Source organism: Salvia hispanica, chromosome 1 (genome assembly GCF_023119035.1).
Source record: "Salvia hispanica cultivar TCC Black 2014 chromosome 1, UniMelb_Shisp_WGS_1.0, whole genome shotgun sequence".
Taxonomy (NCBI): Eukaryota; Viridiplantae; Streptophyta; class Magnoliopsida; order Lamiales; family Lamiaceae; genus Salvia; species Salvia hispanica.
Genome location: NC_062965.1, coordinates 34,507,407 through 34,626,981, shown reverse-complemented (window position 1 = coordinate 34,626,981; position 119,575 = coordinate 34,507,407). Strand labels below are relative to the sequence as shown.

Genomic DNA, 119,575 nt, shown 5'->3' with positions numbered 1-119,575 from the left:
TCTTCCGTTCTCAATCCTGATCTAGTAGTGATGGTAGATGTAGATTGCTTGATTCGCCACTCGTACTGGCCACTCCCTGATCCAGATGAACTTGCCCAACTTCCAGATTGGAAGCCCGCTTTCATAAACTGTCAGTGAGAAAGAAAATAACAAAAATTAGAATATTTACACCAAATCCTTAATACAGCAAACGCCATCCATTCCCCGGCAACGGCGCCACTTGAAGCTTCTCGAGATGTGATAGTACAAGTGTAGTGTGTGTGCAGTGTTGCGATATTCAAATAAGGCAGGTTCCCCATCCAGCAAGCAAGTCCACTAGATCACTGGGTCTAGGAACTCGTAGGTTAGGAATCCCGGTCGTTGGACACACAAGTACTTCCCCGCTTCAAAAATCCCTCAACCACTTTACTAAACCTAGTATAGTTAGGGATCGATCCCACGTAGATGAATGCGCAAGACCGTAATCATGATTTGGGAGTATTTTTGGTGTTGGCCTGCTGCCACGCATTTTCTTTGGTTGAGGAAAATTAAAATTAACTTGACTTGGGAATATTAGAAAGAAACTTAACCTAACAGCTAGACCTAGGAAATAATTCTACGATGGGACCACATCTAAGAAAAAGCAGAGTACGACTGGAAAGTGGCAGAATAACTAACTCTCGTACTAACTGACAGTGACATCGTCTTCTACAACCAAATTCGCATAAAACTTCTTGAGAAAACAAATAAGCAAATCAAAAAACAGGGCTACTAACTTGAAATCAAATCTATGCATAAATAACGAAGAACTTAACAGATCTGCATACCTAGACGAAGTGAAATAGAAAACAAAGGAAATTAAACAAGTCTATCAACTACTGTTTCTTTCACACGCCAAAACCAACTTCAGACGCTAAATCCACTCCGGATCCAAGCGTCCGACACGGACTCCAAACAGAAAAAATTCTCCATCACGTCAGATTTTCAAATTTAAGCTCCGAACACTCAATCAACCACAGATCTGTCACCAAATTCCACATCAAACACCTCAATAACGAAATAAGCGGAGATCGACATAGCAATTTTAAGAATTACGCTAACAATGCAGAGAGATCTAAGCAAAATGACTTGAAATTAAACAGCCTAAACTCAGATCCATGAGCGATAAGCAGTTAAACATCATCAACATCAAAGTCGACTCCCAAAAGTGAAGTTCGACGGTGGAAACTAGCAAAAAAAAACAGCTGAAAGTAAAACAATTGTATCTTCGCCCTCACTAGGACGACGTTACCAAACTCGAGATCTTTAGAAAGTAACCCCCCTATCACGATTATCCCCAGAATTTTTCCCAAGTGTGTGTGTAAATGTATGAGCTAAGAAGAATAAAAACTGTATGTTCTGCGTTGCATGCTCTTCTCAATATATAGGCGTTTTAGGTGGGCCCAGCGAGGTATTGATAATGACTTTGTTGCCCTCAGCTGTAGACTCCTCTGTCACGCCACTTTTCTTTGTAAATTCTGCTCATTTTCACTCCTTTCTCTCGCTAGACCATCTCCTTCCTTACTTCCTTGATCTAGCGCTTTTCTTCACACACCTGGCTTAGGAAACGTGTTAGACCCAGCAAATTATAACATTTTTTTGCGCATACCGATGCATGAAATTAGCCTTATCACATATGCATATGTCACAATATTCAGTTTATTAGTCTCTATAACATCCAATTAATATACTATTTATTATGCAAATAACAATATAATACATCAAAATATAAAATGATGCATATTTTGGTCATGGATGTTACAACCACTCTTTGGAGTGAAGATTTTACTTTCTGTTTTGCGCATTTTAGTTTTATATCTCAAGTGTTTTGAAGTGTTTGACATGTTAGCTTTTGAAACCTCTTAGTTATTCGCTGCTTGAGTTTGATCTTGTTATTTTGAAGTTGGACATCGTTTGATCTTTCTTATTATGGAAGTTTTAGTTGGTCCTAATGATGTTGCGTTTTTATTTATATTTGAATAGATGTTTTTCAAAATTGTTAGTTGTTTAAGTTCGTAGATCTAGTTTACTTTGCGTAGAATGCATGGTTATTTAGTTCTGTTTTATTCGCGCACTAGTTGATCATATTGAGTAGATTTAGTCATTTCAACCTCAATTTCGTATTTACGTTTCTTATGAAGCATGTACTGTTTTTCGGAAGGTTTGTCATAAATGGTGATTGTAATGCTATGTTTTGTTTAATTACTTGAAGAAGATGTAGTTACTTGAAGAAGATGCAGGAGAAATCCATTTAGGGAATCAGTTTTGAAGTTTACTTTATGCTTTGCAACTTTTCTAGTTTTTTTGTCCTTAAATAGGTCAATTGGAAAAATATGGTCTCAATTTACTTTTGCATGCATGTTGGCCTATTTTTAGTAACTCCAGCCGAGAATCATTTTAATTAGATGCTCTTGGTTGATTTAGTTCATATTTAAATGTTTACTCATTGCACGTACCATTTCATGTAATCACTTTATTCATGCTTTCATGTCTTTCTAGTCTAACTGATCAGTCTAGGTAGAATTTTTTGTTTCTTTGCCTAAGTTAAGTAGCTACTCCCTCTGTCCATGAATAAGAGTCTCGTTTTTTCATTTTGGTCCGTCTACAAATAGGAGTCTCAGTTCATAATTACCATAAATGGTAAAGAGACCCCACATTCCACTAACTCATTTCACTCACATATCATTTAAAACTAATACATTCAAGTGAGACCTTATTCTAGTAACTTTCTTCCACCCACTTTTCTTAACATTTCTTAAAACCCGTGTCAGATAGAAATGAGACTCCTATTTGTGGACGGAAGAAGTAATTCTTAACCCACCCAAAGCAGTGTGGCAGCAACCAACCCATTGCAAAATGTCCCTACACATGCTTATAATCCTCCATCCTTATCCTTGTGGGATTCGATCCTTACTTCTATGTGTTAATTAGAAGCTTGTGAGTTAAGTTTTTGAGATACACTTGGATTACGTGTCCAACGACACGTGGATAGGTTTAGAGAGTCTACTTGATCAGTTCACGTATTTATCATGCTCATGCAAAAACGTGGATAAGTTTAGTCAGTCTACTTATCAGTTTGAGATATTTATATGCACATGCACACGTTCCAAAGCAAGTATCATGAAATATACTATAAACTTATCATTCGAGAATTTCACACTAGGAGTTTCATTTTGAGCACTCGTTTTGAAAAATGGTACTACTAAATACTCACTCCATCCCCTTTTAGGAGTTTCATTTAAGTTCGGCACAGATTTTAGAAAATGAAAAGGAAAGTTGGTGAAAAAAGATAGTGGAATGTGGAGGTTCTACTTTCATATTTTAGTTTATAATAATTAAATGTGAGCGGAAAAAGGTTGATAGAATGTTGGGCGGGCCTATTAACATTTTTGGGTATACATACTAATTTAACAAAATTAAGCAATTAATTCTCCATAAATAAAAAAGAAAAAGAATCCCATTTTGTTAGTATTCCCTCTATCCTAATGAATATGCCCTAAGTGTTACTAGATTTTAGAAAAATTTGTTAGATAGAATGAGTAGAGAAAAAAACAGTAATTGAATATTTTAATAAAAAGTTAGAATTTTTTTTTAAATATAAAAAGAAAGGTGAAAAAAACAAAAACATGAAAAAGATAAGACATTTAACATGAAAAAGATATACATTTAACATGACGGATGGAGTACTTTTATAAAAGGAAACAAAATCAACTCTGACACACGCAAACATAAAACCTCCAATAAACCCTTGATATTACATACACAATTGTTGACACAAAACCTCAAAATCCCATGCTTAATGGCGGCCAGAAACAGAAAGCTTCTCCTTCATCAAAAAGTTGAGGTACTTTTGTTCGTCGCAATTCTTGTGTCTGGTTTTTAGTAGATAAAGTTTTATTCTTTTTGCCCAATTTTTCTTGGTTCTTCTTGTGATCATTACAACTCTCGTTCTTTTGATTCTACCCCAATTTTAACTGTTGTTTTGTCAATTTTATTGAATTATGAGGCGTTATTTCGTTAATGTGAAGTTTTATTCTTCTTAAATTTTTCCTGCATTGTGTTTTCTGTGGGAAAATCACGTCTTTATGGTGTTCTTTGCATGTGGGTTTTTGGAAATCATTCACGATCGAGTTAATAATGGGGTTGATTAAATGGATGTGATGTTTTCATTATTTTCTTATGGACATGCAAAATTTTGTATTGGTAAATATTTTGTGCTGTAGCCTGTAAATTTCATGAATTTATCTTGAATTTGATGAGTTTTATACACTAGAATTGTTACTCAGCCTCAATTTATGTGATAAATGAGGTATGAAGGTCAAATTATGGGAATTTTGGTTTGGTGATCCTATTGCTATATTTGGTGATAATCTTTTTGTTCCTATTTATTGTTTTTGCCAAAAACATTTGCTTAGCATTGAGGAATCTTGATTAGGTGAGGAGCGTTGAGGATGGGTTTTTTGGTTCATGGCATCCTGGTAAGGTGATCGGCTGCAAGGAATTGGTTCGCGTAGTGGAGTATGATCACCTTGAGTGTGATGATGGCTCTGCTAAGCTGGTTGAGGAAGTAAAAGTGACCCCTGCAATTGATGGGGTTTTTGATGAAGAAATTAAGAGACCTGGTGAGTATAGGGGCTTGATTAGGCCTTGTCCAGAAACACAGACTTTGGGTCTTGTAGGGGCACGAACTCTGCAATATGGAGCATGTGTTGACTTGTTTCATCACGACGCCTGGTGGGAAGGTGTGGTGTTTGACAACGAAGATGGGTGCGAGAGAAGAAGAATTTTCTTTCCTGATTTGGGTGATGAAGTTGAGGGCAAGGTTGATGATCTGCGGTTTAGTAAGGATTGGGATGAGGTCACAGAGAAATGGAGATCTCGTGGGAACTGGCTGTTTCTTGAATTATTAGAGGAATATGAGCAAGAGTATCCTCGCCTTGTCTCTGTGAAGCAAATATGGTATGAAGTGAGGACGAAGGATAACTTTAAAAACCTTGGGGAGTGGACTTCCTCTAAACGGGATGTATGGAAACAATTATTGCTTCAGGTGATCTCTGACAATATAGAGCTTCTTGCTAAGAATCTCTTTGCGAACTCGTCCTGTGAATCTGCGCAAAAACAAGGACAAACATCATTGAAATTTCTGGAAAAAGATTGTGAATCTATTGTAAAATCTAAAGAACCATTTTGTAGTTCTCTTGCAGAAGCAGCACCCTTTGAAGATCTCCAGTCTAATGATAAAGGAATTCCGCAAACTGATGTAAATCATGGAAGCAATGATCAGGTTCAGATTGAGGACGATCAAGTTCGCGTCTCAGTTAGCCCCACGGACGAACAAGTTTGGTCTCCTGATCCAGATGCAGATTCTGGGATTGGTTCAAGTAGTTATGATGAATCTCATAGTTTGAAATTGAGACAAGGGAGAGGTAAAAGTTCAACCAAGACCAGAAGACTTAACTGGCAGTCTGCTGTACCTCAATTGATTCCGGGGCCTCAGCAATGCCCTGATGCAATTGATTCCTATAAGGAGTATTTGGCTGGAAGAAAAGGTACTTCTCGTAAAGGTACTGCTCCTAATGGGCTCTCATCAGATGTTAGCAAACATCTACTTTATCTGGGCTGGAAAATTGAGTTTAGACGTACATGTAAGGGAAATTCGAATAGGAAATGCTATATTTCCCCCAATGGGAAAACTTTTCATTCGCTACCTGAGGTATTCGAGAAGTTCCACGGTGACTTTGAGTTGGAACCCACATCGCACGTTACTATGCACCCAAACTACGACATTGCAAACTACATGAGTTCATATGAAGAAACACCCTCACCTCCTGGGAAATCCCAAGCTTCCAGAAACTTGTTCAAATCGCCGTGCATTACTGATGAGAAGTTTGAAATTGAATCTAAATATTGTCCCAAAGCAGTGCGGGATTATTGCTCATTAGCTTCAAAGTCTGCAGAAGGCAAATTGAAAGGCATGGAAGCAAGGAAACACTTGTCTGCACTTGGATGGTCTTTTTATCGCCACAACAAAGGACAATACGGCTGGGAAATACGTTATATGTCACCTACTGGAAAAATGTTTTACTCTCTTCTTTCAGCCTGTACATGGTGTGTACAAGCTGGTGCACTTACTTCCAGTGACCCCTCTCGTGCCATGGGAAGAGTCGTAAATAGAGACTTCATCAACAATTATGATGGAAATTTATCGACAAGTAAATCACATCTTCCGCGAACCAAATGTGTCTTGAAGAGGAGAAAGCTCGAATGTGAAGCTCATAAAACCAGAATGTCGAGGAAGAAGAGGAGAAAGCTCGAATCAAATTGTCTTGAAGTTTCGCTGGCATCACCCAAGAGAGGATGGAAATCTAATGCATCAATGAGACTGAGAGGAGATTTAAATGCTAATTCTTTAACCCCAGTGAGGCAATCTAGTAAAAGGGTACGTGAGGAGGCTGCTTCTTCCTCTCAGCAGACACCTCGAACTATCTTGTCTTGGTTGATTGACAATAATGTGGTTTTGCCAAGAGCAAAAGTTCACTACTGTAGTGGCAAAAATGGTCCTCGAATTGCAGAAGGACGAATATCTCGCGAAGGGATTAAATGTAGTTGCTGCGGGGGAAATTTTACTCTTAGAAACTTTGAAGCACATGTTGGCAGCTCTGATCGTAGACCTTCTGCAAATATATATTTGGAGGATGGTATGTCTTTGCTTGAGTGCCAGTTGCAACTGAAACTACGTTATAGCAGTCGAAATTCAAGGTTAGAACATCAACCAAAGGCTGCCCAACATAATAGAAAAAGTGACGACATATGTTCTGTCTGTCACTACGGAGGTGATTTACTGTTGTGTGACTTGTGTCCATCCTCGTTTCATACTCAGTGCGTTGGTTTAAAGGTATTCTCACATTCATAATTCATCCGCTTGTTATATTTCTTAGCACTTGATTGTCCATTTCTTCTGAAAATAGGTATCACCATCGAGTTAATTCTTCTAGGCTGTGTTGGTGTCATTTAGATCTCTTCTATTTTTCACCATGCTAGCTCTGACAGGAGGTTCCAGAGGGTGATTGGTTCTGCCCGTCCTGCTGTTGTCAGATTTGCAACAGGAGCAGATCCGATTCAGGAAATAGACTAGCCAAAGGCACTTCTTTTTTCACCTGTTGTCAGTGTGAGCGACGATGTAAGTCAATATCTACTCGTAAAAAAAACTAAAAATTAGATTCTCGAGTATATCATGCTCTAATCATTGACAACCTTTTGTAGTTCACGCTGAATGCCTCACAAATGAAGGAGATACACAATGTTGTTCTAAAGGTGATTTGTTCTGCCAAGATACATGTCGACAGGTACTGTTACCTGTTTTCCTTTTATAGAGCTCTGTTTGCATATTGTGGTATTTTTTTAAAGTTGAAGATGGCTTGAATTCTAAAATCACATGGGCTTTGTTTAAATATAACTGTTCTGTTGCAGATATTTGATGGTCTGAATGGGCTTCTGGGGAAAAAGATTCCTGTAGGAACTGAAAATATGACTTGGACTTTAGTGAAGTACATGGAATCAAATATTTCTAAGAATGCTGTGACATATGATGACGAGAGTTCGGTGGAGAGTTACTGCAAGCTTAATGTGGCCCTCAGCGTGATGCATGAATGTTTTGAACCCGTCAAAGAGCCTAGGACCAGGAGGGATCTAATGGAAGACATTATCTTTAATCGAAGGTATGCTAGTCTCGTCTCCCCATCGCTACTTATGCATATTCTCTAGAATCTATTGCTATGCAATTTTGCAATATGTGTCAACTTTTGCGTATCCTTGTAATCCTTATTCGTCTTGCCCATTCATACATCTAGCAAATCTGATGGATAGTAGTGGACTATAGATTGAAATTATTGCTCCCTCTGTTTCTTAAAATAGGAACTTTTGAAACGGCATAGATTTAAATGCAAAATTGGTAAAGTAACAGAGAGAAAGAGAAAAATGGATAAAGTAAGAGAGAGAAAGAGAAAGGTAGTAGAATTAGTGGTAGTGGATTGTGGGGCCCATTTCCTAAAAATGGAAAGTTTCTACTTTTAAGAAATGGACCAAAAAGGAAAAAAAAGTTCTATTTTAAGAACACAGGGAGTATAATTTAATGGAATATTATCCCCATGTACCTTGCTTATCATCTTAGATCCTTGTTTATTTATTATATGAAGAACATAAGCATTATGTAAGTGGTACTAGTATTTTATTTATTGAGGATATAAGGAATATAACACAATATAAGTGGTACTAATATTTTCAGTTGCGGGTTAGATATATATGTAGTACTGATATTTTGATTTACAGGTCAGATCTCAACCGTTTGAACTTTCAAGGATTTTATACAGTATTATTGGAAAAGAATGACGACTTGATCTCAGCGGCTTCCGTGAGGTATTTGATGCTTCACATTCTTATTTGAAACTCTTGTATATTGTTACGTTGAAGTACCTCAAATTCTATGCCTACTGATTCCAGGATATATGGCAAAACAGTTGCAGAAGTCCCTCTCGTCGCCACACGGTTTCAATATCGTCGACTTGGGATGTGTAGAATTCTGATGAATGAACTTGAGAAGGTATTCTGCTCCTACATTTTAGAACTCCATTGTTTTGCTTCATTTCCCTTGTACCTGCATAATGAGTCGTGTTGTAATCAGTGTCTACAAATGATTACATGGAGAAATGGGTTGGCTCTCTCACCTTATGTCCATGCCTTCAAAATCTTATCCCAGTCCATACACTTGGTCTGGATGGCATGAAGCTGCCTCTTCATTATACAGTTCTTCTTTCATGCAAAGCCGGCTTCCCAAGATAGAAATGACTTGCAGTTGTATTCAGTTGAACTGTTGAAGTGTCTGTTGGTGCTGTGTTATTTTGCTTATTTGGTGTATTTGGCTTTTGCAGCAACTCGCAGAATTGGGAGTCGAGAGGCTTGTTTTGCCAGCTGTTCCTAGTGTTTTGAACACTTGGATCTCTTCATTTGGGTTCTCCAAGATGGATGAATCAGAGAGATTAAATTTTCTGGTCTATACTTTCCTCGACTTCCAGGGTACGATATTTTGCCAGAAAATGTTGAAGAGTGATCTACCTGCAGGTAAATGAATTGCTGCAAACTGTTTTTTGATCGAAGGGCCGTTTCTTAACAAAAAGAGATGTAACCTCCTTTTAAACCTGTCTGCAGAAAACCAAACAACGGGTTGTGACCATGTAGACAACAATGCTGACATCGGGGTTGGTGTAATCAGCCCTGTATCTGAAGTTCTGGAAGGGAAACAAGTAGAGGAGACTGACGTCATGGAGCAGGAATCAGCATGGTAACACTATATACTCACCTCTATGCTATGATATATCTAGAATGTTCCAATTATATCTTGAATATATCTCTTAATATCTCATCTCAATGTTTTAATTCCAGCTACAGACTTTTGTTTCTCATTTTTTCCTTTTCACCTCAGCGACAAAACAGTAGCTGACAATGGCGATGCCGGTTGCTCCTCTGCTGAAAAAGCCATAGTGGTACTTCATTATTTTGTCATTAAACAGATTCAAGTTCAATAATTTACTTATTTTCAATGAAATTTTCACTGTTTCACTATGTGTATAGGTGGTGAATCAACAAACTGCCCTGGACTATTCATCTCTCCAACCCGCCCTTGGTTATCCTCTACTAGCCACGAGCAATGGCAGACAATCTGGAAGCACCAAGGTCTTCTTAAAATACTACAAACGAAAGAAGATATCCGCTTGCTGAGGGCGGTACTCTTCTTATTAACATTTCAGACCTTCCTGTAGTACTATCAAGCTACTCATGAACCTCTCGACTTTGGAAGTGAGCTGGAAGGAAGATGACGTAACTGAAAATACACCGTCATGGCCCATGATCGTTTTTTTGTACAGATTAAGCTACTAGCTAATCACATCTAACATCCTGCTAAGTTTTCAATGTCTCCAGCAGAGTTTTTGAAACTATCCCTGGGTGCTTTTGCACTATTATATCTATTTATCATTCACAGTTTTCTCTTGTTTTCAACTAATGTTGTTACTCCTTTTATCTTCAGGTTCCTCTTTGTATTTATCATTCCAGCGGCTAAGGAAATGTTATGGTATGTGAAGTTCATTTGTTTCTGGGAAGTTAAAAATGAATCCACATTGTTGCTTGATTTTAGCATTGTGGAAAGTTTAAGATTGCAAGATTACAGATATCAATAAAAGTCTATACTCAATCTTCGCTTGATAATATTAATTTTAGGGTTTATTACAAAGACAATGCTTGAAGTTTGATCCCTCTAAATTGATCATCTTTGAATTGTAGCATGTTACCTCTAGATTGGAGATTATTTATTTTGAAAAGGGTTCTTCACTAACCTAACCTCACGCATTGTTCGTACTGTATTTGTAACGCCCCCGAAAATTTGGAGATTCGAAGTTATCTTGATTAAATAAAAGTGTTTGTACTTTGTTTTGAATTACTAAAGTAATTTATTAAAGTTTGGAAATTTTTGAATTAGTATTTGAAAAATAAGAGTTTTTGAACTCTTGTTACTTCGATAGTTTAAAGTTGAATTAAAACAATACTACCTTTTATATTGTGATTAAATGTAATTTTGCTGGCTAAGGTTGATTGTTAATAATGCTTATATTGTTGTTCTGTTCACATATTTTTATGTTTAGCATACATCATCTTGTGCCTTATATGTATGTGGATGAACTTCAACTATGAAAATGAAATGCAATGGTGGCAAGAATATAGTGAATAAGCACCCTTTTGGTATTGAATTGTGAGGCTTGTTGCACTGACCAAAATATTTTCTTAGGCTTTTAAAAAATACATCGGCTATTTCAATGTGTTGAGAATGTTGTGTGATTTTTCAGACATTTCTATGCATGTGTTGAGCTTTGAAATTTATATCCTATACACTAGACATGCATATTTCATTTGCCACAGATTTCATCAATTTCAGAATAATTTAAATAAAGTCTCGCCCATCCACCCTAGAGTTAATTGAGTTGTCTCTATTTTAAAAGAGGAGGATTCTCTTCCTTATTGGCTATTGCACATTGCAGACAATGTTTTACTTAATAAGTTTGGCATTAATTTTTGTGGTACCAACTTTCGAGAATTTGAGAGAATACTATTAGAATGTTTGCATTAAATTGTGTAGTTTAAAATCATGCAGGCTCTTATAGTAGCTTAAAATCAAGCATGCATAACTTGTGTAGCTTAAAATAATATTCTATAGAGCCTGCATGAAATATCCTCTGTTTAGCTTTCTCTTTTAGTCATTCATTCATGGTCATTAATATCGAGTTGTTTAGCATATTCGAATGTCATCGAGTGATAATGTGATATACAATTGGGATATAGTTGATTATGAGTTGTTATATATTGTGATAAAAAATGCAGCTTGTTCATAAGAAAAAGCAAGATTTAAATGTTGATGCATATTTTTCCCATTGGTTTTATTCATTTTCTTAGAGTTTTTGAGGCTCATTTTAGTGTTAACTTGGATTTTAAGACCCACATTAGACACTATGAGTTTGTTGTTATGCCATGTGAATTTACCAATGCACTTGCTATGTTTCAAGGGTTGATGAATGAGGTTTTCAGACCGTATTTGAGACAATTTATGCTGGTTTTCTTTGATGATATACTAATCTTTGGTATTTGGAGTTAGTCTTTAGAAAAATCAGGGAATTCTTACTTTTTGCTAAGCACAACAAGTGTTCATTTAGGTTGCCACGAGTGGAATATCTAGGCCACACAATCTCTAAAGTTGGTGTTTCAACAAATCAAATGAAAATTTAGGCTATACTGAAACGGCCAACACCATCAGATGTATCTCAGCTTAGAGGATTTCTTGGAGTATTGTATTATGGGTAATCTCAAAGCCCTTAATTGATCTTTTAAGAAAATATAGCCTTTCTTAGAGTAATCGGCCTCTCAAGATGATCTCTAAATGCTCTTATAACACCATCCATGTCTTCATCATCGAAAGAGTTTCGCGTAGGTACCTTGCATGCCTCAATCAGAGTCCAGTAGAGAAAGTTATAGTCGTTTTACGAAAGTTGCGCAATGCAGTTAAACTTCAAGAATTCAAATCCTATTAGATCTCATTCTTTTCAACATCTCATAATTCTCATCTTTTATTCCGCCTTTCACTCTTTCATCTTTTTTCTCCGCTTTTATATTTCCCCTATGCTGCCACACGGAGAACCCTAGAGATTCACACAAGGAACCGTCGGTTCCGGTTTTATAAAAGCGGATGTGCCCATGGTTCAGGAACCGTCGGTTCCGGTTTTGGAAATTGTCAAACCGGAACCGAATCGTGAGAGTGTTTCGCGGTTACGGTTCCGGTTCCGAACCGGCGGTTTTCCGGCGGTTTTTTTACGGTTTTTCACGGTTCTGAACCGTCGGTTTTTTGCGTTTCAGGCTTGGTTTCACGGTTTTTCGCGGTTCCGGTTTGGAACCGGCGGTTTCGGCACGGTGTCGGTTCGAAAATTTTTGTACCTGAACCGAACCTCAGTTCAAAAATCGACGGTTTCAGTTCGGGTAAATTCTCACGATTTCGGTTTTAACCGCCGGTTCGGTAAACCTTGGGCAGGTCTAGTTACTCCTAATTTGTAGAAGGAATTGTTTTGAACTTTATTTCTCCAGATGATGAATTTCCTATTTCTAGAAATTAATCAGTAGCCTATTGTACTACCTGCAGGGGTGAAAGGTTAGTGAGTATGGACTTTGAGACGTGTTTAGCTTATCTTAGTTGTACAATTCCCTCACCAAGTGTTCAGCTGCGGTGAGTGTAAAATAAATACGATCCTTAATTACTTAGATTGTATTAGAACGAGTCTGGTGAAATAGATTGAAACAATTCAGAATCTAGTAGTAGCTTTTATCCTTTGGTGACTTTTGTTTTGATATTGTTTATATCCTCAGCTTATCTCCGTTTTACCGCTTTTTAGTCTCCTTTTCATAACCTGTTCATCCGAACCGCCTTCTTGTGGGTTCGACCGCGAAGTACTATTTTGATATTATTCTCTTGCAGTTTAGAAGTATTTTTAGGACATTTATTATTTGTTTGTGATTATTTGCGCTTATACTTCATACTAAAAAATTCACAATAACACTCTATGAAGTAATTTGTATGGCTATTTCTACTGTTTCAGTGGACCTTTATCCACATATTGAGGCCAAATGGAGATCTGATGCTAAATTGGCTGCTATCATTGTAGAACTGAAGCAGAATCACTAAGTCTAATTCACTTGGCTTGGTGATCAACTTCGTAGAAAAGGAAGGTTGGTAATTGGGAATGATGAAGGCATGAGAAGACAAATTATTAAGGCTTTCCACTATTCAAGTAAAGGAGGATGGTCTTGGATCCTAGCTACTTACAAGAGGTCGAACTCACTTTTTTATTGGACTAAGATGGAGAAATCACCATAGAGTGTGATGTTTGTCAAAAGAATAGATATGATCACATTGCATATATGAGGGTTACTACAACCCTTATCTATACATGAGGGAGCTTGGTCACAGGTGAGTGATGAGCCGAGTTTTGTGCCTTGGTTACTGGCCAGTATACCGTTTTTAAATAGATAATATGTGCAAATTAGTTGTTGAAGTGTGCAGGATAAGGTACAAATCAGGAGGAAAGGAGTCAGAAGGAATTCGCGTGAAAAGGCGCAGAAAAAGTGCAAACTGGCAGAAAGGTTCAAACTGGTCAGGATGGATGCCATGGAGCTGGACACGAGAAAGAAGGACTTCCTTGGAACAATCACTATCTAAAGAGGGGCAAAATTATCATTTCGCATGAAGAGGCAGCCCTAGAAATTAGGGCAAGCAACCCTATAAACAGGGTTGAACATAAAGAAAAGGGATCACTTTTTTTAGGGAGAATAGCTCCATTAGCTCTTAGTTCCGCTCTCTAAATCCAGCAGTCTGACTTGAAGATTCCGGCCACGGGCCGGTGGGGGGTCATAATGCCTGATTCATTCCAGTCGCTGTAATTCCAGAAGTTCTTCCAGTTTCAGTTTCTGAGGAGCCAAACAATCTTTTACTTGCTTTGTTTTTAAGATTTCTTAGCTTAAGTACTTGTTTTGCTTGCATTTGACTTGGATTCCAGTAGCTACTTTAGTTGTAACATCTTTTGGGTGATAATCTTGAATGCAATGAAGTTTATGGTGGTTTTATTTTGTGTTTCAGCTGCTTACGATTTCTTAAACCCTAGTTAGTTAGCTAGATCTGGTAGTTTTATGTTGATTTCTATTGTTTAAGTGCTTGAATCTGCCTAGCTTTGTTAGATCTAGTTTTTCCTCAAGTGTTTACAAGTTTTATAGGGTTAAGTTTCTGAAAAATGCATGGAATTCGTTTTTGCTTGTTTCTGTCACCCTCTCATGTTGACCAGTTTGCGTAGATCTCAGTTTTTCTTGCTTTCGTTCTCGATGTCAAGTTAAATATTGCATTTATGAATTTTCAAGCTTGAACATTCATCAATGGAGTTTGTTAGATCTTGTTAGTTTAGCTTGGTGAAGAAGAAAATGTCACAATCAAAGAATGAGACCACTTGTGTTGCTTTTTTGCTTTTGTACATGCACTTTTTCAACTTTTCTGCACCGCATATCCTTTGATTCCCTTTACCTTTTGTCTAGCCATTTTTAGTAAGTTTCATCTAGTAGTTTCTCACATGCACACTCACACCCTAGTTTACAAACACACTTTAATTTCTTTTATCTTGACATCGTTATGCTTGTTCCTTTCATGGAACATTTGATGCTTTTCTAAGCATATGACTGAGTTGATATCACAGTTTATCTTCACTCCATCTAAATAAATGTCAAAGTCTTAAAGAATTCTTTGTAGTCATTTTCCTTCCTTTGCAACTGCGGTCAGTGAGATGTACTCAGCCTCAGTTGTAGGTTGAGCAACCACAGACGGCAGATTTTATTTCCAACTTACTGTTGTGCCAAATAGTGTAAAGATATAGCCACTCTGTTTCTTTTGTCCAAGTTGGCTGCATAGTCCGAGTCACAGAAGCCCTCCATAATCTCATCATTTTCTCACCAATCTCCACCTCCAAATTGTAGGCCAACTTTCACAGAACCTCTCAGATCAGAATCCATTTTAGAACATTCCAATGCTCCTTGCCTGGCTTAGCCATATATCTACTAGCCACACTGATAGCGTGTGCCACATCCGACCTTGTACATATCATCAAATACATCACACTGCCTACTACTATGTTGGCATATGGTATCAATTTCATCTCCTTCCTATCTTCTTCTGTTTTTTGGCATCTGCTCTTTGCTGAGTCTGAAGTGGCTAGCTAAGGGAATAGACACAAACTTCGCATCCTTCATCTCAAATTTCTCTATCACTTTATTAACATAATCTGCTTGGACAAATTTTAACAATATGCCATCTACTTTGCTTGAACCAGCTGCAGCTCTCTTTTACTTGAATCTACTAACAATATGCCATCTACATATAGCAGCAGGTAAGCAACTATTTGTTCCCTTTCCTTCTTTATATATACGCAGTTGTTAAAACTAGATCTCTGAAACCCCGTGGTCTCCATATGCTCATGGAATTTTATATTCCATTGCTTGCTACTTTGCTTAAGTTCATAGAGACTCTTTCTCAACAAGTATACTTTCTGCTCTTCCCCAAGGTTCTCAAAATTTCTTGGTTGCACCATGTAAATTGTTTCTTCTAAATCTCCATGTAGGAATGCAGTTTTGACATCTAGTTGGTGCAGCTCCCAATCAAAATGAGCTAGCAAGAAAATTCTGATGGAGGTGCGCTCCACCACTATAGAGAAAAAAACTGTGTAGTCAATTCCTTCTAATTGTGTGAAACCTCTAGCTATCAATCTGTCTTTGAAACGTATAGTTTCAACTTCTCTCACCTCCAACTTGAAATTTCTTCTTGAATTTTGATTTACAGCTGCTGGCTGGCTGTTGATTGCCCATATTTTGAGATGGTTATGGAGCTCCACCTTCTTCTTCAAAATCCAAAATATCAGTATCTTCATGAAGTTCTGACCTAGTGGGACCCTCATCTATCTCAAAATTTTGTAGCCTGCCTATTTTTGAATGACATTTCTTCTTCATTGAAAGTCACATCTCTGCTCACAATAATTTTCTGGCCTTCTTTCTTTAGGCTCCACGGTCTGTAAGCCTTCACACCAGCTTGATATCCCAGCATCACACACTTCTTGGCCGAAGAATCCAAACTCACTGACCGAGAGATGTTGGTAGCTCCAGTCACTGTTTCAGCCAGCAGATTATACAAGTTATTTATCCTTTTAGCTTCCATGATCACTCTTGAATCCTTTGTGACTCTTAGCATTCCATCACTTGAATTAATTTTATATCCCTTTGATTCCAACATTCCAAGGGATATCAGATTTCTTTTGATCTTGGGTATGAACCTGACTTCTGTCAGTATCTTAATGCTTCCATTTCTTGTTTTCAGGTGTATTTCTTCAATCCCTTTGACCTTACAGGTCTGATCATTGCCCAGCATCACTGATCCCTGAGAATTCCCTGAATTTTAGAATCAAGATCGGTGAGAGCAAATGTGAAAACTGCACCCAGACTCCATTATCCATGACTCTTCACTAGCAGTTCCACCATGTATATTCAAGGGATCGGGTGTCTTTTCCTACTTCTTGAGCCAGATCAGCTATCTCTCCACCACCATTTTTCTCTTGCTCATGCTTTCTTTTCCAAGCAAAGCATGCCTTCTTAAGATGGCTAGGCTTCTTGCATCTGAGCTAGAATTTTTATTTTTTTTTTGAAAGATGGCTAGGCTTCTTGTCCAGAGCCCTTATCCTAACGGCAATGAGCTTAGACATTATTGTATGAGGTGCCGAGTTCGAGCTCTCTTGACGTCAGTTGTAATCTTCCTCCTTTCTATAGGAGTTTATTTGAAAAAAAAAGAAAAAGAAAAGATGGCAAGAATTCTAGTCTCTTATCCACCCTCAACTTTCTCTTTCTCCTGCTTCTTTTTGGAACTTCTTGGATCCCTTCTCATTATTCTTCAGATATAGACTCCCAACTGTTGGATCTGGTTGCTTCATTGTAGATCTCTGGTAATCTTTGAGTTTCAAGACTGAATGGATTTCTTCATAGCTGATCTTAGACTCTTCCAAGAAGCTTTACATCTTTGAAATGCTCATGGCTCTTTGGATGGGAATTCAAAAACATCAATGCCTTGTTTCTCCATCCTTGATCTGTTCATCTATGTTTTCAAGATCATCGATGCATTTTCCAAAGTTTTTCTTGCATCTGATATCTTGAAAATCAGCAGCTCCTGCTTCAAGTGTAGCCGATTTGCAAGAGACTTTGTCATGTATGATGACTCCAACTTCAACCACACACTCGTTGTATCCTCTTTGGAAACCTCCCTAAATCGAAGTGTTATATGTCGTGTATTGCATATCTTGCAGCTTTCCCCTCTCTTTCTCATCGGTCTCAGGCTTCTTGTCATCACTCCCACTGCCATTCAAAATTTCTCATAGACCTTGCTGCATCAAGATCGCCTTCATCTTGAGTCTCCACAACCCAAAATCATTTCGGCAAGTGAATTTCTCCACTTCAAAGTTCGCCGCAGAAATCTTCTCGATTGCTGTAGAAAACTGATCTTGTGTGTGCTCGTTCCCACGGACCGAACCATTTGTTGAGATCTTGGCTCGCACACACAATAGAAACAAGAGCTAAAATACACCAACAATTACGTGGTTCGGTGAGAAACCATGTATGTCCACGTAGAAGAAAAATTGAGCTTTATTGAACAAGATTACAAGACTCTTCCCTCACTATTGAAACGCTCTCAACTTCCACTAAGTGTGAGCTCACTATCAATCTAAGAGAAAATGTGAATCAGTGTGTGTGTTGATGAGTAACTACTGCAACAACCCCACACTTATATATGAGACTACAATAATGACTCTACTCTCACTTCGCAGCTGGAGCGATTATAGCTGATTATCGGCTAGTTTGTTGAGGAACCCTTTGAGTCATTACTTGTGTTTCTCCATTTGAGCCAGCTCGACCTCCTTGCTTTGAGTTATGATTCGACCCTCAGCATGAATTGCATGGTCACACTTGACAATTTTGGAGTGGGAGATTGAGTTTGCTTGAAGCAGGGCAATAGGGTACTCATTCAATTGTCTAATTCATTTTGAGGAAGATGCAACGTGGGAGTGCTTGTATAATGTCACAACACGATTTTCAGACTTCCAACTTTGAGATCAAGGTTGTTTTGGGAAGGAATGTACGAGAAAGTAGATAAACAAAATATGCATAGAAAGGCATATACAAAGCCATGCAAGGAAGGTGACATCTAGATTCTGTTGTAGGAATAATAACAATTTTTGATTGAGAATAACAAAAATCGGTTAAATGAAATAATAGTTAGCGAGTGTGAACATGCTAACAATTTGGGATGTTGGTTGTATTGTAGTCATTGTTTAAATATAGATTGAGCCATTTCTATTGTGGAATATGACATTTATTCTCCTCCTTCTTTTTCAAGCTCTTCTTCTAGGAGTAGAACATAACAGTTTGGTCGAATCTTTCTTCACCCAGTTCATCCTTCGCGTCGATTGTGGGTGCTTTCCATGGCCACTTTGACAAATAAAGCTTGAGAGATGAAAATGATTTGTGTGTGTTTTTTCTTCTGCCAAGATATGTCTATTTATAAGCTACTCCCTCTTTTTCATAGCTGACTCCTGTCATTTTGGTACATTCCATAGTAGTAGAGTCATTTTTCTTTTTAGTAAAAGTCAACACATTTCTTCACAATTAATTTACTCTCTTACTTTATTCTCTCTTCGTATCTCTATATTTTTCATTTCCTACTTTATTCTTCATTTGCTTAACTCACTTAACTCAATTTTATTTAAATCGCATGTCGAAAAGAAACGCTTCCATTACCACGGAAATGAGATACAAAATATGACATGAAAGTCCTTAATTAGTCATCAAGGTACCTCATAATAAAATTAACGGACACCTCTAGGTGAAAGACCAATGACATCATGAAGAGGAAAGGCCAACACCCAAGCTTTTGTTCTTCCTTAAAATCCATAATTTCCAACAACCTCTTGATACATTAGGTATTTTTCCAATAATAGTTGATACCAAACTTCAAACGAACAAAGTTTTCTAACTTGATGCCATCTTTATAGTTGTTGAAAAGTTCAAGTCAAAAAAATAATTCTTGAATACTCCTACTTGGGAAATAATTGACTCCGCCTACTCCGCCGAGCTATTCTTCATGCATGTTGTGTTGCCATCATTTAGCCATCCACTATAAATCCCAATTTAATGAATTATTCTATACACATTTAACTCATAAAATGATCTTTCAATGTGCCACGCAGTTCAATGATGAGACTGCAGCACAACAATAATTCCAAATGTAAAACAAAAAACAATTATTCCAAAGTTTTCATCCTTTTTTAATTTCTTCAATATTGATCAGACTGACATTCAGATCGAGCAAGATGGCAAACTCACAATTTTTTATATTGAGTGAACTTCAAAAATGGTCCTTGGACTATGGGTTTATTTCGAAAATATTCTCTAGACTTTACAAATATCACCAGTAGTCCCTGGACTAAGGGTTAATATAAAAAACGGTCATTTTGCACTGTTTCGAGACGAAAATGCCCCCTTTTGAGGGGTTTTGGAGGGTTTGGGCAATTTGGTAATTTTACAATTTTTAACATTTTAAAAAAATTTATTGATATTTAAAAATCAAAATTTAAAATTTAATTTTATAAATTAAATCTAATATTGAAATAAAGAAACAAAGTGAAGGATGACAAAAGGGAAGAAGAATGATAATTTTGAAATAATATCAGATTTAGTACATAACTGAAATAATATCAGATTTAAAATGTTAAAAGTATAAAAAGACCAAATTGCTCAAACCCTCCAAAACCCCTCAAAAGGGCATTTTCGTTTCGAAACAGTGCAAAAAGACCGTTTTTTATATTAACTTTTAGTCCAGGAACTACTGCTGATATTTTTATATTTTAACCGTCTCTTGCATAAGTTTTAAAAAATTATTTCACATAAAAAGCGTTAATAACAGATCCTACTCGAACGCGCATATGTTAGAACAAAGATTTATTTTGCTTTTATTTTTTGTTAATAATTCCATTAAAAAAATTATCCCCTTAAATTTAGTAATTAGTATAAGAAATAATAGCAAAAATGCCATCAGTTCTGATTTCAATTAAGCGAAGCATGTTTCCAATAAGTTACTACAAGAGCATCCACAATAGCATGACACTTTTTCTTGGACACTTCTCTTTTTTTTTGTCCATAGCCACTTTTGATTTGTCCACGGCTATAAAAAAAAGTTTCCGCATCAATAGTGGACACTTTTGTTAACCACATTTCACTTTATTTTTATTCTTTGTATATTTTAATTCAATTAGAATTAAAATTATCGTACTAAAAATAATTAGAAAACGAGATAATAATAAAATTAAAAAAAGCGATGAGACCAAATATTCGTTGTATTAATGGATACCGGAAAATTGTACAACGAACATTTTATAAAAAAAAACATATAAAAACATCGCCACCATCTACTCGGTGGCGGAGTCGGAATTAAACATTGGTGGGATATTTATAAAAATAAGCAAAAAAAACAATTAAAAATTTGAAATTAAAAAAAAAAAATTGGAAATCGGCGACCGCCGCGTTTCTCTCTCCTCCGGCTCGTCCTCGACGCATTCGGGGCGAAAGCCCTTCCGCCCCACAAAAGCTGTCCGCCTCCGGGGCGGCCTCTTCCACCACAATACACAGCCGCGGCTTAGCCGCGATCGGGGCGCTCGCCGCAGCGCCCCTACTGTGGATGCTCTAAGTTAGTACATGATAGAAAGTGATCCATTGCTAACTAATTAGCAATCCAAAATTAAGACCAATTTTTAACCATTAGATTAGGAGATCTAGTGATTGATATAATGTCAAGTGGATTATATTTTAAATTTAAATGAGTATTAAATAAAATTAAAGGGTATTAATGTTAATTCACTCTTATTAAAATTATCCTAAAATTTTAAATTTACGTAACTCTCTCGATTTAAATTATTTTTTTGCAAATAATATATCAAATTAAAGGTAATTTTATAAGGATTCTAACAAGATCTCAATTGCATATGTTCCGACGACGTTCGGATGATGAAATTTGATGATTTTTATTTCTGTTTTCGTATATGTTGATAAGCATATTTTTATCAACAAATATATCAAAAAATCTCAATATAATGTATATAAAATCTCAATATAATGCAGGTAAAATCTCAAATTATGCATGTGAAATCTCAATAAAACTGTGTTAATATTTTGTCTACTATTTATTGAGATTCGTAAGATTTAATCTCACCCACTCATTTTGAAATCTAATGGTTAAGATTTAGTCTTGATTTTGGATTACGATGTTTTAAGCAATTGAAGATGACCCGGTACATAATACTACTATCTTTATTTTGTTTTAACTGAACCGGAAAACTAGTACTATTAGGCCGTTATCCCATAAAAATAAGCAATTGATTTATAGGTCAGCCCAAAACTTTAATATTTTTATATTATTTTGCTCTTCTAAGTTTCACTCGATAAAATGTTAAATATAAAATATTGTGCGTCGTTGCAATCAAAACCTCATATAAACTGATACAAAAGGGACTTAGTATGGTATATTGTCGAAAATATTAATTAAAAAATTAAAAAATAAACTCTGTAAATAAATCAACGATCCGTTGTAGTCTAGTTGGTTAGGATACTCGGCTCTCACCCGAGAGACCCGGGTTCAAGTCCCGGCAACGGAAATCATTTTTGAAAAAAAAAACAAAAGTCAAAATAATAAAAATTTGCATTTTCGAAATCACTCTCAATTTTACGAAAATATAAATTAATCACTAAAACTAGTGATGGAACAATTTCAAGGTTTATTTATTTCATATTTTTTTTCTCTTTCGTTATAAAAAAATATGGGACATTTGTAACATAATTAAACTTCTTTTTAAATAAAATAATGAGCTATGTAGATGGGCCGAGCTCTCATATATATGCAGTAAACAGCCCGGCCCGCCCCAATTTTCGACTGCTGATAAACATAAACAGAATCTAATTCTAATAATAACAATTTTACAGAAGCAACTTATTAGGATCGATTTAAATTTGCAACTACTCCACTTTATATTGATTCATTTCCAATTAGTGATTACAATTAGACAATATACTACAAGTCGATCTCAATGAAATTATCAAACTATACTATTTCTCTTGTTATATTACTACTACTATATTACAAATAGGCGAAATATATGTTACAAACTAGTCAAAATTTTCCTATGTTAGTAAGAAGCTCTTCTAGTAGATGATCTAATATACTTGATGCAACATCCCTACCAATCTCCAATACACAATGCTTATTTGTGAGTAATCCATCATGCAACCAACTTGTTCTCACAATCTCCATTGCAGCCAATTTTCCGATTCCACCAATGTTTGCATAATAATTGGAGTAGGATCTCCTCACCATGTTTTCCTCTTCTCGCTCGACTCTGTCGTTTGAGAGCTTCCCGTTGGACTCTCCGCAGCTCTCGAGCTCCTCCGACAACGGCCTCCTCGTCTTCGAATTCGCCAATCTTGAAATTTCCCCTGCATCACATTTTTAATTTTTGAACCAAAAACAAAAAAAATAAGTTTACTAATAAGTATATTAATTTTCATGATAAATGGTGAATGTGAATTTTACAAACCTGAAGAAACAGATTCTTGATCAGCTGAATACCCCAAAAATTCAAGAACAGAATTTGGGCTTGAATTTTCTGAATCACCTTCATTTTCAAACGAGACTGCATATTTTTTGCCCATTTTTCTCTTGGATTTTTCTGGATTCTCATTCTCTTTGTTCTTCCCCTCTAAACCCTCTCTCTTTTTCGACTTCCTCTGGCGCCTCTTTTCAAAGCTTAGTATGAAGAATTTGTCGTCTTCGAGCTCTTGATAGGGAGGGAGGTCGCGCAGCCGCCTCACCGGTGTCTTCAGCTTGTTAGCCGCGATCTCCTCATGAACTGGCCCGGCTCGTGGGACTGGTGAGTCCAGTCCCATGAGTCGGGCCACTACTCCTGGAGTAGAGCCCGGGGCACTAGTCTGCCCCGGGCTCTGACTCTCGTCTGCTCGGAAATGATCGAAAGAGCACAAGGGGAGGTTGCTGAAGCAGAGAATGCGTCTCAGGATTCTTGATAAGCAGCCGGGGGACGTGATTCTCCCGCCCCGGCCTCCACACGACGAAGGAGACGAACACGAAGGCGAAGGCGTAGGCCTCATCTAATGGATCAGAGCAAGTGACAAATTATTAGAGAAATGAATGATCGAGGAAAGAGGGGACAAAAAGAGGTGTTGAATTTGAAAACCAAGTAAGGAAAAAGTGTAGAGAGGAAAAGGGAAAAAGGAAATAGAGAATTTGAATTATTTTTGGTGGGGTGGGGGTGGGGTAGGGGTAGGGGGGGTGGCGGGCTTTTGAGTTTGAATGTGAGAGTGATTAGCTAGCAAAGGTGATGGAGAAAGAAAAAGAGTGGTGTTTCCCACGCCAAGTCTCTCCAATTGTCAATTGCTGCAGTTTTGTTTGTCCTTTTGAAAAAACATATTGCTACTTTTGCAACCAATAAAGCAGAGGTGGACAATTTGTTTTCTTGATTCTTGTCTTGGTCCCATGTCTATTGTTTGCAGAGAGGAGATCTATGCTTTGCTCTTCAGATGTCATTTATACAAATCCTCAACCGTTCAATTTTCTTACATTTGAACCCAACATTTCAAACTTTGCAAATATTATCGCTTTTTATTTTATTAACATTTCAATAATTTTTTAGTCACGTACGAGTATTAGCGTTTTTACGGAGTATATCTCTTTTGGTCACCTACTAGTTGACATTACATGCATCACTTAAGTCAATATCACCAAAATACAACCATATAACCTTGTTATTCTCAGGCATCCAGTATTACACTCGATTTGTTAATGCTCAAGTGGCGGGAAGAAGCTAACAAGGTTAGTTTTGCGAGAAGAAAAAGTTGTGACTCATTGCAATGTTTGAAATGTCGCGTAAAATTTTATAAAATTAAAAGTTCTTGTGCAAACTAAGAATCTTTTTACATTAACTCGAGAAATGATATAGCATGTGTAATTCAAAAAGAAGAAATAATCATGTACCTTGTATTTGTAGACTTGCAATGAATCTAAATTAAACGGTAATAATTAAAATTAATTGGGCTAAATTAAAATTTACCGAGGGCACATATATGAAGCTTTGGCGTTGAGGAGGAAGACAATTAGCTTCACGTGCCGCCCTCTTGAAATACAAATCACATGAAATAATTAAATTGCATTAGCTACCACAAATATTGTTTGCTAAAAATATAATGTACACAAATAATTGAACCACTTGTTGTGATGGATAGAACGGGACTGTGATCTCATGTTTTTACATCCGATTGGCTTATTCATTATCCATGGCCATCCACATCACACTCACCACACCACAAAAATAACTGGTTAACGAGTACCAAAGTGTTCAGTAAAATATGATATATCGAGCACTTTCGAAGCATAGACTTCTTTTTTATAGTGGTAATTAGATGAAAACCTTGTATATTGCATTCTTTACCTTGATCATGTTTTATAAATTACAGCCTTTTGAATTGAGTAAAAATAAATGTAAAGATGCATATAAGTCATAGATACAACCATATTTCTTTATGAATCATGAATTATCTAAAAGTAATTTGGGCGTGGACCTATCGAGTAAATCATGATTTATTATTGTACATGTAATTACTTGTTCATATAATTATCATTTATTACCGCAACCAATCATATACTCCACTTGCTACAACTACACCTTATAATTGTAACATAAATATCACAAATGCTTATGAAACTAATAAGTAACTTAACCAATTTAAATCATTTAATTATTACCACGATAATTGCAGTATAACATTTTGTTTTTGGAGTTTAATATTAAATCTTGTAAATGTAACCGTTCACGAAATTCTATCAAAAAGCAATGCGCAGCCAAACATTTTGTTATTGGAGTTGGATGTGCAGCAGTCACTCCCATTCCAGATTTTAAGTACCGACATGAATTTTAATACAAAATTGATGTAATAGAATTGAGAAAAAAAAATATTAAATTCAAATTAGTAGATAAAGCAGGGAATGTTAAGCCCCTCCCAACAAGATTTTTTCATTTAAATTTTATTTAGATATTATTGAAGACTAAATGACTAAATCGCTAGAGCTGAATGATATGATGGGGCCGAACAAATTTTGAGAATAGAACACTTGCAGAAGATTTGAAAGAATAAAAATGGCTGCCGCATTTTAGGAAGAAGAAAATATTTTACATTAAAAAAATCACTTTTAAAAATTGATATGGAGTAGTTTAATGTTATCATGAGATGGGAAATTCATACATTAGATGTGATCAAAGTCGTGGTGCGTTAAAATGACAACGCCTCTTAAAGTAACACCATACCACCATTCCTAGCCAATCATTTGTACATGTGGACGAATAATCAACTGCCATGTGGCAATCATAAAAAATGCTCAAGGGTGAATTTTCTCGGCCAACAATATCCAATACGTTAGACATCAATTTTTCTCGGCCAGCAATATCCAATACGCTAGACAGCAATCTATTGTTGTCTAACGTTTATACTATTGTTGTGTAGCGTTTATAATATTGTTGGATACGTAGTGTCACAGTGTCACTTTAAGAGGTGTTGTTATTTTAACACAAACCTATAAAAGTCTCCTTTAAATACTTAACACATTTAATTCCAAATAACATTAAACCTAAAAATCTCATATAAAACCTCTAACTCTCTTGAATTCTATTAATTAAATAGTGAATTATCCTAGTTTCTAGTTATTTATTTCATATCCCAATCAATCAAAATTAACTCTAACAGCATTCATAAAAAACTAATCAATCTGAATGAGAAAAACACAAGAATAATTCAAACACTGCAAAAGCAAGCAAGGAAGAATCACTTGATTAGCGTATGATCATATGTTGAAATTCAAGGAGTAGTTGCTTTATATTATCATAACATTAAAAAATTGTCTTTATATAAGTTATAGTTTACTCCCTCCGTCTACGAATAAGAGTCCCGTTTTTTCATTTTGGTCCGTCCACGAATAAGAGTCCCGGTTCATAATTACCATAAATGGTAAAGAGACCCCACATTCCACCAACGCATTCCACTCACATATCATTTAAAACCAATATATACAAGTGGGACCCCTATTCCACTAACTTTCTTCCACTCACTATTCTTAACATTTCTTAAAACCCGCGCTATTTAGAAATGGAACTTTTAATCATGAACGAATGGAGTATGAAATAAACTTATAGGAATTATTTTATGATTAATTTGATTTGATCTAGATTGGTGGTACAATTCAAATGGAGTAATAATAATTTCATTCATTTTCGCGAATTTATAACTATTTTGATTTATGGAATGGAGATATCATTTTTATAAAAGAAAAATAGATGTTAGACTGTAGATTTCACAAAAATAAGAAGAAGATTACGTAAATTTGATGCGGGATATAATCAAGGGTTGGCGTGTTGCATGCTGGCAATTGCTTATTTTTTAAATTGACGGATGCGTAATAATTTAAGATCACATTGGTCATATGAGTATTATCTCATTTAAGGTTTGAAAGATCAACACTGTAGTATCGCACGTGGTTGAGTAACACGGGATTTTAGGAAGAGTTATTAGGTGGAGTAAATTGAGAGAAAAAAAGATAGTTGAAATTTAATGAAGTGACAAGAATTTATTTCTAAAATGAAACAAACTAAACAGGAAAAGTGAACATATTGAGTGAGACAGAAAGAGTAATAACTAAGTACCATCCGGTATAAAGTTTGAAAATTAGAACTAACTTCTAAGCAGCATCTCATCTGGATTCTGGAGCTTGAAAGAATTGAAATAATCTGTGAACATCATCCCACCTTTAAAACATCAAAACGAACTTATAAGCATCACCTCATTTAGAATGAAAAAATTAGAGTTGAAATGTGGGCATCATCTCGTTTCATGCTTGAAACACCAAAACTGATTAGCTATTCATATCGTCCGGATTTTGAAAGACCAAAACAGACATTTGAACATTGTCTCATTTAGAGTTTAAACATATAAAATTGACTTGTAAACATCTTGTGTCAAATTCAAAAGGCCAAAGCCAATTAAGTTTTATCACCTAATTTATAGTCACTAATTTTCATCTTATGGAGTAGATTTTTTGGGTGTTATAAATTAATTAATTGTTCATACTTTTCATCAATAAACATTCTATGTACAACCTATGATTATTTGGAACACTAAAATAGTCAGAGGCGGAGACACACTACACAGGGTATATGGTCCTCAACAATTCTGTGTTTGTCTTGTTGAGTGAGGTGAGAGATTGAATCTCACATAAATCAAACTTTTTTTTTGTTATTTACAGTTTATATTGAATTTTCAATTCTATATTTCAGGTTTTCTGATTACATCATACATTATATACTTTGTTTTAGAGTTCAAGTAGTAGTATCTTTTATCATATAGTTTATATTTTATTTTATTAATTTTAAAATACTTTCCTATATTTAAAATTAAGTTATTTTTTATCCATTTTATTTTAAAATAATAAATTAATTTGATCCATTTTTTATTATATATTGAATTTTTTCTTGGAGTTCTATGATAAAAAAATATCTAACAATAATTTTAAATAAACAAACATGCAAAAAAATTTAAGGCCTTATTTCATTGTCTCATGAAAGATTGCTTAATATATGACGTATGTAAGTAGAGTTTAACGTGAGCTGTGTTTGGTATCAACTTGATGAAATCAGGGATATGCACGACGATCAATATAGTTTAGAGGGGATAGAGTTGTTATTTTGTACTCTCTTCGTTTTTTAGTTTGTCTCATAAAAAATGTCACATTTACTTTTTTTGAAAAAATTCTCTCACATCAATTATAAAATTATATTTCCTCTCACCACTTAATACACAAAATAACATTTCATAAAATCTCGTGTCATATCCCAAGTGTGACATCTACTATAGGACGGAGGGAATCCTAAGTTTTAATAGTAGTAGATTGACGTGTTTTATTATTGAGTTTCATAGATTGAATTAGGTATTTAAGTCAATTATACACTAATTAGTTGTTTGGACAAGTTTGTTGAGCATTGAAGGGATAAAGGAGTACAATGTTGATTCCTAAATAGCTGACATCAATTTTTTCGTTTTTGAAAGAGTTTTGCGTAGATCTTGTACGTCTCAATCGGAGTTTTACAGAAAATGTTATGCCTGTTTAACGAAAACTGCGTGCTGTCCAAAAGGGCCAAGCAGCCCGGGTGAAGCCCTGTCACATAGCCAAGCGGGCCTACCAAGAAAAACATGGAAAATTACCTTCTTTCTTTGAGGGATTTTTTCACACTCTGATCATGTTTAGCAACTTGGGGCTCTATATATACAACTCCTACACGGTTTTGAGAGCATTCCCCATCATATACACATTCTAGAGAGAGAAAATAACGTAGATATTGAATCATTGAGGAAAGGAGTCCTCCCCATCATTCTTAGGGCTGGGAAAAAATACCGAAAAAATGATATAGCGCTCGTATCGTATTGAAAAATATCGAAAAATTATCGAATTTTCGATATATCGTAATTTTCGATACGATACGATATCGTATCGTAAGTTTTCGATACGATAACGATATGAATTTCCTTATATCGCGATATATCGTTTTATATCGAAAATACGATATATATTGAAAATTTTCGATATATCGATATTTTCGGTATATATCGATATTTTATTTTCGATATATATCGATATTTAACGATATATCGAAATATCGATACGATAACGATATGAAATTTTTTTATGTCGAAAGTTCGATATATCGAAACTTTCGATACGATAACGATATGGAATTCTTTCATATCGATATTTTCGATACGATACACGATACAACGTTTTCGATACGATATATCGTATCGACCCACCCCTAATTCCACCTCGTTCATACAATCGTAATTCTTTTGATCAAGGGTGTACTTAGTTTGGTTTTATCATGTTTTATTTCATTAATTATTTGACTCATGTTATGAAATGCTTGGATTACCCTCGAAGAGATGCAATGATTTCTATGTTTATTTGAATTCCTTTTTCTATGTCTTGGCTCATGTAGTTATTTCAATTTCTCTTGTGGTTATATATTTATTTGATTGATCATCTTATGAATGCATGTGGATTTTAGAGATGCATAGTTTAATTTGAAATAAGATTTTTTAACACCTTTATCAATAAAGTCGAGAGAGTTGAGCTTTTTGTGAAGTTTTGTATCTTATGAGCTCTAAGGAGTTATTAACTTGATTCCTGAAGATACTTCGGTTTTAAGTTGTGCTCTACATATTGTGTACTTCAAGAGAAGATATAGTTTTACTTTTGTCATAACTTAATAGATCTTGAAACCCTTGTGAGCATAGTTTGGAATTGCTGTGAGTCGCCAACTCTGTTTCTTCAACTCTTCGTTTTTCATAATTTGTTATTCGCTTTGTTTTATTACTAATTATTATTTGCTTTGATTTATTTTTTAAAAAATTAGGATTTAATAAAAAAACCAATATTTTTTATAGTCTAGATAGTGAAGGAAAATAATTTGAGCTACTTGAGTAGCTAATTAGTCTATGTGGATACAATGATCTTGCTTGGTGATACAACAATAACCCCATACAAGTTGTACAAAATGATATAATACACCCATATATAAGCATTCATTCTATATCCTAAAAGTTTCTACTCAATTATTTTTTATATTCTAAATATCTAGATTTTGTTATATAAAAGTTTAGATATTTTATTGCATAATATCTTAAGAATTCTACATAGTTGTATATCTGATTCTTCTACCAATTATGTATATATTTTATTCGGGTCATATTCTAATGCGTATAGCACCCTAATCCAAAATCAAGACCAAATCTCCACTCTTAAATTTTAAAATGAGTGGATGAGATTAAATCTTACGAATCTCAATAAATAGTAGACAAAATATCAACAAAAGGGTAATATCGTCATTATGTTATCATATGATAATTTTCATAAATGTTTTTTTATATCAACATAGTGTATTACAAATATCAACAATATGACATAAGAATATCAACACTAGTACAAGAAAATATCAAAACACATATTTATTGAGATTTTTACATGGTTCTATTGAGATTTTTTTGATGTATTTGTTGATAAAAATCTGGGTATCAACATTTACGAAAACTAAAATAAAATATATCAAATTTCATCATCCGAACGTCGTCGGAATATGCAATTGAGATCTCGTTGGAATCCTTATAAAATTATCTTTAATTTGATAAATTTTTTGCGAAAAAATAATTTAAATCGAGAAAGTTACGTAAATTTAAAGTTTTAAGATGATTTTAATGAGAGAGAATTGACATTAATACCCTCTAATTTTATTTATTAATTTTTTTAATTAAAAATATAATCCATGTGGCATTATTTCAACCACTAGATCTTCTAATCTAATGGCTAAGATTTAGTCTTAGTTTGAGATTGCTAATTAGTTAGCAATTGATCACTCCTCTAACATAATGCTAAAGAATTCTACATTACATCTAAATTTAGATAATATTTAGGGATATTGTTACCTAATACTCCCTCCGTCCGCGAATAAGAGTCTCGTTTTTTCCATTTTAGTCCGTCCGCGAATAAGAGTCCCGGTTCACTTTTGCCATAAATGGTAATAGGGTCCCACCTTCCACTAACTCATTCCACTCACATTTCATTTAAAACTAATATATACAAGTGGGACCCCTATTCCACTAACTTTTTTCAACTCACTTTTCTTAGCATTTCTTAAAACTCGTGCCGCCCATGGACTCCTAATGGCGGACGGAGGGAGTATCATGTAACTTTTAAAAAGTTGGATTTTTCCTACGAACTTTGAAATTGGCAAATAATATCACAAACTTTATCCCGAATTTGTCATTTTCCACCAATGAAAACTTTCCGACAAATAATATCAAGATATGGATTTTTTTCGTAATTTCTCGACAACAACTTCGAGAGTTTCAAGATTTTCAATCTTTGAGAATAGTTTTTCTTGAAGCACACCCTCCAAATTTGTTATTCAATCTATTAATATACCGGAATTTTTTTATTAATGAGAAATAACATACTCCAGGTAAAGTTCATGATATTATTTGTCAATATCAATGTTCGTGGAAAAAATCGAACTTTTTGAAAATCATTGGCATCGAAGCGACATGACTCTCATAAATACATTTTCCTTCTAGTTTATTTAAATTTTCCTCTAAAGGCCTTCTCTCAATTATTCAAGGTTTGTTATAATATATTTGCCCAAGTTAAATTTTGGCTACACTCCAAAAAAAACCTAATTTATTTTCTATTATTCCAACATCATTATGTATCCACCATTCATTTTCACATTATAAAAAGTGCATGCACAGTTGTTTGTAATATTTCATTTTTCACTCTTCGTTTATTTTTTTTGAATTATTCACCATGTTAAAGTTTATTCAGTTTTTTATTGGTATCGAACATATACATCACCGACCAAGAAAAAGCAAACAAATTGGCGGAACTTAATTAATGCCACCAAACTATACACTTTATTTCAAGCAAGAACTAAATGGTTGATTAGTTGGTAGAAAATTAGTAGTACATATTTTTCTAATTTTACAATGAAAGTTTGTAAATTACAAAATGCACTCCATCGTCAGATCTCCTGATATTTTTCGAATTTTACAATGAAAGTTTGTAAATTACAAAATGTACTCCATCACCGGATGTCCAGATATTTTTCTAATTATTGTTGAAATAATCACATCTATTAATCAATATTACTACTCCATAAATAGTTAAAAACATCATAAAGCAGTAACGAAACAAACAAACAAAAAAAAAAAAATTGTTTGATAATACAACAAGTAAACTTTATTTAAAGCAACATTACATAATTGAACATAAGGAAAGACAAAAAAACAAGGGAGAGCAAAACTGCAACCTAAAAAACTTACTACAGTTATTTAAAAGGCTTATTGTTGCACACAATTATTTGTCTTGTGAAAATAATGTGGCCCCAAAAAGCTAGTTTAAATAAATCTACTATGCTTTGGTGTTTAGAGCCCATCACTAAATCTCTTTAGAAGAAAATAGTTCTCCATCTGTTTGATAGTAAACTATGTCTCCATTGTCACTCACATAATGATCTCTACTTAGACTTTTCAACAACGTCGGAACCAAGTGAAACGGAACGGCTCCAGATTTTCTGGGCTCTCTGTAGTAATTTCCGAGCACCCTTTTCGCCTCCCTCGTCTGCAAAATCCATTGTATTTTATTTCATCAATTAATTTAAAATAAAAAAATCATACAAAGGGACAAATAAACGGTAATAATGCCAGTGTTGGCCACATGATTAGGGTTTAATTAGATAATTAATTAATGATTAGAGATCTATTAATTCTCACCGCCTCCACTAAATGGTAATGTGGGATCTGAGGGAATAGGTGGTGAACAACATGGGTGCCAATATCGTGGTGAATTTTGTTGAATATTCCATAGTCTTGATCTACTGTCGTCAATCCTCCACGTAAATAACTCCATTCCTGCAATTACAAGACAAAAGGCATAAATTACTACAACTACTTGTGAAGCAGAATGAACGATCTAGATTTAGAATAAACCAATTCATGATATTTTGAGTGGACATTGTCACTCTTTGACTGGACCACTTTAATACTACCATACAATTAAACTATACAGTGAATAGTCAGAGTTTTGGACAACTGGGCCCGATTCTCTTTCTAATTGTAACCAAAAGACATAACCAAGTTATTAAAAGAATTAGGGAAAATTAATAAAGGTAGATCTAGGTAAAAAGCAAATATAAATACTTTGGGAAATGAAAACTAAAAAAGCACTAGTATTAGAAAGTAATTAATGGGTAAGTGGGATTTTTAAGCCAAACAAATAATACTATAATAGTTGATCGAACATAGATATTTGTGTTGACAATGGCAATGCAACATTAATACCAGGGAACATATGGTAGTGACAGGAGTGAAATTAAAATTAAAATTAATTTAGTACATAATAATAATAGTACTACCTTGCTGCGGTACCAAGGGAGTTTCTTGTCGTAACCATGGTGGTGCAGATATGTAACCGTGTCCAACCACACAACGAATATCTGTCCCATAAATATTGAAATAGAATATATATATATACTAATAAAATGATAGTAATTGAGTTTGATGAAGTAGTAGTAATAATTTAATATTGTTGTTACCAAATAAGGAACGCCGTAGAGCTTGAACAACATGGTTGGGCCAACAATGGTGGAAGCATAGAGGAGACAAGCAACCATTGCAGCCCAACATATGGTGGAAGTGATCACCAAATCTCTCTCATTGGGTTTGAACAAACTACTATATGGGTTGAAGTGAGATCCACTTTTTCCGGGGCTTCTATACCACTGAAATTAAATCAATTCAATTCAATCTTTTAGTAATTTCCTATGTCTTGGAAATTAATGTGAATTTATAACTTATATTAGTATGAGAGAGAAAAAAGAGTACCAAGTATAGGGGGTAGGCAAACATGGGGAATGGGATTTTGTATCTCAAGAATTTGGTGGAGAAATCCAGCTGCTTGTATAAATTCTCAGTCAGCTGCAAAATGCAAATGCAATTATTTAAACATCCATTTCCATTTTCCAATTCCAAATTTATTTAAAAAATGTTAATTACCGGAACCCATGACTCGTCGTTCTCCACATGACCATGATTCTGGTGGTGTGTTCGATGGCTTATTCGCCTACGTAGTAAAATGCAGATCTATATTACTCATTGAAATTTCTAAAAAAAATTAATTTAAAGTGGGAGACTAACCATCCATGATAAGGTACAAGAATTGAGGAATGTAGTACATGTCCCACCACGTTATTCAGCGTGGTATTGTCCGAAAAACTCCCGTGCCCACTGCAATAAATCAAAATTAGTAGTAATTTCAGTATTACTAAAAATGGGATTAGTATTACCAATCGTGGCCGAGGACGAACAAGGCCCAAAACATGGTGCCCTGGGCGGCCCAGTAGATGGGCCAGAAGATCCAGCTGTCGAAAAAGGCGGCGGCGGCGAGGAGCGCGGCGACGACGAACACATCCCAGGCGACGTAGCTGAGGGAGCGGAGGGGGTCCTTGACCCAGCAATGCGGCGGGATGGCGGCGCGGATGTCGGCGATCTTGAACGGAGGAGGCGCGGCCGGGTCGAATTTGTCGGCGGCGCGCTTGCCGAGGTGCTCGTATTGGGCGTGGCCGTGGTGCTCAGCGTCGGCACCGGAAGAGACGGCCATTTTCCGGAGGGGGTTTCGAATCGAGAGTTTTCAGTTACAAAAGGAATGGAATAGGCGTGAGTGAGTGGGGCATGTATGCGTATATATAGACTGGAATTCATATACGTGTTCACATTTGTGGAGGACAGAGAATACTGTGAATTACTACCTCTATTTACAAAATGTACGTATATGGGGTTTCGCAGATCTGCTTTTTTTTTTAATCGTGATTTTTCGTATGTGGGTGTAAAATGTACTACTCCCTCCGTCCCAGATAATTGGGACATTTTGACCCGGCACTACGGGTTTTAAGAAATCTAATGGAAAGTGAGTTGAAAAAATTGGTGGAATGTGGATCCTACTTTTAAAGTATTAGTTTTATAATAAAATGTTAGTAGGAATGAGTTAGTGGAATATGGGATTCACTGCCAAAAATGGTAAAAGTGAAGTGGGACAAATTATGTGGGATGACCCGAAATGGAATACTGGATCGAATTATCAGGGACGGAGGGAGTAAATGATAGTAGTAAGAGTATTAATTTTTTTTGTTCATGATTTAAACTCATATTTAATGTTCTTTTTCCACACCATAAAATATAAGTACTACGTAAACTAAAAAATTGGTGGAATATATATTTTATATTTATATATTAAGTTTATTATAAAATGTGAGTATGAATAAATTAGTGGAATGTGAGTTCCACTTCTGAAAATGATGAAAATGAAATGTGGCAAACTTTTTGGAGTGAAATGAAAATAAGCAACAAAATTTGGGATGAAGGGAGTACATTAAACAAGGAGTTAAGATTATTTTATAAATAAACGAGTAAAATTATAATTTTTGAATTTATGAATAAATTTGTACAAGTGAAATTATGTTTTTATACATAAAAAGGGTAATAATAACAATAAATAATACTCGGGTGATAGTCGTGGCATGTCCGATCCTAGATCCAACCTTGAGTGCTTATTTATGTACTGTAGTAAAGTATATGCGATTTTTCTTTTTTTAATGTAGGAGAAGATGGATTTGGATCTATATTTGAATATTTCGATATCTCGACATGTTCTGCTAGTTAAGTTATTATTCTAAATTGTGTTTATTATAGTATAACATAAAGTAATTGTATTGATATATAATAAATTGGAGTATAATTCATGGTATTAGTATCAATTACTCCTTAAATAGTGTAGGAGTAGTATTTGAAGTTCAAAACTAAAGGTGACTTGTATGAGTTGTCATATACTACAAGTGCACAAAATTTTAATGTGTTAATAATTTTATGTTTATTACGAGAATGAATTCTCTCAAATTAAAACTGACGTATATTCCAATGGACTAATCTGGAAATGGTCTATATCCGTTCACCAATAAACTTTTCATTTTGTCATTTCATATGCCAGACAAATAAATTCCTTATTTGTTTTTTTACTACTTTTAGTTTTAGATCTCACTTTCCATTTACTTTATCTTACTTACATTTTATTATAAAATTAATATATAAATATAGAACATAACCTTTCACTAATATTTTTAATAAATTTTCTATTATATTTCTTAAAATTTATGTCCAATTAAACGTGCTATTAGTATTGATGGATGAAAGGAGTATACGACGTTAAAATTGAAAACTTTTCTTTGTACGGAAAAAACTAAAGTCAAATAAAAGTGAGATGTGATTGGAATATTTATTACTGGTTGTGGAGCAATTATATTTATTTGCCTTCTGAAGTAGGTAATTTAATTTGTAACTAGATTATGAGTTGTTATTGGTTCAATCAGTCCTTTAATATTAAATGCTCTAAACCAATTGCCAATTAATTAGTGCCAGCTATAGATTATAGTAGTTTTTATAACAGGAAGGCTAACATATTGTATAGTACTTTTTTAAATGAATTAATACGGAAGGAAATAAATTCATATATAATTATGTAGATATTTTGTTACAATCGTCCCCATGGAGTTTTTTATACGAACAAGGCCTGAGAGTTAATTATATAGTAGTGATTATTGTTAACATATACTTTAATTATTCTAGGCATGCATAAATATGTTTGTTAGTTTAAATATATCGTATAATGACAGTTTAAAGCTTATAAAACTCTGCATATTTAAAATATAAATGCGCATCATGTTCAGAAAAATCCGAAATATCGTGGTTTGTGACACATTAGTTATGATTTAGATCATTATGGAATAATTAAAAAAATGGAAAGTTGTTATTTTATATTTTCAATATTAAAAGTTATGAGATTCATCAGAAATCAATATTTTTTTTTATTTAAATAACAATGATATTTTTATTTGCACTTTTAATATTAAAATTATCTATTTTAAATTAGTGAGAAATCGCATAATTTGAACATATGATTACTATATATGTTTAATTATTTCAATGTAAAATTGCTTACAGGCAAAAACGCATAGCAGAGTCTTAGTGAATGGTGACTATCTAATCATCACAAAATAAACATGATTTATTAAAAGAGAAATAGAAAATCTAACAAATGACAAAACAAATTAACAAACAACAACAATATCAGATCCGCCTGTCTCCTTTAGCAAATACTATATCGATTTCGAAGTACTGTCACATGCAAACAAGGCGTACAACGGATACCATGTTTTAATTATTCTATATACAGTATGTTATACTATTGTGTTAAAAAAAATAAGCTTAGTGCAGGGATGAGTCTACTAAGTTAATTTGATTTATAATAATTAACATTTATTAAATATGTTAGTTATTTCTTTCAGGGCAGTGATAAATGTACATAATTGTGCTTACATAATCGAACTTTTTTAACATTTTACATTGAAAATCGATTTATAAACATTAATTAATTTAAAATAAATTTCATACTAATCATTTTGCAACACATCGAAAAAAAAAATGAAATTTTAACTTAAATATTTGTAAATTTAAGAAAGAAAAAAATTATATTAAATATTGTATTATTAATTTCGAATGAAGTTCGAAATCAAGTTACGATTTGACATAAATATTCTATATCACTTATTTATTATTGCTACATATAATACAATAAATAACAAAACTAAATTTTAATTAAATTCACTTATATTTAAAATTTTAAATATATTGTGTACACGTGCAATTTATGTACATCTATATTATCTCTTTTCGATTAAAAGGATAAATCTATTATCGGCTTTTTACATACTTATTCTTTACAATCAAATTCATACATACTATAACTAATTGTCAAAAACGGTAATATCCGTCACGTGTTAAATACTGGCACTGATAAAAGTATGTTAATGTAAAGTGGCAGATTTTATGAAAATATTAGGGGGTCTGGTTTCTCTATACTATAGAGTGGAACCCACATTAAATTTAATGAAATGCGTATAGATTCGAAAGTCTACACACACATGTACATGTATATACATATTGATAGTAATTTTAGCTTTATAATTTGACTGTATGTATATACATATTAGTAATTTTAGCTTTATAGTTTGGCTGCGTTTTAATGCATGTGGAGTACATTTTTGTTATAATTCAGTAAGTTACTACTCCATATTCAATAATTATACTAGGATATTACTCCCTCCATTCACCAATATAATATAAGTGAAGGTTTGGGAAATTATACTAAAGTAAATTATAAGGAATTTCATACCTATTGGTCAATATTAAACATTCTAGCATCAACATGTATTATAGCGTGATTTAACTAGGGCCGGGAAAAAAATATCGAAATACAAGTCTTATCGTACCAAAAAATATTGAAAATATTGAATTTTTGGTATACCGTAATTTACGGTATGATATGATACATTACTGAAAGATTTCGGTAAGGCAACGGTATGAATTTTTCATACTGTGGTATACCGTGGCAAACCGAAATTCGGTATATACCGTAAAATATAAATATAATTATATATAAAATATGTTTTATATATTTTTAAATTATAAAATCTATTGTGAAATATAATTATAATTATACAAAATATATTTTTAAAATTATAAAAATATATATAATATTCTAAAAATTCAAATATTCTATTTTCATTGATGTTGAAAGTCAGGCATACCACAAAAGTATGATACACCGAAAATGAGGTACGGTATCGGTATGAAAATTCGTCATACCGAAAATAAGGTATACCGAAGTATGGTATACGGAAAATTTCAGTAAGGTAAAGGTATAATTTTTTTTTGCATACTGAATTTTCGATAAGGTATACGGTATGACCACTGGCGGACCCACATGTAAAGGAGGAAGGGCTTTAGCCCCTAATGAACCTAATTTTTCAATATTTTTCTATTATAATATTTTAAAATTTATTCATATTTTGAGCATATTGATATATAAAAGCCCCTAATAATAATTTGAATTACATGAAAATTTAATTTTACATAAAATTTTGAAAATTTAGCCCCTACTCATATTTATTTCTGCGTCCGCCCATGAGTATGACGGTTTCAGTAAGGTATACTGTATCTATCCAACCCTAGATTTAACGATGGCATAACGGTAAGGTAACACTTTCGAATTTTTAATTTTTATTTCAAAAAATTTAATCTCACAAAAGAAAATATCTTTCACCTTCTCAAGTAAATTAAGTGTATCCTCGCTCTATAAAACAAAGTTTTTCCTCTTAAAAAAGTTCACCCCCTAAGAAAATACTATATAAAAACTTCGTGAAGTGTAGGCAACTCAAACTATGATAACACTATTTTAATCAAATTGAAACTTTTACTGCATTAGGAAAATTCAGCCGTGATAACGATCAATTAATTGCAGTGTCGAACATAAAACCCCAAAAAAATAAAGTTTATATTATTAAACTCTTTTGTTTGGACTACAATTCTAGTATTTAGATTGGACAGTATACTCGGCTATTTTTGGTTAGTTTCCTTAAATGACAAGAAGTTTTCTTGTAACGCATTTAGTTGGCAATAAAGATACATAGGTGCGACGACATGCCACGCCATCGATCTTTTATATTTACAAGCTAAATTATTCTAGTACACATATACGTCATACAATTATATACTCCTATAAAATACTAGTAATAAAGTTGTTCATAGTTAGAATTTTATAAATTAAACTCAAATCTTCATCAATATATAGAGTTACTAACTATTGTAAAAATAGAGACTTATTACTCTTAGAGAGATTAGTGGATTTGAAGTCTTGATATACAAATTGTAAATCACAATTCATAATTGTTTATGTTATGGGAGCTCTTATTTTTTCCCAAAGTATTTCGATACGTTACCAAATTAGATTTGTATCATATTCATATGAAAGACATACGACATAAATATTTTGATAGTTTTAATCACTTCCCCTACTTTACGTCACATTCTCAAAATAAATAAACTAAAATCATTAATTAAATTTGATTTGATGAACTAAAATTAATATATACTATTATAAGTTCAAACGTCGTATTATCTATCTATTTATGTAGACACAAATAAATCTTGGGTTGTTGTCATTTTCAAAAATGTGTTTTTAACGATATAAAACTATTTTAATTTTGGGACCATCAGATATGTATTTATTACTCTTGAGATTATAAGTGTTCAAATTTAGTTATACTACTATAAACGAATTTAATTTGATTTTCTTATATTTCCCTGATTAATTCGAATACCTTTAATGATTAATATCTTCACAGTTGTAGATACAATAATTTTACATATTAATTATGATTTTACTTTCTTATGGTCATAAATCAGTTGAAGTATTCAACGATCTCATTTAAATTATTATTCACGATATTATTATGATTATTGCTGGATTTGGTCTTGTGAAAGGAGTGTTCCACGTTTTGGCGCAATTTGTGGGAAATTAACCCATTGAGTTCGATTGTTTTGACTGCTGAATTTCCAACTAATTAATGGATTGAGGGATACAATTATTTTGTTGGTTTTTTCTTGTTTGATATAATGATCATTTTCTTTCGAATAAAATAAAAAATATTATACTAACTAACATGAATTTGATATTGCATGTATATTCATTCGACCAAAAAGGTGGATGCCAACAATTCAATAAAGTTATGTACCAGATTCGATGTATCATATACATTTCCAAACGTATGAAATGCCAAAGGTGAAGGCTGACGAAAATGGCCAAACAAATACTATAGCTATCATATATATTTTCGCATTTTATAGTAATAGCATGGCATATATTTTCGTCAAAGGTTAACTAATTAAATTGGGTTCTAGTGAAAAGTACGTATGAATATTAACATGTAATTCTATTAAATACTTTACCGCAAAATTAAGCCAATACATAAATTGAAATATTACACTAGTGCAGTAAATCATAATCATTCAAAGCCCAGTAAAAAAGAAATTCTAATTACAATGTATAGCGTGTTTTTTACGCATTCTCATTCTTAATTTCTCATAATAAACTAATCAACTAAATATGAAGAATTGTAGAAAAACAAATATTAATATCAGTGAATTGAAAAGAATATATAAAAAATACTGCCACCAAGAAGATAGAATTATTGAGTTTGCGTGAATTTAATCAGAAGAATGTTGAAACCATACTTTATAGATTATGGTTTAGAAGAACTTTGCAATAAAAAAGAAACGCTATTATTAAAATTAGAATAAGCTAATAGTAGTTTATTAAAAATTAAGTTATGAATTTGGTATTCCAGAATCAAAATTATAAATTAACATGAATCGAAGGCAATCATGACGCTTTTACATTCGTCCATCCTCATGATCCCTGTCACGTTAGCATTTTATCTTTCAGCCCAAGCACTTATAATAGCGCCATAAAAACTACCCTATAAATATACTTATCCTTATTTCACCATTATTTTTATATTTGTTTTGTTATAAAATAAAATAGCAAAATAACATAAAGTTAAGAACACAATATGAAAATCTCCGCCATATTAATATGCCGAAAAAATACAACGAGAAACAAACTAAAAAAAAAGTACAAATAAGTTTCAACGGTAACGTGACCAAATTTCTTCGATCATATCGCGTTGGAGCTGAGCATACGCTTGTTCCTCGCCCATTGTAGTTAGTGGTTGCCACTAGAACTTCAATGAGCCGACTGGTAAACCCCGATTTTGGGGAGTTTGGACTACACCGGAGCCACCGAGCTAGGTCCAGCGTCCTCGTCGCCCTAATTGGTGACACCTTCACCTTAATTCTCGACTCTATCATACTATTATGCATGATGATGCATGCATGCATGACATCAGCGATACAAAATTTGTAGAAGAAACGCGTCATCGCTGCTGCATCATGTGATGGTAATATCTCATACCATAGTCCAACATGTCCCGATTCAAGGCCCGATATTAACATGTGATGGTAATATCGCATACCATAGTCGCCCAAGATTCAATACGAGTAGAGTGGGAAAAATAGAAATAGATATGTGATTGTAGTGATGTGAATGATATGAGATGAGAAGTTTAGTATTTATAGTGTAAATATAAGAATAAAATTAAATAAATAAATAAAAAATTTAGGCTCAATCTACGGAATCAGCTGCCGATCGGCATGGCCTATCGGTGGGGCATGGAGGACGGCGGAGTGATCGGCGTTGAGGCTGCAATAGGACCGATCTTCCGCCGATCACGTTGGGTGGAAAGATCGGCCCTATTGCAGATGGCCTGAGATCATTAAATCCAAAACTTTAAACCAAAGTTTTACTTTTAAAAATGATAGTTCCACTTTTATTTAAAAAGAGAAAGTTAACCCAGCATGCTTTGTAAAGCACAACAGCCCGTCACTTTTGAAAGAGTGCTTTCCAACATAATTGTGTTATACTCCCTCCGTTCCATAGTAATGGAGGCAAAACTTTTCGGCACGGAGATTAAGTAGATGACTCTATTAAGAGAGATATAGAAAAAAGTAAAAGAGAATAAAGTAGATGTGGAAAAATATGTTGACTTTTACTAAAAAGGGAAATGACTCTATTACTATGGAACGGACGGAAATGGAAAAACGCTCCTATTACTATGGAACGGAGGGAGTATATTAATTCTAACTCTATATAGTTAGTCTTCTTCTTCCCACGCACGTGACATCCATTGTTGTTCACTATTCTCGGCAGTTTTTATTTTCAGTTCCACTCAGCCCTTTCAAACATTAAATGTCTAATAATTTAATCTTCAATACATTCATATAGTGTATTAAAAATAGAAGTATTAAAAATTACTCCACTAGAACAAAATCTTTTATTAGGTATAATTTGTGTTGTAATTGATAATGAATGCATATTCAGCTTCAAATTTAGGAGGGGCAAATTTTTATGGATGCAAACTGTTTCATAGTTCATACATTAGTATGTGATCAAATAAAAATTCTAAATATTATATAAACTTAAAACTATGATCTGGACCATTGAAAAATGTCAACAGATCACAAAAAAACATTAACAGGAAAATGTCAATAGAATTTCAACGGTAGTCAATGATTGATACTGTGTTGACATTAAATCTTGAAATTTTACACTGTATTGATATTGTGTTGAAACTGTGTTGAGGAGCTTTGAATTTGTACAATATATAAGTTTGCATTTTATCACTACCCTCGTACATTAAGTGCAAGTATTTTCACGGTCTCATTATTAATAAAATTTGTACTATATCCAATACACACATTACACGTAGATCATACTAAGGTTAGATTGAACTCTCAATGTATAACTACGACGTACGTATTTAATCATTGGATACGAATGTTAATGGAAGACCAGCACTATCTAACACCAATATACTAATCATATCCTCTTTCGAATACATTAATAGAGTGTAAGTGTCACGTTTCAAATACGATAATATCGGTTAGGTCCTAAAATTAAACAACTCACCCCTTCTATCTCAATCCTTATCTAGGTATCTACCTCATTCAGTATTTTATATATGGAGTAGAAAACTAAATTAAATATTATACTCCTATATATTTTTTTAAAAAAATACTAATATCTCAAAACTTTATATTATATTTAATTAAATTGTGTAAAAATCTCATAGCTTTGAGTTATTTTTAAGAAAGAAAAGAAAATTATGAAAGAAATTAAATTGAAATCATTAAATACTGACATGAGAAAGGAATTGTCATAGCTGAAAATTGTTTTGAAAATGACTAAAATACCCTATGAAGTTAAAACTGGATGAATAAGATTTGAATTTATATACGAGTACTACCCATCAAAATCCCATATCTTGCGACAATTGTTCAAGGCTTAGGTTTGCTCCTCCGTCCCATAATAAATATCACGCTCACATTTTTAATTTTATCTTATAAAAGATTGTACATTTTATTTTTTAAAATAAGCTCTTGATAACATTAATACTAATATACATATTTTTTCTCCACTTAACATATAAAACAATATCTCTTAAAATTTCGTGCCATTATTTAAATCTAATATTAATTATAGGACGGATAAAATATTAAAATGTGATCCTCATTCAACTATACCTCTGTTTAAAATAAAAAGTGAACTTTTTTTATTAAAAAAAAATGCTCAAAGCCAACATAGAGCAACGAATAAAAAAAAATTCCACGAAAACAGCCAAGACCGACAACAACTAACAATCAAAACACTCAACTACAGAATCAACAGAGCAACGACCACGACACCCTTTTTAAAAACTAAAAACAAGTGGAGTAGTAAAGAAGACCAAAAACTTGGGTATTTGACTAAAGATTATTAGTCATTTGATTAAGTGAGAATGAAAAGTTAGATCATCATCCTTTCACCTAAGAGCATTCATATTCATGCTCTTTGACAAGAGCACGGACGTGAGTCTTGACCCATTTTTATTTTTTATTCTTAAGCAAGAGCACAACACCCACATCCATGTTCTTCCTTAAGAGTATGCTCAAGGGTCCCACCATTCTATTATTCAATTTAAATACTTCAATTACTAAAAACATTACCACAATATTAAAATGCATTAAAACATAAAAATTACATAATTAACTCCTAAAAATTTAAAATTACATAATTAAATTCATAAAATAAAATAAAATAAAAAAAAACACTACTCGTTGCCAATTTCGCCCAAATGTGTTTGATTAGGTCTTCTTGTAGCTCATTGTGGATTTTGCTATCGCGCATTGTGTGTCTTGTTTCGATCCTCTCGCCCACCATAGTATGCACACCTCGGCGTAGGGGAGACCTCGTGGTTGAGCTTCCGACTTCATCCTCGTCGTTAAAGTTAGCCGCCCTCGGACCTTCGTCAGCTATAATCATATTGTGCAAGATAATACAAGTGTACATGATGTCGGCAATATTCTTAACATACCACAGCCGAGACGGGGCCTTTACAATATTCTTAACGTACCACGGCCGAGCAGACTCTTGACGTTGCGCAAAAAGAATTCATCTCGGGTCTTGCAATTGTTGAACGTCTTCACGAAAGTCGACCACTGTGGGTAGATACCATCGGCTAGATAGTAACCCATGTGGTATGCATTTCCGTTGACGGTGAAGTCGATCGTCTGTGCTACACCATTCAAAACATCATTGAAGAGTGGTGAAGAATAGAGCACGTTCAAGTCGTTGTTGGATCCGGCAACACCGAAATATACATGTCAAATCCATAGGCGGTAGTCGGCGACCGCTACAAGGATAAGCGTTGGGACGCCGCCTTTGTGGCCGCTTAAGTATTGCCCCCTCCAAGCAGTCGAGCAATTCTTCCACTTCCAATGCATGCAGTCAATGCTGCCTAGCATACCGGAAAAACCGTGGACAATCTTCGATGGTAGGTGCCCGAAGGAATTCATAGCCGAAAGCAGAACGAACGTCGTCGCAAAAATTTTTGAGGCATAGGATTCCAGTTGACTGACCCACATGCAAATACTCGTTGAAGAGGTCAGCCGTTTGCCCAGTAGCAAGTTGTCGGATGGCACAAGTACACTTTTGCAACGCCGAGAGACTTTGCCGACCGATTGCGTCTCAACCTGATTGAAAGTATTCAACACGGGCGAACAATGTGTTGACAATACGCATAAACAACCGTTTTGACATGCGAAAACGGCGCCAAAATTAATCTTCTGGAAACCGCGGCTGGTCGGAAAAATAGTCGACAACGAGCCTTTCGTTGGCTCCCTCCCGGTCACGATGGATGTAGCAGCGAGTAGATCTAGTTGGTCGAGGAGGAGGGGCGGGGGTATTGGCGGCGACCTAGGCTTCATAGGTGGCACGATATTGTTCGTAGTATTCTTGTTCTTCGCACTCTGCTTCCGCAATGAGTTCGTTGAAATCCATTTTTGAATTTAGAGAGGGTTTGAGTGAGTGAGGAAAATGTAGATGAGTTTTATGAAATGGATGATGAATGTGTTGTATGAAAAAATGGATGATGAATGTGTGTATTTATAGATGTTTTTGGGATAAAAAAAAATTCAAAAAACTGGTAATAAACGGATATATTTTTTGGGAATCCAATTTTTTTTATTTTTGGTATTATTTTCGATTTATAAAAAATAGGAAAATCCAATGGATATACCGTTGGTGAATAGAATTGCGCCACGTTAGTGTGCTCGCTGGCACGGACGTGCTCGATGAATCGAGCAGCGTCGTGCCAGCGGCGGCAGCGGTACGTCGCGCCAGCGGCACGGACGTCGTCCGTGCCAGCGAGCACCGCTGCTGATGCTCTAATACTCAAGATGCTATAAAAGTCTTCTCTTGGAATATTACTTTGTTACGGATGTCCCAAATAGACCAAAGAACAATACTACTACTAAATATAGAGATCCAAAAATGGAGTTTTGAAATTGTCAAATGAAGATACGCGCTATAAAATATAATTGCAGACTGGTCAAGTAGACCGGCTAGACCGACTCACGTCCGTGCATGTGCATGAAAATTACGTGAATTGACCAGGTAGACTCTCTAGACTTACTCGAGTGTCGTTGGACGCGCAACCCGAGGCCACTTTCAAAACCTTAACCCACAAGATACTAAAACTTAACACAGGGAAGTAAGGATCGAATCTCACAAGGATGGAGATGTAAAGCATGTGTTAGGGACATTCTGGGAGGATTGGCTATTGCCACACAACTAAAGTGGGTTAAGAGTTATCTACTTGACTAGGAAGACTGAACAGAGGACTCTACCTAGACTGATCAATTGAACGAGAAATGTATGGAAGCATGAATAAACGACTGAGCATGAAAAGGTGAACAAACATTTAAATATTAACTAATGCAACTAAGAACACATGAATCTAAAAGATCATACTGAAAACTTTCCTAAAATAGGCAGACAAGGTGAAAATGTTAATGGGGACCATATTTCCTTAACTGGCTAAGTGGCAGAAAAGCTATAAAAGTAAAAAGCATAAAGCAGAATTTCAGATCTGATCTCCTAACTACCTTCCTACTTCATCTTCTTCAAGGAACTAAGCAAAGCAGAGTAAAACAGAGCATTTGATCAACGAACATTAAGAAAAACAGAGCATGCTTCGAATGAGGCGTAAACGCGAAATTTAAACTGAAAACTACTGGATCTACGCTAACTGACTAACTAGACAACGAATAGAACATGAAATGAGCCATAATCATGCATTCTAAACAGAGTGAACCAGATCTACGAAATCAAACACTAACAAATATAATATATTTTTTATACATAATAAAAATGTTAAAATTTGTAAAATATTCTTAATTTTTTTTTATTATCTGTAAAATTATAGGTAAAATATTTTATCAGTTTGTATTTAACTTTTATAAAATACTAATATCACACTTGTGCTATGCACAGATTATGATATTTCAAAATATTAATTTCTGATTATAAATAAATATAATAAAATTAGAATCGATATTATTATATTAAAATTGTAAATAAAAAATATACAGTATAATAACAATGAAAAAAATAAGTAACAAAACTTAAGTTAATATGAGAATTAAAAATATATACAATAATGCATCGAAACATTTGAAACATAATCAATTTGAAACAAATAAAATAATATACTCCCTCCATCCCATAGAAATAGGCCATATTTCATTTTCCGTCCTTCCCATACAAATAGTCCATATCCATTTATGGCAACTTTTTTCTCCTTCTCTTTTACTTTATTATTATACGGTCCCACTATCCACTACACAATTTCAACTACTTTTTCTCCATCTCTCTTACTTTACCAATTATGCATTAAAACCAGTGTCCGTATTAAATGGAGTATTTCTATGGGACGGGGGGAGTAATAGAAAACACATTCTAAGCTGGCGACAATAGATTTGTCTCCAGGTTCATCAAGGAATGTGAACTACATGGTTTCAATATCTTCATCTGGTAAGAATTATGATCAGAATATTAGTAACATAATAATCACTAAAAAAAAAGTGTGTAAAATAAATGAATATAAATGTACTACTATTATTAGTAAAGAGTAAAAACCATGCTATTTATAAAAAAAAAAATCAGTGATGCAACCCGAGAAGATAATAAGGAAGCGAGTTATAAGCTAAAAAAGATACTACTAATTCTAATATTCTTTGAAGGTGTGGAATGGTTCCTTGGCGTCAAGCTTTCCTCGTATGGTAAGAGTAAAAATTGTATGTTTGAGTTCTATAAGATAAGTAGGTATGTGCGGATATCTATCTTTTAAATAACATATTTATATGCTAAAATATTATGCACGTAACCCTTGTAAAACCTCTCACTCACTCCACTTAATTTAGAGGCTCCACTTTGTATTAACCGAGTGATTACCATTTTTAATTTAATATAAATCTTGTAAATCTCTCCAAATTTAAATGACATAGTAAAACCTCTCACTCACTCTAATTAATCACACGTTTTTAATCAAATGACATAGTAAAACCTCTCACTCACACTTAATCAAATGTCACTCCACTTAATTTAGAGGCTCCACTTTGTATTAATCATGTGATTACCATTTTTAATTTAATACTCCCTCCGTCTGCCATTAGGAGTCCCATTTATGGGCGACACGTGTTTTAAGAAATATTAAGAAAATTGGATGGAAAAAAGTTAGTGGAATAGGGGTCTCACTTGTATATATTAGTTTTAAATGAAATGTGAGTGGAATGGGTTAGTGGAAAGTGGAACCCTGTTACCATTTATGGTAAAAGTTAACTAAGACTCCTATTCACGGACGTACTAAAATGAAAAAACGGGACTCCTATTCGCGAACAGAGGGAGTATAATTAATCTTGTAAATTTATCCAAATTTATATGACATAGTAAAACCTCTCACTCACTCCACTTAATCACACGTTTTTAATCAAATGACATAGTAAAACATCTCACTCACACTTAATCAAACGCAAAATGGCCTTTAATTACACATTTTAATTTAATATAACTTTTAAAATTAAATGGCAATCTTGTAAATTTCTCCAAAACTCCCCTTTTATATATTGTATAGATTTGATAAATTTTAATTTAATATAATTTTATTATAGATAAAAAAATATTTTATAAATTTTAATTAAATTAATTAGGTTATTTTGTCTGTTAATTTCATAATTAAGTAACTAATTTGGTCATGTTTGACCGTTAAAGTTAACGAAATATTAATTATGTACCAAAAGATAACGCATTTAATGTATATGAACAAAAAAAATTTAGCGCAAAATTAAAAGACTAAATTTGGGCTTTAGTCTTTAAAAATTAATTTTATAAATTTTCAAGATATTTATAACTATGAATATAAGTAGTTGATAGGAATCACATCAGATATTTAACAAGTACATACTCTTCCCGTTCTACTTTATAATTTATAATTAATTAGGTATTGTCCCATTTAAATGGTTTAAATGCTAAAAGTGACTTACAAAGTAGGAATAAGGTCCACTTAGCGCACATGCATGATAGATGATACAACATAGTCGCAGCGAAGGCACCAGGATCGTGGCAAACGTGAATTTTTAAAATTTTGAAGTGTAGGAGTACTAGTTTTTTATTTTTACTTTAGTGATTTAGGGTTTTAAATTGTGTTTTTTATTTTTAATTAATATATTTTTTTGAATATTTTTATATGTTTTTATTTTTGAAATATTATAGTAAGTTAAAAAAAATACACTATAAATTTGGCGAATAACAAAAATTAATGAAATGAAAATTTGAATTGCGGTAAACGTTTTAGGCGAAAATTTTGCTGAAAAGTAAAACAGTGGCATGAGTCATGACACCTTAAAAATGAATTTATGATTGAATTTGAGACTGAAAATGAAACATTTGATCATTGTTTTGACAATTCAGATTAAGAATATCTCTTTTGAAAAGTACATGATGTACTATATAGTTCGCTCTGCCTCTCTCCTATAACGTTTTATCTCAATAAATATAATTATGTCTAAAAATGTACTCTAAATTTTGTCGTAAATAATTATACTCCTAATTAAGCATTAATCCGAAATTTGAACGAGTAACAATACTATAAATAAATTTCGTCAGTAATATTCGTAGTATTAATTGAGTAGTATAAATTAAAGGATGCAAGTACCCTTGGGCTATGCCTCGCCGATTGCCTATGTAATTTAAAAAGGTAGTAACTATTAGTATTGTATTTAGATTTACACTTTTTATAGCATACATGTAAAAAGAATATATGTTGTCTCATTTGTCTACAATGCAATATTGTTTTGGTAAATTAAGTTTGATGGGGCCATGTAATGTGTAAGTATTATAGTAACTCATGTTTGTGATGTTAGAAAGAAATTTTAAAGCTGGTATAAAAAAATCATAATTTAGCCTAGCATTTTATGTATTTTTGAGATTAGGTATTTTTCATGGGTTCCATGTGTCCAACATTTTATTGATTAAAATGCATGCAAATATTTGCGTGGCTTGCATGCAAGCTTTTATTACTACGCATGGCGCACCGATAAAATAGCTATTTGTCGTTTTCATTACGACTATTTTTTGTGCTCTTTTTCAACTATAACGCCTAAACTTAAATTGTGTATTAAATTTTACACTTAGATCTTTTATATTAAATGATGGAGTGATTAACGTACATATTGATGAATGTACTAATTATTCTATAGGGGTTCAAGTTATACACTTATTTACTCCGTCCCTAAAAGTATGAATATTTGATTTAATAGAAATTTTAATATATAATTATAAAGTAGGAGAGAGAAAAAGGATAATGTAACTAGTGTTAGTGGAGAGTGGACTCCACATCATTAGTAGTATAATGTACTCCCTCCGTTCCATAAGAATGTACATTATTTTCTTTTTAGTCTGTTCCACAAGAATATGTAATTTTCAATTATGAAAATTCTTTTCCCTCTAATGAGGTGGGACTCATTACCCACTAATAATACTTTAATTACTTCTTCTCTCTATCTCTGTTTTACTTTATCAATTTTGTATTAAAACTCATGCTAAATCCAAAATAAATATTCTTTGAAGTCGGAGAGAGTAATTCTATAAATTGTAAATAAAATAATATGTAAGAATAATATGTTCTTTAACCATTCTAAAAATAAAAAGTTTATAGTTAATTGATTTGTAACATGACGTGTACGATACAGAGTGGGACGTTAAAAATTAGGTATTTGAGACAGAGCATCCCAAATTTGTTAGGAACTTTGTTACTCCTTGTAGCAGTCCACAAAATACCAAATATAGTTATAGTATGAAATTTTAAGACGTTCACTAAATTTATGCAAACATTGATGGATGGTTTTGTACTCCTAATTTTCTGCTCAAACTATTTTGTCGTTTATTGAGTTACTTAAACGGATAACCAATTGATTAAAGTCGATTATTGATTAACCGACGGGACTAGATCCTCTGCAGTGGGAAGAAATCACAGCACCGTGCTGTGCCTTTAAACGACGCCGCTTTTGGCCTCTTTCTTGCTGCTTTTCCATCCTTGTTTTACATTACCGTTCCATATTTGTTACTCCCTCCGTCCCGGAGTATTAGACTCACTTCTTTTGGGCACATGATTTAAGGAATTGATATTTAAATAGTTAAAGTGGAGAGAGTAAAGTATGAGAGAGGAAAAAAGTAGGGAAGAGAAGAGAGAAAAAAGTAGGTGGAGAATAAAATAAGATAGATGCTTTTTGCTAAAAAAAGGAAATGAGTCTAATATGTTGGGACATCCCAAAAAGGAAAGTTGGTCTAATACCTTGGGACGGAGGGAGTATTTTATATTAATAGTTTGAGCTTAGGAATTCTTTAAATTTAGAATTAAAAATAACAACACCGCCTTCTTTTTTATTATGTGTTTCTTTTCTTCCTTTTTACTATTTCTATTTCTTTAATAATTCAATTTATAAATTATTTATTTTATTATATGTGTTTCTTCTTTTTTTACATTACCTATCGAATATTGATGTATATTAAGCATTCTAGTAATAGTTAATTAACGATTCTTAATAACTGAAATACTCATGATTAATTTGTTATAGTATATGTTTACAATATTTATTTGATATCCTCATGATTAATTTGTTATAGTATATGTTTACAATATTTATTTGATATCCTCCAAAGTGACATAACTAAATTAAATTAAGTGTTTAGTCAAAAATATAGTACTCCCTCCGTTCCATAGTAATGGAGGCAAAAATTTTCGACACGGAGATTAAGAAAAATTGTGTTAGGTGAGTTAAATAAAGAGAGAATAAAGTGGAAAATGAAAAAGGTAAAGAGATGAAGAGAGAAAAAAAGTAAGAGAGAGTAAAGTAGGTGTGGAAAAATGTGTTGACTTTTACTAAAAAGGGAAATGACTCTATTACTATGGTACGGACGGAAATGGAAAAACGCCTCTATTACTATGGAACGGACGGAAATGGAAAAACGCCTCTATTACTATGGAACGGAGGGAGTACTATTTATTTGAGCAACTAATTAATGAACTGACCAATTATTTCAGTCTTAATTCCATAATTATTATTTTTATTCAAATTTGGTTTAGTTTAGTTTTTTATGTTGAAAAAATATTACTCCATTATGCAGATTGGAGTATTATTAACCAGTTTTTGTTTCTTTGTTACAAAACATATAATGTTACAAATATATAAATAAATAATTTACAAATTGAATTATTAAAGAAATAGAAATAGTAAAAAGGAAGAAAAGAAACACATAATAAAAAAGAAGGCGGTGTCGTTATTTTTAATTCTAATTTTAAAGAATTCCTAAGCTCAAACTATTATTATAATATAAAATAACAAATATGGAACGGTAATGTAAAACAAGGATGGAAAAGCAGCAAGAAAGAGGCTAAAAGCGGCATCGTTTAAAGGCACAGCACGGTGCTGTGATTTCTTCCCACTGCAGAGGATCTAGTCCCTTAACCGATCGATATCTTTAATTTTGGTTCAATTTCGGTTAATAGTTAATAAAAAAAATTAATCTTCTGTTATAATCGAATAACTGAACAATCGATCTAAAACAAGTTATTGCCACTTTATAAAATAACACTATACATTAATTTGTTGTAATATTCTCATTAATAGAGCTTTTCCAAGTACATGAATCCAATTCCATTTTATCACTTTGCATTTTTTATGATGAAAGTTAGAATTTACAAAATCTAATTACACGCAAATTCAATTTTGAGTATACGTAACACCAAAAAATAATTTTATTCCAATTATTTACACCAAATTCAAAATTTTTACACCATTTTTGAATTTTTGTCACACAAAAATTTTTGAAGAATCATCATATTTGCGTTGTTTCAAAAAAACACCAAAAATGAGAGTTTAAGTTTAATGTATGTTAGAGAAGATTTTCATACCAAAACTTATTTTTGAAGTATGGTCATTAATCTGCGTTAATCAACTAATCACTTCAAATATTAACTGAAGCTACCAATTACTTATTTAATAGTATTCCATATGTCCTCAAAATAATTCCAGTTTTACATTTGATTTATTCATCAAAATTAATCTTTATTTTAAAAAATTGTCTACAACACATTACCACTATACATTAATTATTATTGATAACTTATACCATTCGAATCCATCACTACCATAATACTACACCTACTTAATGTGAGTCTCACTTGTAATTATAACTATTTCGACCATTTTTCTTCTCATATCTTCTACTACTTGACTAATTGTATTAAAACACATAACGTCATTTACAAGGATTATATTTTCGGGACACGAGGAGTATAATCATAAAATAAATAATTGATAATAAATTTTATACCATTACAAAGTCAAAAAGTTAGCGGAAAAATAAGCACACCTATTTAATACTTGTACTCTTATAGAAGAACCAAAAACTTGTACCATTATAAAGTCAAAAAAGTTATTGCAAAAACTACCAACTGGAGTATATCATAACTCTTGAAGTTCATAACCAATTGAACGGTGTATTATACTTTGGATCGATAATTGAATTGAGTTTTATAGTTTGATTAGATTTTTTCAACTGTGAGATCGACATTATAAATTCATAACCACATGAGCACGTTCCTATTCGGTTGAAGAAAATGGTGGATATACTTCCTACTTGATTTCAACGATAATTTAGAAAGGAAAGAGAATAAAAATACAATTAAATCGCTAGAATGATCGCGCCATAAAATGATAACGGATAAGGATAAAAAGGTTCATAAATTCGGATACTATTATATCTATTTAATCGATTTAAAAAATAAATATAATCTATTTCCAATTGAACTAAGAGAGTATATATTTTCACTCTTTTTCATTCCTTTTATAGCATAGATAATTTCTCTAATACAAATTGAATTCCTTTTTTCTATAATGATTAGTGTGATAACATTTCTACCTCTTTTACCATATTTTCTAACAATAAATTTATAATTAAGTTACGAAATATATGAAAAGAGTATAAAAAAGAATTTTCATATTCTCCAGTATATATTTTCCATAAAAGAATGCTGCAGGAAAGGAACACCCCTTAAATGAAATACTACCAATTTAAATATTAAAGACTGGATCGCAGGCAAAGCCCATGACTTTTATGGTATGGGTTGATCCTTAGGCCGATCCAACACATCAATTAATGAAATTATTTAATTTTTTATGAATTTAATATATCTATAGCAGTGTAGAAAATGATTAGGCCGAACCCACCATGTTAATCCCATTGAAAGTAAAATGCATGTTACATACTACACTTAAAAAAGAAAAGGACTTTTACTTGTTAGGAAATTGATTTGGACGATTTATTTTTATCATATACTAATCGAGTTCATATGTGAGGAGCAGAGCTCAAATCACAACTCCTCTGACACCGCTGGACTCTTAACACGTAATGCACAAACAAATCGGAGACGGAGACAAGACAGCAGGCGATTGGTCATTATTTTCGACTCCTTCGGATCAAGAACAGATTCCAGGCATTGAGGTTATTACAGTAGCCACAAAATTCTGTTCATGCTGAGCAACTTTCACCTGGCCTAACATTATTTGTTTCGCTTGTATCGGTATTTTACAGTGAGTGACATTAGTATTTAACGAACGGAAGCTTACTATGCAATGCTGTCAAGTTTTGCAAGCTCTCACATGAGCTTGTACCGTTTCTCTTGGACACCGGTAACTCCCATCTGTATCTCAATTATTGTGTGAAGTGGCATCTGCATATTTCCAACGAAAACAAGAGCCGAGTTTAGTTTTCACATAGGTGAAGCTCCGCTTCCATATAGAACAAAATGAACATGGAAGAGTATCCTTTGTTTTATACTATCATTTTGCAGCTTCGTCTCAAACAAACCAAATATTCAGGTTATATTTCAAGGACAGAATCTTAAAGTTCCAAACTTAAGTTATTCTAGACGTGGAAATTATGCATAGCCGCGAATATATTACCTCGATGTGGGGAATCTCTTTCAATGGCCTATCAGCGAAATAAGCATACAAAGCCCTCAAAACTGCCTGAAAATTCGAAGAGGTCATTTGGCATTCAAGCATATATGCTGCGTTTTTTGGAGAAAACTAAAATTATAATCATAGATGCATAACCTGGTGAGATATGACCACAACAGGAGCTCTTTGTCGTTCAAGCTCAATAATCACAGGCTCAAGCCTGAAAAGAGAAGAAAAAATTCAATATACTAGGCATTATGAAGTTGGAACTTGACCCAAAGCAAAAGACGCATTTGAACTGCATAGGACAGACCTTTGTATGACATCAAGATAAGATTCTCCGCGAGGATATCTGTACCTTAACTTGTCCTTTTTACGTGCTCTGTAGTTTGTATGAAATTAATTTAGATAAGTTAACAAATGACAATGAGAAGAAAGGAAACCAATGACAGGAAATAACATCTTCCTAATTTGGTTAGGTTGACAGATTCTTAATGGTAAACAATTCCTGTTACTGTAAAAGAAACAAGACAATTCAAATATGCTTCATGGAATTCAATTCTTGATAATACAAGCAGATTGGGGCGGGGTGTTCACTTTCTCACATTTCATTTCTACCAATTTGGGCCCGTCAAGATTTGAGCCATAATTGGCCACATATCTCATATGTTCCCTCTTGTTTAGTACACTAGAATTGGCCCAAGAATTGATCCTAATATTATATAAAATAGACTTAATAGAATTATAGATTGACAAATTTATCCCTCCAAGTGGAAATGTGGAAAGGTGAAAAAGTGAAAAGGTGGGGCAATTGTGTAAAACCAAGCCCATTTCTTGGTGCACTTTCCAATGCACATACAAATCTTACCAATTTTGCAAGATTCAATTCTTCCTCAGTTAGCATGAATAGAGCGGACCCCACCTCAATTATAAGGCCCCCAACAATTATTTAGTGAAAGTGAACACAAGAATTGGCTTAATTCTTCCAAGAATTGGCCAATTCTTTCAAAGTGAACACACCCCTGAGTTATATATAGACAGATTTTTATGTACTTAAAGCATACTTGTACATGGAACGGATGACTAGCAGCAAATGCTAACATTCTCAATCTATACTACAAAGTGGTTATTACTTATCTTCGAAAGGATAAGATGAGAAAATGGAGAGTTTCATGTAATATCATCAAATGGATAGGTCTCCTTGTACATATATGATATATATTCAGTTATACTGCTTTCAGGCTAAAATAACATATATAGATGAACGTAAACTAACACATAAGAAGTGAAGCATACTCATATTCTTCTGGCATATTTTTCTTAATTTCTTCATATGTCATCCCATCGCATACACCAGCATTAATTTCGCAAGTGCACGCCATTGTATCTACATGATGACGTAGTAGAGTGAGTAATATTAGATGCCAGTCCAAGAAACCGACAACAGAAAACCATACATTTATTATGAAGTGCAGCGAAGAAGGGCGTTTATGATAACCTTGGGAAATCCACCAATCGGAGTCGCTGTTAAAATTGTTCTCTGTAGTGTGCTAGTCCATATCTGATCACAGTAGAAACATAAAATTATACAGTTATAAAATCCTCTAATATTCCATAACCAGACTGAGTTTTAATTGAGGCATAGAACTGGAACTCTATCTCCAAATTTATGAAGACAGGAAATCTTACGGAAGCAGCCTTTTCATTTTTTAGGCGTCTCTCAACAAAATTTGCAAGTTTCTTAGCATAAAGCTCGCCAGAATCACTGCACAAGAAAAATTAGCTCCCAAAGTTGCCAAATGAAACCATATCAAATTACCATTATGCTGATACACAGAAGAGTATTATAACTGAAACAAGGTAGAAAGAACATTGATCGTTTCCGATGAATGAAAAAGTATTTCTTGAGGTACCATTTATGCTTCAGTGCAAAAACCTGAAGTACATTATTGTTTAAGAATATGTATCTTTGAGAACTTAGGGCACTGAAATTAACTTCTTTCTCCAATAAAAAAATTTGGTTGGGAAAAGGTCATTCTTCCTTTAATTTGTCCAAAAAGCAATCAATTTAAAGAATGTGGAAAGTCAAAAAAAGTGAAAGTGTACTCATTCACAAATTTAAAAATTATGCACTGTCACCACGTTGAGCCTCTGACATTGTCTCGGTTCTCAGTGTAAGAAAATGACGGAGTAAGATTTATTACCTGCAATTTGATGACAACACCATCAGCCAAATCTCAATTTATCATTGTAAATTTTGGTGATAAATAAAACTTACAACTCGCACTACATGCACCCAAATTTAATGAAGATTTTAAAAAGAATTGATCGCACATTTTGGAGGTAAAGCACATATCTTCATAATGTCCTTTACAAAAAAAGTCAGTCCCTATAGAAGATTTTTACAACATACCAGGAAGAATACTATCCGCCCTGGAAGGTATCCACTAATGTTGTTCACCTGTTTCAACAAAACACATATTTTAGAGGAATTAAGTATTCTTGCTCAATACGTAGATAGCTAATACAATGAATAGATAATTAAGCAAAATTGAGGGATTTACTTGTATTTGTCCACCATTTCCAGAGACCATATCAATCATTTTTATGTAAGACCCTTCTTCAACTGGCTCATAGACCTGAACAAAAAGAAAACTGCTCATAAACCATTACTTTTCTCCACATAATACATCAGAAATGGCACCGAATATCAAAAGCTATGTCCTGGATCTACCTTTTCGTAATTTTCCAGTCGGACCTTGAAGTCATTATACCCTGCTTCAAAATCTGGCCTGAAATATACCACAAATCACTATGTGATAATATGTGGTGCGTAAATATCAAGGAAACCATCTAGTGTCATACTCTTCTGCATAGTCGGGGCTCTGTTGAACTTTGAGACGTATATTCCTCTCAATTATATTCCTATCGTTGCATAATGTCTCCAAAAATAATCTCGAGTAAAAAACATCATAATCAAAAATCTAGTGGGAAAGATGACCCCAAATCACACTATATTATGAATAGGATGATACTCTGGAAATACAGATTTTAAGGGAACTACAGCATAAGAACTGTAACATACTCATAATAAGCAATAATTTATTATAATTGAAAACAAAATTTTAGTACACAACAGAACCAGAAATTACTCCAGTGTCGTTAATAAACTGACAGACGTTCTCAATGGGTAGGCACAAGTCACATTTGAAGTTATTCTGCTTCTTTATGCTTGAATCCAAGTTAAAAGAAAATCCTTTAACTAAGCATCTTCAACCATGCTAACATATTAATGGTCAACCACTTCATACCATATAACGAATCATTGAAAATGACTTAGAATAGACAGTATGCTGAATCAATACATAAAGCAACCAAAAAACAGTACTCCACCTTGCATTCACCTTCAGCCATTTTCATAAGCATATTCCTTCTTTTCCTGGTACTGTTTGTAGCATCAAATATCCCAACCTAAGCATATTTATAAAATGCATTACCAAATTTTCCCAATAAATATCCATCGGATAATATGAAATATACCTACCTGGCCCCCCTCTTGCACCCAAGATATCATATCCTCCATTGCAAGTGCTGCTACCTATAGCATGTTATGGTTAAAACTATCCCCAAGGGAAAAAAGGTCAATCCGATTATAAGTTTTTATACAAAAAAACATAACAATAAATTTTCTTAAACCTCCCTTCTTATTGTTGGATTCATTCACAGAAAAATCAGATTCAAAAAAAATTCCAAATATGAATACCTCATTGTGCCTCTATGCCTTCTGGATTGTCACCTCTGAAAAAATCAGCTGTCTGCATCAAGGATATTAGTTTTTGGGAGATCCATATCAACGAGAAAAATAAGTTAAATTTGAACTTTCTAGGATACTAGGTTCAACAAGTTTGTTTTTGGTCAAATAATTGAAAATTATAGTTGAAGCCATTTGTGACCAATGCTATCTTACACTTGGTAATCTCTATTAATGATACCATACATATACTCGAAAAGTTACATTGGGTCAAAATTATTCCTGATGCTTGCCACAAATAAGAGGAAACTTCCTCTAAACTTTCTTGATAATAGAGGCTAAAATGTCAACACATTAGGGATCTAGAGGGGCCATGGGGAAGGGAAATTGACACCTCTGGCCGTGAGACAAGCAAACAAAGGTGGAAGAAAAGATGGGGCCAAAGCAGTACCTGGTTAACTCCTCAGCCTTGATACTGAAAAAGTACCAATAATGCTGCTTCTCTCGAAATACTAGCAGGATAATAAAAAAAGAAAATTCCAAATAGAAAATCAACGACCTTCCCAACATTGAAGTTTTTGGTATCATGCCCTAACCGGAAGATCCAGTAATTTTTGCTGCAGTGAAATTTTTCCCCTCGTGCAGGCAGCCCAATTTAAAGGCTAATTTGGACAAAAATATAACAACTCATAAAATCCATGGATGAAATACAGATGACATTCCTTGTATCTTGGGCATTGTTGAAATTGCATATCAGACACACAACTGAAAAGCATAACTCTGTAGGATAGAATATTGAAACCTAAAAAAAGGTTTACCTATTTGTTTAAATCTTTAGATATTAGCTCTCTGAAGAAACGCCCCCAAGCCTCCATGTGCAGACTTGGATAAAACAGAGCAACTAATTTTTCTTTTTAAATTATGTCATGCTGCTGTTTAAGCTTCACATTGCTGGAATTGTTGGTAAGTTGCATCACATATTTACATAATTATGTACCATTATGGAAATAGACATCAGAAGGAAAAGTACTACTCCTCCGCCCTTTTTAAAATCCCTTTCCTTTTTGGTTCATCCCATAAAAATAGTCCACTTCTATTTTTGGTAACTTTTTTTTTGATGGGCAAATGAATATAAATTAAAAGGTGGGGTCTAAAACCCGGGGGCGTTTGGCCTCATGTCGCATCACCCTCTACTGCGGAACTCACACAAAATTTTGGAAATTTTTTTCCCTCTAATGATGTGGGCCTCATTCTCCATTAACAATACTTATCTTTTTTTTCTCTCTTTCTCTCCTACTTTACCAATTGTGCATTAGACCCGTGTCTTTCCCAAAAGTGTCTATTTTTATGGGATGGGGGGGGTATAAAAAATTGGACATAAATTTTTTGGGGACTTGGTTTTCAAAGGCCCAATATTTTAATAGCAAAATGGAACTGAAAAATATATTGACTTTATCTAACAATTGTTAAATCCTGAATTTTCTAATACTTAAAAAAAAAAATAAGGGCAGATGGCAACAGTTAATTGTCAACTAAAGCAGTCTTCCCCGAAAGATCTACCAGACCTTAAAGTGGTAATTAAAAATTCTATCAACTGTTGGGTAGAATACTAGGAACGTCCAGGACAATTGCCAGATGTCTATCCCCCTTGGGGGCCCAAACATCTGATCTGCTATAGCTCCATGCAACAGCTCCTGCAGCAGCTGGCATAGAGTTCTAGAAAAAAACAATCAATGATGTCTCAGAGGTTACTTCTACATGAAAGATATACATTCTCCAATTTTAGACCAAGCATCTCATAGATTTCTCACAAACCTTTGGGTTCTGAATCAAGTTTGACATCAAAGAAAAAGTTGATGCACTTGATGATTTTAATAGTCTAGGAGATCCTACCTTCCCCCAAAGAGTCCTCTGTGTCCTTCATGTTTCTGCATTTGAAAAGTTCCAACTGACTTTGACTCAACCAAGCCAGATTCTAAAACAACTTTGCTGTTTCTGGGACAATGACTTCCATCCCCGATGAAAGTTGACACCACAGAGTGAAAAAAGAAGGAACACTTGTGCAGAAGTTTAAAATCAAAGGGGGTTTTTCCTCAAACATGAATGGTATGTAAACACATCAGATATGTATTTTTAATAGTTCCCTATCCATTCGAGTAACTTTTTGCCATTTACTACCGTGACTACATTTGGAGGATGGTCTTTCTTTTTTCCTTGGCAAAAGGGAAAAGCATTCAATTACATTGATGGATTCAGTTATCAAAAGGATAATCTTCCATTATTAAGAAGTATCATACATCTATACAAAGTAGGAAGATAACAATGCATACATTTTATTTGTATGAAAAAACTATGATAAATTATGTGGCGAAGTACATAAAATTCTCATGATTATCACATTAGAATGGCAAACAACTCGAAATAGAAAAGGGGGGAATAAATTAACACCATACACCAGGTCGGTCAACTGAGGCACCAAGATCCTTTTGAAATCGATGAACTACTGACTGTCATTCCTGGTTTCCCTTGAGTGAGTGACCTAGGGTTTCTTTTATTTGCTGCATACACAGGACCTGAATTGGCGATGATGGGCTGGAACAAATAATCTCAATATCAAGCTCCAAACTTGCTGGTGATCCATTCTGTATCAAAAAAATGCCCACTGAATGAATGATATTTCACTTATGGAGATGATTTGAACCTACAAAGTTATATAAGTTACAGTGGGGACGGGGGGCTAATATCCACACAAAATCCCAAAGCAAAGAGCAATTTACAAGGAAAGCTTGCAAAATATTGATGAACCCCGGCATAAAGGAAAGAAAAATACTAAAGAGCACTATCTAATAAATGATCGGTTAGAATCAATAAAAATTCAGAATCCCAATACAATCTACAACGAGAACACTATCATTAGTACAAAACACTCTATACCCCTCATTACCAGCTTCGTAGCAAAACTATCGCATCTGGTATACCACGGACAGTGGATCGCTGGAATTCTCCCGATACACCCTCCAACCAGCAAGATCGACGGTGAAACCCTATCTGCCTGAATGAACACTTTATACTCAAGAACCTCATCTCCAGCCACCTTAAACATGAGTTCCCGGGCCCCTTGCAATGCACCTCCTATCAAATCCTATTCGGACCCTCCTCCACAATACATGGCACGTTGCCACTTGGGGGTTTAACAAAAACTTAAAAACCCGCGTCTCTATTACAATCAATACAAAAACATCCGACTTAAATTTCTGATAAAAAAACGGGGGCAGCATAATAATGGTTAAAATATTGGAGCTAAATTACCGTGATTGGTGGTACAACAAAACAATTCCCATAAAAGTGATTCACGCTCCATGAGAGCTATAGTATACAGTAGAATGAATTAATCAGTAAGTGCTGATATAGACATCAATGCAATCCTATTCAATCAAGTGCCCAAAGAGGGGGAAAATCCGCAATCAATTAGAGACAAATTCAAAAAAGAAGAATGTGAACGCATCTCATCGAATTTCAATTTAGAAATAGGAAATTTTCAATTAAAGGAAAAAAAACCTCACAGCTTTGGAGGAGTCCCGGGGCCAACGAGGGGGGGGCCGGGCATGGGGGCGGCTCCCCTTTGAGCCTGTAGTTCTCCATCTTGAGAGAGACATAGAGCTGGCCGCCAGCGTGGTCGTGGTCTTCGGAGCTGGTATCGGCGTTGGTGGATGCGGCGGTGCCCATTGTTTAGAAGAATGAAGAAGTGCAGGGCATTTGGGTAGATAGTTGATACAGATAGGAATGGAATAGGATAGCAGAGTTAGTGAAGTGATAGATAGTCTTATTTCTTGATTTCCACGAATCTATTTATCCACTTTTGTTCAAACAAATTAGATTAGGAAATAAGCATAATTTCTAGCTTGTTTAGTGAATGAACTACGCTTAACAATTAAGATAATGTTCGCTCACTATTTTATTTATACTAAAATACAACAAAACGATAATTTTAAGTTATGAAACAAAATTGAAAACTTTGCAACTCATACTTTATTACACTAAATATATTTTTATTTTACAAAGTTGGTAAAAACATTTACTTTCAAAAATTAAGTCCCAAACAAATAAAATTATTGCCGAATCGTCCTTTTTACGGTGCCCTCAAAAACTGACGAACAACGTCAATTAACCAATTTTGACATAATTAGTAGTAGTAGTAGTATAATAATCCATTATTAAATTATAAGTAGCTTTTAATATTTCTTTTTAAAAAACACCGTTCTTCCCCTCTCTCTCATATAATTATTATACTAATTAGGTCAAAAATTGATTAATTGGCGTTGATGGTAAGTAGAGATGTCAACCGACGCCCATCGCTTGACCTCTATTCAAATTATCGGAACGGCAATTTGTCGGGTTGTGATTTTGGTTATAGAGTTCCCTAACCTAAAAGCACGGTTTGGCTAGCGACGGGTTAATGGGTCTTACCGATAAAAATAACTGCGATCAATTCAATAAATAATTGTGAAAATTAGTTATATTTAGAAAATGTAAAATATTTAATTGTGATAAATTTGAGATATATGCTTAAACTCAAACATAAACATAATCAAATACTAATATTTGAGATTAATGAAAAATAAACATAAACATCAAGAAATCTAAAACATGTTTTAGAAATTTAAATATATTTTTAGTGAATTTAAAGTTTCTAATTTATTTATCAATTATTATGTTAACAAAATTTTAATATATAAAATTGAAAGTTATTATTTTAGTAATCTATATTATAAAATAACCAATGAAGTGTCGAATTAGTGTCGAACAAATAGAACGATAGGAAATTTTATCGGGTTTCAGCTCTCTAACAGTTCTGGGTTAATCGGGTCGGCTAATGATTTAGAAATTTTCAATCCGAACCCTATAAATTTGGTTGACTATTCAGTAGCCTACCGGATTGAAGAGCTACATTGACATCCCTAACTGTAAGTATTTTGACGGCATCGTAAAAAAAAAAGGTACGATTGCGACAATATTTTCGTTTGTCTGGGACTCGATTTTCAAAATATAAATATTCTATATTACTTTCATAAAATGATCATATATTATTTAGGAACAAAAAAGGACTTACTTTATTATTGCATCTACTACGTATCATTACATTTTTGAAAATTTTCTTTTAATCCCCTCCAACTTAGGTGAGATTAAAGGGCCACTTTTTGTGTCCACTTTTATAAAGTATGCTAGTTTCATTACTTTGTCTAAATTTCAATTTTATAATTTATTGAATATCATATTCATTAAGCAAGAGATTTTTTAGCCAAATTATATTACATACTACTACTATAATTATTTTGTGGAATATATTATCATTGTAATTTATTACTAATAATTAGTACTTCCTCCATTATGAAATAGAAGTCATATATAGTTATGCTGCGAGTTTTAAGAAAGGTAAATAAAAGCGAGTTGATAAGTTAGTGGAATATGTGTCACACACTCACACTTATATATAGTTTTATAATAAAATGTGATTGGAATAAGTTAGTGGAATATATGACCTACTTACTATTTATGGTAAAAATGAAATAAGATTCTTATTGTGGGACGAATGGAGTAATAATTAGAGTTGATATATCCAAAATTTAGGTGAGAGGTACATTAACTCGGACACAAAACTTATTAATTTAGGGGTAATTAATCATTAGAGTTGATAAAAATAGGAGTATTAATCATAAAATAATTAATTTACGGGTAAACATTGAATTATACACAAAAATTAGGACACTAATGAGCAGACGTGTCGTTACGCCATTGGAAGAAAGCCCATCTTATGACGCTAACATTTTAATTTAAAATCACCAGTTCTCACTTCTCAGCTGAGTAACTGAAGCTGAAGGAAACCCTCGATCACAACAGAAATGGCGGCAAATCATAGACTACATCTCCTCTTCACTTTGCTAATTTGTCTCAGCTTCTCTCTTGCACAGGTTATTCTTCAAATTTTTTTAAATTTTATTCCTTTTCAGTCTGTAACTGATTTTATTTAGAAATCGTCGATTTTGACCTTTTTTTTTTTTGCTGCTATGAGTATAATTTAAATTTGGGGGAAAACTTTTGTTCTTTTTAAATAAGTGTGTACAATTGTATATTCTGTTATGAGATATCCGTGGCAGTGTCTTCTTCGTTATCGTTCTGTTAATTTTATTGATTTCTCCTGCAGGCAAAGAAATCTCAGGAAAAATTGAAAGAAGTGACTCATAAGGTTTACTTTGACGTTGAGATTGATGGCAAACCGGCTGGTATGGATATTGGATATTTGAATATATTTTGCGATATAGTGTTTTCTCTCTTATTTTTGCTAGCCATCGTTCACTGGCTTTCTCTGATTCTATGATATTTATGTACATTGGATTTTCAAATCTATTTTGTAGAGTAGTGTTACATCTCATAGTTTTGCAAACCATCATGCCACATAAACATTGCGACTGTATTATGTCCATGTCAATCACCAGACAGCATAAATTAGGGACTGTATAAAGAATTGTTGAAGTGGTCTGCATCACACTAGATTTATTTGGGCATCTAGGTCTTTGTAGGCATATTTGGACTTAGTCAGAGAGTCTGCCACATAAGAAATCCTAGAAAGGAAGAGCACCAGAATGCTCTGATTTAGAAAAGATATAGCCAAGGAAGACAGGTGCTTAGGAAGTCATGAGTTTTGTCTATGAAGTCTGATTTATGGGAGGGGTAGAAGAGTAGAGAACACGTGAGTTTGACTGTATTTAGGATTTTGGTCTAGGTTGGTAGTGAAGTCTGTCTGTGATGGTGATAAAGAAACTAGAAAACAACTGTAGTTCGTAAGAATGAGAATGGGAATGGGAATGTGAGTAAGTTTCTTCTTGTTGTATGGGGACCATTCCCCCATAACCATGTCCATCGCACCCTTACACATTCATCATATCCATTCACCATTATATACACCAAACTACCACATGCCCTAGAAGTCAATTCATCATTGCACCACACATACATGATGTATGCTAGTAGATATCGGGTAGTTTATATTCAGATTCACACACTCATTTGTTTATACATATATTTTTTTTGCATTTATTAGTTTACTGTTGCCTTGACTAATACGAGAGGCATATGTTCTTAGGACGCATCACTATGGGTCTCTTTGGGAAAACTGTTCCTAAGACAGCAGGTATGATAAGCTTTGTGGGATTAATGTTCCCTGGGCATTTTTCAAATATTTGCTATATAACTGACTTTTGGTTATTTTGTCTCACAGAAAATTTTAGAGCTCTGTGCACAGGTACAGCACTTTTGTCTTCTTTTTCTTGTTTGTGCATGCCATGTTGATGTCGGTATCTCAAGTCTCAACTGGATGACCCATAGAGTCCCTGTTGATTTTAATTTTAGTTGGATAGCTTCATAACTGTGCAGTATCTTAGGCATGTAAGTTATTGACTATGCTCGAGTAAACTTAAAGAATCTGTTATCTCTAAGCCATTTTTGAGTGAGTTGCTGAATACTTCATGTGAGGGAAATCTTATTTTGTGTAAATTCAGGTGAGAAGGGGGTTGGAAAACTCGGGAAGCCTCTGCATTACAAGGGAAGTACATTCCACAGGATTATACCCAGCTTCATGCTTCAAGGAGGCGACTTTACTCTAGGCGATGGAAGAGGTGGAGAATCAATCTACGGGGAGAAGTTTGCTGATGAAAACTTTAAGATCAAACACACAGGACCTGGTATGTATTGCTATTCTTTTGCTAATCTAATTGATGAAGAAAGTTTGAACTCGTTATCTTACAACCGCCATTGTCTGTGTGCTTTACAGGACTCCTGTCGATGGCAAACGCTGGCCCTGACACTAATGGTTCCCAGTTCTTCATCACTACTGTGACAACCAGCTGGTAAGTTATACATGATCCGTGTTTTTTTCACAATCGCCTCATACTGTTTGACAAGGACACTTTAGTACCCAATACATTGAGTTTGTTTTCAAACCTAAGCTTGGCCCAACCTTCCGGTACTCATAAGTTGTGTTGGCAATTGGAAATCTTTGGAATGACTATTAGCTTTTATTTGAGTACAATTTCCACCTGGATTTACGGTTGCCAAGGATATTCAGTACGAAATACAATACACCCATCAGATCTGAAAGCTAAGTCCCAGTTCCAATTCTTGCAAATCAACAAGTTACTTGTTACCGTGTCTCAGGTTAGATGGCCGGCACGTCGTATTTGGAAAGGTGCTATCCGGGATGGATGTGGTGTACAAGATTGAAGCTGAAGGCAATCAGAGCGGCACACCCAAAAGCAAAGTGGTGATTGTCGATAGTGGTGAACTCCCAATGTGATCACTTTTTATGCATATTAGATGCACCAAGACTCAAAAGTTTTATGGTTTTAACTTGGAAATTTTGTGAGTTTTAATGCTGAAGTTATCGGGCAAACCTTCCCATTTCGAAAATAAATCTTGGATAGAAGAGCTTTTAATATGAATTTATGAAATTAACCCGATCCCTGCATTAGCGCACACACTTTTCTATTCTTCTTCTTCTAAAACTAAAACTTGGAGAAAAAATCTTTCCCTTTCCAAAAAGGAAAAAAAAAAGCTTTCAAAACATTGCTTTGCCCACACAACATTCATCAATTTGACCTTCCTTTTTCCTTAAAAACTAAAGTTGGTCAAAAACAAACCAAAGCTGGATCATATGTAGACATTATTGCAAAAATTGGGTAGGCCATATCGTAGCTCACCAACACAACACAACACAACACAACTGTAACAATCATCATCCAACGCAATTCAGTCAGCAACCATACTAAGTTTGTCAATAAAAAAGAGTATAGACTACATATTATTTCAATATTCCATTTCCTTCACGCCGCCGACGAACGGCAGCGGACAAGGTGGCGGAGAGACCAGAGTAGAGGCCGACGACTCTCGACATGTTATCATTGATCTCGCATATGAGAGCGACGTTTTTGGCCAGATTATCGGGAAGTTTGGAGCGGTGGTTGTCGTTGACCTGCTGAATCAGACGGCGGTTGCGATCGAGCACCGATTGAACCTCTCCGAAGCTCTTGCTTAGGGCTTCCCACGTCTCAACGTCGCACAAGTCGTCCTCGTCTTCTTCGTCGTCGGAGAATCTGTGGCTGGCGGCGGAGATGAGGAAATTGGAGGCGTCGTTCATTGCGGAGGAGGATCAAGGGACTGAGCTTTCATGGTTTGGTGGTATTTTGAGGTTCCATTGTATGAGCAAATATTCTAAGGATCCGTTGAATTAGGCGGTGAAAAGCCATGGCGGTTATTTATTTTATAATCATTTTTCTTTTTTACCAAAATAAGTACTCCAGTTTTTCTTATTTGCAGTCCTTATCCTCTCCTACTATTTATAAACAATTAAACACGACAACATTATAATATCATTCTCGTTTTAATTTATACTATTAGTATAAGAAACTAAAGTTTAATTTATTCTTCAATTTATTTTTTTAATTTATAGTATTAGTATAAGAAACTAAAGTTTAATTTATTCATCAATTTATTTTTTTAAAGCATAAATAAAATCATAAATTGAACTTCATTTTTACATAAATTATAAAATTAATGATACTATTAATAATTTTTAAGATATTAGTATAATTTAATTATATATGGATAAAATGAATAAATTAATGTTCATATGGACTAAACAGACTTTATAATGCGTGATAAATTGTGCTTATGAAACTTTTCGAAATTATGACATATCATTGTTATTTTAATTAAAACTGATTAAGAGTGAAGGACAAAATGAAATTGACTGAAATTTACTGATTATCTTAACATGTGGGTGTAATACTTTGGTATCCATCATTTCCGCTTTGTTAAAAAATGTCAAAAATCATTTCCACATGATTCGACATTTTCGTTTTCATGAACCAGTCTAAAAAATGATAGCTTTAGCAAATTCTTTAATTGTTCAATTTTTTCATGCAGTCACGAGGGATAAACAGCAAATTTACAATATTTTATGACAAAATGACGGAATAATGGTAATGCATTAACACAAATTAAAATTTTCCAAATATCACAAACCCCATGAGATAGTACACTCAAGTCAACAATCAGAGATTGAATAATAATATTCCTCAAATCAACAAATTTGTACAGAATACAAATGGTGCCAATAATGCTTAGCTACAATTAGTTTATTTGCAGCCCACATTAAACCAAACTAGAAAAACCTAATCTGGAACAGAGTTAGTTCTCTTCTCTAACATTGTACACCTAAATCTTCATAAGATATCAACATTCTTTGAGGACTTCTTCCAGAGATACAAGGAAGGAATGTCAAAATATAGAACTGGTGCTAACCTGCCTAGGTTAATCACCGTCGCTGCCTGAACCCGAGTCGAGGAAGCTGAAATCCGTCTGCCCCTCGAGCCTCACGAGCAGTGTTCCGCGGTTCTCCTCAGACCATTTAATACCCTCTTTCTGCAGAAGACCAATGACCTGCGCACACGATTGAACAAGGTCAAAAAAGAGTCCTTGTAGATGACATTCAAACATGCATGTCAAGTTGGAAGCTTGATTCGATCTTACCGAGGTTTTCAGCTTCGACTTGCCAACACCATGGCTGCCACATCCAGTGATAACCCTGAATACCTTCACAGCTGGAGAGTTGCATGATAAAGAAAAGAAGAGTAAGTGTTGGAAGCTAAGAATTTCCAAAGTGACAATTAATCTTAGTTTGAAGAGGTGGTGTGGAATCCTACATCGGACGTATGCTCCAAACAGAAGGTGGAGCTTCAGAACCTTCATTGCTTGCTTAATATGTTGTCCGTGCAGATCGATTGTTATCATGTTTTCTATGTTCTTGTTCCTGCAATTCGAGAAATAGGTGAAACGGACAAATCTACTAACAACACCAGTCTTTCTTCAACTGTCAATAAGCCCACCTTGCAGCGAATATATCTCGGCTAGCCTTCACATCTGCCTCTTGAGCCTTCTTGTTTTGCAACTTCCCCTGCATCCATCCATAGAGATCTCGTAAGCATTACTACGCACTGTAAAATTTAACCTGATATGTGGTGACACACACACTAAGGGAGTGTTATACACACGTAAATACATGTGCAGAGAGGCATCTAAAGAAGAGTATAGCATGCAGTAACTAAATCCAAAGCTTATAGAAGGCAAAGCACTATTTAAAGCCATTGCTCAGAGGATATGGTAACATCGAATGTGAAGGAAGGAATACACTGTCGGTTAGCTTCTTGGATAGAATAATAAATCAATAGCAACCCCGCAGACAAGCCCCCTTCTAAGCAAGTGTGTATACACACACCAGAAGAGAGCATATGAGCTAATCTTAAGGTAAAATACCTGCTCAGAAAGATAAGATGCATAGCCTCTCTCCCCACTTGAAAATGCTGTAACAGCCTGCAGCATAATAAGCCTTCTCAGATTTAAGGGATCTAATTTGAAAACCAATTACAGCCATGTAAAGAAACAGCAGTCATGACCTTTTGATAGTATGATTTCATTGAATCCCAGTGCTCATGCGCAGTTTCCCTGAGCACATGATATTCGTCTCCTTGAGCTACAAGTTTGAGAGAAGTTAATTTAAGTTTGGGTTAGAAATAACATAAAATTTCTCGTAAGAGCTTATAAATTAGGGGCGAGTGACAAGAGAACACACAAGGAACAAGTAAAAGTGATGCAGCAGAGAACAAAAATCATCAGCATTCACCAAAAACATTTACAAGAGAATCCCACCAGTAAACATTTCTATCAGTACCATGGATATGCTGCTGCTGTTGTTCATTTTCATCATTAGATCCTTGACCAAGGGATACCATTTTCTTAACAATATTTCTCCAGTTCATTTTGTTTGGTTCTTGTTCGGCTTCCTTCGGCGTGGGCATATTAAACAAGGATTGCAACACCTTCTGAGGAAGTTCTGCCTCCGAGACTACTTTCTCTGATTTGCGGCGGGACCCACTGGATTGAGGAAATTTTGGATTATCCCTGAGGCAATAAAAATGAGCGATCCAGTTAAGCATCCACAATCCAAGCATCCAATAAGGAGATCAACTTCAACATGCTGAAACTAGTAAGTATCTTAATAGTATAATGCGTTTCCATCACTTGAGATTTGAGAACATACAACTTTTGCATGTTTTCCATTCTCACAATATATAGTGCTCTTCAATTATCTCCAATGCAGGATTTTCCTTGATGGACAACCCTCTGAAACACAATATGTTCCCTTGTAAATTGATCCATGGGTCATTTACAGGAAAATGTGTCTCAGAATCAGATGGTAAACGAAAGTAAACAATGAACTTATTCAAGAGATATCATTGAACACAGAAATTACTCAAAAGTAAAATTTGACCCATGATAAATTAAGAATTTGAGGAAGTAGAATGATTATGAATTTGTTTTTCTTATAGAGAATGGTTAACACTTTTAGTCTATGAACTCTGCACTCCGAAGTTCCGGTCGAACAAATGAAACTAATAAAACCATTCAACTTGGAAGTATAGTAAGACATTGATCATGAAGAAACAGAACAACTCATTACCAGAACAGGTCTCCTGAAAGCCACACATTGTCAGGTTCAACAAATGCTGAACGATAAGTTGAGTCAGATGTTCCATCAATTACCTGCAACGCAACAGTATTATAACATTTTATTATTTCATCCAATTCCAACACTAAGTAATACACCTCAGTTGTTGTCATATTCTATACCGTTTCGACCTAATGTAAATTGTCATTGCATTATTATGTTACTACCTACTAGCAAAGTACATGAGCATGCTCAACAGAAGATGAGTGAATCCTAACGTAGACTGTAAAAGATAAAAGGCAATCATTTTAGCATACATTTTCACTTGATTCACTGCTAGTAGACTCGAAATAGCCAGCGGGTTGCTCATTTGAGGAAGCTGACAATTCAAGCAACGTGTCCAAAGCCTGACAAATATAAGGCATAAAAACCCAGATATGAAATGAACTTGGAGTTTAGCTACTACCCCGATACTTCAAAAGGAAAAGACACATAGCATAGTTATTTCAAAAAACAAAAGTTTTAGGCAAAGAAAGAAAGAGAACTAGTGTCATTCACCTTATCTAGGTCATATCCGCACTGACCTGCAAAAGTATAGATCAGTTTAGGATACAAAGAATCTAGAACTATCCAAAACACATACTCACTTAAGTACAACCTACAATCCTTATTCCCCCAAAAGAATCTATTTCTATTCAAATTCAAGTGTCATCCTCTTCTATTCTTCCACATTCAACATTTCCTAGACAAAAAAAAAAAATAGTACATCTCATGGCATCACATCCTCCTCTTAAAATCAAAGATACTTCATATAATTACCTAAATCCAACCCCAAACCAATCCTCCAAATTAGGAACAAAAAACAACAAATAGCAAAAAGGAAAGTGTTGACACATGATCACAAACAACTCACACAATACATCGCTAACTACAGCCAGGCTTAATTCACAGTCATCTCCAAGCATCGAGCAGAGGAACTGCTCAGCCTCCTTGCTCCAATTCTCATCGAGAAAACCGTTACTTTTCCAAGCCTCCCTTTTAGGCACAGACCTAACATAGTCCTTCCCCAGCATATTCGACACAGTTCCAGCAGTAGCAACAACTCTCTTCATCTTAGGCCTACTCTTCTGCTTAAGCTCCTCTTCACGGAAACCATTCCCCAAACCAAACATATCGGAAGCATTCGAGCTCGAGCTCGAGCACGAGCCCATTTCATAGCTCCCGTTAGAGCTCGAACACGTGGTGCTCTGATCCTCCATCACTGCAGCTTTTTCAGGGATCTCTGCAGCCCTAATCGGAGCTTCCCGCAAAGACATCGAAGCAAACGCTTCCACCGCATTTTTCACGGATTTCTGCCCATTTTCTCCAGATCTTTTAGCATGAGTTTCAGCATTTCCATTCCTAGCGGCTCTCGATTTCTTCTTCCTACTTGTCATCTTCCAGAAATATAGATATATAACCCTACATATACACACAAACTATCTACAAAATCATGATCCCTTCACAACAGAGGTGCCGTTTCACATTTTTACGGTACGATTACAAAAGCAAACGGCAAAACCCCTTAGAAGGCAGAAGGAAGGAAGGAATGGAATTAGGTCAACGTCCAAAAAGGAGGAAAGCAGAAATTGGGACGTTTGATCCAATCATAGCACGATAATTTACGCGCTATATTTGAGGAAACAGAGAATCTCGATGAGATAAAAGGAAGATAAACACGAAATTGCGAAAAGGATCGATGATGAAATCCCTAATTTGAAAAATTAGGGGTCAAAAACGGTAGCAAAAAGGGGGGCGATTTTAAAAATATTTTCCAGAAGAGAATATTAAAAGGTTGTTTTTTGGCCCAAAGATGCGCCTAAAAATTAGGGTCAAGATGTGATGTGTGGACTCAAATTGAATTTCATACTTCCAATTTTGCCCATGCTTATATTCATTTTTTTAATACTATTAATATTGTTTAGCAATTAGGATTTTCTGTTTCAAACTTAGAAGAAAATTATCAGGAATAAAATGTTAAAATGTCATTACTCAATAGTTCTACTACTAGTAATGACATATAATTACTTACTGTATTAAATAGAATTTGGATCATAAATCGATTTTTCTTTCTGTAAATGAGTAAATCTGATTAGCACCTAAACTTTATATTGAATACGGACTACGGAGTATTAGATTTTTTTGCAATGACATAATCTCTGGATCATATAACATCTTTTCTCTCTGTAGATCTGATTAGCACCTAAATTTTATGTTCAGTATGTGCTCAAATAAATTATCGAAACATAGAGAAGTAGACCTTGCTGATTTGAAGACATACCTGATAAATATCATCAAATTCCAATCGGAACTTTTTCTTGAAAGGGCCAAATAATATTTCTACTACACGCGACTGGTGTTTATGGAGTTTGTTAGGCAGTTTCCCAATCAAATTAGTTTTCCTATCAATCCTCAAATTCCCTATACCGTTATATAAATTGGATTTATATTGAATTTATGAAAAAATTTAATTAACAAAAGGTAACTAGCCTTTAATATTTATCAGTTTTAACTCTTACTTTTACCATGTGGAGTAGTATATCACAACTTTTTCGATTTACCAAAAATATCTATCTTAATCTTTTTAAATCATCAGTTATATCATACTGTAATTTTTTAATATATAACCATTTATATTATGAAATTTCACTCCAAGGTTGAAATTGTTACATGACGTATCCAACTATTACTACTTACCTTTTTTTTTTGCCAAAATTACGTTGGAGTACACACAATAATATTAACTTTTTATATTGTTTTTTAGTTTTTAGATATAATTATTTATAAAATTGATTAAATTGATACGAATAAAAATATTGACGTAAATTTCATAAGTTGAAATAACTTGAATTAAACTAATACAATAAAAAAATTGAAGATAAAATTTATAAATTTTAAATATTCAAATAAAAAAAATATAAGTACTATATTTAAAGTTTAAATAAAATTAAATTTCAAATATTGTAATAAAACCAACTCAATTAATAATCACCCACAAATAAACTGAAATTTCAACTCAATTTATAATATTCAATCTCTCCCATCGATATCATTCACTGTATTCCTATTGGAATATAACCCAAATTATAAGCCACTTCTTGATTTGAATTATCTTAAAACTCTCGAACTAAATTAACTTGTTTTACTAAAATAAGCTTGTTTTATGTTTGTGAAAATAATATACTACCTCCGTCCCGGCTAATATGACATATTTCTTAGTCGGTACGAAATTTTAGAAGTTATTGGTTAAAGTGGTTAATTGGGAAAGAGAATATGTGTGTTGACTGTGGAAGTATTAGATGGAGAGAGAAAGAGAGTTAACTATTTAAATAGAAAGAAAAAAAAGTGGTTGAATGTATTAATTGGAAAGAGAAAGTTATCAAAAATAGAAATGTGCAATCTTAGTTGGTACATACAAACTAAAAAGTAAAGTGTGTCATCTTAAGTGGGACGGAGGGAGTAGTATATGAAGAAATAAATAAGGCGAAAATAGAAAACCACATAGACAATTTACATTTTTCGAAGACCATTAAATGTACTACATGCCTACATCTTTTGCCCTACCAAAACCTTCACACTCTTGCATCTTTCTTCTTCGTCCTCCGACTGCGTGGTGGCGAGGGCAGCACGAAGATACTGCCGCTCTACCAACTCAAGAAACATCTACGATTATAAGATTAAAGTGTGCTTGGAGTCGGAACAATCTTCGCCAGTGTCATCGCCTCTTTTATTTTTCAAATCTTTTTGCTTCCCCCTTTATTGATCCTTTGCCCGATTGGTGGTGGTGGGTGGACGCTGCATAGATTCGTCAAGGTATCCGGTTAGCTGACATGATCGGTTCCTCACAAGCATGGCTGGACAAAAGCTTTGGCTGCCCGTTGGAGGAGACATGGGTGTGATTTTCAACAAGTCTAGGCGAATCTTGTTGGCAGTCTCGGACTGGAAGAGAGGCTATTATCTTGGCTCTAACAAGCGCCATATGGAAGTCCTCGTGATCATTAGGCTTCACGAACACCAGTTCTCCGTTTAGCCTCTCGTTGCCAAGCATTTTCAACCTCCTTCGTTGGAGCTCATCCTTGACTGCCTGAAGGAAATTGCAGAGTACAGCAACAATCAGCAAAAGAAAGGAAATTGCAGAGTACAGCAACAATCAGCAAAAGAAAAGTTCAAGTAGCAATACAAGCATAATAGTAACATAAGCTTATTGAATCTTCCAATGATTCATATTTTGTGCTACTTAGGGCAAGAATTTTATTCTTAACCCAACTACATGAAGTAACAAAAATCCAAATCCACAAAATTGAAGACCAAGAACAGGCAAATGAGTATACATACCAATTCCTCAAATCCATATGATTTGAGAAGCAGAAATGTTAAAGAGTTCAATTAACAATTATCACAGGTTTTGATAAAAGAAACTGACACTGCTACTGAGGTAATTATCTGCTTAATTATAGAGGAATAACAAATCCTCTGCTACAGCCTACAGAGTTTCAAACAAATTAAGGAAACATGCAATTGATAATTTTCTCAGGCAGTTGACAGCCAGAATTATCAGCACTTCAACAATCTCAAATCATACAATTATGAAAGCATGCAATCAACTCAACAGCTAAATTAGAGAGAAAATCGAGACCTAATTGATCATAGTAAAAACAATTAGAGAGAGAGAGATTGATTTTACAGACGAACCTGCAAAACCCTAGAATCAAATTTGGGCAACCCGAGCTGCCCGACGGTGAGGGAGCCGAAGAAGTTCCCCAACAGGGCGGCATCGGGCACGGGCAGCCCCTGGACCAACCCCGCCACCAATCCGCCGAGGAAGCTATCTCCAGCCCCCGTCGGATCGACCTGCACGGTAGGAAAGGGGGCAATCCGCTGCTCCGCATTCCGGTAATAAACCGTGCACCCTTCCTCCCCACTCGTCACCACCACGCAGCACTCCTTCCTCGCCGCCTCCACGCCGACGTACGGCGCCTCGTCCGACGACGCCTTCAGGAACCCGATCCGCGGCACCAGGTGGCCGAATCCGGAATCCCTAAGATGCACGAGGCTCACCGTCCCGTCGTCGGGATCGAACGCACGAATTAGGGCTTGGACGTCGACGAACACGGTGTCGCAGATGTCGAGCATCCTCTCGAGCGTCTCCGGCAGAATTTCCCCGCCGACGCCGACGGCCATCCCGAACTCGAACCGCCGCGAGGCCGGGAGGTCCGAGGGGGTGATCGGGGCGCACGATTCCACCCGCTTCAACACCCGATCGTGCCGCTGCACCTGCGAGGAGAAATGCGCGTGGAACGCTGTCGTTTTGGAAGAGAGGGAGACGGAGGGGGGCCGCGCGACGGAGTAGGCGAAATCGGAGCCGACTTTGGAGACGAAGGTGGAGGAGACGGCGGCACCGTCGAGGACGGCGGAGATGAAGGCGGCGGCGCCGCCGAGAGACTCGGCGAGGACGACGCCATCCTTGAGTAGGACGTCGTGGCAGTAGTTGCCGACGACGAGGCAGGAATTAGGGCAGCGATTTTCGATCATTTTTTGGGGGAATTAGAAAATTGGAGGCGTTAGTGAATGGGAAACGCCATTGAAATGCAGAGAAAAGGGAAGGGGACAAAAATGGGAGGGGCGATTGGTGGCAACGCGTGGAGGAGTCGGGATAGGGTTTGATTTGATGCTTTGAATTCAAGCTAATATCTGCAATTGAATTGGAGATTGAGCGAACATTTGAAAATCTATGATTCTGTTTTTTTGATTGCCCGATTTGTTCTCTATTGTCGAATATATGCTCTTCACCAAATCCCGTATTTTGAAATTCATGAACTCGTTCGTCTAATTCAAAGCATCAATTTAATTTTTACTCATTACCCAAATAAGTATAATTAAACCTTTTATATTTAATTATTTTGGTTTATACTTACGGTAAGTTACTATTTATTAGTGAGTTGGATTATTTTATTCCGCAAGATGGTATTGTATTAGGGAGATTACTATTTTATTCCGAGTATGAATAAAAAGTAATGTTATGTGTACTTCATTTCTTTAACAACGTTCTAATGGAAGTTAACTTGTATATAATGTATATTTAATTTTACAATTTGGCCTAATAAATAAATATATTTAAATAAAAATTCATTTTCATTTTTTTATTGTTATTTTTAATTACTCTACCAACTCACCAACACTATGCAAATTAATTTATCGCTGTGAAAATAGACGGACGTTGATATTGTAAACGGAAATACGACAAAATGAGCTTAGTCACTCTCACACGTGCTGGAAGACAAACTCTAATTAATTTTATTCATTTTTTGATAAATATAGCAGTTCCCCACGTGTCCCCATTCTCTGCATGTCGTAGTTCGATTTCGACTTTAAAATATTAATGTTTAGAATGTGGTGAAAAAATCAAATTAAAAGCATCTCCACCGGCGGACCGGACGCCACTGAAGTCCGATCGGACGCCCGCCATAGTGAAAGTTTAGGTCGGACATGGACGTCCCGTGAAGAAGTCGGATATTCACGGATATCCTTGCGACGTCCGACCGGACGTCCGCCATTGTGGCGTCAGTCGGACGTCACGGTAGGACGTCCAAGTTAAAATTTAATTTTTTATTTTTTAATTTTAAAACTCTATAAATACGGCTCGTTGAACTTCATTTCATTCACACCACTTGTGTTGACAAGTTTCTCTCTCTCATCTACAAGTTTCATTTCTACTATAAATGGAGTATAATAGGAACTCTCCCACCACGAGCGGATCAAACACACCCATGTTTCCCGCTGAAACGGAGGGAAACTTTAATGCGGGGATGAATCCCAAAATGGCAGGGATGGCGGGGATTACTCCCCAAATGTTCCACAATATGTACAATTGGATGGTCAGATGGGTGGGATGATGCCTGGGGCAGCGGGGATGGGCGGTATGACGCCAAATATGGCAGGGGTGGGTGGGATGGTGCCCAGGGCCTCGAGGATGGGGAGTATGACGCCAAATATGGCGGGGATGGGTGGGACGATGCAGCACAGGAGCCCTCAGACACCTATGAAATCTGTCTATCGCCCATAATAGATTTGTTATCCGATGATTCCCCTAGTACTGTTCCGGAGACTCAGAACGCCGACATCGAGGCTTTCTCTTTTGAGGAGTTGGGGCTATCGCCGATCCGTGAGACTCCCGGTGAGGCGGAGCCTGCTGCAAGGGGCAGGGCCAAAGGCAAGGGCAAGGCCAGGGGCAGGGGTAGGGGCAAGGGCAACGGGAAAGCCCCGAGCTCTTCCTCGCAAACGGGGGCAGAGGAGGTGGAGGGTGAGGAGGAGCGGGAGAAGAGGTCGATCTGGACCGTGTGGGAAAACGTCGCGCTTGCGAAGTCCTAGGTCGGTGTTCCGTATCGACATTTTAATTCCGTAAATTTTAATTCCGTAAATTGAGTAATTGTGAATTTATTTTATTGCAGGAAGTCCTAGTGGAAGTTCTAGTGGAAGTCCTACATTGTGGAGTGGGATGGAAAGTCCTAGTGGGAAGTCTGCCACCGGTGATGCTCTAAGGAAGCACACTCCTGATCTATGCAACTTTTCTATCTAAATTCCAATTCTAATTTTTTATTTAAGAATTGGGGACTCATAATTAAAGTATATATGAATGTACATACCAAATTTAAGAAGTTCGAGTTTGTACAATTATAAATAAATGTTCTAAATATTTTTTTGTTGAAAATAAGGGTTGCTTTAAATGTTTTTAAATACTAATACTCATGTAAATTAATTAGAAAATTATTACACTTGTGGGCTTTGTTTCTACTTCTTATTCCGGTTAGTTTTCAACTTGGAAACTAAGGCCTTCGTGAATTGGGCCTTATTATCACTTAAGACGTAGGTTTCAAATATGGGCCTCGAACACCCACTCCATCTACAAAAAGTATGCATTAAAATTAAGTGTTTCACAAAAGCATAAAATATTCACTATGGTGATAAACAAAAAAAAATCATTCATCAATATTATTAATTTTTTTTTAAGAGCTCTATGTATCACCAGATTATCTTTACAGGTGTTAATTAAACAACGGACACATGCACTTCGATAATATACATGGATATATGCCTAGAAAAATGATCAACACAAAAATGTACCTCTATAGAAAATTTAGACTAAATCCTGATCATAAGATTTGTCAATTTATCCAGACTAAATCCTGACCATAGGATTTATCAATTTAATGGTCAATAATGAACCAAAAATACGAAGGGTCATTAAGCAGTTTTAGATCATACTCTCGCTGTCCCAACTAATTAAGTTGAGTTAAAACTTTTGGGTACGAAGATTAAAAAATTGTGTTGAAAAGTAGGAGAAATGTATAAAACAGGAGAGATAAATAGAGAGTAAAGTAGATGATGGAATAAAGTAAGAGGCGTTAGATATTTTGTTTTTTTATTAAAAAAATGAAATGATTCAACTTAGTTGGGACATTTTAAAAAAATACAACTCAACTTTATTGGGACAGAAAGAATTTTAAAAAATTCGAGTTTAAGGTCATGCTAAGAGCATTTTAGGTCATCCTTAATATAATAACCTAAAAATAAACTTAAAATAACTTAAAAATAACCTTTATAGGTTAGGTTTTGCGTTTTTGTATTAAGATTGATGTTTTTTTTTTTTTTTTTAATATCAAAACTCTATATACCAATGCATTCAAAAATCGATAATTGTTCCCAAATGAAATATTTAATCAAAAGAATTGGTTCATTACATCTCATCATTTCACCATACCTTTTTTCCAAGAATAACTCAACCAACACATCTAACCCTTAGGTACATAATTAATTAGAGGTAGCATGTTTGCACTGGATATATACATAGTAGGTTTTAAGTTTTGTGTTGTAACTGCTGAGAATAAAATGTATGATTGCTGACATCTTCACTTACGTAAACTAAAAATGCTAATTTACATAATTGACTTGAAGCATCCACACTTAAAATTTGAACCACCTCTTTGCAGGTAATAGACGATACAATTAGCAGCAATTATCAATTAAAAAACATTGATACTAATAGTTTTAGGACTAGTGGAATTGAATTGATGCTTTAATGAGCTAACATGATCGCAAGGCTGTCCTTACTCCTTATTCAATTATCACCATGTGGCATTTACAAAGATATATATAGAGAGAAGAAAATTTGGTCTAAAAAAGTGGAAGAATGCCAACAAGATGACGGCTAATATTCCAGTTATCAAGCAAGTAGTTGCTTCCCAGTCGCCAACTTGATTTCATTTGACTAGCCCACTCCCAAATCCGTTCCTTTTTTTCCAAATTAAGACTTCATGTTACGGACTCAATGTCTCACATCGGCCGTAAAAACAATCGGTGTATGGTTTATAGATTAAATGGTCTTTCTCTCCTAACAGACTAGTTTTTTGGGATGGGTTCTCTCGTTTAGTCTGTAACATTGGTGCTTTCATTGAGAGCCCTAACGGTTCGGAATTGTGGCCAGGCAAAGAACTCGCCATGACCAACAAGTATGTTAGGGGCCGACTTGGAGTGGTAGCCCATGGAGTATGGCCGAGCAAAGAACTCGTCGTGACTAACATGCTCGTAGCCATCGATAACTTGGAGTGGTGGTCTAGTAAAGAACCAGCCGTGACCAACGAGGACGTTGGCCTTTAAGAGGGGTTGATTGTTGTAAGAGCAATCGGTGTGTGGTTTATAGACTAAATTGTCTCCCTTCTAACGTAATAGTCTTTTGGGATGAGTTTTCCGGTTTTGTCCGTAAAACTTTGCTTCATAATTAATGTCTTATTTCATTTTCTGAAAACAAAATTAGACATGGGCTTGATTTGCTGATTATGGATATTGGAAAAATTACTTTTTATAGGAATGCAATTTCATAACAATCTCTTTAAAGATCAAAACTAGTGAATAATATAGAAAATAAGATGTATCGTTGTATATAGTAGCACGGTCTACTTTATTTTTATAATACCCGCGCCGAATGTATTGAATAGTCCTACCCATCTACAACTAGTCTTTTTGCAATTTCTTAAGGCCAAAGCCACAAATCTTTCCTATAAACAAGGAGTTTGATTGTTGAATATCTTTATATAATTAAGGCACTTGCACCTTTTTTGAAGCTACCATTAATGCCTAATGTTATAGGACTAGTATATATGCACCTTAGTTGGCTTCTCTTATTATAATTAGCCAAAAACAATAGAAACAAAAAATGGCTGCCAAATCTATTGCTAATGTAGCAATCATCTTTGGAGTCACAGGGCTGGTGGGGAAGGAGCTAGCAACAACTCTGCTTTTGCGTGGCTGGAAGGTGTACGGAGTCGCCCGTCGACCCGACATCTCGATGGCCACCATCACCACCCATCGGAGATACCAATTCGTGTCGTGCGACCTCTTAGACTCTCACGTGTATTCCCTAGCTATGGAGGGTATGGAGGGAGTTTGGAAGGAAATTGTTGCAAAAGAGGGGCTTGTGGAGACTGAGATGAGTGATTTGGCAAATTGGGATTTCTTGGATCAGATGTTTCGATGCCCATTCAAGATGTTGTGCAGCCGCAGCAAGATTGATTTGATTGGATTCAAGAGCAGGTACCATGTTTTGGATTCGATGGTTTATTGGATTGATGTGATGAGGAAAGATAAGTTAATTCCATGATCGATGAGTCTATCAAATTAAATTAGAGGTGTAATGATAAATTTGTGCTACACCACTAATTTGATTTGGGCATCTTGATATTTGTTATTGATATTATGTAGTGGAATATATTTGTATTTATCATTTTATTGTATATAATAAAATAATTCTTATTCGGTTGACTATATATGATCCAATCATGTGTGATTGACCTAGATTGATTCCTAATAAAAAGCATACGCAATTTGTGTTGAACTTCATGTTTTTTATTGGGTTACTTAAATCCTCAAATATTCGTTTCTTTTTTCTTTGGATTATATATTCGTTTCTGTTAGATTAACAAACTTTGGGATTTGTATATTTGGACTACATTACACATATAATAATACGACAAAGGTTGAGGATTGTGTGAATAAGAGTTAAAGTTGAATGTAATAGTGACAAGTAGAGTTTTTGCCAATCTTAATTCATGAAACTAACAAGCAAAGCCTCGTGCTTTGAGATAGTTGTTCTCATCTTCCGCTAATCTCGTCTAGGAGTCAATTACGAATATTGTTAATAGTATTAAATTATTTCAAATAGAAGTATTGAGAATTGGAACACATGTAATACCGCAACAAAATCATTAAAATATAACCTAATAATTAAATTTAATAATTACATTTTCTAAGCAGCAATGGACCATTTACAAATGGCGTGTATTACTTTGATTAATTAAATACATTATTCCTTCTAAGAATATATTATTCTTAACACGGAATTGAGTTTATACAGGGGATATATGTATTATTGCACTTTAAATATGGGATGGCTTATAATTCGAATGCAAGCAAAAGCTGAGAAACCGACTGTAAATGAGTAAAACGAACGTTAATTTATTATTCTAAATTAAGTCGGGATGCGTTATATTGCTAACTATTTAAGTTGCTAAATCTGCTAATTCATCAATACAGTGTATTAAAAATGATAATACGGTGACATCAAAATGTCAACACATATAGTATCAACATATTATATTGAAGTTCAACAAAATTATATGTTGACATTTTTATGAGTTATCAAGCTAGCAACTTAAGAAAGTTAGCAATTGATCACCCCTCGAACTAAGTATATACAAATAACTAAGACGTCAATCAACCACATATAAAAGCATAAATAAATTCATGTATAAAACATTAATTTTTTCTTATTTATAATGTTGGATCCCAAGAATTAAGATAAAAGTAGAATGTGATCATAGTATTATTTTTAATTTGGCTTCTGCTACATATTTTCGGCAGGTTTAATAAAAGAAAACAAACACATTTGTTGCAGCAAGCGTCAGAATTACAAACACACACACTAAAGAGGAGAAACAAGAGATTTGATTTCATCTTATCATCTTATGCTGAAACCACATACTCAATCATATAGTACAATTAAAGATCCTATTTACGTTTTACTAACTCTCCCAGAAAGGTAGCTGATAAGAGCATCCACAATAGCGGCTAGCCAATTCGCGTTGCTAGTCGATCGGCTAGGCAAACTATTGCAATCGGCTAGCCGAGAATCTGCCAGAAAATCGGCGTGGGCTAGCCGATTTGAGGGCGCTGGCCGCTATTGTGGCGAGCGATCAGCCAGCGCCAATTTTCGTTTTTTTTTTTTTTTGAAAACCTTTTTTTTTAGAAATTTGCACCTATATATTAACGCGATTTTAGTTTCATTTTCATTTCGCACCACTCCTCGGACTCCCCGATACCCGTGGGATGCGGATGGGCGGGCGCAAACGATGGGCCTGGGTCGTTTAACGTCCCCTTGGCAAATGTCGTTGATGGGGATGATAGGCTGGAGCGCCCGGGGGATGCGGGGGAGTCACGGGGGATGGTGGGGGCACTGGTGCGAGCGGCGTGGGCAGCGCGGCGGAGGAGGAGGTATGCCCCGATGTAGCGGCAGATGTGGCGAGGAGGGTCTGCAGCCCGGTATGCATCCCGGGATGGAGGGAGCCACCGGCGGGGGGGGGCCACGGTCTATCGTCCCTCTCTTGATTTTTGCACGGCTTCGTCTCACACGTCGACCCCAGTGGAGAGCGTAGTTCACTGGCGATAACCTTTTGTCATTGCATGAGATGGAGATCGATCTTGGGGAGCCGGACACTCCCGTTCCAGTTGGGTCGGGCCGCGCCGAAGAAGAAGAAGCCAAGGGGAAGGGCAAGGTGGTCGGCGAGTCGTCGCAGCCCGCGGTGACGACACCACCCACGCGGAGGAAGTGGACGGAGGATGAGTACGCCGACGTGGCCAAAGCGTGGTTGTCGGTTTGCGACGATCCACTGGTTGCGAACAACCAGTGGGTCGTCAACATGTGGGCGAAGATTAGAGCAGCCTACAGGAGGAACTGCCCGCACGGGAAGGACTACAACGGGGAGGAGTGCCGGAAGGGGTGGGAACGGATCAGGGCTGCGGTCGGCCGATTTTCGGGGTTGACGCCAACACCCTCCGCCCGGTGACTAGCGGGGGAATGAGGAGGACGCCCGGAAGGATAGCGGAGAGTCAGTTCCCCTTGCCGGGGAAGTATAAAGAGTTCACCTTCCGGGAATGCTATGTGTTGCAAGGACTCCGAGAAGTTCCGGGCGGGGGTGCGACGCCGGGTGGCCGAAGAAGCAAAGGCTGAACTATTCCGGCGACTACAGCGGCGGATCCCACGACCTCCCCCCGGATGCTGAGGAGTTTCCGTCCCCTCCATCCTCTACTCGTCGCTCTCGCCCGGTTGGCCAAAGGCGGGCGCAACGGGCAGTGAGGGGAAGATCCCCCTATCGCCCCAGGAGGTCATCTCGGCACCCCCCCATGCGCGTACACCTTATTCGCGCGTGCAAAAACGGAGGAACGGATGTTCGCGGTCTTCCAAGAGTGAAAGGCCGCAACCGACCCCATGGAGAAGAGGTTTCTCTACTCGATGCTCGAGAACATGCGGGTGGATTTGGATGCCTTGAGGACACTGGTGGGGGGTTCAGACGCGGGCTCAGATATCCCGGGTGGCGGCGGCGACGACGAGGAGTAGAGAGTGGCGGGGCTCGTGTGTGGAAGCCCTTTTTAAAAAAAAAAAAATCATGTATTTTTTTTTATCTATGTACCTTTTTTTTTAATGAAATGAATGAATTTTCCCGTATATTTCTCGTAAATTTAATTCCGTAATTTAATCGTAAATTTAATTTCATAAATGTAGTTGTTTTTGAATTATTTTTGTTGCGGCTGGCCTATTTGAGTAAATGCTGACGTGGCAGGTGGATTTTTAATACTGCTAATATGGCAGGAGAGAGAGTGACTGACCTATGACTGACCTATTCTCATTGTGGATGCTCCCTTAACAAAATCATACTATGCAACTCAAATGAAAACCATGAAACATGCTTGCTGGATATCTGAGTATCTCTTAGTTATTTTAGTATTATAATCATTCAATATTTTATTTCACCTACGCCCATAATTTTATACTTGAGCACGTTAGTTGTAAAAAAAATATAATTCTATTTAATGAATTAAGTGAAGAGAAATAATGTACGAATAAAAATAAAGACAGATAAAGAGACCAGAGAAAATAAATATGAAGAAAATAAAATAAATTAAATATGATATTTTATATATATATAAAAAAACTCAATTATAATACAACAATAAAAAATAACTCAATTATAATGAGATGCACAGATATAGTTATAAATCCAGCCATGCAAAGCTTGTGCTTGTGACATGCTATCAATTCTTAGGAAATGTCGAATCAAACCATTTATTTACCTTTATTTCAATAAAAGAAGCACAAGCTTCTTGACTAGAAGAACTTTTTTGTCTTGGTCCCAGTTCAATACTCTCTCCGTCCCACGTTATTTGTAGTGTTTCTTTTCGACACGAGATTTAAGAAAATTATAGTATAAAATAGAGGACATGAAAGAATAAAGTAAGAGAAATAAGAGAGAGTAAGAAAAGTAAAAGAAATAATAAAGTATATGAGATTAAATACTTAAATAAAAGAAAGAATAAAGTATATGAGATTAAATGTTCTGTTTTTAGCCAAAAAAAAAGAAGAAATGATTAAGTAACTTGAGACACCCCAAAAAAGAATACGATTCAAGTAACTTGAGACAGACAGAGTACTATACAAGTCCAAACAAATTGAATATTTGTACCATAAATTCCTTGGAAAATACTTCTTAAAATGTACTCCCTCCGTCCCATAAAAGTTGAGTCGTATTCTTTTTTAGTCCGTCCCAACAAAGTTGAGTCATTTCCTTTTTAGCAAAAGACAAAACATCTAATCACTCATTTTTTATTCCATCATTTACTTTACTCTCTCTTATCTTTTCTACTATTCTCATCTCTCCTATTTATTTAATATATTTAATATATATTCTTAATCTCCGTGCCCAAAAGTTTTGTCTCAATTTTCATGGGACGGAGGAAGTACTAGTGATTAGACCCCATAGGCAGGACCAAGCATGTTGTCGCCAAAAGCCTATATATCTTCTAAAGAATATCCTGACTGTTCCAAATCAACTAGAAAGAGATTCTTTAATAATAAAAAAAATCCAGTGGATTCAGCTTGGAAAAATCATATTGGAGCGAGCAAGCGCGCACCTCCAAAGAAATGGATTTTCAGCACGACAGAACCAATTTATGAGCAAATTATAGAGATGAAAATCTTAAAAAATGATCAAATTTTATCAAAGCAAAGTGAAGTGACATGAGATCAGGGGTCAACACACCAGATATGTTGATAGATAGCTGAACCCGAAATGTCGTAAAATGAGATACCATTCAACTTCATTTCAATACTCTACTTTGCGAGTATTGTATTAAAAGTAGAGCATAAACTAACAAATTCCTACAACTTCAACCATTCCACAGTAGGAAAAAAGTAAAACATACAAGTACAAACCTAAATAATATAGTGGCTACAATAGCTTAACATGGCCCGACCGATATTTTAGTGAGGCTTGGACTCTGTTTGTTTTAACACGCGCAAAAATATCAAGCGAGATGGGACCATTGATCTATCACCTCAGACCTGCCCGATTTCTCACTCACCCCATCCATTTAACACTTCTAGTCACTATGCTACCCTATTTTTTACACATAATATCAAAAGCACAAGAGCAGTGCATGTAGAAGGTTGAAAAGGTTTGTATTGCCACATCTTCAAAATCCCTACCCAAAAATCAGCATTTCCTCTTACCACCATGTACCTTAGATTTTACATGAATTTTCTTTGTCTTCGAGTTCTTCTTGGAGTCAAACATGTCATCATCACCACTGTCATCATCGAGCTTCCCTTTCCGCGATTTTTCAGCCTTCCCGCAGATAATGATCCGATTAGCTACCTCTTCGCGCTCTAGCTCAGTGTTTTCTTGGGGCTTCCAGATGAAGATAGACCTGGCTCGACCAAACCGTATTGCAGTGTAATCAGCCAAACAAAACAAATGATACTAGACAGAAAGGAACTTTAGCAAAGATGAACTGATATACAAACCTGGAACTACCAGATGCCAGGACATCATCACGTGGATGTAGCTTATTTACAGGAGTGATTGTCATTATATTTGGATCCATGACCTCCGCGACTAACTGACCATTTGTGATGTCAATAAAATCTATGGGATGTAAGGCTACTCCATTGTAGTTTTCACTTATGTAACGCCCAACAACAATGAGGGACTCTGAGATATCCTGTGTAAAAGAACAGTTTTTCGTATTTGATTATAAATTTGGCAACACGATAGTCAGTTATGGAGTATTTAGACTATCAAGCTGTAGGGAATGTAATTGTTACCTTTGGATCCCATTCAGCTCGAAAAGGAGTCAAATGCCGATTGAAATCCTGGCTGTGCACAATCTCTCGGCTTGGAGAGTCCAAATCTCCAAAGATGGAATCCCATACACGAATCCGGTTGTCCTGAGATGTGGTTAGTATTTTGCTACCACTTTGTGGAGAAAAATAGGCTGAATTAACAACACGCTTGTGTTGAAGATTATAAATAGAAGAGCCATCTTCAAGTCGTCTAATGTCCCATATACGAGCCTGAGATAGATATAAATTATGTAAGAGTGCACATGAAGAAATTAGATATAATGCTACAAAAGATACTACTAAATAAATGGCCGCAAATGTAGTCATCACTCGTCAAGGAACAGAAACAATCTACTTGTCTGTCACAGAAACACAAGAGTGGATGAAACAACCAAAAACTATGTGTGAGAAGCTTACGAAGTGATCGTTGCCACAACTTAGAAGGAGATCTGGTTGGAGAGGATGACAGTGTAAACCAGTAACTTTGCTTTTTTTCTTGTGAATCAGTATAGGTTTTCCTGTCACATTGTTGGAGCGCGCATCAATCCTGCATATGCATTTAAAAGAGTAAAGCCATAGTACTTCATAACGTGCCAATAAAATCTTGGCAGATATCCTACGAGGTGGACAGTGTGGCCTGGGCCAAAAATCCTCAACGCGGCACGGATCCAGCAGCGGGGTTCAATGAGCTCAGATGATGGTATTCCTTGTTTACACATCCCTGACTCTGATAATGATGAACTTGCAGGTCGCGTGGGGCTCGCTCTGGTCGGGAAATTCTCACACTCCATCCCAGCCCCCCACTTGATTCGCAAGACCCTGTCTAACTTCGAATTGAAAGGTACGCTTAATTAGAATTTCATTAATGCTAAACATATCCTCATTACCTTATCTGAGATTGCTGATTATGTGAAAGTGCTAAGTGGAGCTAATAATAATAATGTATGGTTTGTTGAGCATCATTCGATGAGAATGTTTAAGTGGACTCATGATTTTGATATGTTCTTTGAAACTCCCATTGCTGCTGTTTGGTGTAATTTGCATGCCTTTCCCCAATGCGGAGCATGTATTTCTCCGGGACAGGCTTTGAAATATCTATCTCCACACAAATACGTGCATATGACGAATGTGCGCGTGTGGCAGTGTTATGATCAATTTGAATAGGCTCACCAAACAATTTACCAAGGGAAAATAACATGGACTCTTCAAATAAATGAATGGGCAATGCATGCAAATTACACCAAACAGCAGCAATGGGAGTTTCAAAGAACAGATCAAAATCAGGAGTCCACTTAAACATTCTCAGCGGATGATGCTCAACAAACCATACATTATTATTATTAGCTCCACTTAGCACTTTCACATAATCAGCAAATCTCAGATAAGGTAATGAGAATATGCTTAGCATTAATGAAATTTCAATTAAGCGTACCTTTCAATTTGAAGTTAGACAGGGTCTTGCGAATCAAGTGAGGGCTGGGATGAAGTTGAGAATTTCCCGACCAAAGCGAGCCCCATGCGACGTGCAAGTTCATCACCATCATCATTATCAGAGTCAGGGATGTGTAAACAAGGAATACCATCTTCCGAGCTCATTGAACCCCGCTGCTGGATCCGTGTCGCGTCGAGGATTTCTTGTGAATCAGTATAGGTTTCTCCTCTTTTTCAGCCTACAATTTCACGAAACACATGTGCAAAGAGCTCAATAAAACAGGAAATACTCACATATAGAGAAGCCCAAAATTATCTGCAGCAAGCAAAATTCCTTTCTCAGAGTTCAGATCCAGACCATAGAGCATCTTCCAACTGCTAGGCCCCTAAAGGAAAACAACAACAACCACTTCAATTAGATTTCATACGCATGTTATGTACAAAATGCAGTAACCACTAACCAAAGAACTAAACCTTATAAATGAATAAAGCTAAGAGCAAGACAAGAATGATGATTTTTAGTTACTTTTTTCCCACTTCTATATAAACATTTTAGTTGTTGGACTGCACTTTTCCCTATTTAATACTCCCTCTGTCCCAACTAAGTTGAGTTGCATCCCTTTTTGGGATGTCCCAACTAAGTTGAGTATTTCCTTTTTTGACAAAAAACAAAATATCCATTATCCAATCACTCTCTCTTTATTTCCTACTTTATTCCTCTCCTATTTTTCAACACAATTTCTTAATCTTTGTGCCCAAAAATTGACTCAACTTAGTTGGGACGGAGGGAGTATTTAAAAGCCCCCAGAGCAACCAAAAATGCCTTCAGACGAGATAGAAGAGAGGTTGAATATGAAGTTAGTAAGCAGCCTTCATACCCATTTTAAATGACACAGATGCGGACAACAGATGTGGTAATATCTAGGATGAAATGAATGCAGGCGAACTAGTAAGACCATGAGTAAGATGACAAGTTATATACAAGATAAAGTAACATGTTAACTCCAGATACTAGATACCATTTGTATTTGTTTTAACAGATGATCAGTAGATACCTGCCACCCAGCAGGATTGAGGTTGACCAATGATGATGAAATTCCAGTTTCTAAATCAGTGCTGCTGACAGTTCCATCTGAAGAGGCACCATAGACGGTTCCATCATTTAATGGATTATACCTGTAGAATTTGATAGCCAACCACCCGAGTCAAGATACAGTTCATGCATGAATGTCATCAGTCAATCACGAAAATCAAATGAAACCAGCAGAACTCACTTCATGTTGTTCAATATGCAGCTATGTATGTTTCCATATACTATCCTCTCGTGCACTTTCTCATAATCCCAAACTCCAAGCTGTCCTTTCTATACCATAACCATAGAAAAGGAGAATCATATTACTCAGTTAATCATTAAATGTACACAAAACTAAGAGCTATGCTCTTAAGAGAATGCAGGGCTAACCTTATCCCCAGATATAAGAATGTTATTCTTTGTTGGGTGGAACTCCAAACATGTAACACGTCTGCTATGATATCTAATTACTGCACAGTTAACTTTATTCGGAATCACAAATGCCGGCTTCATCTGTTAAGAGCAAAGCATTAAACCATATTTCATAACATGGAAACCAAAAATTGTCATGTAAAACAACTTTCATGATGAACATCCTTGTACACTCAATACTCAAAAGTCAAACCAAAATAGAAACTGACTTTCAACCTCAAGATATTGATAAGAAAACAACTAAAAATGAATGATCAACAAAGAATCATATAAAAGTCCTTACACATAAAGTAGAAGGAGAAATATGATCACAATATCAAATAACAGAACCCCAAATACACAAAAGACAAGCCCAGTCCAAAAATAGAAGAGCATGCCGAGAGACATTACCTTAGGCACATGACACCTAAGTTGACGGTCGAAAAGATACTTCAACGAATTATGAGATTTCTTCAAGGGTGCAGGCGAAACCCCAAACTCAGTAGCCACTTTGTGCGGGCAAGTCATCGTGGTATGCCCTTCAATTAAAAAAAAATCAATGAGGAAATGCCACTATTTTAGCTTATGGCACCGCGGAATGGAAGCGATCATCAAACAATCAATCTCATCTAAGATAAATAACCAGTTCACACACAATGACACAAACAGCACATTTCAAAACAACACATCCTATGAAATAACAACACATTTCCAGCATGAAATACCAGGCAGTTTGCAAAGAAAACATGGCTTCATAGGGCAGTCAATGTAGGTGGCGCCACGAAACCCTGCTTCGTGACCTGACTGCTTACACACCTAAACAACAATACACCAAACAGTATGTCATAATCTCACACAAACATATCTCCAATAAGCACACGTTGTATACGTTCAAAATCGTCAAAATCTGACGCATATAAACCATACTGCTAGTAGAAATTTAGTGAAATTGAAAAAAAAAACTAAAAAGTAGCAATAGCTATTTACTTTGCAAACTCTCTTGAGGCTGATAGTGATAGGCTCCCTTTTCCTCTTCGCCGACGTCGACGCCTCATCCTTTTCCTCTGCTTGCTCTTCATCCGACGCCTCTCCGACGAGTTTCTGGACTTCATCATCAAAATCTTCTTCTTCGTCTTCTGAACTATCTTCGGTGTCGGAGTCTCTCTCAATCACGATTTTGGGGAAGGAGGGAGCCCTCCTCGTCTGCGGCGCCATTTTCAAAACTCGCTGTGAAATTACAGATAAATTAAACAAGAAATAAAAGGGGAATTTCTCACTCTCTAATTAACCGACTTGGGAGTCCAATAGTCTGATTATGACGTAGTTACCAATATATCCTTTGATAACATTGGAAATTACACTAGAAATTTTAGTAGTGGTACAAATTTTTACGACGATACTTAGATCCAAAATTATCTGAACAAGTCTGTTTAACTCTTTTTTTATTAAAATATGCTACTAGTATAACAGTATATAACATGATAAAAAATGATTTGAACAAATCTTTTTTTATGGTACGTGATGATATTTGTACACATCTAACGTGTTATATGGAGTAGAAAAAATTGTAAAAAAAATTATTTGGTGTCTTCATTATTGAAGGCTATAAAGCCGAGGGTACAATTGCCATTTGGTTGTGTGATATGGCGGGACACTACGTGCCAGTTTCTTAACCGATCGACGGTCGTTGTCTTCCCCCGAAATATAAAAATATAGTAGTACTTCACTTTATTGTTTCTTCAACATTAGCGCATAAAAAGTTTTCTATTGAATTTTTCACTATACTAAGTATTACACCCGTGCATCGCACGGATTAAAATATTTTTAATCAAAATTAATTAAATAAAATTAGGAATAATATCATTATATAAAAATTATAACTAATTAATGTGTACTCTATAATATAATGAATATTACATTTACAAAGTAAATCATGAATAACAAAGAATTCTTCGAGTGGATTCTAACTCCAACAAAATAACTAAATTATGAAAAGTGATAAAGATATCACAATTACATAAATCATACCACAACTTATCATGTGTTATGCACATATTAATACATTTTTAAAATATTAATTTTTAATTTTAAATAAATTAAACAAATTAGAATCAATATTAACAATAAGAGTAACAATTTTAGTTATATAAGAATAAAAAATCTATACAAATCAATATTGAAGCATAATAAATTTGAAACAAATCACATAATATAATGTTTAAACAATAAATCATGGAGTAGAAAGATAAAAATCTATCACAATGAAGAATTAAATACAATGGATAATTACTCATCTTCATCCATCACCATCGTATTAATTCCAGTCAGATTCCATTTCCTTTTTCTCTTTTCACTCTGAAAATGACAACTCTTGCGCTGAAGAACAACTTCCTCCCTTCCGGCCTCGTCTCCAATCTCCAGCAAGCTCTCGCAAATCGCAAGCCGGATGAAGACGACATCGTTTCGTCCAAGGCCGACGACGATTCCTCCCGCCCCTTCTCCTCCGAGGGCGATGATGATCTCTTAAGGCCTTTAAGGAACGGCGCAACACAACCATTTCCTTCTTTGCTCGCCTCAGCTTCCTGGGAAACGGGAGTATCATTAAGTACACTACACGATACAAATACAACATTCTTAAAATCACTCACAAATGACATTAAGAATTCATCTATTTCTCTTCTATCTCATTCCTCAATTAGAAGTATAAACATATTATGACGTGAATCTTGGAATTTTGATATAGTCATTCTATCTTTATTAATTGAATAAGACAATTAATACCAAGATGATTCCATTTTATACTTGTAACAGCGAAGTGTTAATTTATGCCACTAACTATACCACTAATCCACTATCTAAAATTAAATAACCAACTCTTATTCACGCATTATGAAACTAAATAATTCATGTTTATATTTAAATAATAATTTATATTCTAAAAGGACATTTCCTTAAATACCCCAAAAACTCCCCTTATTTTCCTAAATACCCCCAAAACTCCCTTTTTATATATTGTATAGATTTTTTATGGTAAGATAATCTCCAAATATAAAATTTTCCTAGTTGGAAGGTAAACAATATATACTCCTACAGACCAACGGGTCGCAGCGCAGTTGGCAACGTAGAGCTGTGGTGACCATGAGGTCACGAGTTCAAACCCCGCCACCCGCTGGAGACTTTCGGCCTTAATCTGTAAGCCCGGTCGAGCAGGATTAGTCGGATTCGTTCGGTATAACTGTGGTTAAAACAAAAAAAAATACTCCCTTCGTCCCAAGATAAGTGACTTGTATTCCTTTTTGGGGTGTCCCACTATAAGTGACCTATTTCCATTTTTAGCAAAAAGTCATCTCTCTTATTTTATTTTCCACCTACTTTATTCTCTCTTCTCTCTCCTCTACTTTTCCCTCTCTCATACTTTACTCTCTCCACTTTAACTTATTTAAATATCATTCCTTAAATCCCGTGCCCAAAAGAAGTAGGTCACTTATCTTGAAACGGAGGGAGTATATATATACTCCTACTGTCCTACAATTGGCCCATTTATTAAGTTGAATACTACTCCCTCCGTCCCACAAAGATTGTCCTATTTTTCTATTTCTATCCATCCCACAAAATTTGTCCCATTTCACTTTTTGTCATTTTTAATAGTGGACCCCATATTCCACTAACTTATTACTATTCACACTTTATTATAAAACTAATATATAAAAGTAGGACTCACGTTCCACTAACTTTTTCAACTCACTTTTCATTACATTTCTTAAAACTCGTATCGGGTCAAAGTGGGATTATCTTTGTGGGACGGAGGGAGTACATGTCTACATAAATAGGCGTACTAAAGTACTACTAGGTATAATAAGCAAGGACTGTATGTGTTACAAACAGACAAGCAGATTCTCGTCCCTCACTCTAAACTCATATGAGTACATCTTAAACTAACATACGCGACAACAAGGATACATGAACACCTCCATTCCACTTCATATATTCCTATATCTATCTATCTATACACGTTAAAGGAGGAATATTTGCACAATCAGAAGGGTTCATGGCCCGTTGTGGACTGTGCTTCTGCAATTCTACTAGTTAGAGAGGGCCTCATGGTAACGAGGGCCGACTCGTTTGCGCCAGCCTTCAGCGCAGCCCTCCCGGCTTCCAAGAACCTCTTGACTGCATCCTCCGCGTACCTGTTAGCTGTTCCCACGTCCATTTCCTTTCCTATGTCAGGATAGGAGTTGAGCATGTAGTCTCCATTGAGCTGTGACGCAAGCTGAATAAGCTCGATTTGGAACTCCGACAGCTTCTCGTCTTCCCTTGCCCCCCTTGGCCTCAGTGCCATCTTCACCTCTGGGAGTTTCTCTGCAAAATGAAGTATAAATTTCGAGATTGAATCCTAACCATGATAAAAAATGGTGGGAAGATCAATACAATGCAGATCAGAATCAGATGGAAACTCGATTTAAGCAGGTGGTCTCGTGTAGATAGCGCAGGCTGATTTCTATAACATGGTTACACCTAAAACCGAGTCAGAAAGCAATGCCTCTAACTGCTGAAGCACGGACGCTGCAATCCTTCGTTTCCGTGAAAACCAGATAGTTCAATATTATGGTTTTGCTCAATACCATACATTGGCAGTAGCCAGAAAACTAAACTATATGAATCAATAAGAGTGGAAGCAAGACAAGAATCATCATTTTAATTGCTTCATTTTCTTATTATGGTCTTCTACTACTACTACTATATTAAGATTGAGCACAAACAATAGATCTAGGCCTACCAAGAAGCTTCTCTTGAGTATAATAGACAAAGTGAAGTACACGAAGAGATAAGGGCGGACCTGGGCAGTCGCTACGAGGAGTATCACGCATGTAAAAGTACTTGTCGAAAGTCCCAGCCCACGCATCCCGTTTAGTCAAGAAGTTGGAGTTTTTAAGATTGAAAAGCTTCTTCACAGTAGCAGCTATCGACGAGTGTTCATATTGTGAAGTCAGGGTCGGGCCACTCGGCTCATGAATCACTGCAAAATAACCGAGACTACGCCATCAGGCAACGATTCAACGCCACTACAACACTTGCAGTCAGTAAAACTTAGTACTCGCTCCGTTCCAGAGTAATAGAGTCATTTTGCCATTTTGGTACGTTCCATAGTAATAGAGTCATTTCCCGTTTAGTAAAAGTTAACACATTTTTCCACACCTATTTTACTCTCTCTTACTTTTTACTCTCTTCATTTCTCTACCTTTTTCACTTTCCACTTTATTCTCCCTTTACTTAACTCACCTAACACAAATTTTTCTTAATCTCAGTGGCGAAAAGAAACGCCTCCTTTACTATGGAACGGGAGGGAGTATAAGCTTAGCCAAATACCTCACAAATTCAACATCATCAAACCAAATCAATCATCAACAAGTCCATACCAGAGCCCTTCTCAATCCAGGGCGAGATCAAGAGCGTAGGCACCCGCACGCCAAGCCTATTGAACTCGAAGTAATACGGGTCGGGTCCAATGATCCCATCCGGATTGGGCACTCCTTCAACCGGCGTCGGCACGTGATCGTAGAACCCTCCATGCTCATCGTAGGTGATCAAAATCGCCATCTCCTCCCACTGCGGGCTCTTCCTCAGCGTCTCATAAACCTCCTTCACAAACCTCTGCCCCTCCGCAACGTCATGCGACGGATGATCGTCGTTCGCCGGGAACAGCGTCACGTCAAAATACCGCTGCTCGATCACCACGTAGTTCGGCAGCCTCCCTAGCATCGCATCCAGCTTGAATTTCAGCGCGTAGCTGTGGAATTTCACTACGTTCTTCAATTTCCTTAGGGATTTGAAAAACAGAGTCGCCGGGATATTCTGGTAATAAATCCCAAAATCTAGGTCATTTTCGTCGAGGGAGTCGAAAATCGTCTTCTGCGGGAATCCGCGGATGAGATCCTTGCGCACGTTGCTGGAGGCGCCGTGCGAGGTCGCGGAGTGGACGTAGAGGCGATTCGGCTGCGTGGAGGCGGGGACGGAGGCGAACCACCGGTCCATTACGGCGAATTGGTTCGCGAGCTCGGTGTAGACCGGGACGAGCTCCGGCTTGAATCCGCTCATGACGGTGGCGGCCATTCCGGCGACCCCCATGGCCTCCGCCTGCTGCACGAAGCCGTCCATGGGGGCGGGGCTGGCGGAGGTGTCGTTGCGGCCGAATATCTGCTCGCGAATCGCCTGGATGGAGTGGCCGGGGTCGGATTCGACGAAGACGGCGGAGTCGGTGACGGATACGGAGGGGGAGGCCGGGTCGGATGCATTGACCCGGTTGGATTCGGATCCGGTGAGGCCGTCGATGTCGGGTCGGGTTTTTCTTAACCAGCCGAGCATGTGGTCGAAGGAGCGGTTTTCCATAACTATAACTACGAAGGTTTTGATCGGGCCATTGATTTTGTGCTTGGTTTTTTTGGGGGAGGAGAGCGGGAGGCAGCCGGAGAGGAGGAGGGAGGTGAGGAACACGGCGGCGGCGGCGCGGAGGTGGAGTCGTCGGAAAACCCCCATTTTTGCGGCGGAGGGATTTTTTAGTGGGGAGTTGAGATATTGTGAAGTTGAAGTGGATTTTTTGAGAATTGAGATTATGAAGGAGGATTTTTTTGGGACAGTTGACAGAAACTTGGTTGACTAATTTGATTGGATTTTGTATTTCTGGTTTGGTAGTTGCTTTTTGTGTTGGGTATAATTTCTTATTTGATTGATTAATTAATCATATATGAATGTTGTTTGTTGAAGTAGAGCTGTGTTTGGGCGCAACTGATAATTAGTTCGTGTTTACTTTATATGAATAAATGGCTGTAGATGTAGTTACGTGACATTAAGATAATTACTATAATCTGCATTAATGAAGTTTATGACTAATTGCTGGTTAGATTCGTGACTATTTAAAAGGGTGATGAATATCAGTTGACTACAAATCGGTGGAATGAAAGATATTTTCAAAATGGAGTATAATTAAATTAGTGGAGTAAATTTTTAAGTTTTGTGATATTTACATTTTTTATCCTCATTTTATTTTAAATTGCAGATTATAATGGGATTTGCTTTTTAAAGTTCTAAAAATAAATCTATTATAGTTTATAATTAATTCAACTAATCATTCTATAATTATAGAGGTTATTTGAATATTATTTTATTCTAATTTTTGAATGATATTTGTTCTGATTAACTTGATATTTGTTTTATTTTGAAGTTGCTTCACGAAAAAGATTACATAGTTTTAAGTTCAAACTATGTTCCAATTGATTCAAGATCCATTGATTTATGTAGAATAGAGTCGAGCTATTTTGATTCAGATATAGCGGTGAGACATTATTTTTTTTAAACCATTCCCTCTTAACAATTATACAATATCGATTGCTGTCTTTTACTAAGAGTATCAAGATTTCTCCAAATGGAAGGTGGTGTTTTATTTTTGGTCTCAGACGGAAAAGATGAATCTCCGAAAAAAAAAAAGTAAATCTATTAAGCAATTCTACATATTATCAACGATAAAAAGATCCTGTGAATTTTAAAATTGTTTCTTCTTATTTTTCTAAAATCCTTAATACCATATTGACTTTTAATCAAATACTAAATATTAATATAAAAAGATATTTCTATTCCATCCCAAATATTAAAAGATATGGAGTAGTAGTTTGCACAATCTTTTTTTTGCAACAATTTTGTTTGAAACACATTTTGAATCTCAATCTCAGGTCGATTATTCTTTAGGCTTTACCAATTGAAACTTAAATAAAATGACTTATTTTGTACGGTTTTTATTAATGAAGCATGAAAATAGAATAGAAACGAAACACTTCACATTTGGCATTTCCATCTCTTTGCTAAGCTTGTGAGGCCATTCCAGAGTAAGTTTTTTCACTTCTTGAGCTTTCTGGTGATTTGAGCAACGTACTTACCTTGATGAAAGGCTTGCTGAAGCTCGAGCTCTGTAGGCTGGCGCGACCCGTCTGCAGCATAAGTCCCTGCACCGTAGGGAGATCCACCACGCACTTGCTCCATCTCGAACATCCCACCACCAGATGTGTAGCCGAGTGGCACGAACATCATGCCGTGATGTGCCAGTTGCGTTATGGCCGTCAATCTGTCAGCAAGAAACATATATCCACTCAAGCACACACATCATTCATGGTCATAGCTTCTCAAAAAATCAAATTTTACGAACACTAATCCTAGTTTAATTAGTTTCATGGCAGTCGCTTAGCCAGTCGTGTCTAATAGAAGAAGAATAAGACGAGACTATTCGACTCATCTCTGCAGAATTCTACTTACTACTCGACTGAGGTGAAGCTTCGTGACAGCAAGATTGCCACAAGTTTATGATCTAACTTAACTAGTTTAACTCAATGATCAATGACCTATTTCATTAGAAGAATTAATTGAATAGTGTTACTAAATCACTGAAGTATCAAACTACATAATTCACATGATTATGGAAGCTTCAAATCACATATATTTTGTATTAGAACCCACAATTTGTGACACTTAGCCATCAAGCATCTAACAAAACAAGGTGAAAGCAAGATTGTTGAAACAAAATCAAGAAGAGAAAACTGAATAATGTTACTAAATCATTGAAAATGCACCTTCCCTGAAACTTCTTAGTCAAAATATGATGGCATAAGTTTCAGATTACTATATATGTAGTAACTAGCAAAGACAAGGTGAAAGTAAGATTGTTGCAACAGATGATCAAGAAGGAAGAGGAAATTTTACGCTGTAAGTTCCTGACCACCTCCATGGAAACCCGTGCTCCAGAAGATTCCAGCAGGCTTCCCAGCAAGAAGCTGGGAGGCCCATATATCGCTGGTGGCGTCAAAGAAGGCCTTGCACTGCGCCGCCATTACCCCAAAACGAGAAGGGAAACCAAAGAGGAAACCATCGGCCTCCACCAGCTGCTGAGGCCTTATCTCAGGCACATCATCTGGTTGTTCAGGAGCTTTCATCTTCTCTAATACCTTGCTAGGCAGCGTTTCCGGTACCTAAAAACAAGTCCTAAATCATTCAATCCATCCCATTGAAGTAAATGGTAGACTAGTCAACATCAGCAATTATATTTTTATCCATCCTATCACAATTAGTAAATGCCCAAGATCAAAGCTTTTTTCCATCTCTTTCCTCACTAGAAACTTCAAGAATTATAACAATATTGCATCAAGACTAATGAGTAATCAAACCACAAAAAAGAAGTTAGATTCTGAAATTGCAATAGGAATCAAGAATCTAGTATGCATAAAAATCTTCATCAACTGAAATCCCACAAACTGGGCCAAATTATATACTAACAAAATAAAAAAACAAACATGAATTAAAGAAGACAGATCAAGAAAGTAACCCTCCAAAGTGTAGCTTCAACATCAGCAACTGAATTAGCACCCCTCTGTATTTCTCTTGCCATAGTCTCAACATGTCCATACAGAGAGTAATACCTAAAATATGATATGAGCTGAAAATCTTCATCAATCCTTGAAATCATCGAAATAAAACATGCTTCCTTTTTAAAAAAAATATTTTCTGTCCTTACACTTACACAATATAAATCTTTGTAATTGGCATGATCTGCCTCTCTTGAAGTCAGAGATAACCCAATCTGAAAACCTGAGATCACAAAAGAATCAAAATTTTGAGAGAGAGAGGGATGGGGTTAATGATTGTTATCATAAGAACCAAGAAAATCAGCCAACATGTGAACAAAACAGCAAACGAAGACACAATAATTTATGGAACTCCCTACAGAAATAATAAATGAAATAGTAGTACTAAAATATTTGCCTCTTAATAGTTTATTTCCAGACAAGTGTCCCTATATTGTCTCGTTGGGTGGATAATTTGTTGTTTGAGATAAGGTTTGCCTCGTGTGTAAATATATTGGACATAAACTTCACATGTCAATTAATTTATTTGGGGAAATTAAAACAAGCGAAATTCAACATTCAAGAATCGAAATGATTTTGTGGAAAATACAACACTAAAATCCAACTGAAGAAAAGAAGGATTGAGCCCTAAGCATGAAATAATAATTCGCAGTTTTTTGTGCTTTTGTTATGGAATTTCAGTCATCTTCACTACATACAATGATATGATTTGAGAATTATAAATTCGATTTGAGGAAAATAGGCAAATAATACGTGTTTGCAAAGTAATTATTGAATTTTCAACATCTCGTAATAAATAAACAGAATATTGCAAGCAACAACATGAGAATCACATGATTTGCAAAATGTCCAACAAAAACTGGAGCAAGCAACCATCCTAAGCCATCTTTTCCATCTACAACTTGAGAGAGAGGGAGAGAGAGAGAGAGAGAGAGTGGAAACCCAACTCCTACGGTGAAAAGAAAATTTTCTTTCTACAACTAGGTTATATTTGCCGAGGTATCTGTGGGATGGAGTATGGGAACTGAAGAAGGTGTTACTTTTCGACGAATGATGACTCTGCAAGATCGATGGCACGGACAAGAGCAGCGGCCTTGTTTTCGCACTCCCTCTGCTCATCAGCAGGATCACTGTCAGCAACGATACCAGCCCCAGCTTGGAGATGGGCGACCCAATCGCGGCGCTTCTCGCTGTCCTTGTACGAGTACATAGTGTCGTACCTCATGTTGGTTGGGAACACGATGGTTCTCAAAGCTAAGGCAATATCCATATCTCCGGAGAAAGAAATGCCACCAATACCACCACTGTAAGGCCCTCGTCTCGTCACCTCTAGTTCATCAATCAATTCCATAGCTTTCACCTGCACATCACAAGTTACCAAACCGTGCAATTAGGAAAAATGATGTGATCCTTTTATTGGATGAAAATGAAAGCGCATCCATTCGATTAAAATCTTCTAGACACACAAACGTTATCAACTATGTGCAGTACATAATTTTAGTTTATCCTAATTGAAACAGAAACATTAAGAGTTGAAAATTTTCCAGCAGCCACTAGAAAGACAGAGAGGAAGGTATGTCGGATGAAGAAAATTGAAATGCACAACCTTAGGAGCTCCACTGACAGTTCCAACGGGCAATGCCGCACGGAGAGCATCCCAACTGGTCAAATTAGGTAGAAGCTCACCAGTAACCTTCAAAATCAAGAGAAGAAAAGACGGAACAATCAGTGGCAATACATATTATTTCTCAGAGGAAAAGTCAGTGGCAATAGATATTATTTCTCAGAAGAAAAGTGCCTGGTTTTCTGATAACTGAGAAATAAAGCAACAAAATGTTTTTTGAATCTCTGAGCAAAATATGCAAGACCTTCGTCAGCTTTCACTGATTTGTTTAAATATTGCTTCTACCTTCCGAGCATAAACGAAAAACTTCCAATAATTTAATACGTGTAGTTTTCATAGAGCTGAATATGCAAGGCACTCTACCTTTTCTTTTCAGAATAAAAGAAGCTATTAAATGTAAAGGATAATCACTGGTAGAGAATACATACAGTGGAACTGATGTGCATGACGTGGGAATAGCGTTCAATGTTCATCAGTTTTTCAACCTTGACGGAGCCCGGTTTTGACACCTGCAATGCCAGAGTTAATCAAGAACAGGACCAAGAGGATATGTGATCCAGAAATATACCTCTCACATATGAGAACAATCTTTCAAGGAATATACTCTACAGAGTTTCAAATAGCATGTTTTACCAACACCTAATCCATGTATAAGGTAACAAATTAAACAATAGTAGAAACAGATGAGAATAACCTTTCCGACATCATTCCTTCCCAAGTCAACAAGCATAATGTGTTCGGCACACTGTTTTTCGTCATGCAAAAGCTGATTTTGTAGCATATAATCTTCCTGTACTGTCTTGCCTCTCCGTATAGTTCCAGCTAGAGGCCGGTTAGTAACTATACCCTGTTATAAAGAATATTAAGCAGTAAAGAAACAGATTCATGTAAAAGAAACAGTAAAAATAAGTTGGAGAATACTAGAAAGCCGTAAAACAAGCTTGTTATCTTCTTGAGTATAACCCGCTCATTAGTTAAAAGAAAATACTAGAATCTAGAGGGTAATATATCAGAAAGATCAAGTTTTAGCAGGGATAGCGAAGATGAAGCTGTCACGTTCGAACAGCAGAAATTACTTGCCTTCTTAACTCGAGTGAGAATTTCAGGACTTGAAGCAACAAGGATGCAGCCTCTTGCCTGATCATCAATGACATGGTTACAGATTGTAAGAAACAAAAAAAAAATGAGATCAACGTAAAGGAACAAATTTTAGAGAAGAGTAGGCAGACTTGTAAGTATGTCATGTATGGACTTGGATTGACAATTCTTAATGCTCTATACACTTCAAAGGGATCTGCAAAAGTTCGACGTTCAAATCGCTGGCTGAGGACAATCTGGAAGATATCCCCTGCTAGGATATGCTCTTTAGCTTTTACTACTGCATTCTGGTATTCTTCACTTGTCATGGTGGACTTGCTCGAAGAGGGACCAAAAAGGCTAGTGTGTAATTTTATTGAACCTGCAGCAAGCCTAGGACTAAAAGTAACAAACAGAACAAGGTAAATTTTAACAACAGAAACCATTCATATAATTGTGAAATTTAAATAGGAAAATGCATTGCTTACGTTTGTATATCATGCACTCTTGAAACTAAAGCTTCTAATCTATTCATTCCATCATGATAGGCCTCCTCGACGTTTTTATACTGTTCCAACCTGACCCAGTGTATCACATATGCTTTCTGGAGATAAGTACCAGTACTAAGTAAATGGGATAATAAACTTCAAGCAGCAATAAAAGCTGGGTGGGAAATTAGTTACTTTAAATTTAATAGGGATAGTTATAGACTTATAGTATAATGAAGTAGTAAACTTTTAAATAAATTAATGCAAATAGTTTGTACTTTGTATACTATAATTATTTGTCAAAACAAATGTGAGAGACTAAAAGGAAGATTTACCAAAAAGAGACCTATATGTAAACACAAGTTTGTCTCTTAGCTAGTAGTTTGGTCATGGCCACTAGCCAGAGAGTTTGAACAAGTAAGTCTATCAAACATATACAACAACAAGAAAGCAGATTTGAACAAGTAAGTCTATCAAACACATACAACAACAAGAAAGCAGACCAGTGCAGCATGACACAGCCTGTACAATAATATGACTAGACAAACTCAAAATACTTAAAATTTGAAATTCCTTGATTGAATGTGTGTTAACATTTTGAGGGAGTAAGAATGAACCTTTTCCACATGATCAAAAACAATTACATCATCATAAAGGCCTAGGTGAACATCAGGAAGGTTTCTGTCATCCATAGGAGCTTTTGTGAAAGGAAGCTTTTTCTTTTCTACATAACGAACCGTGTCGTATGAAAAATAACCAACCCAACCACCTGTTTGAAAAAAACACATTGTTAAGGATTTCTTATAGTTTGTGACCGAACAGAACATAGAGATCTTTACTTGCACTTAGTAATCCAGAACACCATTAACATATACTCAATAGTGATATGCAGGGAAAATAATCTTATCAAGAAATCATTAACTAAATATCTTACATTCTCTAACTGCTCTCCCTGAACCTTAGGATAGATGTAATCTTGTATTAGCTAGAGCCAATATCATGAATTTTACCAACAACGTGTAACTTAACCAACGTTGTTAATTAGTGGCCATGGGGCTATATCATGGCCATTGCTTAACAATTGCAGTGCTCAACTTTTCATAAATTACCGCAAAATGCTTCAGGGAGCTCATCGATTCGCTGCGGTATCCACTTCTCCATATACATGCGAGGAACAACCATGGGATCCTCCAAAAACTTCTCTGTCCTCTCTCCCTTAAAGTGGTCAACTATGGTCACCATGTTCTCCTTCGCCACAATTTCCATTGATGGTTGAGCTCCAATAACACTATAGCGCCCCTAAAGAATTTATTCAGCATTAGTTAGAGCAAATGAGGAACCTATATTCATTTATGTGCATAAGGAAAACCTATTACAACAATGAGAGAGGTTTACTCGAGATAACATCTCCACTTTTGTTTTCTCTAATCAATAAAAATGAGAATCAACTGAAAACTAATCTGCAAACACGATGAAAAGAAAAAAGATAACTTACAACACTAGAAGCTTTTAAACCTGGCTCAACAGACTCGAAAAGAAAACTGGGGGCATCTCTCTCATCCTCTTTCACCAAGCACCGGTATGCAAGCACTGGAGTCAAGTGATCAGAAAATATAGGTCTGTACAGAGGGATCAAATTCCCATCCTTTGCAGCTTCCTTGAACTTAACGGAGTGGTCCACTGCAGCCACCAAACTCATTGCGATCATGATATTGAAGAAACAATAACAAATCATCCAACCATTTTTCCTTTCACTTTCCAATCTAGTATTATGTTAAATTCAATAGAAACGTAACCTCAATTGGTCAGCAACTACACTGCAGCCAACAAGCTCAATACAAAATCATCCAAACGTTTTTCCTTCCAATTTCAAATTCATTATGTTTGATTTGGAAATTAGCAACAAACATAACCTTAATGAATCAGTAATTCCATAAACAATATAGAATAAGGAGTAAAACAAATCATTTCAAGTGGCAGAGGTAGATTGATTGAGGAGAGAGTGAACTGACCCAACGATGGAAGTGAAATGCCGCATTTAACGGCAACACTAGTCCTGAAGGAGGCTGTTAGAGGTCCGGCGGCGGTGCGGCGAGGAGCTAGAAGCGGATTGGTAGAGCGAAAACCTAGGGTTTCCATTTACAAAACAGTCGAAAATGTGATTTTTGCCTCTTCTCAGAGAGTGTATGACTGAGTTGGTTTAGATTGAGAAAGAAGGAGACTCACGATATGTAACTTATATATAAGTACATTAAATCTAACTTTGTAAAACGCCTACAATTATGACAATGGGAATAACATTTATGGAATTAAATGTACGTGATCTTCTTCAATACCGGAATTTACAAATATACCAATATTAGTAAAAAAGCCGGATATTTTTTATAAATAATATTCTCTCAGTCTACTATTAATAGGAGTAGTTTTTATAATAAATAAGTAATACAACAAATTTTAATATAAAAATTAATTAAAATATACTACTACTACAGTAATAAGAGATAAATAAGTAGTAATAGTAGTTGCTATAGTCCACCATGAGAAATTTATTTATTTTTTAATAACAATTAGATAATAGTAAAAAACTTATTAAATTTGAATCTCAATATAGTAAAACTGATTTAGTAGGTTTATGACGTGATTTTCTTTTCATGGGAAAGTTTCTATAAAACATACAAAATAGTTATTGAAAATCTAGTCGCCCGTCATCTAGAGTCCCAGGATAAAAAAATTCACTAGTCAAGACATGCGAAGGTGTCATTATGACGTGGTATGTCTATCCAATAATTATTTGACAAATAGAAAGTGATTAATATTCAAACTAATCGTACATAATATGTTATTCACTTCTTTGAAAAAAGGGCCAAAATATGATGGTAACACCTTTGAACTTCCTATATATGAAAAATATGCATCATGTATACTCACATAATTTCGTAGTTAGTCTTGTGAACAAATTCATTGAAATTATTTTAATTAACTTATTTTTGTTAAACTTTATGATATTAATCATGATGTAAAATATTTCAGTTAAAACTTAATTTTCATATGATATTATTGTAATTAACTTAATTTTTTTAGTTTTCATATGATATACACTTTAGTTACTTTTAATTAACTTAATATTGTTAATTTCACATGATATTAATTAATAATTACTCCCTTCGTTCCAGATTAGGAGCCACTTATTGTTATGGCTCGGGTTTTAAGAAAGCGTTGAAGTGTATAAAATGAAGTGAGATGGTGGAGTGTGTAATAAATGAGGTGAGATGGTAGAATGTGTAATAAATGAAGTGGGTTGGTTGAAGGTGTGTTCATTTTGACTTTTTTGGATTTTTATTTTTGTTTTGGTTTATTTTAGTGTAGATGATGACATTTTGATGTAATTTTGATGAACAATTGAGTAAAATTGTATGACCGAATATGGAAAATTCTAAATGTGACTCTTAAACTGGGACGAACTTTTATGACAAAAAGTGACTTTTAATCTGGGACGAATGAAGTATGATGTAAAATATTTTTGCGCATATTTAAAATAGAAAAATATTTTAGAGATATAATGGTATTGTCATAATGGGGTTAAAATAGTAAATGTATATTATATTATATTTTTAATTATATTTATATTTTATATATGTACTTTATTACCCCTACATTAATTTGTTTATTAAACCCACCTATTTAAGGATATAAATGTTGATTATGCATAGATCATGCATGCATTTAATAACATGTGGATATCATCTAATCTTTTAAAACATGATTGGATTTGGATAACTTTTTTATCTATACCCATTTTAATGCACTTACTTAAAGATATATCTTTAAAATTTCAAAATATTAATTTTATTAGCTTTATATATTTAGTGTACATTTTGTCTACAAATAAAATATGATTTATCAGTAAACATATAATGTCAGACTTCTTAACGAATTAGTCTTTATAAATTTGAATTTAAATAAATTTTAACAAATAATTAGCACTATAAAATATAAATAATTAGTTATCTAATATTTTTGAACTGTAACTACTCACAGTTACTATAACATATAACAAAAATAATTACTTTGTAATTATAATACTATAATCTTCAATATTGATAAACTGATTCTTTTAGTCACTTTTTATTCACAATAATCTCTATAGAATAATAAAGTTTTTAACTCCATTTAATATAACATCCAACACATTAGAATTTTTTTGGTATGAAAAGCGGGCAAAGCCCGAAAACAAAATCAAAATCAACGAATATAAGCAACACCTATAGTTCATATTTCCTCTTTTTTTATATAAAATATTAAAGTTCTTAACTAAATTCACTATATCATAGAACAAACTAAAATTTTATCTATGATGTGTTAATACTAATTGAGTATGTGGTTTTGATTTTAGAATGTTCATAAGTTTGATATTAATTTTTTACGTTCCAAAATTTTAATTTTTTTAAATATTTTAAAACTATATAGTTATATTAAAATATTAGACGCCCTAGCTTAATTAAATAAAAATTACTAAATTTAATTAAAGCAAAGAAAAATAACAAAAAAATTGAAAAGATAATGCAAAAATAGTGTATTATTTTATTATACAAACCAATCTGAATAAGATAAATGTTTATTTTTTACATATTTTTTCATGTACTATTAAATGAATCATTTCATTGTTACTTGAGGAAGAGCTAAACGGTAGGAGAGTGCAGTGCAAAATAAAATCAGACTTCTCAGATCCAGAGAATCCGCTAGATCACAGGGTCTAGGAACTCAAGGAACCCTCAAAACCTTAGTCGTTGGTCCACACAATCTTACCCCTTAGTTTTTTCAAAATCCTCAACCCGCTATGCTAAAAAGATTAGTACAGGGAAGTAGGGATCGAATCCCACAGAGATGGAGGCGTAAGTAAACATGTAAGGAGACTTGGACACTGTTTTTGGCTGCTGCCACGCATTTTCGGGGTTGAGATTTAACTACTAGACTTGAAAAACAAAATGCTCTATCCTAACAGCTAGATCTAGGCAGGAATAACAGAACATGCATGACGAAAAACAAGGCGTACTCAAATTTACCCAGAGCAGAAACAACTACTAGACCCGGTAAACGACTTCCTAAAACTAACCTAGACAGAGGAAAGATAAATCGTGGGGACCATTTCCCAAAATTAGCAAAGTACGAACGAAAAGTTGCAGATCAACTAACTAAAGGCTTAACTAACAATGACTTCATCTTCTCAAAAACCTTGATCACAAAATGCAGAGGAAATACAGAGCAAAACACGAAATGAAAACAGAGCAAGCTAAATTAAACCAATTACTACAATTAACTACTGAAATTTAAACAGATCTACTATACCTAGACGAAGTAAATAAGGAAACAGAAATTAAACATCAAGACCATGCAAACATGAACAGATCCAAACTCTGAACGCTTCATCCACTCCGGATCCAAGCCATCCACAACATACCACAGCAAATTCCATCTCCGATCACACAGATTCAACCAGATTTAACCGATCTACTACAATCTCTACACAATTCAACTTCCAACTCAGATCAATCGCAAAAACATCCCAAGTAAACAGAAAATGCAGCGATAACATTAAACAAAACCATAGCAGTAAATTCCATAGCAAAAGAGTGCAATATCCAACGGAAATTTAACAAGATACGGCAGAGCTTCGAACAACGAAGTCTCGGGAAATTCAGAAACATAAACTGAAAGTAGGAAATAGATTGTATCTTCGTCTCCCGTGGAGACGGTGTTACACAACTCCGATGAATTTTCTGACCGTGAACCCCCCAAACTAATTTCCCCAAGTGTGTGTGTAGAGAGTGAGAAAGCTAAGCTAAAGGTGATGGATCCTCCGTAATGTGGGTCGTGTGTTCTTATTTGTAAGGGACGGAGCTTCTAGATTCTTCCTTGTGCTTCCCATTCTGCCCTTGTCCAGAATGCTCCTCCGTCTAATGAATTTCTTCCCTTTTATGCTCGCTTCCTCTGCCAGCTCCCTTCTCCAGGCGATTCCTTCTTCTTCCTGGATCTGGTCTTTTCTCTACACACCTGGCTTACAAAACCTCGTCAGACCCGGTAAATTATAGAATTTAACCCCATAACCAATGCATGGAATCAGCCTTATCATTACTACATTGACAAAATGTTCCAGAAAATTTAACGAAAAAAATAAGTTATGAAAGAATAGCACAACAAATAAAGAAAAAGCTAAAAATTAAATTATAGAATGATTAAATAAAAATTTATTTGAAAAATCATATATGCATTTAGATAAGAATAATTAATTTGATTAAATTTTCCTTAATTAGATATATATCTATTTAATACTATAAGTGTAATATCCCAGCATTAGAAGAAATAGAAAATTAGAAATTTTATAGTTAATAGTTTTATATGTATGTGTTGGGGTTAGAATAGAAGAGATAAATATAGGATTTTTATAATTTTAGAAAAAAAGATGGAGATAAAGAAAAAGAAGAAATAAAAAGAATGGAAGGATTGATGAGTAATAGGGTTATACGTGCCTTGTTTAGGAAATTAGAAAAAAAAAATATAAGAAAAAGGAAAAGAATTAAGAATTAAGAATTAGAAAATAGATGAAACTCATCCTTCTCAGCTATCTCTCTCTACGTAAACTTCTCCCCTCTCTGTAAAAATTCGACAGCCTCTCTACTTCTCCGATCAGCCACCGTGATAGTTCCAATCACTCCTCCGTGAAGCATGTAGTACCCTCCACCAATCCAAGCTTTCAATTCCTCCTATTTCCTCTTAATTTTGGAGCTCAAGTTGAAAACCACCTCTACTTAGCTTTGCAAATTAGTTAAAATTAGAGGTTAGACTTCTCCATAACCTCCTTAATCTTGTTTCTAAGCATAGTAGTGATGTTAATTTGATGTGATTCTTGTTGAGGGAGTCAAAATTAGGGTTCTTGAATTTGGGGGTTTTGTTATTTTGATGCTTGATATTGATTTTGTGTTGATGCATTTGAAACTATACTTTTATTTTAGAATCAGGAAATGAACTTTTAGAGTAATGTTTTTGATAGCCAATAAGTACACTGATTAAACAGTAGGTTTCTAGGCTTATTTGACAGATCAAAAGAATTTATTTTCGGCTCATATTTTACCAGAAGTTACTCTTAGATGTCTTCTACGTTGTCACCAAAATTCAGCCTAAACCGAGTTCATATGGATTTATTATGAATTTTCTAAAAGGACTGCCCTGTTTCTGGCGGGTTCTTAAAAAGTATTCATATATCCTAAACGAAAAGGAATTTCAAGCTCAAAATTAATCCTCATAAACCTGACTGTTATATGTTTCTTTTGCAATTGGTTTCATTGATTTTGGACTTATGAGTCGAGCGGAATGATTTTTCAAAGTTAGTGCTCTCTGCCGTAAATAGTAACTGATAGTAGGTAACAGGATTCTCGGGGAAAAGATTCAGAGACTTCAGAGGTAACAGGAGTTCAGCGCCTAGTCGATTCCAAGGCCAAAGACCCAGCCAAATGTCAGAGTTTAGGCCTAGGCAACAGGCAACTTCAATGGCTAGTACTGGAGGATCAGGATCAGACAGAGTACCGATGTGCCAACATTGTGGAAGACCTCACCCCGGTGAATGTCGAAAACTTCTGGGGACGTGTTTCTTATGTGGATCTAAGGATCATTACTATAGAAATTGTCCGAGAGGGCAGAATATTCCAGAAGCTTCTGAGACTAGATCAGCGCCAGGGGTGCAACAAGGCCGGGGAATAGGTAGGGGTTTTGGAGCAGCACGAGGACAGAGGGCAACATCTGAGCCCATTCAGAGACCAGCACCGAGAGCTCCTTCACGTGCCTATGCTATGCGGACTCGCGACGACTCCGACGCTCCTGATGTCATATTGGGTACTTTTACATTATTTGATGTGCCTGTTACTGCTTTGATTGATCCCGGTTCTACTCATTCATATATTTGTGATAAACTTATAGAAGAACATAGTTTGCCCTTAGAAAAGACTAAATATGATATCTTAGTGTCAAATCCCCTGGGTATGAGTGTGGTAGTGAATCGAGTTTATAGAAATTGTCCTCTAAATGTCCAAGGATGTCTCTTTTTAGCCAACTTGATGGAGTTACCGTTTCGTGAATTTGACATTATTCTGGGAATGGATTGGTTGTATGTTCACCGTGCTCTAGTTGATTGTTATAAGAAGAGAATAATATTGTACACACTAGATGATCATGAGGTGATAGTGGTTGGTAAGAGATCAGACTACCTTGATAATGTGATTTCTGTTACTACAGCTCGTAAGCTTATGGGAAAGGGTTGTGAGGCATATTTAGCCTATATTCTAGATACACGAACAGAGGGTCCGAAGTTAGCTGATATACCTATAGTGTCAGAATATCCTGATGTGTTTCCTGAAGAGTTACCAGGTTTGCCACCAGAACGTGAAGTTGAATTTTCTATTGAAGTTACACCAGGCACCACACCGATATCGATGGCCCCTTACAGAATGGCTCCGACAGAATTGAAAGAATTGAAAGCTCAACTTCAAGAATTACTTGATCGAGGGTTTGTACGGCCGAGTGTATCACCTTGGGGAGCGCCAGTGTTGTTTGTGAAAAAGAAAGATGGATCCATGAGACTATGTATCGATTATCGACAGTTGAACAAGGTAACTGTTAAAAATAAATATCCTTTGCCTAGAATTGATGATTTATTTGATCAACTGAAGGGAGCAAGCATATTTTCGAAGATTGATCTGCGATCAGGTTATTACCAGTTGAAGGTGAAAGATGATGATGTGTTTGAAACAGCTTTCAGGACTCGTTATGGCCATTATGAATTCAAAGTTATGCCTTTTGGGTTGACGAATGCCCCAGCTGCTTTTATGGACTTGATGAATCGGTTTTTTCAACCATACCTTGATCAGTTTGTAATTGTGTTTATTGATGATATACTTGTGTATTCTAAAACCAGGGATGATCATGAAAGGCATTTGAGAACAGTCTTGCAAATATTGAGAGATAAGCAATTGTATGCAAAGCTTAGTAAGTGTGAATTTTGGCTGACAGAAGTTGCTTTTCTGGGTCATACTATATCAGCAGAGGGAATTCGAGTGGACCCGAAGAAGATTGAAGCTGTTGTGGGATGGAAGTCTCCGAAAAATGTTTCAGAGGTTCGTAGTTTTCTTGGGTTAGCAGGCTATTATCGCAGATTTGTGAAGGGTTTTTCTATTATAGCAAAGCCAATAACTACTTTACTTCAGAAGAATGTGCCCTTTAACTGGAGCGATGAATGTCAGGTAAGTTTTGATAAACTAAAGGTGATTTTGACAGAGGCACCTGTACTAATTCAACCTGAATCGGGAAAGGAGTACACTGTATTTAGTGATGCATCGCATAATGGTTTAGGTTGTGTATTGATGCAAGAAGGTAAGGTAGTAGCTTATGCTTCCCGGCAATTGAAAACACATGAGAGAAATTATCCCACACATGATCTAGAATTGGCAGCCGTTGTATTTGCCTTGAAGATTTGGAGACACTACTTATACGGTGAAAGATGTTATATCTACACAGATCACAAGAGTCTTAAGTATCTACTTACACAAAAAGAACTCAATTTGAGGCAGAGAAGATGGGTAGAGTTACTTAAAGATTATGATTGTGTGATTGATTATCATCCAGGGAAGGCCAATGTTGTGGCAGATGCACTTAGCAGGAAATCAATTGCAGCTTTGAGAGCGATGAATGCACGGCTAGAGGTATCAGATGATGGAAATCTTGTGGCAGAACTAAGAGTGAGATCGACACTGATTCAGCGGGTTAAAGATTCTCAAAAGAATGATGATAAAGTGAAGATTAAGTTTGATCAGATCTCTCAAGGGAAGACACATGGATTCGATCAAAGTCCCGAGGGATACTTATATTTCAAAAGAAGATTGTATGTGCCAGATGATAAAGAGTTGAAGAACGATATACTCCAGGAAGCGCACAACAGTTTATACTCTATGCATCCCGGAGGAAATAAAATGTATCGTGACTTGAGGGAATTCTATTGGTGGCATGGTATGAAGAGAGATATTACAGAATATGTGGCAAGGTGCTTAACATGTCAACAAGTCAAAGCTGAACATCAAGTTCCGTCAGGTTTATTGCAGCCAATCACCTGTACCAGAATGGAAGTGGGATCGAATCACGATGGATTTTGTTGTAGGATTGCCCTTATCACCTCGGAAGAAAGATTCAGTTTGGGTGATTGTTGATCGATTGACCAAATCAGCTCATTTTCTTGCGGTAAGAACTGATTATTCATTAGAGAAGTTAGCTGAACTTTATATTAGTGAAATTGTGAGATTACATGGAGTACCTAGTTCGATTATATCTGACAGAGATCCACGATTCACTTCGAGATTCTGGAATAAATTTCAAGAAGCTTTGGGTTCTCGACTACACCTTAGTACAGCTTTTCACCCACAGACAGATGGTCAATCGGAACGAGTAATACAGATTTTAGAAGACATGTTGAGAAGTTGCGTCATCATCTTTGAAGGTAGTTGGGAAAAATACTTGCCGTTGGTGGAATTTGCATATAACAACAGTTACCATTCTAGTATTCAGATGGCTCCGTATGAAGCATTGTATGGCCGTAAATGTCGAACACCGTTATGTTGGACAGAGCTGAGCGAGAATAAGATAGTGGGTCCTGAAATTATACAAGAGACGGAAGAAAAAGTCAGATTGATACGAAATCGACTGAAAGAAGCATCAGACAGACATAAATCTTATGCGGATTTGAAGAGGAAAGACATTGAATTTTGTGTCGGTGACAAAGTGTTTTTGAAAGTATCTCCGTGGAAGAAAGTACTGCGATTTGGCAAGAAAGGAAAGCTGAGTCCGAGATTTATTGGCCCTTATGAGATTTTAGAACGTGTTGGTCCAGTAGCATACCGACTTGCATTACCACCTGATCTAGAAAAGATACATAATGTGTTCCATGTTTCAATGTTGAGGAGGTACAGATCAGATCCTTCTCATGTTATCCGGGCTGAATCGATTGAAATACAACCAGACTTGACATACGAGGAAGAACCAGTACAGATTTTAGCGAGAGAAGTCAAAGAGCTCAGAAATAAAAGAATAGCACTTGTTAAAGTACTGTGGCGAAGTCATAAAATAGAAGAAGCTACATGGGAGCCTGAAGATACGATGAGACAGCAGTACCCTTACCTATTTGATTCAGGTATCAATTTCGGGGACGAAATTTCCTAAGTGGGGGAGAGTTGTAATATCCCAGCATTAGAAGAAATAGAAAATTAGAAATTTTATAGTTAATAGTTTTATATGTATGTGTTGGGGTTAGAATAGAAGAGATAAATATAGGATTTTTATAATTTTAGAAAAAAAGATGGAGATAAAGAAAAAGAAGAAATAAAAAGAATGGAAGGATTGATGAGTAATAGGGTTATACGTGCCTTGTTTAGGAAATTAAAAAAAATAAATAAATAAAATATAAGAAAAAGGAAAAGAATTAAGAATTAAGAATTAGAAAATAGATGAAACTCATCCTTCTCAGCTATCTCTCTCTACGTAAACTTCTCCCCTCTCTGTAAAAATTCGACAGCCTCTCTACTTCTCCGATCAGCCACCGTGATAGTTCCAATCACTCCTCCGTGAAGCATGTAGTACCCTCCACCAATCCAAGCTTTCAATTCCTCCTATTTCCTCTTAATTTTGGAGCTCAAGTTGAAAACCACCTCTACTTAGCTTTGCAAATTAGTTAAAATTAGAGGTTAGACTTCTCCATAACCTCCTTAATCTTGTTTCTAAGCATAGTAGTGATGTTAATTTGATGTGATTCTTGTTGAGGGAGTCAAAATTAGGGTTCCTGAATTTGGGGGTTTTGTTATTTTGATGCTTGATATTGATTTTGTGTTGATGCATTTGAAACTATACTTTTATTTTAGAATCAGGAAATGAACTTTTAGAGTAATGTTTTTGATAGCCAATAAGTACACTGATTAAACAGTAGGTTTCTAGGCTTATTTGACAGATCAAAAGAATTTATTTTCGGCTCATATTTTACCAGAAGTTACTCTTAGATGTCTTCTACGTTGTCACCAAAATTCAGCCTAAACCGAGTTCATATGGATTTATTATGAATTTTCTAAAAGGACTGCCCTGTTTCTGGCGGGTTCTTAAAAAGTATTCATATATCCTAAACGAAAAGGAATTTCAAGCTCAAAATTAATCCTCATAAACCTGACTGTTATATGTTTCTTTTGCAATTGGTTTCATTGATTTTGGACTTATGAGTCGAGCGGAATGATTTTTCAAAGTTAGTGCTCTCTGCCGTAAATAGTAACTGATAGTAGGGAAAGTGATTTTTGTTAATTTTATTTGAGTAACCTATTGGTGCGAGATGATTATGAATTTGGGATGTACTTAAAATGATGTGAGTTGAATGAAATAGTATAGAAAGTGAAATAGGTAAAGGTGATTATTTGAGTTTACTTGTGTTATTTATAAATTGTATATATGATTGTTTGAAAATTAGGTGAACCGAGTGCGAGCTCAAGTGATAGGGGAAAGGGGCCGATGCAGGGTTAAGTAAACAAGTAGAAGAGTTTTGTTGGCGTGTACAGGTAGTGTACGCGTGTTCTAGAGTTTAATCTCTTTAACTTCGAGACATATTGCTACGTTTTCATATGTTTTATCTGCTTGTGCAATAGAGATTATATATGATTGTGTGGATGGTATAACTCAATGACATAAACGAGACATGGAAAGGTAAGATGTGAGAATTATGTTTTGAAATTGTGAATTGGTGTGATATATGATATGCAAAGTGATTTAAATAGCTATAAGTGTTGAATAATGTGAAAGCTATCTGGACTAGTTGTTATGCCCCATTGCTTGAGTGAATCACAGGGTATAGTTGGCATGCCATAGGACAGCAGTACTGCACACATGTTTGATGCCTTATGATAGGCTATACGAAAGATATATAGCATCTGATAGTATCTCACCCAGATGCCTTATGATAGGCTATACGAAAGATGTACAACATCTGATAGTATCTCACCCAGATGTGGATATGACAGAGGCCCTCATCGGGTTGCTTATAGTGTCCGTGTACCCGTGTCCATCGCTAAGCATAATTTGGGAGCTGAATGTGATATGAATGTGATATTTGATTGAGAAATGATGTTTTATGCATTGGATATCTAAATAGTTTTCTTAAAGCATATGTTGTGGATTGATGAAAGAATTTGACCGCTGAAATGATGATATGCTATTTTTGTGCCATATGGTTTTGAATTACAGGTGGTAATTGGTTGTTATTGAAAGTATCATGTGACTAATATATGGTGTTTGTTGCATAGTTGATCTAAATAGTTCGGGAGATATTATATAAATTGTTGGTAAACCATAGGGGTTTATGAACATGAAAAATGAATAAGTATTGAGTAGCATTCCAAGTTATAATTTGATTTTTTGGTGTAAGTGATATCGATTGAAGTCTTTCGAGATTGATTTATGGAATGCGTTTACACTACGAGTGCCTTGTTGGCTCACCCCCCCCCCCCTTTTCTCTCTCCCTCTTGCAGAGTATAGAAGCGAGTGGGCTCGCTTGATGGTAGTTGCACGTGTCGAGTCACTACCCTCCCTTTTGTACAGTTGGAGTTGTCACGTGGCATGCTTAGGCTAACTTTTGATTGTATATAGTTGGTTTGGAGGTGTAAGGTTACGTAGCCTTCTTTTGCTAAAAGGGTTGTAAATAAGTATCAAACCGGCTAATGTTACTTTTGTCATGTAGAGTAGAAAATGGTTGTTTTGACATGTTTAGTTACTTATATAATAATGTTGTATGTTGGGTGTGTGTAGGAAAAAAAAAAAAAAAAAAAAAGTTTTGCAGGTTAAATAGGCTTCATCGATCGTACCAGAATGTGACACCACTTACTTGGTTAAAACTAACCGAGTAAAGGGTGTTACAAGTTTTTATCGAGCCCAAGGGTTAATTTATTCTCGGGTTTTTTGGAGTCTTTAATATGTATAGAAGCATGCCATATAGGTTTAAATCAAGTTTTACACAAATTTTCCTGTTTTCCGGGATTGAGACGGGGAAAAAGCCTCTAGTCCTTTAAAAAGGGGTTTTTTTTCCCGAGTCGGAAATCCCGGGGGGGTTCCCCTTTAGCCGAGCTGGGTCCTATGGGGGCAAAGATGATATAAAACCCCACTATGGCGAAGCAATGCAAGATTGCTAGGAATGTGCCCCCCAAGTCAATCTTCAATCGTTAAACAAATTTCATGTATCCCTTTTTGGACTTGGGAGGTAGACTAGATGATAATCCAACTAAAAAATTTGAAAACTTGGGAAAGTTAGAAACGAATATTTGGTGCTAACTTTTACACCAAAATGAAAAGTTACAGGGTGCAACACACTTTTGAAAAAAGGCTCCGGGGGGGCCAATTTTTCGTGCTACTTTCCCCAAATGTTAACATGGGGTTTCTTTTTGAATAAATTTCGTGGGGGCTAAGTTGGGGAACAATACTTAGAAGACCTGAGACAAGAATTTCTACGAGTTAGTTCAAGGTAGAAGGTCCGTTCAAGCAGTAGAGATTGAGTTCCGACGTCTTTCACGATATGCACGAGAGATAAATTATTCGGATGCTTGATATGTGTCGGAAGTTTAGAAGAGGTCTGAGGAGTATTATCCAAAATTTGGACTAGTAGGATTGGAGACATCGGATTTGACAAAGTTATCACATGCTTGCCCGGATCTTGAACAACTTAAAGTTCTTGAGAAAGTTGAAGGAGGCTCTTGAATCAGAGAAACGACTGCAGAATCATCTCACTCGCTTCCGATTCTCGGGGAAAAGATTCGGAGACTTCGAGAGGTAACGGGAGTTCGAGCGCCTAGTCGATTCCAAGGCCAAAGACCCAGCCAATGTCGAGAATTTAGGCAGGCAACAGAGCAGACTTCAATGGCTAGTACTTGGAGGATCGGATGACAGTACCGATGTGCCAACATTGTGGAAGACCTCACCCGGTGAATGTCGAAACTTAGGGACATGTTTCTTATGTGGATCTAAGGATCATTACTATGAAATTGTCCGAGAGGAGAGATATTCGAAGCTTCGAGACTAGATCGGCGCAGGGTGCAACAAGGCGGGAATAGGTAGGGGTTTTGGACAACACGAGGACAGGGCAACATCGAGCCCATCGGAGACCGACAAGAGAGCTCCTTCACGTGCTATGTTATGGGACTCGCGACGACTCCGGCCTCCGATGTCATATTGGGTACTTTACATTATTTGATGTGCTTGTTATTGCTTTGATTGATCCCGGTTCTACTCATTCATATATTTGTGATAAACTTATAGAAGAACATAGTTTGCCTAGAAAAGACTAAATATGATATCTTAGTTCAAATCCCCGGTATGATGTGGTAGTGAATCGAGTTTATAGAAATTGTCCTCTAAATGTCCAGGATGTCTATTTTTAGCCAACTTGATGGAGTTACCGTTTCGTGAATTTGACATTATTCTGGGAATGGATTGGTTGTACGTTCATCGTGCTCTAGTTGATTGTGGTAAGAAGAGAATAATATTGTACACACTAGATGATCGTGAGGTGATAGTGGTTGGTAAGAGATCGGCTACCTTGATAATGTGATTTGTACTACAGCTCGTAAGCTTGTGGGAAAGGGTTGTGAGGCATATTTAGCCTATATTCTAGATACGAACAGAGGTCCGAAGTTAGCGATATACCTATGTGTCGAATATCTGATGTGTTTCCTGAAGAGTTACGGGTTTGCCACGAACGTGAAGTTGAATTTTCTATTGAAGTTACACGGCACCACACCGATATAATGGCCCTTACGGAATGGCTCGAAAGAATTGAAAGAATTGAAAGCTCAACTTCAAGAATTACTTGATCGAGGGTTTATACGGCCAGTGTATCACCTGGGGGAGTGCTGTTGTTTTGAAAATG

General features: G+C 35.5%; 11 protein-coding genes, 1 non-coding gene and 1 pseudogene across 23 annotated transcripts; 3 read left to right on the top strand and 10 right to left on the bottom strand.

Moving 5' to 3' along the window:
- Positions 1 to 3,628: 3,628 nt before the first annotated feature.
- On the top strand, positions 3,629 to 14,229 carry LOC125201428. Of its 6 annotated transcripts, XM_048099526.1 has the most exons (16): positions 3,629 to 3,862; positions 4,454 to 6,913; positions 7,069 to 7,198; positions 7,282 to 7,364; positions 7,489 to 7,736; positions 8,347 to 8,433; positions 8,518 to 8,617; positions 8,946 to 9,135; positions 9,223 to 9,355; positions 9,497 to 9,557; positions 9,646 to 10,144; positions 11,775 to 11,918; positions 12,472 to 12,643; positions 12,752 to 12,835; positions 13,206 to 13,576; positions 13,654 to 14,229. In XM_048099526.1, the coding sequence occupies exons 1-11, from the start codon at positions 3,818 to 3,820 to the stop codon at positions 9,790 to 9,792; spliced, it is 3,684 nt and encodes a 1,227-aa protein (XP_047955483.1). In that variant the 5' UTR covers positions 3,629 to 3,817; the 3' UTR covers positions 9,793 to 10,144; positions 11,775 to 11,918; positions 12,472 to 12,643; positions 12,752 to 12,835; positions 13,206 to 13,576; positions 13,654 to 14,229. The 6 variants fall into 6 exon arrangements, with proteins under 6 accessions (XP_047955483.1, XP_047955486.1, XP_047955484.1 ...); XM_048099529.1 differs by lacking the exons at positions 11,775 to 11,918; positions 12,472 to 12,643; positions 12,752 to 12,835 and having other exon boundaries at positions 13,272 to 13,576; positions 13,670 to 14,229; XM_048099527.1 differs by lacking the exons at positions 11,775 to 11,918; positions 12,472 to 12,643; positions 12,752 to 12,835 and having other exon boundaries at positions 13,272 to 13,576; positions 13,663 to 14,229.
- A 7,585-nt stretch (positions 14,230 to 21,814) lies between these two features.
- On the top strand, positions 21,815 to 21,887 carry TRNAE-CUC. Its single transcript has one exon. It is a non-coding gene; the product is annotated as a tRNA-Glu (tRNA).
- A 345-nt stretch (positions 21,888 to 22,232) lies between these two features.
- On the bottom strand, positions 22,233 to 23,460 carry LOC125202558. The gene is made up of 2 exons (XM_048100977.1): positions 22,824 to 23,460; positions 22,233 to 22,722 (listed from the first exon to the last, which is right to left on the bottom strand). The coding sequence occupies exons 1-2, from the start codon at positions 23,389 to 23,391 to the stop codon at positions 22,400 to 22,402; spliced, it is 891 nt and encodes a 296-aa protein (XP_047956934.1). The 5' UTR covers positions 23,392 to 23,460; the 3' UTR covers positions 22,233 to 22,399.
- An 8,642-nt stretch (positions 23,461 to 32,102) lies between these two features.
- Positions 32,103 to 34,663, bottom strand: LOC125202091 (acyl-lipid omega-3 desaturase (cytochrome b5), endoplasmic reticulum-like). The gene is made up of 8 exons (XM_048100421.1): positions 34,230 to 34,663; positions 34,081 to 34,170; positions 33,940 to 34,006; positions 33,769 to 33,861; positions 33,480 to 33,665; positions 33,300 to 33,380; positions 32,659 to 32,796; positions 32,103 to 32,506 (listed from the first exon to the last, which is right to left on the bottom strand). Exons 1-8 carry the CDS (start codon positions 34,541 to 34,543, stop codon positions 32,324 to 32,326), a joined length of 1,152 nt encoding a protein of 383 aa, XP_047956378.1. The 5' UTR covers positions 34,544 to 34,663; the 3' UTR covers positions 32,103 to 32,323.
- A 20,127-nt stretch (positions 34,664 to 54,790) lies between these two features.
- On the bottom strand, positions 54,791 to 62,767 carry LOC125195050 (annotated as a pseudogene).
- A 2,115-nt stretch (positions 62,768 to 64,882) lies between these two features.
- On the top strand, positions 64,883 to 67,536 carry LOC125200611 (peptidyl-prolyl cis-trans isomerase CYP20-1). Its single transcript, XM_048098289.1, has 7 exons — positions 64,883 to 65,010; positions 65,244 to 65,322; positions 66,183 to 66,230; positions 66,318 to 66,341; positions 66,598 to 66,780; positions 66,870 to 66,945; positions 67,253 to 67,536. The coding sequence occupies exons 1-7, from the start codon at positions 64,942 to 64,944 to the stop codon at positions 67,389 to 67,391; spliced, it is 618 nt and encodes a 205-aa protein (XP_047954246.1). The 5' UTR covers positions 64,883 to 64,941; the 3' UTR covers positions 67,392 to 67,536.
- Positions 67,537 to 67,814: 278 nt separating this feature from the next.
- LOC125200612 (protein EARLY FLOWERING 4-like) lies at positions 67,815 to 68,327 on the bottom strand. The gene has a single exon (XM_048098290.1). It carries the CDS (start codon positions 68,229 to 68,231, stop codon positions 67,896 to 67,898), a length of 336 nt encoding a protein of 111 aa, XP_047954247.1. The 5' UTR covers positions 68,232 to 68,327; the 3' UTR covers positions 67,815 to 67,895.
- An 808-nt stretch (positions 68,328 to 69,135) lies between these two features.
- LOC125201381 (SMR domain-containing protein At5g58720) lies at positions 69,136 to 73,398 on the bottom strand. Its single transcript, XM_048099467.1, has 11 exons — positions 72,514 to 73,398; positions 72,159 to 72,184; positions 71,918 to 72,007; positions 71,613 to 71,695; positions 70,824 to 71,053; positions 70,549 to 70,625; positions 70,409 to 70,465; positions 69,982 to 70,049; positions 69,799 to 69,905; positions 69,626 to 69,696; positions 69,136 to 69,535 (listed from the first exon to the last, which is right to left on the bottom strand). Exons 1-11 carry the CDS (start codon positions 73,034 to 73,036, stop codon positions 69,407 to 69,409), a joined length of 1,461 nt encoding a protein of 486 aa, XP_047955424.1. The 5' UTR covers positions 73,037 to 73,398; the 3' UTR covers positions 69,136 to 69,406.
- Positions 73,399 to 75,031: 1,633 nt separating this feature from the next.
- LOC125202424 (inositol 3-kinase) lies at positions 75,032 to 77,451 on the bottom strand. Its single transcript, XM_048100818.1, has 2 exons — positions 76,332 to 77,451; positions 75,032 to 75,723 (listed from the first exon to the last, which is right to left on the bottom strand). The coding sequence occupies exons 1-2, from the start codon at positions 77,169 to 77,171 to the stop codon at positions 75,448 to 75,450; spliced, it is 1,116 nt and encodes a 371-aa protein (XP_047956775.1). The 5' UTR covers positions 77,172 to 77,451; the 3' UTR covers positions 75,032 to 75,447.
- A 9,584-nt stretch (positions 77,452 to 87,035) lies between these two features.
- On the bottom strand, positions 87,036 to 92,234 carry LOC125205289 (protein DAMAGED DNA-BINDING 2). Of its 2 annotated transcripts, none has more exons than XM_048104537.1 (11): positions 91,988 to 92,234; positions 91,726 to 91,816; positions 91,412 to 91,539; positions 90,980 to 91,102; positions 90,792 to 90,880; positions 90,573 to 90,693; positions 89,812 to 89,903; positions 88,504 to 88,633; positions 88,069 to 88,317; positions 87,769 to 87,965; positions 87,036 to 87,671 (listed from the first exon to the last, which is right to left on the bottom strand). In XM_048104537.1, the coding sequence occupies exons 1-11, from the start codon at positions 92,213 to 92,215 to the stop codon at positions 87,458 to 87,460; spliced, it is 1,662 nt and encodes a 553-aa protein (XP_047960494.1). In that variant the 5' UTR covers positions 92,216 to 92,234; the 3' UTR covers positions 87,036 to 87,457. The 2 variants fall into 2 exon arrangements, with proteins under 2 accessions (XP_047960494.1, XP_047961278.1); XM_048105321.1 differs by having other exon boundaries at positions 88,069 to 88,191.
- A 2,585-nt stretch (positions 92,235 to 94,819) lies between these two features.
- LOC125200788 (non-specific phospholipase C1) lies at positions 94,820 to 98,629 on the bottom strand. Its single transcript, XM_048098553.1, has 3 exons — positions 96,418 to 98,629; positions 95,838 to 96,017; positions 94,820 to 95,359 (listed from the first exon to the last, which is right to left on the bottom strand). The coding sequence occupies exons 1-3, from the start codon at positions 97,532 to 97,534 to the stop codon at positions 95,037 to 95,039; spliced, it is 1,620 nt and encodes a 539-aa protein (XP_047954510.1). The 5' UTR covers positions 97,535 to 98,629; the 3' UTR covers positions 94,820 to 95,036.
- A 128-nt stretch (positions 98,630 to 98,757) lies between these two features.
- LOC125200789 (probable NAD(P)H dehydrogenase (quinone) FQR1-like 3) lies at positions 98,758 to 100,820 on the bottom strand. Of its 6 annotated transcripts, none has more exons than XM_048098556.1 (5): positions 100,802 to 100,820; positions 100,560 to 100,627; positions 100,365 to 100,458; positions 99,746 to 100,011; positions 98,758 to 99,113 (listed from the first exon to the last, which is right to left on the bottom strand). In XM_048098556.1, the coding sequence occupies exons 2-5, from the start codon at positions 100,583 to 100,585 to the stop codon at positions 98,888 to 98,890; spliced, it is 612 nt and encodes a 203-aa protein (XP_047954513.1). In that variant the 5' UTR covers positions 100,586 to 100,627; positions 100,802 to 100,820; the 3' UTR covers positions 98,758 to 98,887. The 6 variants fall into 6 exon arrangements, with proteins under 6 accessions (XP_047954513.1, XP_047954512.1, XP_047954516.1 ...); XM_048098555.1 differs by lacking the exon at positions 100,802 to 100,820 and adding an exon at positions 100,714 to 100,740; XM_048098559.1 differs by lacking the exon at positions 100,802 to 100,820 and having other exon boundaries at positions 100,365 to 100,475; positions 100,554 to 100,757.
- A 338-nt stretch (positions 100,821 to 101,158) lies between these two features.
- LOC125200787 (anthranilate synthase alpha subunit 2, chloroplastic-like) lies at positions 101,159 to 105,810 on the bottom strand. The gene is made up of 11 exons (XM_048098552.1): positions 105,606 to 105,810; positions 105,089 to 105,273; positions 104,703 to 104,892; positions 104,211 to 104,362; positions 103,594 to 103,709; positions 103,258 to 103,504; positions 103,109 to 103,165; positions 102,723 to 102,875; positions 102,457 to 102,537; positions 102,011 to 102,097; positions 101,159 to 101,764 (listed from the first exon to the last, which is right to left on the bottom strand). Exons 1-11 carry the CDS (start codon positions 105,730 to 105,732, stop codon positions 101,441 to 101,443), a joined length of 1,719 nt encoding a protein of 572 aa, XP_047954509.1. The 5' UTR covers positions 105,733 to 105,810; the 3' UTR covers positions 101,159 to 101,440.
- Between the last annotated feature and the right edge of the window lie 13,765 nt (positions 105,811 to 119,575).

Excerpts from the sequence above, each read along its gene's own strand:
- LOC125202424 (XM_048100818.1), bottom strand. The coding sequence starts at position 77,171 with ATGATCGAAAATCGCTGCCCTAATTCCTGCCTCGTCGTCGGCAACTAC. Across the intron at positions 75,724-76,331 it reads TTGATTCTAGGGTTTTGCAG|GCAGTCAAGGATGAGCTCCA; the intron begins GTTCGTCTGTAA and ends AATTTCCTTCAG.
- LOC125201381 (XM_048099467.1), bottom strand. The coding sequence starts at position 73,036 with ATGACAAGTAGGAAGAAGAAATCGAGAGCCGCTAGGAATGGAAATGCT. Across the intron at positions 72,008-72,158 it reads GCGGATATGACCTAGATAAG|GCTTTGGACACGTTGCTTGA; the intron begins GTGAATGACACT and ends TATATTTGTCAG. Across the intron at positions 69,697-69,798 it reads GTTTGGAGCATACGTCCGAT|CTGTGAAGGTATTCAGGGTT; the intron begins GTAGGATTCCAC and ends GCAACTCTCCAG.
- LOC125200788 (XM_048098553.1), bottom strand. The coding sequence starts at position 97,534 with ATGGGGGTTTTCCGACGACTCCACCTCCGCGCCGCCGCCGCCGTGTTC. Across the intron at positions 96,018-96,417 it reads CTGGATTGAGAAGGGCTCTG|TGATTCATGAGCCGAGTGGC; the intron begins GTATGGACTTGT and ends GTTATTTTGCAG. Across the intron at positions 95,360-95,837 it reads TCCTCGTAGCGACTGCCCAG|AGAAACTCCCAGAGGTGAAG; the intron begins GTCCGCCCTTAT and ends TTCATTTTGCAG.
- LOC125201428 (XM_048099529.1), top strand. The coding sequence starts at position 3,818 with ATGGCGGCCAGAAACAGAAAGCTTCTCCTTCATCAAAAAGTTGAG. Across the intron at positions 8,618-8,945 it reads TGATGAATGAACTTGAGAAG|CAACTCGCAGAATTGGGAGT; the intron begins GTATTCTGCTCC and ends TGGCTTTTGCAG. Across the intron at positions 9,356-9,496 it reads ATGGAGCAGGAATCAGCATG|CGACAAAACAGTAGCTGACA; the intron begins GTAACACTATAT and ends TTTTCACCTCAG.
- LOC125200787 (XM_048098552.1), bottom strand. The coding sequence starts at position 105,732 with ATGGAAACCCTAGGTTTTCGCTCTACCAATCCGCTTCTAGCTCCTCGC. Across the intron at positions 105,274-105,605 it reads CATTTCACTTCCATCGTTGG|TGGACCACTCCGTTAAGTTC; the intron begins GTCAGTTCACTC and ends TGGTGGCTGCAG. Across the intron at positions 103,710-104,210 it reads TTTTTGATCATGTGGAAAAG|AAAGCATATGTGATACACTG; the intron begins GTTCATTCTTAC and ends ACTTATCTCCAG.
- LOC125200789 (XM_048098556.1), bottom strand. The coding sequence starts at position 100,585 with ATGCCAATTACAAAGATTTATATTGT. Across the intron at positions 100,012-100,364 it reads TTGAAGCTACACTTTGGAGG|GTACCGGAAACGCTGCCTAG; the intron begins GTTACTTTCTTG and ends ACTTGTTTTTAG. Across the intron at positions 99,114-99,745 it reads GGTGGTCAGGAACTTACAGC|ATTGACGGCCATAACGCAAC; the intron begins GTAAAATTTCCT and ends TCTTGCTGACAG.
- LOC125202558 (XM_048100977.1), bottom strand. The coding sequence starts at position 23,391 with ATGAGGCCTACGCCTTCGCCTTCGTGTTCGTCTCCTTCGTCGTGTGGA. Across the intron at positions 22,723-22,823 it reads TCAAGAATCTGTTTCTTCAG|GGGAAATTTCAAGATTGGCG; the intron begins GTTTGTAAAATT and ends AATGTGATGCAG.
- LOC125205289 (XM_048104537.1), bottom strand. The coding sequence starts at position 92,215 with ATGGCGCCGCAGACGAGGAGGGCTCCCTCCTTCCCCAAAATCGTGATT. Across the intron at positions 91,817-91,987 it reads GCCTCAAGAGAGTTTGCAAA|GTGTGTAAGCAGTCAGGTCA; the intron begins GTAAATAGCTAT and ends ATTGTTGTTTAG. Across the intron at positions 87,672-87,768 it reads CTGGCATCTGGTAGTTCCAG|GTCTATCTTCATCTGGAAGC; the intron begins GTTTGTATATCA and ends TGGTCGAGCCAG.
- LOC125200612 (XM_048098290.1), bottom strand. The coding sequence starts at position 68,231 with ATGAACGACGCCTCCAATTTCCTCATCTCCGCCGCCAGCCACAGATTC.
- LOC125200611 (XM_048098289.1), top strand. The coding sequence starts at position 64,942 with ATGGCGGCAAATCATAGACTACATCTCCTCTTCACTTTGCTAATTTGT. Across the intron at positions 66,231-66,317 it reads AACTGTTCCTAAGACAGCAG|AAAATTTTAGAGCTCTGTGC; the intron begins GTATGATAAGCT and ends TTTGTCTCACAG. Across the intron at positions 66,342-66,597 it reads TTTTAGAGCTCTGTGCACAG|GTGAGAAGGGGGTTGGAAAA; the intron begins GTACAGCACTTT and ends GTGTAAATTCAG.
- LOC125202091 (XM_048100421.1), bottom strand. The coding sequence starts at position 34,543 with ATGGCCGTCTCTTCCGGTGCCGACGCTGAGCACCACGGCCACGCCCAA. Across the intron at positions 34,007-34,080 it reads CTTGTACCTTATCATGGATG|GCGAATAAGCCATCGAACAC; the intron begins GTTAGTCTCCCA and ends TTTACTACGTAG. Across the intron at positions 33,381-33,479 it reads TCTACGGCGTTCCTTATTTG|ATATTCGTTGTGTGGTTGGA; the intron begins GTAACAACAATA and ends TTTATGGGACAG.